This window comes from Hippichthys cyanospilos, chromosome 12 (assembly GCF_059441005.1).
Source record: "Hippichthys cyanospilos isolate Australia breed blue-spotted pipefish chromosome 12, RoL_Hcya_1.0, whole genome shotgun sequence".
Classification (NCBI taxonomy): Eukaryota; Metazoa; Chordata; class Actinopteri; order Syngnathiformes; family Syngnathidae; genus Hippichthys; species Hippichthys cyanospilos.
The window spans coordinates 14,218,582-14,341,792 of record NC_142380.1 but is presented as its reverse complement, the minus strand read 5'-3'; the positions used below and the strand labels follow the sequence as shown (position 1 = coordinate 14,341,792).

Sequence of the window (123,211 nt, the reverse complement as noted above, 5' to 3'; positions counted from 1 at the left end):
ATCGTAAACTTCTGAAATTTGGTAATAATAGACATTTTTCACACATGTGATATAATTAATTCTTGGGAATATTATTTGTACTGTTTGTGTTCAAATGTCTTTAGCTGGGTTAAAGCATTAAACACCTCTACTTGTTAAAAACAAATACTGGACATTTGTTAAGTTGTACAATTAGAGACTGTACAGAACATTTTCATTTGATTTTCAAAGAACTTTGTTTTTAAACATTTGATTTAATGTCTATAGAATTCTATTATTCATTTATATTTACAGCTCTTGTATTATCATTAGCCTAATTATTATATATTATATAATATATATATTATAGCAGAAAAAATGTTATTTTATTTAAAAAAAATCTTTACAATAAATAACTAAATATTTAACAAGATCAAAAATACAACATTTTTTAAAATAGCAATAAGGGAACCGGACAAACAGGACTCTTTAGATTAAATAGAAACACTATAGTGACTCTCCGGAGGCCGACTGTGGGCCACAAAGTTCAACTCACCATGTTAATACGCCCTAAATGGATTCGTTTCCTGTGGGGTACTTGTGTGAGAACGGTAGCTGTGTGACAAATGGCGTTGGAGCAGGTTTGAATTCTTTCTTTCATTTCACCACTTTACTCTATAACCTGTCGCCGATCTGCTAGTTCACATCCACGCTTTCGATGCACATTCCTGCTACTTTTCATGTATGAAAGCTGTTGAAAATGAATTCAGATGTTTAGAGTGATAACACTTTCTAGATGATTTATATATCAAATATCCGTCAAGGTAAGCCAAAGCAAGACACCTTTATTTGTATAGCACATTTCATACATAAGCGACTCAATCCGCTTCACGCATGAAGGCACAACAGCTAAAGGCATTTGCCTACAAACACAAAAGCATAGTAGAGAAAAAAAGAGCACCACGGTACGTTGATATTTTAAACAGGTTTAAAAAGGTTCAAAATTACAAAAAGACAGTAGAGTCAAATCAATTAAAAATGCATAAAATACCTTAATCAAAAGAATGGGGGGAAAAACAGCAAAGAACCCGTGCTGCGGCATTCTGAATGAGCTGCAGCTGTTTGATTCTCTTTTGAGAGCGTTGATACAGTACATTTTTTATGGTCTAATTGGTGCAGGCAACCTTCAATCTGGATATTTTTTTAATTTATTTATTTATTTGTTTTTTGCTGAGCTGTTCTAAGGCTAATCAGTGATTGATATGATACGATTGCAGTCTGAGTTTTGGACTAGCCAAATATTTTGGATTTGGTCTTTGTGTCTGAAGACAGTGAGCCCAAGTGGTTTCTAACTAGCAGTCTAGTTTTTTTTTTTTTTAATTGCCAAAAATAATAAGTAATAATAATGAAACATTTTTAATTCATCCAGCTGTCAATTTGCTCTAGACAAAGTGCAAGGCTAACATATACAGACTGAACGAAAGGTGGGCAAGGACTGACCCTTGAGGGACACAAAATATCATGGTCATTGATCAGTTTCAAGATATCCAAGGGTTTAAACATCGTGACCGAAATGAGACTCAATGGCGCCTTAAGCTTCTTTCTTGAAGAATTGTTTCATATTTCCCAAACGGCTGCTTGTCAAGTGACTTGAGTTTAGTTCCCTTCTGCCATACCATGCACATATGTAAAATTATTGCTCTGGAATCAGAACCTAAAACTAACCACCCATATAGGCCCGACACATACACTTGTCACATAAACTTTTTTTTTGTAAATGGCCATGATTTTCTTGTGTTGGTTTTGATGAGTTGTATGGGTTTGCATATTAATGATGGGGAAAAAAAAAGTTTTGAAAAGATTGATTTTCTACTTTTTTATTCTTTTTCATTCTTTTGAATGTGTTGACTTTATTTTATATTCACTGTACAATGCATATAGGTTCATTAAGGGACTAAAATGGCAACATAAATTAGGTAGTGGTGGCAAAAAAATCATCCTGCCTCAACAAACTACAACTCTATCTTTCCAATCGGTGGAAGTTTTAAAGAGTGCTACACTATGGACTCTTCAAGGTGCTGCTGGCTGAGCTGGAGCCTCTGCTGGCTGAAAGAGGAGGTGATGGGCCAGTAAGATCCAGACTCAGGGCTACGGTCTTGAGTAAAGGAGACTGAGATGCTGGGGTCCTGTGTCTGCTGGCTGAGGAAGCTGAGGACCTGCAGGTTGAGGAACAAAACATTTACTCCGTACAGTGATGTTTTATTGATGATTCATACACACACCTGCATTTTATGACAGTTGGGCGAGAACACCCCCTGGCGGGAGGATGACGTGTAAACAATGAACTTTTAAACATAAACATTAAACGACATCACCAAATAGACAACTCAGACCTTTGAAGGAATTGTACTTTTCATTAATTGTATTTATCCTGCTCATCTTAAAAGCTTTTCAAGGTAATGTGATAAATAGTACGGTAAGTGGTGAGATTGGCGCCCTAGTGCCCTCTATTGCTTGTTGGTGGTTGTCTGTTCAAAATTTCTAAAATTGGTTGAATGATCTCAAACATGTAGGTGCCATTAATTTGCAAAATAAATTATATCATGAAGAGAAAAAAACTATGAAGATGAAAATATTAGTTAGCAAGGGGATAGATCACAACCTGTGCGCATTTGGAAACACTTTCCTATTCAGTTGGTAGAAGAATTGCATATAGGTTAACCCATACTTGTATGTTTGTTATGCAATCAGTATATTGGTAGAGTAGGATGCATGTTTTCTGTTACTATTGTTTGTAAAGAAGAGGAATTGACACGTCTCAAGCATCTACAAGAAAGAGACAGACACCGTGACCCAACCAAAAGGCAAAAGCAGAAACAGAGTCGGGTCTTCGTCACCCGACCGGTCGTGCTTGATGTTCCTGAGGAAGAAGATAACAGCATGGACTCTAAACTGCATTCCTCACCATCATAAACCGATTGTTTACATTGTTACCAAATGTCTCCTACAACCCTTCGGGGCAGCACTGACTTTTATACCAAGTGAAAACCCAATAAATAACAAAAGAGGGATGGGCAGAATTTGTAATCAGACATGAAGGAGCGTTCATAAGGTGAATGTTCCTGCCCGCTCTCCTCGCGAGAAAGTTTGTTGGCTCCCTTCTGCTTTGTTGCTTATTAAATGTTAAAGGTAAGCCTAAACCCAACATCAGTGTTTTTGAATTATTATTTTTTTAAACCCTCAATTGTAAAATACATGAAGCTGCATTGTGTAGAATTAAGAAGTGCCATTTTCTGGTATTTGGAAGCAAATCCAACACTTCCACACTTTTCTAAACGCAAACACAACTCTTACCAGTCAAGTAGAATGCAGGACAACGATTAAGCAACAACATGCCGCATTCAGGGGGCTGTCCGCGATACAAGGAAGCCACAGCTGCTCTTTTTGGATGTTCTTTCAAAGGTAAATTCCTGGAGGTAATACTGTGTAGGGCAGACCCCCTCCTCCCTTCTTTATCAACAATTAGCATATAAAGCTCCTTTTTCATCCTTTTTCCCGTTTATATTCGCGATTGGCATACAAATCGGAAACTCGTTCAGCTGCACACAAGACACAAACTGACATCACACTGCAAAATTTTTCCTTCTTAGCTTTCTGTATCTAAAAGAAACATGACAGCCTCCATCTGAGCAACGCTCCTTATGTAATATAATTCGTGATTGCTCGACCTTATATTAAAAAAAAATGTTGGTTTGATTTTTTGTTAATTACCCATAATTGGGTTATCTTCAACCCAACTGCTTTTAGAGTGTGTGTTTGAGATCGTCTGAAGTTAATGGTGTTTCCAAACTTTCGGCCAGTACTACAGACCAAGCGTGTGTTGGTGTCTGACCTGGAAGAAATGGAGACGCAAGGTGAGTTGGTCTTGGAGCTTCGGTGGCTACCAGGAGTAGACGGAGGAGACGGAAAAGGCAAGTTGCCCTGATGAGAAGGTAAATTACACAAGTCAGATTTTCAATAATTGCATTAATTTATTATGAATGCCTGCATGTTGGTTCAGGTTAAAAGTTTCAAGTAGTCTTCCAGCTGTTACCTGTAGAAAGTATTTTTCCAATATTGATCTGAGGTCAGGTCTGTCCTTTGTGGCATCATAGAGCATCTTGTTGATGCTCTTGCTTAATTCCTTTAACTGTCTCAGCCTTATGTCTTTCTCCTCAAAAGTTTCTGCCTTGGTGTTTCTTGAGCAGCGAATCATTTGGGTTAGTTTAGAGCACTGGGTAATTGGGCAAACATTAAAAATGTATTGTTAAACAGGGTTCCTGAAATGGTGATAGACATTAATGGACGGATGCACATAATTATAAAATGAATAACTAGGCAACAAAAGTGACCTGTTTTGTGGCTCTGTTCATCTTTTGCTGCTGGGAAGCAACCTCCCGATTCAGTTTGCTGATGAGGGACTGTATGTGTTCGATTCTTTGGTTCTCTGCCTGTTTCGCCAGTAAAAGACTCTCCAAAGTGTTTTTCAGTTCCTGAACAATAAATACGATAAAGAATTACATAAATGTCAAGGTTTTCATGGAATAGTCGAGGCATGTCCAGAGTCAGTACTCAAGGGCTGGATCCTGCATGTTTTCCAGGTTTCTTTCCCCAACACACGTGATTCAAATGATCAGCTCATCAACAAGCTCAGCAGAATCCTGATAACGATCATGATTATTCGAGACAGCTGTGGAGGGGAAACAACCGGGAAAACATGCAGGATACCGGCTCTCGAGGACCTTTGCACACTTCTGGTATAGTCCAACCTGCAACACTACGGTTCTGCTCTAGGGCTTCACCACAGTGATTTATTAAATTAATCGCCTCTGGAAATTAGCGTAGCTACTGTACCTCTATAGCAATGCTCATGTCTTGATGGAGGACTTATTTCTTTACTTATTTGGTTAAGCCACACATATTATTCAAATAGTCTCATGGCCTGCCCCAACAAAGCCATCTATGGCCCCGCCCACTCCTTTCCCAAATCTACAGTTTGTTATTCTGTTCCCCTTGCAAGTGTCTATAGTTATCTAACCCTTGAGGGCCGGAGTGGATTACAACTCGTAACATCATTGATCAAGGTCATGCTGGGAGCCAAGCACGTGTCTTGTAGGAGTGCCCTGAGCTGATTGACTTCGTCAGTCTTGTCCAGGCTGTTGACTACAGTACCTCCAGTAGCTATCTCTGAGTGAATCTCACACGCGAGTGACAATACACGGCTGAAGGAGAACAGTGAGGACAAAATAAAGCTTTGGGAAGATGTTACAAATGCTGGTGTAATAAATTGGAATTTTGCATGTAAACTCTGCTTTCCTGTTCATGTTTGGTCAGCTATGGGTGCCAATCTTGGATCATGTTGGAATAGTGCCTGTGGCATGTGTGATTACGGTCAACTTGTCTGTTTGGCATGCAGGCAACCTTAACAGCACGTTTCTACACAATAAAGCTTTTTTTTTAAAAAAGGATAAACGCGCAAAGCTCTGAGGGTGTTAAAGTAGCAAGGGAACACTATATAGAGCAGTGGAAGCTCAATGACAAATCGTATTAACCTGTTGATCTTGCTGAAGTTCTTTGACTTGTCTTCTCTTGAATTTAAGTGTATCTTCAACCAAACGCAACTGCTCTTCCATCTTGATTTTTTCCTGGTATTCTGGACCTGACATTACCATAACAGATAGTAGCAGAACAATAACCAAAAACAGTTACTGACAACACTTACAGACAACTGAATGACTTACTTGATTCTTTTGCTCTGTTGATTGATGTGTGAAAGCCGGAATTGCTCAGATTGAACAGCAGTGTTGTGTTCTCCAGAGCTTTATTTTCTTGCTCAACCTTGCTTATTTTAGCAGTCAGACGTTCAACCTGCTCAGTGAGCTCTGCCCTCTCTAGCGCCGCCTTGTGGGGCAAAACCAAAAAAGGAATGGCTGAACAAATCGCTAATATTGTGTTGTATGAAAGGGAACAGGCTGGTACAGAAGTAAGTTGTACCTTCTGAAATCAAGCAAAATAACATTCAATTGTTTTTTTCTGTCACTGGCATCAATAGATTCACAAAAAATTTCAACAGCAAAAACACATTTAAGTGGAATCTAAACATTTCTCCTGACATTTTTATGTCACTGAATTGAATGATGTTAAATATTTCTGATGGTGCTTGAAGTCCTCTGACCTTGGCGATGTAGTGAGCTTGACACTTGACCACATCTTCCTCGTCTTCTCCAGGGGTTGCCATTGAATAGGTCACAACTTCAAAATGTTTCTTCATGACATCAACCTTGGAAAACTTTCCATTTAGGTCAGCACTGTGAAGGAATCACTTTGCAATTATCTGACTCATTAGAAATTACCTATCAAAGCAGATTACCTATCAAAACAAATGAACAAAAACAATAAAAACAGCAGTTTGCAGAGCAGTATGCATTCACAATCACACAAGATGTACACAGGAAATATTTTTTTCAGTCGAATGTCTTTATTTGATTTTTTAATTAAAAAATGTAGACACATTGTTAAGTGAAAGTCTGAAAATTATTTTTTAAATGATCAAATTAATGTTCAAAAGTTTAAGTAAAAACTGATATTGTCTTTATTTTAATTTTTTTTTAAAAAGGAACTGTTCTTTGGAGTCACTGTTAAAAACACACTTCCAATTAAATCATATTTCATTTTATTTTTAAGAAGGATGGTTGACACCTGGCAAACAGTATTAAAGCAACTTTTAATCTCACTTATTTTTTAAAGCAAGTATTCAGTCATGTACCTACTACTAATTACTTTTTCAAGAAGTAATGAGTAATGTAACTAGGTGATTTTTTTCAAACTGCTGGTTTGAGACTATTGTGACCAGGAGCTAAGCCATAATTGTTTCAGTTTCGTTGCCAAAGTGATACAGTACAACACCACACTAACCAACACATACTGTAGCTCCGCCCCTGATTTTGACCCAGCAAGATTGCATAGCTTGACTTGAATTGAAATGTAGTAAAGACTTGCTGGATATTTTGCCACAATAACTTGGGTCTTTTTTGAAACTTGAAAATGACAACTTGAGACTTGAGAGAGAGGAAGTATGACGTTCACTGTTTCACCTGATTTTCTGTCTCTCCTGTTCGGTGGTCTTCAGCTCCTGACTGAGCATTTGAATGTAGACTCGGATCTCCTCTTGCCTTTCTTGGATAGCTTTCTTCACGTTCAGTTGCCTTTTCTCCAGGGACAACACGCTGCTGGCTTTGTTAAACAGGAGATCCCGTTGACGCTTCACCTCCAGCTTGAAGATGTTCAGCTCCACCATCTGTTCCTGATGAGGAACAACACAACTTGTGGTGACATACTGATTGTCCAAGATCCAGAAGGGATCAAATGTTGGCATTCAGACTCATTCTGTCATGTGCAAGATTACGAATTAAAATATGTGAGAACAGAATAAGGAATTGATTTTGCAGTAGTAATCCTTCATTTTTCACGTATAATGGGGACCGGAACCCCACTGCAGAGTAGCTGTACTGTTATCCTTTCTCTTTCCATTCCTTTAGCAGTAGTCTCACGGAGAGCTGCTGTAATGTTCTGTTTGGGGTTTTTGGTTGTGGGGTTATTTTAGGGGTTTCTGTTCCTCTCTTGTCAGCGCGTGTTAGTTTGATTTTATCCACTTGTCTGTGTTTACCTACCCCTCATGTGTCCACCAATCGGTTTCCCCTGCCTATTGTTTCAGCTAGCATGCGTTTGAGTAATTTGTGTGTTTGTATTTAAGCCCCAGTTTTTGTTCCAGCTAGTTGCCATATCAAGGTCTCATGGCGTTAGTCTCCCATCATATGTCGCAAGTCTTTTGTCTGTTTCGCCCCGGGCCAACCTGTCCGTTAGTGTTTTTCAGTTTTACCCGTGTGACTGTATTTTTGGAGTTTTTGCTGTCCTGTTTTCTCCTGCTTTATGTTTATAAATTATAGATCACTACTCAGACTCCCTGTCTTGGAGCCTCCTTGCACCTGGGGTCACGATCCCTGTAATCGCGTCGCTCCCAGCCACGCCGGCTCGTGACAGTCACGGTTAGATGAGCAGCGCTCGCAAGGCTAATTAAAGTAAAGGCTGTAACTGACTAAACCTGATAACAATCAGAGTTTACTCTTGAAATTCCAATTTAATACAAAGGAAATCTGCCTGTGTGAGTTTCATTAAGGAGATGGGCACTCCTACAGGAAATGTGATCATCGACCAATGAAACCAGGTGCCACTAATATAACCACGGCTCTCCATGAAACTACAGCCAAAGGGATGAGCAAGGAAGGGATAACAGTACAGTTACAGTATAAGGTTTAATGATTTTAGATTTACGTAAATATGTATACTGCAGTAGCTCAACGGTTGAGGAGTGCCCGCGGCAAGTGCATTTATAGTTAACGCGTCTGTCTGGCATGAAGTAAATCTTCACAGCATGTCTCTCTGCAATATAGATGTTTTGTTTTTTGTTTTTATAAATTAAAAAAAAAAAGTGATGCACTGAGGGGAGGCACGAGGTAGTGAATAATCACTGTATATAATCAAAAAGAAATGTTTTCAGGCACAAATATTAAAACATAAAGTATGTCACAGTGCAATACCTGTTTATTGAGATCAAGTCTCTTCAGCTCTTTTTCAGTGTTATTATTGATTAGCTTCAGCTCTTCAAATTTGTCGTATAGCTCATCCTTCTCAGATGCTGATTTGTCCTTCTCTTTCCTCAAATAGCGAATATCATACTGTCAAGACAAAATACGCAATGTCATGCGAAAATATTGATGAACATTTGTCAAGTTGACGGTCCGCAGGCTGACTTCAGACTCTTTGATTTCGTTGATAATCTTGCAGGACGTCTTCATCATCCCATCAAGGACTTTGGTAAGTTCGCTGATCTTCATTTCTAACACTTGCTTTTCATCCGATTCGTGAACACCTTGCAGCCGAGCAAGCTTTTTCTCCAAAAGGTTAATCTGGAAATCCTATAATGCAAGGGGTTAGGGGTTGACCTCAAATCTGATTTAAATGACTGTTTTACTCAACCTACCTTCTCACTCATGATCATCTGCTGTCTCATCAAATGCTTCTCCTGTTTCCTGAGCTCCCGTTCCAGACCGGCGATGGTAGATTTGCTCCAAAACTCTTGGGCCAGCGAGTCCTTCTCCATTCTTTTGAGGTTATCAACATGCTGTTTACAGCGGAAGAGCTCCTCTCTGCAGTCGCGCAATTGGTCCTCCAATTCCTTGTGCAAACACACAGACACATGCACACACACACACACACACACACACACACAAAACACGTGCTTACTGTTATGATTATGTCCAAAGCTAAAGGAGTGACAGCAATAACACGAATAACAAGTAAAAACCAAGCTGAAGGTGAATGACTCCTCACCTTAATGGCCTGCTCCTCATCTGTGAGGAACTGTTCCATCTGAGCAGCTTTCTCCTTTTCGCTCAGGGCATTTTGTTTCACAGCTTTCAACTTCTCCTCAAGGGCCGAATTTTGGGCCAAGCTTTGCTTTAGTCTACAATCAGACATTAAGAAACAACTTGTTGTAGCCATACAACGTCTAGCCATTTCTGCTATGACAAATTATGAACAAATTGTGACTGACTTGACATTGTTTTTCTGGATTTGATCTTTGAGCCTGGAGATGTGGGACTTCATCAACTCAGCAGTGGAAGCTGTTTTATCCAGTGAGTTTTTACTACTTTTGAGCTGCATGTCAAACAAGTCAAAGACACAATCACTTTAGTATATGCTGGCGCTATCCAATGTGGCGCAGTGGGTGGGATTTTGGATGGTGTTCCCCTTCAACATTGATTTACACACACTTACAAAAGAAGTCCACTTTTTAAGATTTATTTGTTAAATAAGAACATCACAAAATACTAAATGGAACATTTTCATATTATCAGTGACTTGCTGTTGCAGTATCTAATTTTTTTTGGACAAACCAAAATACTGTGATTTTAATGCATGTGGCACTTTCTTGTGTATTATCATTTATAATAGTATTCATGACACATTGCTTTGAATGAATGCTTATTATAAATATGTACACCACTCCCATTTTGAAGCGATTCATCCACAGGTTTTACCTATTACCTATTAATTTATGGAATAATTATGAGATTACCAGTAAATGGAAACGATGCATTCAAAAAGAGATGAACAAATATAGTATTGGATAAATACTGGATATAAATCAGGAATAAACTTAAATAAGGTCTGGACATGTACAAAAGTTTAGTATAAAAGTCACGCTCATACATAAATGTATTTATATATCTGCTGTTAAGCAGAACATGTTTTGTTTTTGTTTTTCTGAAGATGACTTTTTGTGCCACTTCCTTGTCCCTTTGAACATTTAAACCATACTGAACTGTTAATATCCATTGATGATTTGATTTGTTTGTGCTTTCTTTCTATTGTGTTTTTAATGTTTGATTAAAAACTTAAAAAGTTTCAAAACAAACATTAATATGTTCAATAAAGTTAAACAATCAAAAATTTGTATTTGGATTGAATTTAAAACTGAGAAAAAATGACAAAAATATAGATGAGAAAAGTGGGAAATTATCAAATTGTAAATGTGTGTAAATAGTAACAGAAACATACATTTTTAATGCTATGGCAGCCTTAGATTGACTCCAGTTTCATCTTTCAATTCAGCTGTCAAATTGTCACTTTTTAGTTCATGTATTTACATGTTCTAACAGCTTTGGCAATATTTTGGGACGGCCATCAAATTGTAAGCAGAGAGGTTCACGATGAGACGAGACGTTTACCTCATCCTGCATCTCCAAATACTTCTGCTCCTGCTCCTTCAGTTCCTGCCGCAGTGTTGCAGCCTGACGATTGACAGCTGTCAACTTCTTCTCTTTTTCCTTGTTGTCGTTCATTTGCAAGTTGTGCAAGTTCTTCATTTCTGTCAAAGAGCCATTCCTTTCCCTGATGAGCTGATTGGTCTCTGCAAGTTTCTGGAATGATAGATGGAGCAGAATGTATTGATGTGTTGTATGTGTTTTAACACGGATGTACACTGGCAGGGGTTTTCCTGGGTCAAATTAAGGCAGTGGCGCTACCTGCTCATTTGGGAAATTGTGGTAAACATTTCCAAATTTTATATGAGGGAAAACTGTTCACATGATGTACTATTGGTGATACATTTTTGGTTGTTTACCAGAGCCCACTGTTGTATATCAGCATCTCTTTGCTTCATCTGTTGGATGGTGTTTTCCCACTGGTGGATGATCTTCTCGGTTTCCTGGTGAGCCTGCTGCAGATGCTCTGTTGTCTTGTCTAAAGCAATCTGAGAGGACAATGCCAAACCTTCAGAATGTAAATTGCAAAATTATGAGGAACGGTATGTCATTTTGACATATGAGGTACACTATGTAAGTGGTATGCGCGGTACGTCATAGGCCAAAAATATAATTTAACTCACACACAGGTAAAAACCTGCAAATTTGTTCTTTAGTTTGTGTGTTTTAGGAATGTGTAATTTTTTGTTCTGATTAATTTTGCTTTCTTTACAATAAGGGTAAGTTTTTGTTTTTTGTGTAGGTGTGTGTGCGTGAGTGTGTAGGTGTGTGCATGTGTGTGTGTTTTGGACCAAGTGGGCGGTGTGTTGAGGGTGATCAGATTCTGTTTGATGTGTTAGCATTTATATGTGTGACCTTTTGATGAGTATGAGGGTTTCCAGATGAAGTGGGGGTTTTTTTAGTGTGTGAGATTTTTCTGACAGTATTTTCTACTAGTGAGTGTGAGAGGGTTTTTTTCTTATTTATTTCATTTTTTTAAAGGGGGGTATTGGAGTGGTTGTTATGCGTGAGTAGATTTTTGCTTCATGAGAGGTTTTTGCTGTGAAGTCTAAAAGGATATCTTGTTGCGTGTGAAGAGTTGTTTTGTGTGTGAGATCTGTTTTGAGGCTACATGAAATTCATCTAGACACATTTCCTTCTATTGCACTCACACGGGCACGAACACTAGAGCCATGCAAAACTCAACCTATATTTTTCTTGCATGATACCTGTGCAGATAAATTTTCTGTCATTTCCATGTCAAGTGCTTTGCGCTTTTTTTTGGCCTCCAGCGTTGTCCTCTCAATGGCCAAATTGAGTGACTGTGGAATATACAAAAAATATATTATAGGGCTGTCATGGGCTTTCAAATGGAAGCGTGTCTGATTACTTTTATCTTCTGCTCATCCTGCTGCGAATACTTGATGATGGCCATTATGTCATCATCTTTTCGTGCCGACTCCTCCAAAAAAGAATCCATGGCCTGCTGGTCCCAGTTCATTTGAGTGCGAAAATGCTCTAATTTCTGTTTGGCTCTGAAAATGTGATTCTGTTAGGGTGGGTAAAGGAGAATACAGTTGTCACATTGGCTGACGTTTGATTTTAAAACGAAAGGTCAGATGTTTTAAAAACCTCAAGCATTGTTTTCCTCTCAGCCAAAGATCGAAGCTCATTTTCCATCTGAGCGTTCTCCTGCGCCAGATTTCCAATTTCTCTCTGCGCAATGGCAGTGAGGTGTGTCTCCATATCTGCTTCTCTGTCTTTGGCCTGGCACAGAGCCTTTGCATAATAGCCACAGAGATTTATTTTACTTTTTTACAACTAAATGACACATTCTCTGAATTGGGCGAGAATACCTCCAGATTTTCCAGCTCGGCTTTAACATGTTTCAGGAATTCAGTTGCAAGTTTTTTTTGGTCTTTTTGATTCCCTCGCTTGGCCTTCAGTTGCGAAAGTTCCTTCCTCTTCTTGATAATCTGCGAAGATGCAATCAGATGACATAGTGATTTAGCAAGAAAAAAAAGGAGGTATCACTCACACAGTGCACAAACTTGAATTTAACCAACATGAGCCATTTTTCCCCTAAAAATATGAAGGCATTACAAATGGCTAATGATACAAGGGAGGCTAATGATCATCATGAGTTTATTTTAAAATATGAAAACTAGGGTGGTACAATAAAAATACAAGTATTCACTCTGAGTTCTCACAATATTGAGTTCTGATACCAATAGTACTTTTGATTCATAAAATTCCATTTACAACAATTTAAAAAGTGTGAATAGAGAGATTTATTTGAGACGCAGACAATTATTAGCTGGTCTGTCAAAATGCCAAAGAGGACTTACTGGATGTTGGTACGTGGTATGGACGGCCTCCACAATAAGTTGGTATTTTAAATTAAGGCCCTGAGAACTGATACCTGGTTACTGGTACACGCCCCTTCGTAATAATTACCCTAATTCTGGAGTAGCTAATATAGATATGTTTCTTTCAAGAATGTATTCATTTGAACAAATCTTGCCAAGTCGAATTTCCCTACAGTATTGACAGATAATTTTGATGATATCAAATAACACATTCCTAATTTCATTACTTTTTTTTCTTTATTTTTTTTCTCATGATTTTTTTGGACCAAGTAGTTTAAAATTTAAAAGAAAACGCCCAAGTAATACTACTTCCAAATACAAAATAAAATAAGTAGTGGCATATTTAAAAAAAAAATCTCTCACCTCTTCAATTAAAGCCTTGTTTTCAGCATTGGCCCCAGGAACAGCATAAAACTCCTCCCAGCCCACTTCTGGTAAAGCTACCGTGGCAAAGCTCAACATCATATATCAGTCCTGAGTTACTCTAAATTTGAAGCCCAAATCAAGCGCTTAAGTTGTTAAGGTTTTTTTTCTCACTATGTTCCCACTCTAGCCTGTCGCTGTAAGCTGGGACGACTCCTGTTTGTTTTTAGTCGCTCTTAGCAACCATTCAGGTTTTTTTTGTTTTTTTTCCCAACCATGCGCACCAGGAGGAGGCAGCATGCTCCTAAGCTTGAAGCTCTCTAGGCACTCCACGAGGGAGAAGATAGTCATTTATGGCAGGGGTTCTCAAACGTTTTGGAGTCAGGGACAACTTTTAGAAAGCAAATTTTTCAAGGACCTAGTTTGCAAATGTTTGGGGGTGGAAAAAACATGTAAAGGGACACTGTGTAAGATTTAGACAGTTTTTCATTAAAAATATTTAATTTAAATGATTAAAAATTTCAAAAACTTGCAAATACTTGTGTTCTTAATGACCAAAAGTATGTTTTAAATATTATCACTGAATGATATTACAAGGGGGGTGGCACTTCTCCGGAGCCTGACGTGTTTGTCATAGCTACGGACAACGGTAAATGCCAATCGGTTTAAATCTTACACAGTGTCCCTTTAAGCCAAACGTAAGTGCCCTTTTTATTCACCAACAGATTCAATTTGACAACAAGTATATTTGTTACTTTTCAGCCATACTGAAGGATACAAAATTATTATCAGAATTATTCCACTTTTAAAAACATATTATGGTCGAATTGATTGCTTTCTTGAAGAGTCATGAAAAATTTCACAATTTAATATAAGATAAAATCATGTTTACACATACTTATTTTTTATTAATAAGGCAAATTAGTTCACGGACCCCTGGGAGTCCATGGACCCCACTTTGAGAACCACTGATTTACAGTATAAAAAGCACGAAAAGAAGGTATTTCTCTGATTGGATCCTTGGTCAAAACGTTCAAGAACTCACAAGACAACAGTTGTGCTAAAATTCTGGCTTTATTTGTCAAATGGTCAGGGGGGTTGACTGTAGCAGAACAAATGAAGAAGAGTCACAAGTTTCCCATTCGCTTGTCAAGTGAAAACATATTTGTAAATAATGACTCACCCACTTAGCATTCCACGTTCTAATGAAACATTAAGCTTTATTTTCCATCCAGACAAATTCACATCACAGGTGAAGTAAAATGAATGGCCATTTTTGGCTTCAATCAGCATCTTTAGGATCCATTGCAAAGGGGTGAGAGGTGCAAAAACCGAATGCAATTTTTTTAATACTCACTTGATACTGATCTGAAATGTTGTAGAACACAATGTGGCAGTATAAAAATATTATTTGCTTGAACTGGTATTTTTGTGGAAAATGTGGATTTCTGCAGAAACATGGGATAAGAAAAAGGTCACTATCATTTGTAAAGTGTATTCCATATGTTGAACAAATCAGAATCACTTTATCATTATGAAAACGCAGAATTGAGCGTCACCTTTATTAGGTGGCAAAATATTTCCATTCATACCAGTGCAATGATGAGTCTCTTAAAACATATTTACTTGAAACGATTTTTTCATCGACATCATTTTGGCACGTATTGCTTTACTAACAGTATGTACAAATGGTGTAAGAAAACTAAGAAAAAGCAAGATACATATAAATTAATTTTTCAGTGGTATTATGACTTATGTTTTCATTGTTAGATGGAGGCTTAAAACAGAGGTTGGTTCTAGATTTATTACACCTATGTTTGTCGATTTATTATATATTTAGTTAGTAATGTCAAGGTTAACATGCCCAATCTGACATCATGAAATGTCTATATGATAACATTTTCACACTAACTTGTTAAGTGAAGTTTACTAACATTAGGTAAAAATGTCTACCCTGACATTGTCCGCTGTCACCTAGCTCACAGGTCCGCAACCCCCGGTCGGCGGCCCGGTACCGCTCCTTGGCTTTAATTGAGAGCAGTCACTGTCGGTTATGCAGAAATTAGTTTGTTGATCCAACAACTTGTGACTGTGAATAACATGAAAGCTAACGTTAGCACGTGATATAGTGCTGCCTTTTTTTTTTTCCTTCGCTAGCTTTCATGTTAACATTAGCATCTAGCTTCATTGTGCTACTGCTCAATGGTAAAATCCTTTGATCATCCCTAAGTGATTCACAATGGGTCATTACCTGACATTGGGCTTTGATCTGTATGTTAAAAACACAGCAGCTAGCGCACAGCGCTTCCATATTTGACGTGACATCCTGGCTTAAATTTAGAGTTTTCAGCTTCTATCATACATGTCAATAATTGGTGCCACCCAGTGACGAAAATGAGACACTACAGCACAGCATTTTCTGTGTACTTCAATGTTGTCCTTGAAAAGTTGTAGTACGGTATAACCTGATATATTGTATTTGGGGATTTGCCTTACACTGGATATTTGCGTTTCATTTCATTTTTTTTTTCAATGTTTTTATTTTTAGTTTTCTATTCAAAATGTGTTATTTTGACAACAAACATGAAAAATATTTTTTTCTTCATTTCATGCAATTCAAGGTTTTTATTTTGGGATGTATAGGGGGCCACAAGTAAGTTACCGGTATTTTAATTATACTCAGGGGTGTAGTGGGCGTGGTACGTGGGGGTACTCCGTCCACCCACTTCTCCCGATGCCACGTTCAATTTTTATTTCGGTTCGAGTTAGGCTTAATAACGTTGGCCTGTGATTATTTTGGAGTAGTAAAACATTACATTTAACATTAGTTTCAACTGGTGTTGTAGCCTATGATTGATGTTCTGTATGTATATATAGAACATCCCAGAATCGCGTACACCCACTTAAAAAATCCCCACTACACCACTGATTATATTCAATTAATTGTTGCTATTTGGTGGGAAATGAGACCAGGCCGACGGGCATAGCAAAAGTCTACATTTAAGTGACATTGTTTTTAAGTTATGTATATATTAAGTGACATCGTTTTTAAGTTATGTATGTATTAAGGGACACTAATTCTTTTTAAATTGTATACAATTATTTTAGCAGTGGTGTTTTTCCTCCACGTGGCCCCTGCACTAGAGTGAGTTCGACACGTAGTACTCGGTGCAATGAAAATAAGTTTGGATGAAGAACTTCAAAATAACTAAGCAAAGTTGCTTTAAAGTGATATTAACTCAAATACACAAACCTGACTGTCCTTATTTTTGCCAAGACAGTACAGTATTTGGCTTGAATCTGCTGAGAAATGTGAACGGAGTAGAAGACAAAGTGACAAACAATACAATTGAATTTGATATCATGTGTTACATTCTTGCTCCATGAAATTTTCCTATACACTTGTGATCTGTAATTTACATATAAGACATATAAAATTTTTTAAAAAAAAATCAGCATTCCAATACAGTATAGTATTATAACACACATAGGTCCCGGCTCGTCCACCACAATTCTACACCACATAGGAAGCCCACAGCACACTATCGCCCTTTTTAAAAGGTATGCATACCCCCCCCCCCCCCCCCCCCCCCCCCCCCGATAGTCTATTTATCAAACAGGAGTGCAATGAAAAGGTCAACAGACAAGTTCCTGACCATCAAGATGAGGGCAAATATATTAAGGCAGCTCCTGGCCTAGAATCACAGTCTTCACGGAAGGTTCCGGTTCATCAGAGGGCTTGTGGCTGCTGGCGGAGAATGCGGCACACCTATCACGACGAAGGAAGAATACATTTACAGAGGCGGACACAGTTTTAACAAGATAAATACAAATATTACAATAGCGGAACCTTGACTTAGAAGTGTAAAGCAACTCGACCAAGTTTGTAAATCAATGCACTCATGTAAAATCCAGTTTCAAATTGAAAACTTTTTTTTTTAAAGACTTGGCCATCTATGCGGTGCCATGACATCTATGTCAAGGTGTGCAAATGAAAAAAGTTTAAAGTTAATCAACGCATGTGTTTGACCTTGCAGAGACTGAGCTGCTGACAATGTTGGACCTTCGACTACTACCAGAGACATCAAGAGATGGAAAAATCAGACTGGCCTGAAAGAAGCACACATATACACAATATTATAATCATCATCAGTGCTTCCCAACACCTTTTTGATGCAAGGCATCTATTTTACATTAGAAACAGACCATGAAAAAAAACAAAAAAAAACAAAGTAACTATCAAAAGCTCGCTTTTCTATTTACTCACAAATTAAACTACAGTAAAATAAAAATAAAATATAATGCCCATACAATAAGGCTTGTTTGGTTGAAGACCAATGGATTATTCTGTTTCTGTTGCACACAGCTGAAAATGTGTGTTTGTGTGCCATCAAGTGGAAGAACACTTCATTGAAAAATCCATGAACATTTACACATTACTTTTAGTAAATAATAGTTTTCCACCCAATTCGATCCACGGTTAGGGTTACATATTCTCATTTTATTTTTTACAAAAAACTTTTTTACACAAAGTTCAATATAAAATGGGCATAAAATTATTTTAGGTGACCACACACTGGCCATAAGATTATTTTAGGTGACCATCCACTTAATTCATAATTTTCTCTTAAAGGGACAATGTGTAAGATTTAGACTGTTATTCATTAAAAAGGAATATACGAAATTGTTATTAATTTCAAAAACTTGCAAATAAATGTGTTCTTGACGACCAACAGTATGTTTTAAATATATTGCAGGTCTAATTATCATGAAGTTATATTACACTGCGTAGTTGGCACTCTTCCGGAAGCCGCCATGTCTGTTACAGCTACGGACAACGGTAAATGCAGCACCCCCTGCTGCCCGTAATGAAAAACGGTCGAAATCTTACACATTGTCCCTTTAAATATGATCAGAAACTTGCAGGTTTCCTCGTCAGGACGCCCCTTGCTATGCTACGTTATTCAATGTGTTCCATTTAATCAAATACAGAGTATAGTAGAGTACTGTAAAATAAGTCCTTATTTAGAGCAAATCCAGTCTGTGATTACTATGTAATCTGACTTGCATGGACCTATGACAACATAAAATGGTCAACGGCTTTAGTAGGTGCTAAACGGCATTGCCAGTCCAGCCACAATAGTATTGCCTGCCTTAGCAAACAGGGCCATTAAAAGCAAGAAAGGAAAAGAACGTGGAGGTTTTTTTTGTTTTTTTTCCCCAGGTAAGTAAGTCTTCATTACCTGCTGGAATCGGAGTAATGTCAGTCTAAAAGATTTCACAAAAGTCATTATGGGTATCAATGTGCAACATTTTCAGCCAGGCACATCATTCACGGAAGACTTGTATTACGTGGAACTTTGAATTGGAAAGTAATTATTATATATTCAGTCATAGTAGGTAAATGTTTCGCAATAGAATTTTTTTGTCTGTTGACCTCTTGGTATTATTGAAAATAATGTTACGTTCCACCACGTGGCTTAATTGGTGACGAACACACAAAATAACGTGAAGAGCCCAACCTGTTGAAAGTGTTGCACCAGCGCTGTTTTGAGCTGAGGTCTGAACTTGGTGGCTGCGATGAGCATCTCATTAATAGAATCATTGAAGTCTATGAGTTGCTTGACGTCATTCTCCAAAGTTTGTTTGGACTGCAGTTGATTTTTCAAAGCATCATTAATTTCCTACGGCAAAATGGAAGAAAAAGGCAAAAGAAATCATGATAAGTACATACACAATTGGGTGCAATGTCAATCTGAAGGCCCAAGCCAAAGCAAAAAAAAAAAAAAAATTCAGTTTAACATGTTTCTTTTGAGAAAAAGCTCATTTTTCTCCGCTTTTTGGTCAGACACCAGCCTTTGATTAAATTAATCCATGTTCTACTGCTGATTGCTAAATAATAGTAAAAGTAAAATAAACTTTATGAAAGGAGGAGAATAGGGATGGAGTTCGCTTTCATTTTATTGTCATAGAACATGTTTTTTTCTATTTTTTTCCTGTGGGTGTGGAAAGATCACTCAAAATGCTCTAAACCTTGAGGCAAATATGCGTCTTTATTCATGTCGCGCTTTCACAACAGCCACTGCTGTAATAAAGTGCTTTAAAGAGCATATAACATGAAAAACAAATAAATAAAAACATTAGCAATAATATAACAAATAATATTGTTTTAAATATTAGAGTTTAAATTATGGAGAATTCTGCTTGGGAACAAAAAAGCTGAATGTGAATGAATTATTAACTGAGATGTTTCACTTTTCTGACCAAATCTTTTGTTGGAATAAAATAAAAATAGTTAAATAGAAAATGTCTCGACTTCAGATTTCAAATGAAGTCATAGTCAATTTGTTGTGCATATTATAATAAGCGGATGCGTATATAACCGTATTTACAGTAAAAAGTCATTCCAAAGCAGTTAGGCTAAATCATATTCCTTCAGACCCCACTTAAACAGTTTGTTTTGTTAAATAATGGATTGCGAGTTAAACCCTACTCATTTCTGCCATGAGATGGCTCAACTGTGGCTTGTAATACCTGTAGGTCCTCACGAAGCTTTATAGCGAGCTGCTTTTTGGAGCCCAGCGTCACCTCAGCTACCTGAAGCTGTTCTTCAAGCTTGAACCTTTCTTGATAATCTGGAGCTGATGCAATAACACAAATCGATAGTTTGAGATTCTCTTTGAGTGGTCAAAATTTTGGGGAATGACACAAAACAACAAATAAGCCAGTTCTATCTCAAGCAGTCTGGTAGAGGAATTCTTCTCAGCCAAAGGACTGGGCTCATTTCATAATTTTGCCTTGGAACACATTTAGAAATGGAAAAAAAAAATCTTAGGAATTATTACAAATGATAAGAGTGACAGTCAAGTTTACATACTGGCTTCCTTTGCTTTCATGACTGTTGTGTGAAATCCAGTATTACTGATGTGGAATAACAGGGTTGTGTTCTCCAGAGCTTTATTTTCCTTCTCGGCCTTGCGGATTTTGTTATTTAGACACTCTCCCCGCTGCTTAAGTTCTGCTTTCTCTAGTGCGGCCTATTGGAACAGAGTAGCTTTTAGTGACTTTCCTGACAGAATACTAAACATCATCATCATCATCATCATCGATGAACATTTCTGACCATCATACCTTGGCAATGTAGTGCGCTTGAGACTTAACCGCATCCTCATCATCCTCATCGGCTGCCATGGCAAAGGTCACAACCTCGTAATGCTTTTTTGAGGCGTCGACCTTGGCCAACTTAATGTTCAGATCCATGCTAGGGGGGAATGATAGGTAGGGAAACACATTTCAATGAAAACATTCCAAATGGGGAACCGTTATTTGCTTGTCACCTGATTTTCAGCCTCTCCTGCTCTGTGGTCTTCAGTTGCTGGGTGAGCATTTGACTGTAGACTCGGATCTCCTCTTGCCTCTCATGGATCGCTTTCTTCACATTAAGTTGTCTTTTCTCCAAGGACACAACACTGTTGGCTTTATTGAACAGGAGATCCCGCTTGCGCTTCACCTCCAGTTTGGAGATGTTCAGCTCCACAATATGCTCCTGAGGCAGGGCCAAAGGACAATGGCTTATTATGGATGCAGTTGATCCATTATTCAGATGCATACAACACTGCTCAAAAGTTTCAGGGTCACCCAGGAACATTTCCTATTATGTAGCGTAAAGTCACGCCGCTTATCAGCGGACCAAAAGATTTATCACCAATGGTGACAGTTTGACGCGACAAGGTTCTGCCAAAAGAGCTTTTTCAAAAGCTCTTTTCATTCAGGAATAAGGTCATTAAAGGTAACCCACAAATTCTCCATAATAGAACCATATATTGTATAATATAGAGTACCAGGCAGAGTTTGGAAACACTGTCAAATTATTTTGGTCCTAAACGCATTAAGAGGCAAAGCTATTCGAACTATTAACTGAAACGTTTGAGATGAGTCATTCAAGTTCATATAAAGCAGTGGTTCTCAATGTGGGGTCCAAGGCCTGACTGCAGAGAGTCCGCGAAAACATTTTGGGTGTTTTAGAACTGATTTAGTATAACTTTTAACCGTTACAGATTTGTGCTTTGTTTGGCTTTGTCTTTGTTTTTTAGCGCCGCCTCTGGCCGCTGTTGATAATGCATTGAAAGTGCTTTGTCTACCTACCTATCAGAATAGAAGCCAGTGTGTTAAATAAGAGGAGGGACAGAACATTGTATTTTTAAAAATGCATTTTTTTTTAAATTCGTAATGTATTATTTTTAAATTTGTCAAAATGCGTTTTGCTTTTACAGTTGCTTGCTAACGAGGCGATGAAAGAAAACAAGAAAGAGTTTCTGGATTGAATGTCTTGACTCTTAAAACACAAAAACATGTCCCTGGGATTGAATGAGTTAATATATAAACCACTGGCAACAAAGGTGAGTACACCCCTATTGTCAAAGTTGGTGTCATGTGACTCCGTTTTTCAAGGTTGATATGAATGGGGAGCTGGTGTGATAAATTTGGTGTTATCGTTCACACTCCTGCATTCTGGTCAACGGAAGGTCAATACGGCACCCATGCATTGGCTACCTGTTTCTTTAATCCGAGTCTCTTCAGCTCTCTCTCAATATTATTATTGATCAGTTTCACTTCTGTTACTTTGTTGTACAGATCTTTCTTTTGATTTGCAGAATGCTCTCGCTCTTTCCTCAAATAGTGAATGTCTTCCTGTCACAGAAAAAAGAATAGCCGTGAAGATGGCATCATTTATGAACATTGGCATATAATCACAGTGTAAAGTCTGACCTCAGACTCCTTGATTTTGATGAGGAGCTTACTGGATGTCTTCTGCCTCTCCTCGAGGAAATCGAGCAGCTCCGTGATCTTTAATTCCATCTCCAACTTTTCTTCGGAATCACCCACAACGCCTTGCAGTCGTGCTAGTTTTTTCTCTAAAATGATCAATTGTGAGTCCTAATGTATAAAATGTGAGAGAGAAAGCAAGCGGTCAGGCTGGGGTCGTCGTGGTTGTATTTTTTTTTTAAAGAGGTGCTTACCTTTTCATTCATAATCATCATCTGTTTGACTAAGTACTCCTCCTGTTTCCTGACCTGACATTCAAATGTGGTGACGGTGCTTTTACTCCGTAATAAATGTGCCATACAATTCTTTTCCTTTTTCTTGGCATCCTCTCCATTTTGTTGGCAGCGGACAAGCTCCTTGCCGCGATCGCGTAGCTGGATGTCCAGTTCCTGGTAAACAAAAACGCTGTATGTTAGTCCACTATAGTATAGTAAGTTGTATTAATAGGGTTAATACAGTATGATACATTGGCGTGAACTCTTTAAAAGCTGATTGTTTTTAAACTTCATTGTATAAGTAGGCTATTATAAATGTGTAAGGACAGACACAGCGAATCAAATTGCTTATATGCAAAGAATTATTGTGACTGTGTTCAATTGTATTGATGTAACTTATAAATGTCCCAACTTGCTTAAAACTTCCAAGAGCAAATGTACATGTCCACCCTCCTCCCGCTTATTATAATTAGCAACACTTATAATATTTACCGTATTTCTCAAAGTACAAGTCGACCCAATCCTTTTTTTTACTTAAATTCGGGTGAATTTTACAAAAACGCGAGTATAAGTCTACCCCTGACTTCAGTGGCTACATAGATCATGGCTTTCCAATTAAAACACAGTGTGTGGTACTAAAATGATGAAATTACGGCACTTTTAGAGGCATTTTTAAATTGTATATTGAGCTAGATACTGCTGCAGTCATCGGGGGGAGAGGGTGTGGCGCAAATGATACAAGTGCGAGGCAATGTCCGTGCGCGTAGATGCAAACTGTTTGAAATGGAGGTCTTTGAAGATGATTTGCTGATCATCTTACTTGGGATATTATCCCGAGCATGGAACATTGCCCTGCCAACCTCACATGCCGGCATTGCCGGTTTGGTCAAGCAACTGTCCAAGGGCTGAAGGAGTCAAGCCATATTTTCTTTTTCATAATGCATCAAAGTCCGCCAAAAAAAGAAATGATTCACACAGCCTTGTTGTTAATAACAAAGAGACAATAAGGCGCCGCTTGACAAAACTGCATTTTGCAATGGTCTGTAAAATAAAATCATATTAGGTCTTGTAAATGACATATTACTTATTTTGCATTCAAATTAATGTTATTAAAAGACATGTGGAAATAGTTGGTCTGTTTTGAGTTATGCGGTTCTAATTCGACGCCCTTAATGCGGGGGTTGAAAATGAGGGGGGAAAAACTCAACTTATACTCGGAGAAATACGGTACCTATTATTATGTATTTATTGCTGAGCGATTTTGACACAGATTGACTTAATTTGACTTTTTTCTGTGAGTGTGTTGGGGGGGGGGGGGGGGGGGGGGGGGGGGAATCCAGATATCTGAAGCAAGGGCGTTATTAAACAATAAAAATATGACAAAAACGAGTTGCTTGAAATTTATTTACCTCGCTAGCTCACTGCATGAAATGAAACCGCTTATTTTGAGCCTTGTATTCATACGTAGATTTTCAAATTTACATTTTATCTTAAAAGTTTTTTTTTTTTTTTTTAATCAATCTTATATCTGCACTTGTAGCATTAAACGAGCGGCGTGCACAACACCCCACCTTGATGGCTTGCTGCTCTTCCTTGAGGAAATTTTCCATCTGGGCAGCTCTCTCCTTCTCACTCAAGGCATTCTGGGTCACATATTTCAGCTTCTCCTGAAGGGCAACATTTTTGGCCGAACCCTGACTTATTCTGCAATAAATAAAATATGTGATCATTATTTAAACAAGCCCCAGCGTGGTTCACAAAATAACATTGAGGCTGAGATGGACTCACTTTTCGTTGCTGCTCTGGATGTTATCCTCTCGCCTGCGTATTTGGGACCTCATCGAATACACATTGGAAGTGGTTCGATCCAACAAGGCTTTGCAGGTTTTCAACTGCAGATAAGGTTATTTTGTGCTGTTACATAGTTTTCATAGTTTTTGTAATTCTATTGTGTTAGAAAATTCACTCATGATGGCCCAGAGGGCCAAATGCCACCAATGACTTCAGCATTACCTCATCCTGCATCTCAACGTAATTTCTCTCTTTTTCCTTTAGTTCTAGCCGCAGATTTGCTGCTTGTCGATTGGTTCTGGTCAATTTCTTGTCCTTGTCTTTGTTGTCATTAATCTGTGCATCCTGCAAGTGCTTCACTTCCATCAAAGAGCCATTCCTTTCCCTAATAGTCTGGTTGGTTTCAGCAAGTTTCTAAATCAATGGAGGGAAAAGTGCAAACACCACAATGATATTCTTTAGGATGCAAACAACGCAATGATATTGTTCAGTACAATGTCTACCAGCTAGATCTTGATCAGGTAAACTGCAGTGTTTAAAAATTAGATTACAGCAGATGAAATATTGTAAGTCATAAACTATAACAAATTCTTTTTTTTTCAATTTTATCCTCTTTTTTTGTATGTTTATATAGCTTCACAATGTGTTTTTAAAAAGTATAAATTAAGTTTTAATTTGTATAACCCTTACTTACTGTTCAGATCAACATTGTAAATAATAATAGAAATGTATGTCATACATTTTCAATCAGAGGAAGGTCTGGAGTGCAGGCTGGCCATCTCAGTAACCATAATCTTACAGTACTATCAATCCACACTGCTGTAACATATGCAGGATGTGGTTTGTGCATTGTGTTGCTGAAATAAGCAGAGGTGTCCGTGAAAAAGATGTTGATGAGCTGGCGGCAAAGGTTTCCCCAAAGCCTGTATCTATTTTCAGCATGAATGTTACCTTCACTGGCAGGTATGTTGCCCATCCCACTAACACTAGTGCCCATACCATCACAGATGCTAGCTTTTTGTGTCCATTACAGTCTGGAAGGTTCTTTTCCTTTATGGCCCGGAGGACATAATGTCCACATTTTCCAAAACAACTTGGACTCATCAGACCATAGAACACTTTTCATCAATTCATCAAAAATGAGATTGAGCCCAGAGAAACCGGCAGCATTTCTGACTGTTGTTGATAAGGCTTTTTTGCTCTGCATAGTAGAGTTTGGAGTTGCACTTACAGATGTAGCGCCCCGCAGAGTTTACTGACAGTGTTTTTTCGATGTACCTGAGCCCATGTGATGATATCCTTTACACAGTGACATTGGTTTTTTATGCCATGTCGCCTGAAGGATCGAAGATCCCAAGTATCCAATGTTGGTTTCAGCCCTGCTGCTTACATTCACTTGCTCACAAAGAGCTGAACCTCGCCCTATCTTTCATTGTGAATCACTGAGCAATTCAGGGAATCTAGTCCTGTACCCGAATAGCCTGTTCATCCATGGGATTCTCCAAACAGGTGTTTGATGAGCAATCTTCAACTTTTGTATTCTTTTTTGTGCCCCAGCTTTTTGGAACATAAGACCACAAAGACATGCACCTGCTGGTTTGCACGACTAGGATTTTCAAACCAGTAAAAAAGTAAAATGAAGGCATGCAACATGAAACAAATGTTTCTCTAAAACCTTAAGGATCATCGTCCATTTATTGAACAGGCTACAAAAATACCTGTATTCCATCATTTTATTTAACAATTATTATGAGGACATTGCTTAGGCTGGTCAAAAGTGACTCAGAACATAATGTGTATGCGTGGAAAATAAACGGATTGTCTAAATAGTGTAGGAGGGTTATTTGAAGGCTCACACTATTTCATGTTTATGTTTTTTTTTCTAATCGTTGGTGGGTCGAGACTCGAGATCATTACTCCCACAGCGAGCAGAGGGTCACTATGCATATAGTTGGTTACCAGAGCACTCTGATGCAATTCAGCATCTCTTTGCCTCATCTGTTGGATGGTGTTTTCCCATTGGTGGATGATCTGCTCAGTTTCCATGTGAGCCTGCTGCACATTCGCTGTCGTCTTGTCTAAAGCCACCTGAGAGGAAAACAGAATACGGAAGGTTACTGATGGCATCTCGTCCTTTCCATTTCGTTTTCCGTGTTTCTTTTGTTCAATACCTGTGCAGATAAAGTCTCTGTCATTTCCTTGTCAAGTGCTTTGTGCTTTTTACTGGCCTCCGCCATCGTTCTCTCAATGGCCAAAGTGAGTGACTGTGGACAAAAGCATTTTAAGATGAGAAAGATGCCGAAATAAAGAAATGGAAAAGAAACATCTCACGCCAATTTTTAACTACCTTAATCTTCTTCTCATCTTGGTGTGAGTACTTCATGATGGCCATCATGTCATCATCTTTTATGGTCGACTCCTCCAAAAAACCTTTCATGGCCTGCTGGTCCCAATTCATTTGCACCCGAAACTGCTCCAGCTTTTGTTTAGCCTTTGAGATGTTGCTCTGAGCATATTGGGCAAAAGGTTAGTCATCAGATTTTTGCAATTTTATTGAGGTACCTCAAATAAAAGTAAACAATCTATGGCGGCTGTTCACCTCATAAGCTTTTGTCTTTTCATCCAAAACCTGAAGGTCATTTTCCATCTTTGAATTTTCATGCTCCAGGCGGCCCATTTCTCTCTCGGCAAGGGCGGTAAGGTGTCTCTCCAGGGCTTCTTCCCTGTCTTTGGCCTTGCATAGAGCCTTAGCACAAAAATCTTACTAAGTTATTCCATATGCTAAGTAATCGATTCATTAAAAAAAACAACACACATCTTACAGACTCAACACAACGTGGACCCTACCTCTGTGATTTCAAGCTCCTTCTTAGCATTTTTCAGGCAGTCCTTTCCTAATTCCTTTTTTTCTTTGTGAGTCTCGCGTTTGTTTTTCAGCTGCACGAGCTCCTTCTTTATCGCACGTATCTGTGGAATGCGAGAACAACCATTTTTGTCATATTATACCCACAGAAATGTATCAATTGTTGTTTTGAGACATCATCAAAATCCTGTCCACAGACCAGTAACATTGCAGGCATACTGCATAGTTTGCTAAATTATTTACAAAAAATAAATCAACTGGCCCTGTTAATTAAAAGGTCTGTTAGGAAAATTAATGATGATTTTAAGAAGAAAAGCATCTTTTTCAGTATTTACAGGTTAAATCTCAATTTCTTGCCTCGAAACGTTAATATTACTATTTTTGGGGAAAAAAGTATAACTATTCTCATATTAAAATTTTATTCTCAAAAAAGCTGACATGGTTATCGGTCATCACGCCCCTTTACTAACACCAGGGTTTTTAATATAAAAACAATAACCATCAATGTGATCTGCAACATGTATTGTACACCTCAATTGATAAAAAATAAATCGTTTGACACGAGAATCAACATTAAATACTGGAGGTAATGTGGTTGCACATGTGTACGCACCCACTTCAAACCGATGGTGCAGTGTTGACTTTCCTAATGATTTTTAAAATGTTAAATGGGAGTCACTGCACACTGAATCCCTCCGATTAAATACAAATATATGTCAGACACTCTAATAGGGTTATCTTTTTTTTTTTTTTTTTTTGCTTCCAAGTAGAAGCTTGAAGGTTAACGCTCTACTGCTGAATTTGCAGCCTTTTGTAAGTCCAACTTGACTAGGGCTCATTTTCTTTTCCAATGGATTTGTGCTGATAAACTCAGTCACATTAATGGTGGAAAAAGTAATCAAATGATTCTTACCCCCCAAAAAATTACAAACGTCTCCTTTGTTTAGTGAAGACAATGCATGTATTATCTTACCGTGATGGGTGGGAAATAAATGAGAACCATACTCACCTTTTCTATTAAAACTTTGTTTTCAGCGTTGAGCACTGGGAGGGCATAGTGCTGCTCCCAGCCTGACTCTGATATCATTGCTGCGAAGGCAGCCATATTTAGTTACTGCAGATTAGGTTTCTATACTTATATTTACTTTTCTTTTGGTTGTTGGCCAATGTAAGCACAGTGTGAAAATAAAAGGAGGATACAAGAGATTTATTACATCAAAACCTGAAAGCATTTCCCCACTATCCTTGGTATACGACATCGCGGTGTCGTAGTCACAGTCACTCTGATAATGTCACTACAGGGGATGCATCATTTGAAAGGCAACAGTCGTGAGGGGAGCTTTATGACACGATACGGCAGAAGCTTTGTCTCGCTAGGGAACTTCGTCTTGTCACCTAGCATAATGACAGCTGGTTGGGGAGACGGGGCAATTGGAAGCAGAGGTGGCCGAGGAACTGTAACGCATTGTGTAAACTTTGGTAAAGAAATAGAAGAAGTGGTGCAAGACCTGTACTTGAACAAAAGTACAGATTCTAAAATTAACTTACAAAAGTAAAAGTGTCATCAGATAAAGCTACCATTCAAGCATGAATGAGATTTTTTTTCCAGAAAACAGTGACCTGAAAGTCAACCTGCCTCTGGTTAATTACTATTTTTTTTTTTCATTAGACCTGGATAAATAATTCCAAAACTGTTTTCTGTTTGACATCAATGAGGAACTCAGTTGGAAAAAAAAATGTTTTCAAGATAAGAACTATAAACACCCACACTAAAATGTATGCATGAGTGCACACCCTCTTATAACTAGAGATGTGACTGTTCAGAAATGGCTAATCACATTGAAACCCCTGTTGAACGGCCTGCAGCAGAGTTGTGACCATTAAAAGTTTATTATTTTCTAAATTCAGTTACACTCTATATGTCATAACCGTATTAAAGGTGGACAAAACCTTGAAATGGTTTCTTCTGGTCTTTGTTTTTGTTTTTACTCAACAAAAACCTGACTTTTGGGCAGGGGTTTGTTGACTTTTTAGACTCATCTGTGTTTTATTATTTTGCAAGAGGTTTACTATAAAATAATCATAACACTTTTTTTAATAAAGGTAATTCTCAAATTACCATGTAAAATTCTCATAAAACTTGTTAAGATAGAGATGGATGGATGGATGGATGGATGGATGGATGGATGGATAGAGAGAGAGATAGAGAGATAGAGAGATAGAGAGATAGAGAGATAGAGAGATAGAGAGATAGATAGATAGATAGATAGATAGATAGATAGATAGATAGATAGATAGATAGATAGATAGATAGATAGGAGTGTATTATGTGTGGGTCCTTGAAAAACAATTCAAGTTCCAAGACCCAAATGTTTGAGAACCCTTGTCTACAAACATGGGCCTTTCTTGCCCATATTTGGGAGTTCTCAAGCATCCTTAAATTGAATACAAGTACCTTTAAAACTTCTTTCTTTGTACTGTCTATTTCAACAATACAGAGCCTGTCTTAAACAGGAAATAAGGAAAAAAATTCTTACCTTCTAGTACTCATTACCTTACCAACATTCTGTTATAATTTCCAGGCCTTATTGTTGATTAATTTTGTAGGACAAAGATTATGCTGTTAGGTAAGGGTTATCTCTCACCTATCTAGCTAGCAGGCATTTCAAGTAGTCACCAACTGCACCACTATCCTCTGTTTGAATTGGATGGCAGATGTTAGCTGCATGTCCTGTGCATGATCATGTTAAAGCCAAGGTGCGATTGACAAGTCAACAGGTTGGACGTTCATGACTAAAATGACTTCTCCCTCTTAAAGGTAGGAATTAAAGGGCATTAAATTGTACAAAATAGTTATATTTATTTTGCCTGGCAAAATTATTGCTAAGCTAAATTGCTATTTTAAACACCAATACTTATTTTAGCTATGAATTGCAACACTGAAAAAACTGTTTTGCAGCAATGTTTGTAATGTTTTTGACCAGCAAAAGGAAAAAACTAAGAGTGATTCTAAATAATTTCCTGTGCCTTCCCCAGTAAAGAGAGGAACTATAAAACGTCCAAAGACTGACCTTGTGCAACACTTCCTTCTGAGCCTGAAAGCATTACGAAATATTCATCACGCAGAGCCGGCTGACAACATCTTCCAATCACAGCAATCACAGCTGGCAGCTTCAAAGATATCAAATTGAAACATTTATTTTATGTTCTAAGCATTGATCTTGGGAGAAAAAAAAAGTTCATATGGAATATTCACAGAATTGTCATAAAACAAAAATGTGGAGGCCACTCAGAAGTCAAATTAAAAATCATTATTAAAGAAAGTGTACATTACAGTTCAAGAGTGTGAATTGACATTTGAGCCCAAACACATCCAAAAACTGAGATCCCTCCTCTTGCTTGGTTTCGGCATCTCCAAGAATCCCAATACTGTAGTTAAAAGCCCCCGATCCACCACAAGTTAATCAACATAGTGATGCATTATTTTTCTATATGCATTGTACATACACGAACACATACACACGTGTATATATAAAGTCTCTGCTGTGTAAAATATTTCAGTCCTGAGGATTGAAAAGGCAACGTAGTTGTCAGCTCAGTGTGGGCCACGTGTTCTTTTCTCTTGTTTGTGTGGGCTGTTAAGAGGAGCTTAAACTGCAGTACTTTTGGTCCCGATGTGCGGTCGTGCAAACTCCACAAAGTCATCAATGAGTACAGGCCATGCTCCTGATGGAGGGAAAAAAAATCATGCAGTAAGGCTAGGATGGTTCAACCTGACAAACTAGGAGGTGCGTCCTTCCTTTACAACACACTGCGGGGAAATGAGACTCATGTGCATGCTTCTTTTTGTAACTTTATTCTGCCCTGCCTGACTGTTTCTTTATCACTGCATATTTTAGTCTGGACTTGGTATAGTCTTTTTTTTTTGTTTTTGTTTTTTTGCTGGGGGTGGTACCTCACCTTAAATGAGACATGACGTGACTTTTCCAAAAATATTTTATAATGAATTGTGAATGCCTGCAGTGGTTAAAAAGAGAGGCCACTGCCAGTTTAAAAACAAACAAATATAAAGACAATTACATGTGAACTAGTTCAAAACCATCAAGTCTGCTCGCTTAATGCAAACACACGATGTAAAAGGCTTTTGACAGGCTATAGGCAAAACTCAGGAACGCTAGCTATGGTTTAAAGAATAGAGGCAATTGTCAGTTCAAGTTGGTATCAAACACACAATGCAGAACACAGTAGATGGGTTTGCCAAAGCTAGCATCAAAGTCGCAGTTATATGTTTAACGTGTTTATGGAAATACTTGGCCATGTTGAAATGGCTGTCTTAGCGGAAGCAGAATATATTCAGTCTGTTAAACTCAAAGAGTAAATGAAAGAAGGGAAGGGTGAGTTTTTTGTCATTTTGTGCAGTGCCAGCAACGTCACTTCTCGCTTGCGCCGAGCGAGCTCTCACAGAGCAGAAGCAAGAACGGGACAGAGACAAAAAAACACCTTCATTGGGTTGTCTTCGCCTCATCCGCTATTATTGTTTTGGGTTTTGGTATAATTTTACCTACATTACTTAGAGTAGTGTTCCAAATTCGTCACATTCCTAGAGTAGATACATTTTCATTCAAAACTAAAACGCTGTACCAACCTTCCTCATCATAATTGGACATGTCATCTGTAATCATAGTGCTGAAGTCTAGCAGCAGGTTCCATGTGTCTTTGGGAATTGATCTTTTGTGGTGTTCCTGCAATACAAAAATATATTGTCAAGTCATAGCAATTGCTGACAAGAATCTGTACAAGAATTTTGTAGGACTGCTTTGGAATTGAACTGAAATCGATTCAGAGTAAATTTTGGCCCGATATACCTTGCATATCAGAGTGCCCAGTTTGAAGTTAATATCTTCATCTGATTTTCTTGACTATATATTTCCATGAACAATTGAAGTGACATACAGTTGAAGCCAGAAGTTTACACATACTGTGCAAAGGATTAGGGTTGTAATATTTTCTTCAAAGGTCAATGGTTTGCACACATTTCCTTAATATCGAGTAGAATTTCCTTTGAACTGCATGACTTGAGTTAAACTTTTTGTATCCACAAGCTTCAGACAGTACTGTGTAGGAATTCTGGCCAGTTTCTCCTGACAGAACCGATGTCACGTTTCTGGGATGCCTTCCTCCCACATGCCTTTTCACATGTCCACAAATTTTCGATGGGATTCAGATCAGGGCTTAGTGATCTGAATCGACATTGTTGTCCTCAAGCCATTTGTGAACCATTCGGCAGTATGCTTAGAGTCATTTTACATTTGGAAGCCCCATTCGCATCCAAGTTTTAGCTTCCTTCCTGATGTCTAGAAATGTTGCATCAATATCTCCATGAAATGTCCTTTTATAATGCCTTCTATTTTATGAAGAGCTCCAGTTTCTGCTGTAGCAAAACAGCCCCAGGACATGATGCTGCCACCTCCATGCTTCCTAGCTGGTAAATTGTTCTCAGGTCAACAAGCTATTGGCTTTTTCATCCAGATGTAATGTTGGTCATTATGGTCAAATAGCTCCACTTTCGTTTCATTAGACCACAGGACATGTCTCCAGAAGTTAAGATCTTTGTCTTGGTGTCTTTTTGCAAACTGTAAACTGGCATTTTATATGTTTCTTTAGGAGCAATGGCTTAATTCTTAGTGAGTGGCCTTTCAGCTCATGCCTGTGCAGTACTCGTTTGACTGTGGACACTGACACTTTCTTACCAGCTTCATCCAGCCTTTTCACACGGTTTTTCCTTTTTGTTTTGGGGTTGATTCACACATTTCGGACCAAAATGCGTTCATCTCTTGAACACAGAGCCCGTATCCTTCCTGAACAGTATGACGGCTGGACAGTTCAATGATATTAATACTTGCATTCATAATTGTTGGAACAGATGAATGTGGCACCTTCAAGCATCTGGAAATGGTACCCAAGAATGAGCCAGACATGTGGGGCTCCACAAGACAGTCTCCAATTTCTTGGCTGATTTGTTTTGATTTTTCCATGATTTCAAACTTAGAAGAAGAACGTTTGGGATGTAACCGTAAAATGCCATCAATTAACCAACAGGTTGTCAGTTAATCTATCAGGAGACATGACCTCATCATCTCTGGGCTATCTCATGCGCTTCAAAAATCTTAGTAGTTTTTGTGTATGTAAACTTTTGACCTTGGAGAAAATTCTCTGTGAATTCTGTAAGAAATCCCTCTCTCTCACTTGTGTGTTATTTAACAAAATTAACTTATTTTTGTGTTGTTGACAGAACTGGAGGAGGTGTTTTGTCTGATTTGACGAAAGAGAAGGAGACAAAAAAATGAAACCTGTGTTTTTACAGTTTATGAAAACTTCTGGCTGCAACTGTACACTACTCACTTTTTTTTCTTCTTTTAATTCATTAAAGGCATGGCTTATACCATATGAAAAATAAAAAAAACTTCCAAAAATAGAATTTAACTAAGCTAAATTTAAGAATACTGTAGTTTCACATTAACTTTTTTTTTTTTACTTTGTCATTTCTGAGTGGATTTCTTCCCTGACTTGCAATAGATTCTCATGCTTCCAAAAAATATTGGTAATCATCAGACAAAATAATTTGTAGAACTTTAGAACAAATGTCAGAAAGACAACATACCATTTACTATTCAGTAGCCATAACATCACAATTTTCCCTACAGAATTCTTATAAAGGACCAATTGAAAATTGCATATTGTGGCGCAGACAGTGTACTTACAACTAAAAATGTTTTCCAAAGGTCGAGGAACTTGAATCTTCCGTCCAATACTAAATTCCAGTAAGCAATAGCCATTTCTAAATCTAGGACGATAAAACAGAAGAGAAAAAAGTTGAAAATAGACATGATTAAAAGATTAGGATTTTACTGTGGTCCTTCATTTATGCATCACAGTTCTTTGTTACCTAAACCTTTCTGGCCAGGATTCTTTGCAAAATTAAATGTAAACTGGTAAAAGTCCTTAAATCTTCCGTGGTCTTTCAATTCCTGCTCCATCTTGGGTAGTTGAGCTTTAAGCTTGTCTATACTGTCACATCTGAGGAGACACAATACAGTCAATTCATGATTGTTCACACTTGACAAGAATGCACCGCAATGCCGTGAGCTCGACAGCATTACGCTATAAAAATCGGAGATAGGCTTACGATGTGTATAAAACAAAACTTGGTGGGAATTATGTTGAAGTTACTACATAAATGGTGTAGACTGATTATTTTTTTTCCATTTTTGACCAGAACCTAACAAGTTTTTCGCAATAGGTGACACTGTTCTGCTGTATTTTTCAACATAATTAAAGGTTTTAGTTCCAATTCTAGTTTGAATTTACACTTTAATGTAAACAAATGATGCCAAGCTCATTTGAAGGGATAATTTTACTAGCATCGTTGTTGCTTTGTGATAACCCTCCACGGACTGGATATTTGAAAACAAACAGTCAAGCAAAACACGATGACATATAACAAGTACAGTTCAATCATTAAAAAAAAAAAAAAAAGCAATACAACTATGACTCATTGAAAAGCTGTCTTTTTTTAATCCAAATGGGGTTAATATACTTTCCTCTCATGATTCACAAACTAATGTATTACTTACTTACTTATTACTTACTTTATTTACTACTTATGCTATTATTGTGTATTTACAGTATAGTGTTTTAGTATAATTTCATAGAATGCTATTTCCTTACTAGAAAAGAGACGAAAATATTTTTTTTTTCTTATTTGTATTTTAATAGGGTGCTGGAACAGATTGAAGGCATGTCAATTCATTTCAATGGGAAAATATATCTTTATCAACATTCTCACCCTTGTTCTGCCATGCCATCCATGAACTCCTGTTTCGAGAACTCGCACTGTGTTGCAGCTCTGAACTTCCAGGCGATGAGGAGAACACTTATGCTGGCGGGGTCCAAACCGAGGTCGTCGCAAAACTGCTGAATCCCTTCGATGCCAATCTTGTTGTCATCGTGAGGATCTGAGTGAAAAGGTGGGAAAACTATCAATTACATCATCACAATGGTTTTGTGATATGAGTCCCAAAACTGTACCATGGCTTCATAACAGATGCTACAGAAAAATATCTTTTTTTACTTAATTCATCAGAAAAAGACTACAAATAGTGAATCATTGCTCGTCTAATATTAGCCAGCGATACATAGGAACAAGCAGTACACGTAAATGTTTTTACACTTGATGGGAAAATGTATAATTGACCTATCGTCATTTGTCCAACAAAATTATTCTGAAGATTAGTTTTATTCAACTAAACCGGTCCTAAATTTCACACTGTGTAGGTAACTTAAGCATAATTGGAGATGAGGCTAACATTCATTTAGGGAATATGCAATGTTTCTGAGCCATTTTGTTTCTGCTAATGTAAAGTATGTTTTGTGTTTCAATAAATATTGGAAAAGAATGTTTTGTTGTAGCACTACTGTGATAAATCTTTGTCAACCCAAAACAGGATAATATGTTAAGTATGTATTTATTTTAAAGCCATACCTCTATATCTGTTGTAGAGTTGCTCAAGCTTCTTTTTGTCTAAAGCCCCTTTTAAACTGGAAACATAGAGGTCTGGATTTTGGAAAAACTTATCAGTGGCCACTTCTAATTTCCAGTCATGTTGTGACAGACAGACCAGCGCAGTCTTCTCGTTGGATTGCGTAAAAATCATGAACTGGCGAATTTTATCCTTCTGTGAGGACTTCAGCTTGTTCTGCATAAAAGAAAACAACAAAATGTCAAGATACATGTGGAATGAGAGCTACGCACAATTATAGTCTTATGAAGTGATGGAAAGTACCAAATGGTCAATGAGATGGTACCTAAACTTTATAACCTCCTCAGGAAAAGCAATATGAAAATTAAACATCTTTAGTACTTCTATATTTACCAGTCCCTTTTTATATATATATATATATATATATATATATATATATATATATATATATATATATATATATATATATATATATATATATATAAGTTGTTTTAGTTTTTTTTTTACACGTATTACTTAAATAAAATGTGAGTACTTTAAGCAACTCTGCTCTTACGTCCAATGGAAATACAATAAGGCAAATTGTCCTGGGTCAACTTTAATCTCAAGCACACTTCTAGACTGCCTTCATAGTTCTATCAACTCCCAACCAGACGCACACATTTCACTTATTAGACGCCATAACACTGTTTGACAGCTGTGGCCATCTGATTATGGGCAGACTAGCATTTGTTTGAGAAAGGAAACCCCTCGCCAAAAGCCGGCCAACAATACCACAAGGTCGTCATTTGCCTGTTGCGAACTGATCATTTGGCATCAAAACCCTCGAGCAGCTTGTCTAGCTAAATGGACGAGTTGGCCTCAATACCTTCAGCTAGTTAGCCCAAGCTAACGCACCTAGTTGCGTCTTGGGGGGACCCAGAAGGGTTGCTAAATGTAAATAAGTCCGTTAGTCGGCCATACGCATCACGTTATCGTGATCAATTATATTTACAGCAGCGCACAAAGGCTGAGAAGAAATATTTCTTACCATGTTTGTCTTTGCTTGGCTCTCTTTCCTCCCATCCAGCTGACTAAAGTGTGTAAAGTTCCAACGGAAACAAAAAAAGAGATTCCGGTTAAATTTTCAAATTAAAATATATTATTCCACTAATATCCTTTTGAAGTCATCTACATAATACTTACACTTGTAGACTTTGTTCTGTAGGTGAATATAAAATGTTGTTTTATAATTGCCGATATATTTTAAATACAAATATTCGGCTACGAATGGATAGGAGCAAATTAATATGTTGTGAAGCACTCGTGTCGGAAGTGATTAAGTCGTTAGTGACGTCTATCCATTTAGCCAAGCAGTGTTTGCACCTCGTCCATCTGAATGTTTAGAAACGTATTGGAGAGATTTCGGCTTAAGTGGAAGTCATACCGACACCGATTTTTGCCTTGGATTGTCCTAAACATCTCTAAAAATGAGAAAACCCTTCGTCAAGTCAAAGGACGCTGTGAGGACAAGTTGGTCCCGGACGAAGAGATATCACGGAACCTCTTGAAACTCTTCCGAGTTCTCCATGGGGCGAATCGTCATGTGGAGCTCAGTAACTTTCATAGCCAGGTAATGAGTTGCAACGAGCGCTGTGTGCACGATGCCATGTTCCAATCACTTGGATTCTGCATCGACCGGAAGCCCAGCACACTTCCTCATGCGGGAACTGGAGTGTTTGTCACCAGAGGATTGGTACCTGAAGGAGCAATGGTTGCCATGTATCCTGGCACCATCTACCAAGCTTATGAGCCCATTCTTCTCCAATCCATCAGTAACCCATTTGTCTTCAGGTGCATAGACGGTGTCTTGGTTGATGGAAATGACAAAGGGATCTCCAAGATGGTATACAAGTCATGCAGTGGTAGAGACCAAATGGGCCCGTTCATGACAAGCGATACCACCTGGCTGACAGTCACTCCGCAGAATCCGCTGGCAGTGGGTCAGTATGTGAACAACTGCTCCAATGACAGGCCCGCCAATGTGTGCTATCAGGAGTTCGATGTTCCGGACACGCTTCCCATAGAGCTTCGGCGCTATCTTCCCAATGTCAACTACAGCCCACACTCGCAGAGACCTCTACGCTGTGTGGTCCTCGTATCGCTCAGAGACATAACAGCAGGAGAGGAGCTATTTTCCAACTACTACACCATTGTGCACTAGAACAATCAATACTTGGACCTATAAGTATCAGCCAGAGGGTGAGGAGTACCGAAAAATAAAATGTGCCTTCATAGCTTTGTTTGATTATTACACTGAAAACATTATTTGCTATTAGGAAGAACTTGCTGCCATTCTTATTTTCCGGAACTCAGAAATGAAAGCAATTAAGGTTTTTAATCTGTGATCTTTAGGGAGTAAAGGAGACTCTTGCTTTAACTTCCTTCATTGTCCACTGGGATATCCTCCAACTCACCGGTGACATGCCCCAGAAAAAGAATTGGTGATTTAGAAAATGGATCATGTCTGTCAACTGTGGGTGGAGGCAAATGCAGGACACAAAATAATAGTGCAGGAAGTATTACACTCACATTACTAGAATTCTGTAAAGCAAAACATGTGTAGCATATCAAATTACATTACGTGATTGTTATGCCTGCCAATTGTCATTTGAACAATTTCAGAAGTTAGTGAGCGCGCTAGAAACCCTAAAAAAGCATGAATTAAAATGACCTACAATCACTCTCAATAGAAAACAGATTGAGATGCCATGGCTAAAAAGTATGAAAAAGCTCTTACTACATGTTGTACAAGTTTATACTGTGCCACACCCAGTCTTTAGTTGAAGCCTAATATAATACTTTAGTATTCATCAATAGAAGAAAAATGCCACTATGCTTAGAAGAGTGGAGGATTCTACTTTTTATTTTTCCACAGGACTCGTCATTGCTTGCTTTTTGTGTAGTACAACAAACTCGCAAAATTAAATATAAAATAAAAAATCAAACCAATACCTCTAGGACATACATCATTTAGAAAGTGTGTAAAACATTGTAATTTTCTTTGATTAAATAAACCACAGAACTTGTTGATAGCCTGTAGATGTGTTGTGAAGTGAACCAGGCTAATTAGCTCATAACCAAGCCTTGTTTTATGGAGTATGACATTTTGGTTGGCCTGGATGAATGAGATCCACAAACACAACCACTAGTGAAGCTGCATCAGCGTGTACAGTACATGTATGGGTGTCAAGTTCTGACAGTCGCTTTCCCCAGTGATAAATGTGACCCATGTCTACCACCACCAGTCAAAGCATAATTATAAATAGTACTCTGCATTGATTGTCTCTATAAAACAGTATCATGCCAGTTTGTGCACGTTGTACATCCAATGGCTGTATCAACTATAGTACTAAAGCGAGCTTAAAACCAGACTTTTAAAAATCTATAAATTAAAATGTTACCAAGTTGGTAGTTCACAGTTATAAAAAAGATAAAGAAAGCAAAACTACATGAAAATAACTATTTTTGACAAAGTCATAAAGTTTTTAAACCCCTCCTAGTATAATGTCAGGCAGTGTAATGTTTGTCCACAGACCACTAGAGATGATAACAATAATATTTAAAAAAAAAATGAGTGCCAATTATTAAGAATAATCCACGGCTTTTTACGAGCATGAAAATGTTTAAAAACAAAAAATATGTTTTCTACTTCTAATACAATGCACATTTATTTGAGTTTCATTCTTTGGCTCAATGACAACCCTGTTATGCAACCGCGACTGCATTATGTTTGTCTTCTCCCGGGCACCGTAGCTGCCGCAGCACTGTATATTACAGCAAAATCCTTCCGCTAATAAATATAGTTAGCTATGATTATCGTTTTTATTTCGTACGTGGAGACAGCATTTGAACTCATTTATAACTTTTATACTTGAATAGGGTATGGGGGAATTATAGACGCACTATAAATAATATTTGCGGCGGTAGCGAATATAGAGTTCAAACTGCGAAAGTAGATCGGCCGCATAAAGGCAGTTGACGTCGCCATCAGCGATCTTTCCAGTCGCATGCCGAGCTTGGATACGTATCATGTCTAACGATTCTGCTGATTACAACAGGTAAGTAAAATCACGTCGAGATCAAAATATTGTAACGATGCTTGCGTTAAAATTGTAGATTTTTCTCCTCGTCCCATATTTCGTCGATTGGCTGAATAGCAGCCTAGGCCCTGAGGCGGACCTTGCTAACGGGATGGGGTTGCTAACGGTTGGGCGGTATACGTTCACGATGGGTCCTTCAAACTAGGAAATGTGGGGGAAAGAACTCGATATTTTAAGTATGTTTTACGATACGTGATCTGCATTTCAAATTTAAATGTGAACAGGGTGGATCGTGTTCCCATAGCGTTGTCTGCTCACTATTCTCCGTTGACTGAGCAGGAGGGCAGTGTAGGCCCAACTGACCGACATGTTGGCACTATGAGCGAACAGCGGGTTTTATATTGAGATTTTCCTCAAATTATGTAAATGCATACGATTACAACATATCATTTATGGCGCGATGTGACCCCAAAGTCTAAACCCGAGTCCGAAACCTCGATTACATAACCGGCACATTTTTTTGGAATGTAGTCAACCGGGCTCGGCCCGGCTCGTGCAATTGGACGAGTGACGTGGTTATTACGGGAGTCATTTAGGGACAAGGACAACTGATAATTGCAAATGAAGTAGCGGAACTTTATTTATGGTATTGTTGTAATGTAACGTTCATCTGATAGGACTGCGCCATAGCTGAGCAGTTTTCACCGGACCACGTGGTCTGACCACGTGGTTGCAGGGGCTCAGTTAGTCATTCGGGGGGCCCAAGGCAAGCTCAGTCATGGGGCCCTCCCCATTTTTACTCAGGAATGATTTTCAATGGTATTTGGCATCAACTATTTGGATGATCAACTCTCTCCTTTGCAAATGTTTCTGAATGCGATGTGCTACAGATCATTGGGGGTTAACTAACAACTGTATCCCCTTGACGTTTTTAGTGTAATTGGTAATAGTAATCAGCATTTAATATAGTTAACCACTTCAACTACATCAATATGATTTTTTATGATTGAAAGTGTTTTGTCCACGTCTACTCATCCCCCTTGGCTGCCACAGACCACAGTGTTGCCGCTACCAAGAGTATCTGGTTCTAAGATGTTGTCATGGGGGGACAAAATGTAAAGTAGTTTTTATTCAAGCTGTTTTCTTTTTGCAATATCTAATCCACTACACTTCCTCACAGTGCATGAAGTCTTAACCTCCTTCTGATCAAATCTACTTGTTTGCAAAGGAGGGCATCAGAAGGAAGAGATTGATCATTTAAATCCTGCATGAAATATTAAAGTAGATAAAGACTAAAAACTTGGTGTGATCAATGGATTGCCCAGCTTTAGATACTCAACTCACTGATCATATTTTAAATGGAGGATGGACAATTGCTGGTTTGTCCAGTGGTAAATCCTCCACTGCATGGTTGCACATTGGCGCGACATGATTTAACACGTGTTTATCTTTACCGAATAACCGTGCCAACATTCCTCTAATTGTAAGTGCCAATGTAGCCAAAAAGCATTTACACTTCTCGATGGACCCAACTGTTTAGGGCAGATGGCTGCCCAACTGACAGGAAGAGGCTTGTCCAAGGTTCCTTCTATAGAGGGAGATTTTGCTTGCCTCGCTTGCTTAGTGCTCTTTCATACAGGGTCCATTTGGCATTTTATGTAGCGAAGTGTTGATTTATACCCCGCTCTGTTATGTCAGGTGCCTTAAGACAACTTCTATTAAGAATTGCTGCTATATAAATGCAATTGAATTTAATTGATGATTGACTTTGTCTTGGCAGCGACCATGTGGGGCCAGATGGAATGGAGCCAGATGGTGTCATCGAGGTACAAATACTTTTCAACAAATTAATACTGCAAGGTGCCAATACATATGTACTCATTTGTTTTTTGTTTTTTTGCCCTTCCCCAGAGCAACTGGAATGACATTACAGACAACTTTGATGACATGAACCTGAAGGAGACTCTTCTTCGGGGAATTTATGCATACGGTTTTGAGAAGCCTTCAGCCATTCAACAGAGGGCAATAATACCTTGCATCAAAGGTACAGTTATCTAATTTATTAGCAAAAAATAATAACTCTGGTATACATGAGTGAAATGATGCTTACCATCTTTCGGGACTTACCCAATAATGGGGATATTATTTTCTCGCTGATCACTCAACATTTAGTCAACATTTCCCTTTCTTCTGTTAAACCAAGATTATATTACAGCACACCACCAAAATAACACCATAAAGATTATATTGCTGCTGCCTGGTGGAATCATTCCTCCAAAATGTTTTTATCAGGACAGAAAGACACAAACATTGTATTGTTAGTTTGGACTATACCTGAAATCAGAGAATACTAGCAGTGTCCAAATTAGCCCCTACTCCAAGCCCATTTTAAAGATTGCTCACCAATGATTGAACATTGAATAGCTATGGGCAAAAATGCTGTCAAAGCACTCTTTTTAAAATTAAGAAAAATATATAAACTTTATTCTTTTTTAAAACCACTTATTTTTTTCTGATTTAACATCCGATTTAACTGGACATATGTGCTATCAACAATATTTAAAATTAATTTGAAGTAAGCAGACTACTATCACTTCAATGGCTGTATCAATAGCACAATGTGGATTCTGTCGTGAAATGTCATACACTACAACTTGTGTTCTTGCCGACAGCAACAATATACCAATATGTTCCTGGAGCCATTTAATCACATAAGTACTTGCGGTGAAAATATTGTACCTGTCCCACTTTATAGCCTGTGAAAATGTAAAGGTCATTGTAGTTATATTAGGTAGTGGTAGGAAAATGAAGCCTCGTTACCCAGTTGTGATTTTTTTTTTTTTTTTTTTTTTTTTCTCCCTCCGCTGGGTGGTACTCTTGGTTCAAAGCAGGGGTCTCAAACTCCAGTCCTTGGGTGCTGCAAACCTGCATGTTACACTCTTAAACACACCTGATTCCAATTTTCAAGCTCCTGCAGAGCTTGCTGATGAGCTACTAATTTGATTCAGGTGAGTTAATGACAGCATCAAAAACATGCAGGATTGCGGCCCTCGAGGACTGGAGTTTGAGACCCCTGGTTTAAAGGCAGAGGCGTGTGCAATGGAAATGTATTAAACTTCCACTGCATCTTTCTAAAACACAAGTGCCATCTAGAGGACCAAGAAACTAATTGGTTCATCAGGCTTCATGTTCCCATCGCTGATATTAGGTACTGTCTGATGAAAGACTTATTTTTTTTTAAGTGTGCTGTGACACAGTAGTTGGGGAACTCACTGACTTTAAAGTATTGACAAATGATACATGAATTGGTTGGTTATTTGCCCTACGTGATTCTGTATGCCCTTTTGCCATCAGGCTATGATGTCATTGCCCAAGCCCAGTCAGGCACTGGCAAGACGGCCACATTTGCCATCTCTATCTTGCAGCAGCTGGACATAGAGCAGAAGGAGACGCAAGCTCTGGTGTTGGCTCCCACCAGAGAGCTGGCTCAGCAGGTATGCTGTTCCTGAGGTCATGACTCTTGAATACCTCAGCAGTGTCTCAGACCTAGGCAGCACATTGAGGACACTGTTCAGATCGAAAAGGTACCGTTATCAACAGACTTGTGTCAATTCTGCTAATTTGACATTTAGCCCCCCCGCTGAGATTTGGTGTAGTCTCGGTCCATGACTGCACTGGTCTAAAAGGCGATCTGGCTTAACTTCCTCTGTCCTCTTGGGAATATGTCGGTGTGAATAACTGGGTGACGTCATGGCGCACCACCTTTCGGGACTGACTTCGTGTTGACCTTTTTGACGCACTGATCACCCTCCAGTCTGTCTAAATGTGCTGCCTTTTGTTTTTTGTTTTTTTTTTGTTTTTTTTTTTGGGTTGGTTGTTGTTGCTGATCTGTTTTGCTTGTCCTCTCCTCCCCCGCTCTCTAGATTCAGAAGGTCATTCTGGCTCTTGGTGACTACATGGGGGCGACTTGCCACGCCTGTATTGGAGGGACCAATCTCCGCAGTGAGATCCAAAAGCTTCAGGCCGAGGCCCCGCACATAGTTGTGGGAACACCTGGTCGAGTGTATGACATGCTCAACAGGAGACATCTGTGTGAGTGAGATGCGGGCTACTTTTATATTTAGCTAACAGATTGAATTCAAATGGGGCTGCGCAGTGGTTCGCACGTCCGGTTCAGGGACCAGAGTTCAATTACACCTTGGCCTGGCCTACCTGTGTGAAGTTTGCATGTTCTCCCCGAACCTGCGTGGGTTCTCCGGGCGCTTCGGCTTCTCACACTCAAAAACTTGCATGGCAGGTGAATTGGACATGCTAAATTTTCCATACATGTGATTGGGTACATGAATGGTTGTTTGGCCCGGGGTGCCCTGCCATTGGCTGGCAACCAGCAGGGTGTCCAGTGCTGGGATAGGCACCAGCAAGTTTGCGACCGTTGTGAAGATAAGCGGCTCTGGGAAATGGATGAATTAACTGCAAGCCAACATGATAACGTTGCCTTCTCACACAGCTCCAAAATGGATCAAGATGTTTGTTTTGGATGAAGCTGATGAGATGTTGAGTCGAGGTTTCAAAGATCAGATCTACGAGATCTTCCAGAAACTCAGCACAAACATTCAGGTTAGGCAATTAAGTTATTCCTTAACTACCTACTTTTAATTGGCAGTTTCCGTTAACGCGACGGGCATTCTATTATTGTTTTAGGTTGTCCTGCTCTCTGCCACCATGCCTACAGATGTGCTGGAGGTGACAAAGAAGTTCATGCGGGACCCCATCCGCATCTTGGTGAAGAAAGAAGAGCTTACCCTGGAGGGTATTAAGCAGTTCTACATAAATGTTGAGCGGGAGGTAAGTCTGGTAGAGGCCGTATTCATCTTGATGTGCCTTCTCTCTAAAGCACCCTGCTCAAACTGCAGATGCTGAGCCTCTCGGGGCTCGGCCAATGTGGGTGTGTAAGCATGGGTACACCAGGGAAGGAGATAAAAGCTCACGGCTTCGGAAATGAGACGTGGAGGGACCTCTTTCTTAATGTCCGCTGTCCATTGTCTCGAGATGCTGTGCAACAAGACTTTCAACTTGGGCCTAATTATGATTGACTTAGAAGTGCCTGGATTTTCTCTATTTGTGTGTGCGGCTCAGGAGTGGAAGCTGGACACGCTATGTGACCTCTACGAGACTCTGACCATCACCCAGGCTGTGATCTTCCTCAACACTAGAAGAAAAGTAGACTGGTTGACTGAGAAGATGCATGCTAGAGACTTCACCGTTTCTGCTCTGGTATGATTAGCGGCGCTTTATTTACAAGGGTGGGCAAACTACCCATTTATTAGTTTGATTTGAGGAATTAGTTTACTGATTTACTCTAAAAACAAATATTTGTTTAAAGAAAGGACAGTAGTTTTTTTTCACTTAGTACGAATAAGGTCTAACGCATATTGCATGTAAAAAATAGACAGTTTTATAAAAGCTTTTCATATTGGATGATTCAGATGATAAATCCAATTTTAATATTGGTTAAAAACTTAACTCTTTTTCATCAAATTTGATTCGTAGCTGTATTGTTAAAGGAATAAACAATAGCATGTACACAGTTTTATTGAGCAAATTGTTTTTTCATTATGGTTATTGAGAACAATAAGGCATTTAGTTGGTTTTCTTTGTTGGGGGGGGGGGGTCACTTTTTTAAAAGAAGCTCTTGATTTTTTTAGTTTTGTGTTTTTCTCCTCCACAGCATGGTGATATGGACCAGAAGGAGCGTGATGTCATTATGAGGGAATTTAGGTCAGGCTCAAGTAGAGTGTTGATCACTACTGATCTACTGGTTAGTATCAAGTTGTGCCCATTTTTACTCAGCCAAAGTAGCTTTCACCTCATGCTACGTTCACACAGCACAGAATATAGTTTGTTCACATAGCTGCGCGAGGAGAGGGGGGGGTGAGGTTGCTGTGTATACAGTTGATCGGGGAAGGAGAGCACCGCTTTGAGCTTTTCTGTGATGTAGTAGAGCCAATTCTTTCCTCCTACAGCGCTTTTATTGACTTTTTTTCCTTTCGTGTTCCTCTCCTTGCGTTAATACTAGTCTGACAGAAGAAGAAAGTTTCAAGGTCACATTTAAGTGGCCCATGCTGTTAGCGCCGCACTATCAGTCCTGGCACAGTAACTACAGTTGAACAGCTGTTAAAAATGGAAGTAAATACTGCACATAGCAGCTTTAGTATTGCATAGCGTCGCGTCTCCGCCAACCGCCCACTGCGATTCATCCCTGCCCCGTGTCAGATGTTGAACGTTGCTGAAGCCGATGGTGCAGTCACAAAGTCGGCAGTTTGTTTTTTGTTTTGTTTTTTTTTAATTATTATTATTAAATGAAATTTTGGTGACGGGGCAAAATGATTGAAATACCGCTTTGCATTAGGTGTCGCGGCGCTCCAAACGCGTCCAACGTGGTGCTTGTCATCCAATCTAAATTGACTGCAATGCAAAACAGTCCGCTTTTTCGGTGTGAGCTCAGCATGTGAGAAATCTCATGATACCGCACCAAACAAATGTCACAAGAAGGGTTTATATTGAGATGACAATCTATTCTCAAATTAATTGTGCATGAAATTGGCCATTTGGGCGATAATTTTTGTATAGGCGGTAAAATGGAAACAAGCTAATTGTGTACCCTATGCCTTCTTATGGATGAGGATTTAATTATTCTGCTTGTCAATGTTGATCAAGGTATATAAATGTACAATTTCAAGTGAAGCCGATCATTTCTAAAATGCAAATGTGGTGATAAGTAGCCCAAAGGTTTCCCAAAAATCCTGTGAAAGTCCCTCAATGACTTTGCGGCGTGAACCTTTGGGAGATTGGGGCTCGTCCTCCACAATGGCTTCCTCTAACATAGGAGTCTGTTACTTACACACGAGCCACATTAAAGTATTTCTATCAACTCTTAAACGCCATGATTCTTAGAACGTTTTGGACAACTTTGCTCATTCCGTTCCCAGGCTCGTGGAATTGATGTTCAGCAAGTGTCCCTGGTCATCAACTATGACCTTCCTACAAACCGAGAGAACTACATTCACAGGTAAGCGGAATTGTGAATTTAAATCAAGACGTTCTCCTGACTGCTGCGCCCTTCTCCAGAATCGGCCGCGGTGGCCGCTTTGGCCGAAAGGGCGTCGCCATCAACTTCGTCACCGAAGAAGACAAGAGGATTCTGCGTGACATTGAGACGTTTTACAATACTACGGTGGAGGAGATGCCCATGAATGTGGCAGATCTCATCTGAGCCTTTTGGTTTTCCTTTATAAAACGCAGTGATAGTTGACTGTACACTTGCATTGTGCTTATTATTCCAGAGGGTGGGGGAGGAAAAACAAAGAAAAGAAAAGAAAACAAAAAGAACGTATCGATGCTAAAGGTTGGATTTGGATATTTTCGCGAGGTGATTTCTATGGTAGTCCCTCTTGGACAGTTGTAGACTTCAAACCTCCACGATTTTGTCTGGTTGGAGCTACAAAGCCATGGGGTCTGTTATCGTGGTCCTTTTCAGGCATTTCTTTCCATGTTCTATTATAATGCGTATATTCGATGTGCTCCACCATTTAGTAACCTACTTGTGGACTAAAAGGTATAAGTGCTGTATAAAGTCTGCAAATTCTGTTATGCTAACATGTGCGATGTGTTGTGGGCCTGCTTACTAGAGGCGCTTGTCACGGTATTATATCTAATAGTAGATTTGTATTTGCTTTTTTGTGAATGTTTATTTAAATGTGTCATGTTTTCAACCGACTTGCTGTCAAGGATTTCTCAGTTCGGCCATAGTTTGCTGGTGTTTTACTCACAATAGAGTATTAGCATTTACAGACATGCACACCTCCCCCTGCACTACTTTTCACATCTCTCAAATTGTAAGAATGTCTTAATAAATTAATTGCTGTAAAAGCTACTGTTGTCGCTGTGGTCATAAGTCGCTGAGGGTGTAGAACTGGTCCGCCGTTCCACGGCCGAGGCAAAAACCGTACTGGTCCACCCATAAGAGCCTCGGATTTTCCGGACTCCGCTTCCCCGGAGGAATGTGGGTGGAATAGAAGAGGTCTGCGATGGACTCGCTTGATCGCTAAGTTTGAATGCTCTACTAAATTAGACATACAATTAATGTAGAGCTCTTAATGGCTTATTGTCTTCCGCTTCCGGCGTGCATGTGTGGAGATTGTAAGTTCGTTCGGGAAGACTAGGAGTGAGCCCCGACCGATGAACTGTGAGATAGTTGTGCAACGGTCCCTGCAGCCCCTGGCTCATGCTATTCATTTTCCATAGCCTCTTATCCACACAAAGGTCGCAGGCTTTTAGAAGAAAGCCTTCAAAGGTCGAGGTGCATAACCATTTTTCCCCCCTCCTAAATCTGCAGGCCATATTGAATTAGATATGGATTGTTTATAGAGCTGTTGGATTGTTTATAGAGTTGTTGAGGATTTTAACCCCTGGTTGTCTGGGGATTTTTCACCAACCTTATCACCCAACTTGGGCTGACTTTGAAAGGGTCATAACATTATCAAATGTCATTTTACTTTCAACCCCTCAAAATGTTCAGAATCGTCAGCCTAGATTTCACAGACGAGAATATGCAGATATAATGGATAAAGAATAGGTTTCCCTGCAGCAAAATTAAATCTTTCATGCAACATTTCCTTCATTCGAAGCCGTTTGTCAACTACAAGTCCCACAATGCATCACAAGAACTTTGCATTATGGGAGTTAGGCTAAGCCAGTCAAAAAAGTTGATGATAGGCTTGCAAATGTCAGAAATTGTCTGTGCCATTTTGCGCCACCCGGTGGTGTTGGGGTCTCGACACAAACATTTTTATTGAACCCTGTTAGCGAGTTGCCGTTGAAAAGGTTCATGCAAAATTTGAAGGGTATGCACAATAAAACATTGGGCTTCCAGAAAGTCCATTATTGACAATACAGTTTTTTAATGGCAGTAAATGAGCCTGACATGGGCCAAATATGACATCTGCAAGGGTGTACCTTTCGACCCCCGTTTGCAAGTGTTACATTTTGTTTTAGCCCCCTAGAATTTTTTTTGTATGCTTTGCCCTTTGATATCACACATCAAAAACCTCTTACTGAGTCGGGTCGAAATCTCCCCCAGGGGTTAAGGGACATGCTTTGTTTCGCAAACAAAATGGCTCACTGTGGAAAAGTTGCCCGTTTCAGTCCACAAACTGCTTACATTATCAGTCACATTCAACATTTTCCTTCTGCTTGTGGAATTTTACACGTGAGCCATGCAGATATTTTTGGACTCATTAAATATGTCGATCTTTTGGATTCCTATGAATCATCGTGAGGCACTCAAACCACTTTTGATTCATATGCCAGTGTAAACCAGTCAGTGCTTAAATTCATCCCTGTCTTTCCGAAAATGAAAGCAGGCAGAGTATGGGTGATTAAGAAATATTTGAAGGGGGGCACGTCATTTCTTGCTCAATATTTCTCTTTTCTGTTTTGATTTCCAGTCACGGTAGTTCACTGGAATATTATGGATTTTTTTTTTCCTGAATTTTACTTTCACCCAATACAGTTCACGTCTACACATGAGTGTTTGACCGTACATGGCGGGAAATACTCATCAGGAACATGACGCACGTAAAAACACAAGCAGTTTCACAGCTGACTTTTTGTCACAGGTTTTGTGACATCATGTCAGAAGCAGAAAAAAGATCGTCAAGAACTTGTGGCACAGCGTAATTCCGAGCCACTTCCTCAAGAATCAGCATCTTCTTCCTGTTAGGAAATTCCGAGTCTGGAAAGTCAGAAGTGGGCTCTGCTATCTCTGGAGCCAAAGTCAAAAAACAGTCGCATAAGCATTTTTAAAACAACTAGATTTAGCTTGTTTATAGATGTGTTGATGATTTGAATGGACAAAAACAAGCTTTGTTTCTCAAACAAAATAATCACTGAGGAAACGTTGGCCATTTTATGACATTGCTTTATTTTAGTCAACAAATCGCTTACATTATCGGTCACATTCAACATTTTCCTTCTCTTTGTGGAATTTTACACGAAGCCACACAGATATATTTGGACTCATTAGATCACAGGTGTCAAGATCTGGTCCTCAATGGCCAGAGTCCTTCATGTTTTCCGGGTTCTCGTCCTCGGAACACCTGAGTTACGGTAGCCCATCAGCGAGCTCCGTCGGAACTTGAAAATGATTTTCATCATTTGAACCACTTCCCCTTCGTATTGTGATGTAACACAGTCAATAGTCCTTTAGTTATTTTATTTGACTTAAGGCAGCATCTGATCTGTAGCCAACAAAATAAATATTTAATCAAGTACTCACTCAAGCATAAATTCACCCTTAGCCTTTCTTCACAAAAATGTCTGGCTCATGAATGATTGGGAAATATTTGAAAGGACACAGATGTGTTTACCTGCTCAGTTTTCCTCACTTCTGTTTTGAGTCATGCGAGTAATGACTCAGATAGTCATGACTTTTTTTTTTACTTCAACCCATTATATTTCATGACAGTATATTTGCGACTTCTACCTGTTTTTTGTCAAGATTGATTCTCCACTAATGGTCTACTTTGAACAAACGCACAGGTACAGTAAGGTGGATTTCATCAGCTGGCATTCTTATTGTATTTAACATCTTTCTTTTTTAGCTATGAAAACAGGTTGATGGCGTTAAAGACGACTTGTTTTAACAGAACATTTAACTGTCCAAAGTTAATAAAAAAAAAAAAGGTTTGTGTATTAGAAGAGTAAAACTAAATAGAGATTGTTTTGTACTTCAGACCAGAGACTGAGGAGACTTTTAAGTTAAGTCTGAATATGTACGCTACCTTGAACAGAAAGGAAAAACTCAAATTACCATTTTTGTTGTGATTTCATAAACGGCATTGCACTGTAAAAAAAATATAAAGAGAATATAAAGAAATAAAAGCTATTTATTAGGTGTAATTACTGTATGCCTGAGCTGCGCACTTTCACGAGGGTGTGGCCGAGGGAATGACGTCAGGAACATGACACACGTACAAAACACAAGCAAAGAAGAGTTTCACAAACTAAGTGAGAAGCTTGCGGTCACATCATTTCCTCACAGGTTTTTAGAGAATTTGTGGTCATTTGAAAAACACAATGACATTCTCTTTATTTTATGTTTAATTTGACAGCTGGGAGTAGCAACAGACAGCTTCAAACTTGTTTTTCTCGAGAATGTTTCACTATCTTGCCTTGAGTCGGCTGCCGCCTTCTACCGCCGGTATCCTAGGTTTTTACACGCAATTCCAAGCTGAAAATTGGCCAAGCGGTGGCCCGAATCACAAAAACCCGTAAGGTCGGTCACTTGTAATGGCGCCACCGTATTCTCACTCGAGCCATGCGCAACTTCAATAAAAAGCAGCGACGCAAGGGTAGCCATTGAGATGGTATCGACAAAGCAGAGAGATCTTCACAGCCGTGCAGTATAGCTTGCCAAGGAGTCCAGACGTCTTCTCCTTCACCTGCGGGTGTGTGGCCACCTTCCACAGGCTTTGGAGGTCCTCCACGTGGCCGTGAGAGGTAATCATCTGGTTATAGATGCACAGGTGATCAGGCGCCTTACCTTCCCCCGAGAAATACAAATGCTCCCGCGGCGACACGCCAACCGCCTTGGCGCAGATGCCCATGAACACATCGTCGATGTAAAGCGAGGCGTTGAGCGTCAGCGTGGCATGGTAGATCTTGTTGGCCACGTCGCCGGACACCACGTAGCCCGCTCCGGGCGTGTAGTCAGGGTATGACATCCACTGGTACATCTCGAGAGGTACGTAGTACTTACTGTCCTTACTGCGGTTCGGCGGCGCACCCCTGTGAACCCGGCCCACCCAGAAGTCAGAGACGCCCCGGTCTCTGACGTCCTGCAAGTACGCCACCAAGTTGGGAATGTGAACGAATACGTCGTCGTCGGCCGTCATGAGGAAGCGAGCGTGAGCGCAGCACCGATGCATCCAATGGAACTGCATGATCAGTTTCAGGGTCAAGTTGTGGAAGGAATCCAAAAAGTCCCGCTGGATCAAATCTCCGTGGCGACGGTCCTCGAGGTAGAGCTGCCTTTGAAGATCGGCGTGCGTGCCGTTGGGTCCCGTGGGCGCTCCTAAGGCGAACACCACCTTAACCGTCACCCCTAACGAGTCCAGGATGAAGGTCTCGTTACCCCAAGTAGATCTAATGGCCTCGCGCCTGGCCGTGTTCACCGGGGACGTTTTGACAAAAAGCAGAAGGAGGACGTCCTGGCCGGCGCATTTGTCCGGGTGATCCAGCAGGCTACGGAAGTTGGTGAAGCCCCTGGCCTGCTCGCGAGTGATGGTGAGGCTCTTGTTGATGTAGCTGAAGCGGTTCACCAGGAGGCGGTACGAGTAAGACTTGACGTGGTTCACCATGCCGTTGTCCCACCAAACCATGACCACCGACAGCACCAGAAAGGTGGTTATCAGCTGGAAAAATTGCATCTTCCATACCCGGCGGAATCTCCAAATCATCTCGTCACTTGCTCGGGGTAGTGAAGTTACAAAATCTCGGAGCTGTGTTACTGTGGCATCTCAGTGCAGCACTTAGCGTGTTTTCCATTTTAGGTGGTGATGATGGGAGTCACTGGGTCTGCTGGGAAACATCGTCCATCACAGAATAATAATGTCTTCCGAGCCACTTAGCAGTCAGACATTCATCTTCATCTGAGGGAAGAGAGCATATTGACTTTGTTGACAACTTTGACTGTGGTCACACAACAGAGTGTTATTGGGTAGTTATTGGAATTTGTGAAAACATAACAGTGGTTGTTTCTAGCTGCGCTTCACCTCTGTGGACGACGGAAATGTACTGTATAAAAGCACGCTGAGATCTTGGGGTTCCTTGTGATTGAGATGGCGGGGCCTTCTGGCCAGTTATTGCTATTAGGGCAGTGCTTCTCAATTATTGTTTGGCAAAGCCCCTTATAGTAAACAGACCCAACACACATACACAATACCATGACTGTGAGACCATTAGCTCTAAAACTGTACAAGTATACTACATAAACTTGCATTCTTTTCAATGCTAACAAAAGAAAAACAACAATAAACATCAACTTTCATTCATCAAATATTGAGTTTTAAACGTGTTTCTACAGGTTAGTCTGAAATTGAACACCCTGATATGCAGTGGTGGACTGTCAGGGCCAGCAAGGCCTTCTCTGCAGGCCTAACATAACTTGATATCATTATCATAAAAATAATAAAATAATAATCTCTCTCTCTCTCTCTCTCTCTCTATATATATATATATATATATATATATATATATATATATATATATATATATATATATATATATATATATATATATAATTATTCTCCATATTCTGTTCTCCTCGTGTCATATTCACTCCTTCCAGCATTGTAGTTTTAGGTTAGAGTTTTTATCCAATCAGAATTCAACTAACTTGTGTCACCAGACTGTCTGAAATCTGCCCGAGGCCTTCAGATCAACAGTGCGGGCGTCTGTTCACTGTAAGTGAAGGGAAACATATAGTTGATAGACAGTTGCGCGAGCCGATCATATCACAAGTTGTTGTTGGATGGATTGGAAGGGAGGCAGCGCTATGCAGAGCAACACAGTGCCTTGGTATTAACGGTGTAGAAAACAGCAGAGCCAGAGCCGGGGACCTTTAGCAGAAAAACTAATTATATCTACTGGCTTTAATTAGCCACAAATGGCTGAAGGAGAAGAAAACGTCAACCAAGTCATTGAAGTCTTCATGAGGAAATAAAAAAGAATAGATTTTGTGTTTGAATAAGTGTTTTGGGGATAGCGGTTTTGATGAGTGCAAGCATTTTATTTCTTTTTTCATTTTAAATATGTTTTTGTTATTTTATTTTGCCCATATTCAATTAATGGATATCACGTATGACGTGTAGTGAAATGATTTAACTGCTGATGCGAGTATATTTATGTTTAAATGCTCCGGAAAATAGCCTCTGTAGTACACAATAATGGTGATACAATGCCCAGTAATGCATATGTGTGATTTCTCCAGCCGTGGTGTCAGACTTGGTAGGACATCAATGAAGGCCTAAGCGTGAAATGCACGGAACGCCACCGCTGAAATGATTGCCGGCCGATCACGGCAGAGAACTGTTCACATTCTTATCTATGGGCCATTTGACAAAAGCATGGATCTGCCAAGGTAGATTAAACAACTTTAAACTGGTTCAAATTCGCTTATTCAATAGTATTTATTCATCTACGTACGTCAACCACATTTGAATATACTTGCAAATATGTTTAAACCTGCTTAAAAGCTAATTGCTAAAAACAAAATTTTCCTCCCCTAATGCCTATATCCTCGTCAACACCCCGTGGAACAAACGTTTTCAGCATTTAGCCGAAAAATACATTCTGATATATTTGCAAGTATGTTTGAACCTATTTGAAAAGCAGGGAGAGCAGCGGCATTGTGGAGTGTGAACCAAGCTGCAACAGATTTAAAGAAGCATGATATCATCAGAGGTGGGCATTTTACAATTTCATTTTCTGATCCCGATGGCACATTGACCCCCTTCCGGGGTCAACGGTCTGTCATTTTTGAAACTATACCCACACTGTACTTGTTGGTATGTCAGCCAAGTATAACAGTCTTCAGTCTTTGTCCCCAACTTAAAAAGAAAAAAAAAAACTTGCCCAAGGAAAATATCAATCAAATCTCCATCATCCTAAAACAAAAACCAAAACTCAACCATACAGTCGCCATGTCAATACTCATAAGGTAGACAAGCTTATGACAAAACACACTGAACCCCACACCACGATGTACAGTACGTTCCCTGACTGAATGAATACCTGACACGAGAGTGCAATAAGAAATCATGTCCTCTAGAGGGCGTTCATACCTGTGTGTTTTGCATAGGTTTCAACCTTTGGAGTAATTCTTGGAAAGGTCATTTACTAAAAGGGTTATATTTTTTTATTGTGAGCATATTTTATCTGTCAGATACTCTACAAGTAAAAAGCAAGGTTTTGCTAACCACTCCTCTATTGTGTCACAACATATTTACATATTAGCTACCTAGATCTTGTCCTGGCGTTAGCTGAACAAACACATTTACTATCACATAGTTTTGGAAATGGTAGCTATAACAGCTTTCCAAATGAGACTCTTTATTCTCGGTTTCTTTATTAACTGCTCAGTTATACCCATAATCAATGTAAAACTTACCGTAGTTAATGTTTAATCAGCTATGTGAGCCAAATGTCAACATATTTTACATGTCTGTGGGTTTTTATAGTGACAGGTGACATAAGACGTTGAAGGTGTTAATCTCGCTTGCCTTCATATTGCAAATCTTTATGTTTTATCATTCTCCTTTTTACGTTTTTATCCAAAAAACGTAATCCTTGGATCTAAGTTTAACAATCTTGGGCACTCCCTCTGCACTCTGCATCATCGCATAGAGTAGGTTGATATGTTACACAGCAAAAAATAAATTAATTAATAAAAAACAAAAATAAATAGTACACAAGGTAAATCTTGAAAATATAATTATAAATAGGCACGAATCGTTAAGTCATGTGGTTCAACTGCAGGTTAAGTTGTGCCTTATGAAAGTTTTGCATTCTCTATCCAAGCAAGTTATCCTTTCAATTTTAAGACAAATCAAATGGGCAATTTAGGAACACTGCACAACAAGCGATATTACAGGTAATTAGTGTTGAAACATTGCAGATGAAATGTTAATCAAAAATTCCCCGCCATGTCACAAGAACCATCAGAACAAAAATGATCTTCGGCATGTCCAAAAAAATGCTGAACTGTAAGCCAAGATAAAATTTACCCAGAGTTTGGCAACTTACATTTTTTTGCTGGTCTGACATTTGTTATTAGTCAGAGCCCCGCCCCCTTACCGTCATCGGTCTGTCATTTTTTCAAGCCAGACGAAATTGTAATCGTAGGCCTGTCAGTCCGTCTGTGTATTTTGCACAACTTTCCTCCACTACTAGAGGGGGACATTTGACCTTTTTTTTTTTTTAATTGAATTGAATTGAATCATTTACTGGTCTCCAACATCAGTCCTCCAGGGCCTGCTTTCTGGATCTTTTCCAGGTTTATGTTCCCAATACACCTAATTCAAATGATTAGGTCATCATCAAACTCTACAGGAGCTTGAAAATTAACCCAATCATTTGAATCAGGTGTGTTCGAGAAGGAAGCATTGAAAACACGGAAGAATTTGACGATATAGGACTGGAGTTTGAGACTTATGTGATTTAAACATGTAACACATAAACTTTTTTTTTTCTTCTTCCACACAAGCTATGAATTCTAACCTTACAGTTCATGCGATTTATTTTCGAATGAACCAAACCTTTGAATAAACGTTAATTGATTTCATTCCCACGATTAAAATCATAAACCTGACTGGACATATTGTAGATGCTTTACTCAAATCAGTTTGCAGTTGTCCGCTTTTTATTGTACTGTGGGTCCGCCGAGAAGTGAAAGCACGCTTGCGTGGAACAGTAACCACAAAAAAAGAGATTGGGAGGCTTTAGTGACAGGAAGGTTTTGAACGAAAGGGTTTTTTGGCAGACATTGGTATCTGAATGCAAAACGCCAACACAGCAAATGTTGCCTAACAAGGGAGGCCGGCGGGGTAAGTGGACGACCCTGTGAAAGCGCTGAGAGCCACGGAAAAGCCTGGGGGCCACAATGGGCGGCATCAGAACAATGCGACGGGTGAGAATGGCCTTCTTCCTGCACTCAAACCTGCCAGAGGACAGATGGTGATGTTTCCTGAGCTGCCTGGGACTCCCACCGCACCCTGAGAGCTTTTTAAACATCGCCAGTGGACGCGCGGTGCCTAATGGGGTCACTAGCTCAGAGTGGCTCTCTTTCACTGAGGGTAACGAGACACCCTACGAGCACCGCAGCAGTCACCCTTGTTTGCGCATCCCAATAAGAGCAACGAGACATCCTTCAACAAACTTCTGGCCGTTGGAGAGGACAAAAGAAAGCGCTCTTACCTCATCCTGGCAGCCCAATCCAGTAAACTGACTCGTGGTTTCGGGCAGGCTAGACTATTGACCGAGGGTGTTGCCGGGACCACTGTGACTCCACTATTACATCGGCGCGTGGAAAATACGGCGGCTCGGCTGAAGAAGGACCTTCCAAGCGTTTACGCGGCATCTAAAACAAGCACAGGAAATGTGCACCGCATACTTCCAAAGTCACCATTGGTATAAATAGAAGACTCACCCGAGGAGTGGCTCCAAGCGTCCTCCGTTTGCCACCATGTCTACAGTTTGGCATCAAGTTCGAGTGTTGTTTGCTTATTAGTTGCCCTTCATGTTTTTGCTCTGACTTGCTCTCTGTGTATGTGGAGTGTGTTGACTGAGCAGTCTAAATCTTGCCCGCCTCTCTCACTTCCCCCTAGGGGTGTGGGTGAGGGTGGAGCTGTAATCTAGTCGGCGCAATTAACTCCAATTCGGGGATTCTCGAACTGTTTGGCGAGGGCGGAGCTACACGCCGTCTAGAAGAGGCCATGACCACCCAGGGTCACGCTCTGCCCCCTCCTCATAGAGGAGAACATTTGATGTCAGTGACTTTCCTGGTATTTTTCACGCGCACGCAGTCTTCTACGGTCGTGCGATACGCGCTCGCAATCAGTGTTGGGCAAGTTACTTCAAAACTGTAATAAAATATTTAGTACTTGTTACCGTCATTTGAAAGTAATTAGTTATATTACGATACTACCTTTTACGTTTATGAAATGTCATGCATTACACTACTATATATTTCTCTCACCGCCACACTGGAAATCTGGATTTGCCATTCTAAATGTAGTTCATTATGCTCATTACACATCCAGTGGAAAGTTGGCTTAAGCCTAAAGACAGCACAAATCATTTCATCTGTATTGTATTATTGTATTGTAAACCTTTAAAGACCATATATATATTTTTTTTCAATTTAACCCCTTTATAACTTTGCTTCACCGCATAGTGATGCATTGAGAAGGAAGCATTGAAAACACGGAAGGCATAAACAGCGCGTTTCAAAATTTCAGTGTTTACATTCAAATTCAAGTTGAGTTGACTAGGTTAGGGACAGACGTTTCAAAATTAGATGGTTTGGGTGGCGCTAATGTTAGCAGCTAGCCTACATCATCATTATTGTGTTTAACGTACTATAGCTACAACAAACACGGCAGCCTCTGGAGAAGTGCCACCCCCATATAATATAATTGAATGATAACTAGACTTACGATTATATTTAAAACATACTGTTGGTCGCACATTTATTTGCACATTTTTGAAATTTATATTCATTTAATTTATTCCTTTTTCATGAAAAACGGTCTAAACCATACACAGTGCCTCTTAAGAGTCAAAACGTTAAATAAAAATGACGGAACTGTTGCTCAGGAGTCAGGTCATTATTAATCACGGCACACTTGTTTTCTGATTTTGGTCATGTGACATTCATCAGCAAAGCTGCGATTGGTCGTTCCATTTGCCCCGCGCAAATGTGATGTCATGTTCAGTTTGCTCAAGACTGCAGCTTTGATCTGTGTATAAGCAAGTGGCAAAATGGCCGCCCCATGAAATGGATAAAAATGAGTGCATTTTGCTTTCTAATTTATCTTCCACAGTATTATTCAGAATTCTGATTTTTGCCTGATGGGACCACATAGAACATATTGTAAATAAATAAATGTAAATATTGTACTTTTATCTGTCTTGCTCTTCTGATCTTTAGTTGAATTCCGAGCTTGCGGTTTCTGTCTGCAATTCTTCTCCGAGACAACCTTGCAACAGATATGTAAATCTCAATGGGTCTTTTCATGGTTAATTAAAAGTTTTTAAAATATGGCAAGGGATTGCCCATGTTATCTCGAGAATGTCTCTTTCAAGGAATTTGCCGAATAAACAAAGAGAAATTGTAGTCCTCAAGTCACATATGGGCCTCTGGAGGATTTTAAACTTGGGATGAGGGAGGAAAAATGAAATCAAGTTTTATTATCAAAATAGATTTTATTCTAGACCTTGAGATCCGACTGCTATTTCGACAGTCAGACTGCAACCATGTGAGTGAGAGAGTAAAACGCAAGTGAGGGCAAAGACATCACAAGAAAAAAAAATGCAAACAGTTATTTACATTTTCTGTGATACATCAACAGTTATCCAGATTTTACTCTTTTTTTTTTGTTCATTTTTGAGTACATAGCTACAAATCAATCTGAATTACAAAAGTTTGGAGATACAAAACCTTCAAGGGCTCTCAAACATAGCAAAGATAGAAGAATCAACGTTAGTATATAGTTTTTTTTTCTTGGTAGGAACAAAAAAGAAAAAAAGCTACCACTTGAATGCAGTGTAAAAAGCTTATCTAAAACAAACATTAAAAAATACCATTCCACTGTCATGGACCTCATTTTCAAATTGTGTATTTGTAGTACAGCTCAGTCATTATTGACACCACTGAATCAAAATAGTACAAAATGTTTTAAACAGGTAACGTTCCAACAAACTTGCCATGTAATTGTATTGAGCTGTTACGGCTGAGATGACACCTGGAATGCAGACATTGGCTTCGACTTTAACGATAAGTTAGATGAAATGTGATTAAAACCCCTCGAATCTCTCGAAAACACTGCACTGTTTTTGCTGTTCTTCTTTTTAAAATTTACTTTTTTATTTTAGATGTGTTCAATGAGTAAAACACACCTCCCCTGTTTCTCCATTTTACTCTAAAGTGCAGGAAAAGAAAACCCTTTCGAAGGGCAGCTAGTTCATCTTTCCAATGACTGTTAAATGGTATTTTTATAAAACAAACAAACAAACAAACAAACAAAACATTCTTCATGGTCACGGCCCCTGGTCACACACGAGAACATCACACGTTGCATTTCAAACATGAAAATGTAATTGAATCCATTCTGTGTGCCAGAGTGGCACACAAACGTATGCATTTTAACAACAAGCACAGACTGGCATCAGAACATTAAAAAAAAAAAAAAAAAAAAAAAAAAGCCTTGTCAATCCGTGCATAGGCTCGAATAAAGCCCGTCTCCAGAGCGTTCGCTCGAACAGAGGGAGCCGAACGCGAACGATTCGGGCAACAGTTTGAATCGAGCTTGAAACCCGCGGTGCACATATAAGAGGGGATTAGTCTTGATTATCACTCAGCATTACTTTGCCTTGAATTTACTTTGCCTTGCCTTGAATCGCACAATGACTCTTCAAATGGACGCAAGCTGTTAAAGCTCCATGCCCTTTTGCTCTCTCGTTACCCACAGATCCCAGCTGCTGCTGTAAACACCTATGCCAAGTTCCTTCACCACGACAGAAACAGAGGTCAGATGCCGGCCTCAGGACGATGATGTTGAGACCAACGCAAGGTACAGAGGATCTTTAACCTGATTGATCGTGAAGACCTGAAAAAAAATCTGAGCAAAAGATGCAACCGAAAGAGATTTAGAAGTACGGGATTCCTTGTTTTATCATTAGTTTACCATGCGCCCCCCCCCAAAAAAAAACAACAACAAAAAAACCAAGTAGATAAAAAATAATGGATGAATCAATGTACCTCACCATACTATACATCTGCATGTTTGAAGAGTGCCAAGAAGTGATGTCTTGCCGAACAGTGGGCATCCATTTTAAAAATTAAACACGCACCCTCCTCTTGCCCCATCCTCTCCCAGCACAATAGTAAACTTACAGTAAAATCCAATTCAAAAACAATGTCCACAGGACACCAAACGCTGACATATGCAATATGCACACACCAACGGAGAACAACGACGACAAAAAAAAAAAAAAATCTTTAGAATTCTGGTACAAAGGATTAAAAAGAGGAAAGACAAGGAATTCTGGTGTTTTGGTTTGCACATATTAGGGTCTGGACTGAGTCGAACGGGAAGCAGCGGCTTCCTCTTGACAGTCTCTCACGTGTGCCCAAAAAGCAGATGTGGCGAAAATGTGGTCCTTGAATGAGTGTTTGAAGGTGGGGGCTGGGGGCAGCGCTCTGTTTGGCGGTAATGGCAGGCCATGGCGTCTGGTGGGGACTACAGCAGTGTGGCAAACAGGCAGGGACAGTCAGTCATTTTGGCTATGTACACATTCGTAGTCGGTCCATGGCTCCCCCGCACGAGTGTCATTTCCTCAGGTCTAATACGCAAACCTGCGGATAAAAGAGGCGGTGGAAAGCTGTGAGAAAAACTGACAGTTTACGGGCAGGAAGCCACAAGCCGCAGTTCCTCATCTGGAACATGACCAGAGGTAGGTAAGGTAGCTAGGGCTGCTATGGAGACAAGATAATATTGCGATATTGAACATATACCTGAGGAAGTGACAGTACTTTACATATCTGAGACAAAGATTACTGCACTAAACATATTTACTTAAATCTTAAATGGAACGTGAGGGCAGGAGTTGCCTCATTGGTCGATGGTCACGCCGGAAGCCAGTCACACATCTTGTAGGAGTGCCCGTGAGCTGGCTGACGCAAAAGCGCCCGGCCAGTCAGTTGAGGACGCTACTTGGAGCGTTCTCCAGGTAAAATCCCATGCCGAACAGGCAGAAGGAGAGCGTTGAGGGTGAAAAAGAGCTTTGGAAATCTGTTACCTAGCGTGCTTTTGCAATAAATTGTCATTTCAAGCGTAAACGCCGCTTGTTATTATTTTTGGTCAGCTCCACTCTCAATTCGACATCTGAGGGGCATTGCTACGAGGGAAACTCCAGCCCTCTGTGTTCCCCGACTACAGCCGAGGGACGGAATAACAGTACAATGCCTGAGAATCCAAACTGAATACAATTATGGAGATGAAATTGATTTTCAAAACTCAGGATATTATTGTAAGAAATAAAAGAAAGAAATTACATTACTGATATGAAATATTTCACACTAATATATTAATACACTTAATATATAGCTTACGGGTGGTGATTCCTTGCTGGCACACAACGTACCGGCCGTAATTAATTTCTGGTTTCGGTTCAGATTAGCGAGCATAAATTCTCTTTTCCAGATACCAAACACTTATTCATTTTCCTGCTATTTTGCTGATTAGTGTCGAGAGATCTGTGCTTTAACACCATTCCAACCAGATGGCTATAAAAGCGGAATCAATCACAGAAGCAGGTAAATACGCTGTTACCAAGCTAGCCATGTAAATCTTAAATTGGCATAGCAATTAGCTTATCTCCCATCTTGTCTCACCAAGCAATGGTGACGATTTTTATCCAAAGTGTCAAACACATTGACTGTTTTTGTAGCGATCCAAAAACTAATGAGTTCTGCATTTCTGCAATTTTCTCCATAAGTCACATGATGAACAATTTGCTGCTGGAATGCTCTTTTTCAAAAGAGCACACAACCCTCTGATGTCTAGTAATGACTATCGGAGACTAACAAATAGTAGTTTATGGATTTCCAATGCCAGACACAGTTACTACCACAGTCTCTTGTTCCTCTCGTCAATATTTTGATGATGCATGATCCGTATGCCTTTCCCTCCCTACATGAGGAGGCCCGTTGAACATGCGTTGTATTTAGATGAGGTGCAAAGTCCAACATTTATGCCGCTAACAGCGGTGCGAACCGTCTTATTTCGAGCCTTGCGACGGCATCGCTACCGTTGCACTTTTGGTCAATAAATTCCTGACTCCAGGTGTGACGATGGCACTCTGCACCACTCAGCAGAGATGATGAGTTGAATGGCAGAGATCAGACGGAGGGGTACTTACAGATCCATCAGATGCGCTTGCTCCCACTTTGTCCCCGGTGGCATTCCAGCAGACCTCAAAGATCCCTCCAGTCCCTCTGTAGCTGTGGACTAAAGCACCGGTCTGAAGACAGACAAACTGACGTTAGCCAAACCTGCTTCGGATGGGGGTGCGCATGTGTGAGGGAGAGAGCAGAAACTTAGTGCTCAGACCTGAGTGTTCCAGATGTGGACACATTTGTCAAAGGAGCCGCTGGCTAGGTGCCTGCCATCAGGACTGAAGGCCACGCTGTACACAGGCTCCTGGTGGCGGGTCAGCGTGTGAATGCACACCCCGCGCTCCACGTCCCACAGACGCACCGTCGAGTCAAACGATGCACTGAGACAGAGCGAGGCACGGGACAGAGTTACACTTTGTGCACATGAAACCGCTAGAGTCACGCAAATGAAACAGTACAGCTAGTCTGAAGTCGGGACTCGGCATGGGCCGATAACCGTGTTGACGGTTTACTAGGGGTGTTTCTTTTTCTTTCTGCGTGATCTAACAAGAGGGGCGTTCAAGTCATTCAATTCCAAAGATGAAATTTTGCATTTGTAAGATTTCAGACATTTCATCCCAGGTACTTATTTGTATTTAATTTTCAAATATTTTGAAAAAATGTAATGTCTAAAAATGGCTGGCATGAAAAGAGTTAAAAGGAGTAAATTATGCGGAGGTAACCCAACAAGCCAATTCTTTTAATATAACTGAATGGCACCCCCCCTTTTTTTTCTTCTTGGTATGCTTGAGGGAGAAAGAGCAAGGCAGCATGCTGGACATAACATTTTTGCAATGTCTAAACCAAAAAATTGCTGAATTTTAATAACGTCGCCGTCTCTGGGAGATGACTGGGCGAAGCGTTACCAATCGAAATCAAGTTATGATGTTTAGAATGCTCTCTGCACCCTTTTTGGCTCTTACTACATGGCTTTCAAAAAGAAAACCTAAGTGCTCTTTTTTTTTTCATCCAAAACACAAGTTTATGATCAAACTAGTCTTATTGACTTGCTTTGTTCTATTTCAAGGGTTACAGGTAATAACTTCCAAAGTTATTTTGAAAATTTAGCCATGAGTATTTAAGAGGATTATTTCTAAGTCTAGTATGGACATTCATGAAAGCACGGTGCAGCCGCTTAAAAGTAGTTTACCATTGACCGGGTGAGAAGAACATTTAAAAAACAAGAAGAATGTTTAAAACCAAAATTGATTGTGTTCAATGGAAACCAAATTTGAGCTATAATTTTAATACCTTGATAGCGTTTTATTTTTACTTATGGTTATCATACCGCCAGATTCTGATATCGGCCCAAGCCTAATCAGGACAGGACTCACCTGGCCAACATAAGGTTGGCATTGGGGTTGTTGGTCCCAGGTCCTGTGGGGCTCCACTTTATGGTGTAAATTTCTTTACTGTGGGCTTGAAGGTCATGGACACACATGTCCTGTTTCATACTCCATATCTGCAAACAATCCCACAAGAGACCAGACAGTTAGTTCCGAGGAAACGCTTTTGCATAGTCATGTGGTCACCAGCCTGCACATGTGTGAAAGGACCTTTAGAGTCATGTCATCAGAGCAGGAGGCCAGCAAACTGCCAGTGGGGTCCCACTTGATAGCGTTGACCTCATTCTAGAGCAGGTGAATTAAGGAATGGGTTAGGGCGATGTGGATGGAAAACCTATCAAGAGTTGCACAGACAAATCAACGTTTCTCTTCGCAAAAACAAACTTGACTCACCGTGTGTCCCTGGAAGGTCTTGACGGGCCGGTCCTGACCCAGTTTACAGACGTGAATGCACATGTCTGTACTGCAGGAGGCAAACGTGTTGTTACTCTGCCAGTCAACATCCAGAGCAGGCGCTGTGACGAAATAGAATAAATATATGTATAGGTTTATTCTTCAGTCAATTAAATGGAGTTTGCACTGCTTAATAGTCAATATAAGAAGTAAAGATGTACAGTTAATTTTCATGTGGTAAATAATTTGTGCATTTATATACAAACAATATAAAAAGCTCAGTTCAGTTAAACGTTTTTGAACGTGTGTTTGTGTAATGGCGTGTGGGAGGCAAAAAAAAAATAATAATAATCTGAACTAGAAGGAGCTCTCTGCTGACAATGGATGGCCTCTGCTGTACAATGTCCCATGTAGATCAAAGATACCACAGTCCATAAATGACAAGCAAATGATCTTAACAGCCTTAACTGAAACGGCATCACCGTTTTGTTGGTTCCCCTAGTTACCACAAGAGTCATTTGATATGTTTTTTCAAGGATCCAAAGTTCTTTTGAGACTTGAGACTATATCTCTTAACCCTTTTAAGACATTGTGAGAATCACATTACAAGTTACAAGTCGGACATATGATGAAATTATTTTTGAAATATTTGTCATGGTCTATTTTTCCCCCCAAATCACACAAAATTGACATTTGAACAGGAGTATATAAATCAATGCCTCTGTGTACATCAATGAAAAAGTTTCAACTCACCTGAATGAAAAGGAAACTGCTGCTTTGCCTCTCCTGTGTGGGCATCCCATATAATTGTGGTCTGGGTGGAAAAACACATTACTTATTACTAATAACAATGCAAAACCCACACCTTCCTTTCAGTAAATATTCAGGCAGCAGTCAAATGATCAAACCGATGTTGTCGCTCCTACAAAAACATTTTGAGTACCATAACAGCTAAGCAAACAGGTAAACGACCAGCCCAAAGGCAAGGAAAAAATGGTCACAGAGCTGACGTTAATTCTGCAGTTTGTCTCGCCACCTAGCAAGAGGGCGATTGGCTATTGCTTCTCCGTTCGCTTGTTTGTTAGCCATAAGTTGTGCTACATTCACATGCTCTTTTCATACTTGGAGGTTGACTGAACTTTTCCGACCGAGTATCAAATGCATCGGTTTTGTCTGCCAGCTGAGGACGTGAGTGGTAAATCTTGCACCACATTTAAGTGCGCGTCAAGCCACGGCATATCTCGGAACCACGTTTCAGGGAGAAAAAAAATGTTCAGCTCAGGCTTGGTTGTTGACATGGGTGAAAATTAGGTAGAATACGCGATGCAAAAAGTGAAGCATGCGACATTACGCAACAGTGATTTCTGTTTCGCATGTGTACCTGTGTACCAGTTATGTTCATCCCTGACTTTGTTTTTAATTACACAATATTTGTGGTCTTGAAACAAAAGTTCATAATACTTAAAAATGACTGTCTGGCGGTCTGAAAGTGAGTGAATAAAAGCCAATGTTGGGAGGAGAAAGTGCAGCAAATAGTGTCTTTTGATGGATGATGGTCAGAGTTAGATATTCACAAGTAAGATATTAAGATAGTTCCTTTTTATTCGCTTGAACATGCAATGCCAGTTGTGAGGTCAAGTGACATAAAAGCAGGCTGAATTATTTGTATCCATTAGATATATTCTTCGTTTATTACTTTAGAAAATATATATATATATATATATATATATATATATATATATATATATATATATATATATATATACAATTTAAATGTGAAAAAATGCTTCGATTTTAATTATACGGCAGTGGCTGTTACTGGTACCATACATTATATCGATAACCACTAGATGGCAATGTTGATCACCTTTAACCAGCTAGTGCTCATAGTTTGTAATGGTTCCCAGTGTACCTGAAACCATTAAGTATATTCTAAAGAATATCAGCACGTTTGTCCTAAAACAATGTTAGAGCCAGCATCTCCCAGAATGACTTACCTTGTCTACCCCAGCACTAAGTATGAAGTTTCCTTTCTTATTCCACTTGAGTGCAAATATAGGACCTTTGTGCTGACCCAAAGTACTGGCCAGGTTACCTGTAACCACCACATAATTCAGATAGGTGGCAAAATTAATCACAATACGGAGGCAGTGTGGATTTACCGTCTTTTGTCCATATTCTAGCGAAGCCATCATAGGAACCTGTTGCTAGGAGCGTGCCTTCACTCTGAAAGACAAAAGCTTTTTCATCATGAAACAGAAGATAAACTCCCCCAAAGAAAGTGATCCCAAGCATCTGTGCTGGGTTCATCGAGAGCACTCATACTCACATTCCAGTCTAGTGAGGTTACGTCTTTGTTGCTTGGTACGTCCTGGCCCCCTTCTCGTATGCAGTGCCTTAGAACCAGCTGGGTGGATCCACCTGAGCTGTTCTCGCTCAGGTTCCAGATTCGAGCCGTCGAATCACCAGACCTGACAACGTTTGAAAAATAAAAGACTTGTTTTTTAAGTCATCAATTTATCCACATAGCTATTATCTGAACGGTTTATTTTTGCAATGGTTTTAACAAACTATAAATGTTGTTTGTTTTTACCAACTGCACTTTGAAGACTTGAATTTACAAATTGCCCAGAAATCTCCTCTATAAAAAGTACGCATCAATCATTCAGCAACAATCAGATAAACAATCAGGAAAAAAAAAAAATGATTTCACAATCTAAGACATCTGTATGTGGTTAGCAGAGGAAATTTGCGGCAGTACTGATGGAACATCTTCGTCTGTCTGCATGTTACATAATACCGTACATTAAGAGGAGTTCCAAAATAGTAATGCTTTGATTTATAAGTTTCATTTGTTCCATGTCAATGCTCGTAATTCATAATATTTGTATTTTAAAATAATCTTTCTGCATTGGAAAAAAAAGGCCACCTAAAATCTTACTGGTCAATAAATTATTACTAAATAGTTTGAGTAAACTTTTCTATATGAATTATTTTCGGATCAATTCCAAGCCTGCCCTTGTATTTTCCTTTAGTTTTCTTAATCATATTCTGATGTTGTTTGTTGTAATAAAGATGATTTGCTAGTTTGTTGAATCATACAATGAAAAAAAAAACCAGGAAAACAATAATCACAAATTATGTCAGAACTCCAATTTTGAAAAAGGCAATTAGAAAAATTATGATTGTTCAATTTTTCAGCCCTACTTGATACTGACCCAGATGCCAGCAGGTCATTAACTGGATTCCAGGCACAGATAAAAACTTCTGATTCATGACCTCTGAGGACCATGGCTTTACTCTGGGGTATTTCTACATCCCGATCCACTTCCATCATCTCTGAGTGGTGATCTATGAAAGGAAGAAGATCAGATCGGGGGGGATCAGAAGGTGAAATTAAATTATGTACAGGAGCATCAATGTGGGTACATAGTGTATGTGACCTATTTTTGGGAATGAGGGAGGAAGCCGGAGTACCCGTGTGGAACCCCATGTGGGCCTGGGAGAACATGCAAACTCTACACAGGAGAGAACCTACAACCTCTAAAGTGGGCGTGCTAACCAGTTTGCCACTGTGCCGCCCACACAGAAGCCCAAATAACACATTTCCACTTGTTTATGAATGACCAAATTTTAATTGTAATTTTTGATCACATAATTTTGGATGTTTTGTTAAAATTTAAATAAGACAAGTTTCTCCGCATAATATTTTTCAATGGGACGTGAGACCCACAGAAGACACACGACTCAGCCAGGTAGGTTACAACATGCGTTTCCAGGAAGAACCTCAAAAACAAAATAACAACATTCCAATGCATTTGTGTCCATACTTTAATTAGTATGGTATGTTTTTTTTTTCCTCCCAAAGTTCGGCCACATGTATTACTGATATGCAAGGTAATCATGCAAAATCTTGAGTTATAATTTGTCAAATTTTGTCATATGAGCTCTTGTCCCGTCCCTCGTAATCGGACCAGATTCCAGATTTACAGTACGTTATGTTTGGATCGTGAAATCCCTGCATCATTGCAGCGTTGTAAAAAAACAAAGTTGTTGTTAACAAATGGTATGATTGAATGTTAAAACACTTGGAAAGTAAGAAAACAAATGAGAAGATTGTGAAAGATCATTTAAAAATCTCTTAGTAAATAGGGCTCCACCCCAGCAGCAAGAGAAAACAAAGCTGATTAATAGCTTGTTTACAACCATGAGCTTGCTTACTTGCTAAGGCATGGGATCCATTTTCCTCCCCATTGGCTGGACCCTCTCCATTCTTGGCGCTTCCCTGGGGACCAGTGCTGCTGCCGCTGCCTGCTGCGGCCTGCTGTTGCTGCTGGGCCAACTTGTCCCTGTAGGCCTGCTGCCTGGTTTGGACTACATCGGGCATCACTGCGTCGATCAGAGACAGCGACTCTATGGGGCGCCCGTCAAATAATGTCCCATCCTGTACACAACAACACACATAGGTGCGCACACACGTATAGAAACATTCAAGAAATGTTTCGTGAAATTCTATCATTAAAGATCAACACTGGAGCCTCAAAGTAAAGATGCGTAACTACTGTATATAAATAAGACAACTGACTTCGTTGATGCTGACTTCAGCCTCCACGTACTGCAGTCCCTTCTGGATGATGGAGATGAGGGCAGCAGGGGGCACCAAGGCTCCATTGATGTTGGACTGGCTGATGTGGCTCTCTATGCCAAAAGTGAACGCTGAGTGTGAGAAGCCTGGAGAAGAACAACGTGGAGTTCTTTTAAGCATGGGTTGAATAGGAACTAGACAAGAAACATATAATTTGCACTGAAATCAACATGTTGAACTTTAGCTCTGCCCTCAGGTATTTTTTTCAAATATTTTTCCCACTTATCTCACTGACTGATCAGATAAAATTATTTTGGCCTTTTTAAAATAATGTACATATGATGTGCAGGTATTATTGTCTACAATAACTTTTGAGTGTGTGTAGCTTTAAAATGAAGCAATCTAACCGTGTTATTAACGTGTATGTCAGTAAATGAGAGTGCAAAGTACCATGGCGTTAGCGCAGGTTAAACCCAGTTCACAAGGTAGGATAATTAGCTTGATTTTAGCCCCAATCCTGTCCTCCTGACAATCTTAAGGTTGCTCCAATTCTTATAAGAGCTCCAAAGATAAGCTTAACTGATACGCAGGCCGTATGCGGGTTTTCATCAAGTTGATGAATCCAAAATCAAAAGTTATGGCACAGCTGAAAGTGCATGATTGTGCTGTCTCCACAGTTTGGGACAAACGCCTTTCTTTTTTATATTGCTTTATTCATACAAAATATATATATATATATATATATATATATATATATATATATATATATATATATATATATATATATATATATATATTTGTGATGCCATTTGTTTACTCTGAAGTCATGTTTAATTTCACGAGAGGTTGCGAGATTTGCCATTTGCTGTGGAATTATTGATTAGTTGTCACTAACTCATGAACTCACTACCTTCAAAACTTATCCCGTGTGATTTTTTTTCTCGTCATGTTTCGGTTGGCTTTTGGATACGTTCTAAAATCTTGCCATGTGAACCAGGGTTTAGCGATTGACTGCTAACTGGCCAAACTGTTAGCCAGTGTGAGCCACTGTGAGCCTGGGTGTCAGTTGTGGCAGAAGTAGTGAAAGTAATAATGTGTCTGTGAAGAAAAATAACCCCAGCAAAGCTTTGAGGCAGTCTTTAGTTTGGCTAAAAATAAGAGGAATCATAAATGTAAAAAGACAGTGAAGCACAATTATTCCTGAACAACAACAAAAAAAGATAGTGAAGCCCAATTATTCCCGACTAATGAAGTTAGAAACATACATTAATAGAATGAACTGGACCAAAAGCAAAAACAACAGTTTTTTTTTTTTTTTTTTAATATTAGCTTTGAAATATTGGGTTCTTGTGGACAAAGTCTCTGAATTAAATGAATCTATATCATATTTGGATTTACCTGACTCCTGCAGGTATCTGTAAACCAGGAAATTAACCTCATCGCTGCTTATGCTCATTTTTAGTCCTGGTCATTAAACCATTTGGTCAGCACACTATAGGAGCCTGGGAAAGATAAAAATAAACAAAAAACAAAACAGACATGCTTATTCACAGCTCATGACAAAACACAAAAGAAAGTCAAGAAAAATAGAGGGAAAGCACTACAAAAATACACAGATGATGCCCATTACACACAACAAACAAGTACTGTACAATGATATTATGTTCAAATCTGAGATGGTGGGGGGAAAAAGGTTGCGTTTTTCATTTGATGAAGAAGCTATGTTTTGTTTCTTGTAGTTAATGGCAAGGAAACCATTTCAATTCATTAACCTACAACAGGAAATTATTATTAGTAGTCTTCATGAGGCAGCCATTACAGGGTATTTTGAACTAAGACTCAAATAGATGAGTCACGATAATAACAGATCCTAGTGCTTGTGTTCTGGAAACCAGATTCTTATTTTCTCATTCTTATTCTCAGTGCAGAAAGAGCACTGTTTAAATGCGACTGTGGAAACAAACATGGGATCTGGGCAAGCATATCTTGTTTCCATCATGCTAGTCTGCTAAAATCCTTCCAGAAACATCCAAAAAATAAACAATGCCACAAATAAAATTACTGTAATTCCCCAAATATAGGACGCATCTGTGTATAGCATGCATCCTTAATTTTAGGGTCAAATTCTGGTATTTTCAAGGTCACCATGTACAGGACACACCAACAGTTTGGTAACAAAATAAAAACTATAGCAAAACAGAATAAATCTCATCTTTGTAAATTCCACCTATTTTCTTGTGTTCATATTCATGTTTTAAATTTGTTGCAGGTTTAGTGTGTTTCCGATTTCCCACATTGTGAATTGTCAATGAACGCCTTGTTTTTCTTTTCCCATGCGACGCACCCTGAGTTCTTTTTGCCAAAAATACCCAAAGTTGCGGACCATCCGTGTTCCACCAGGTTTATGATTGTGTGTGTAAATGCCAAAAGACCACAATTAATAAACGAGTCAAATGGAATACTTTTCTGTGTTCTCTCACTGGTGCATTCTTTATTGAATCAGATGGAGACATAAACCTTTTACATAATCCTTTCCGTTTTAGTAATATTGCTGTGTGAAAATCAAATTTTTAAGTTACTGCCTAGAGATCAGACCAAAACGTTTTTCCTTTACTTTTGGGGAAAAAAAAGTCTTATATTTGGGGGATTACGGTATGTTGTTGCTGTGGGGCTGATTTGGTCAATTTTATATTTTTTAATAAATTAATCCTGTTGTATGTTATGTCACACGTTTTTGAGCAATTTCAGGGTAAGTCAAATCATTTCTTCATCACAAGTCAAAACATTCCTTAGTAGAATACAATTGTTGAGAGTCTTTTAGATTCTTAAAATTAGGGGTGTTACAAAAAAAATAAAAAATAAAATAAAATAAAAAAATCTGAAATAGAAGTCCGGTTTTGATTTGAACACATGGAGTGAATCAGTACACTGACTAATGAATCGATCGCAGTCAGTTTTAAGTTGCTGGTGCACCAAATGAAAAATGTGTTCTAAGACAATAAAAAAAAATGTTCAGTAGCAATAGATTCAATGCTATGAGTATGAAATGACTTGGATGAACATGAACTACGGAAAACTGCATTTGCTTCTTTGAGTCACGTGAGATTCCTTGCAATTACGCCAGATAGCACTTTCAGTTTGTGAGGGAAATGTATGGCGTTAAAAGCAGATTCGGACAATATATACAATGCCCCAGCAAGTTTAAAGTCCAGAGTAATGTATAGAAATGAACAATGCATTATTGGATAAAAGTGTCGCCATTTACAAAGACTGTACAACGGCACTGAAGTAAACCAGTAGCAGAGCAAACCTACATGGATTTAGCGAGGAAGAGGCTTTCACAGCAGGCACGGACAGACACAGACCAGCAGGACTTTGCCCACCAGCTGTTCATGTCAGGGATTCATCAAGGTTGGTTCAAGATCGCAAATGTTCGCAAAATGTTCTTAAGACATTCTCAAACAGTTTTATTTCTTTTTCTTGTCACAAGAAATTTATTTACATGTGCAAAATTTTGAACATTGACATTTTTCCAGTGACAAACAGTTTGAGAATTTTGCGACAATATAGAAACCCGGACAAGAATGCAACATTTGCTACATCCGCAAACACTGACAAATGTGTGATATGCATTGGGATAGGGACTTTAATACCTCAGTGTGTGCTAGAGCTGGTTTAGTCAATAACATGTCAGAAAATAAACAAAAATGCTGATCATTGTTCATCCAGCCTTCTTCTAAACGCTTTTTCTGATTATAAACGTCACGGGCATGCTTATGACTGCTTCAGCAGTCACATTACGCGCTGTAAGGTACATCCTAAACTCGTCGTCAGACAATTTTTGTTGATCATGGTTTCCAAAGTAAAAGAAAATATTTGCAATGCACAAATTCCAATGTTGACAAATGGGACAGTATTAGCTAAGTATTAGCTAAGTACCTCATTTGAATAAATTGCAACCATTATACAAATACTGACAATGCGTTTTCGTTTGCCTTTTGTAAACTTTTTGAAAAGGCATCGGACCAAGAAAATGTGCGCATGTGCACCTGTCATAATTCATGAAGGTCTGTTGTTGCTTGTCACACACATAACAAGATTGAAAAAGCCGCTGATAAGAGCTGAACAGTCAACTCATCAAAATGCAAACAAAAAAAATCTGTGTTTACTCTCGTTTCTTGGTGTATACCTGTTGACTGTCATTCATTTTAGCTAATCACTGTTGCAATGATCTATTATGGATCTACAAACTGTCAAACACATCAGTGAAGCAACTAAATCCCGATACAACCAGACAGGAAAACAGCATGTTTTTTTTTTAACTTGCATTTTTGAAAAGTCTTACGTGCAGACAACAATATTGTCAGAACACAATCCTTATTCACACTTCACACTGATGTATCATGATGTAATATGCATGCAAGACTAGCAAGAAACAAACACAACAACTGCTAGTCTTCCCAAAGGGAAACTTTTTTGTTTTCTATTAATAAATAGTCAAATTTGTTGGAGAAAAGTCTTAACCACAAAAACAGTATAACTCTTGGGGTTGGTTAACATGCAAGCCTGACATTACAAGACTGACCACTAGAATCACAAGTATGTCCTTGAGTTTCACAGCGCCATTTTCAAGCATTTAGATGGATATGCAACACTACAGTTTGAAAAACCCTCCGTTGTAATTTTTTTTAATCAGGAATGCACTGGCACTGATACCAGTGTTGGTATCTAGGCTGTAGCTCCATTCAGTACTTGTGCTCGTGTAAATGTACTGATACTACAAACCGATCTTAATTCACTTGCTTGTCATATACCTGTGCGGCAGGAGCCATGTCAACCATGTGCAGATACTTGCAAGTAGACCTGCATGACAACAATTTTGGCTAACTCAAAATGATGCACTGTCTGTGAGCCGTGTGATTTGGAGCCCCTTGTTCGCTCTGCTCAGGCCCGGCCAGTTGCATGCCCGTCAAAGCCCCGATTAAGGAGGAGTGAGCAAGTGTTGACCAAAGTTGTCCAGTCAGTGTAATCTAAACTGCATTCAAAAGTAATCTGATGGGTCTTGTCTATCAATAGGAAGCAGTCCCTTCGCGGTTGTGCTGCTAGCCGCTAAGATGGCAACAGGTGCTGTAATATACAATGTTAGTATAATTCCTGAGAAAGTTGAACTTTTGTGGGCCAGAGTAGTGACGACAAACAACTGCAAGAACATGACAGCTGCTGTCTCCCTGTCTTTAAAATTGTCATGTTTCCAATAGAAACAATTGAGATAGCAACAAATTACATGTCCATGAAAAGAAGAGAGCTTCCTCTACTAATGGTTTTAATTGTAGTTAATATACATAATAAGCACCATCACCGCACAGGTTGCAGAAAAAAAAAAAAACGGTCTCAGATACATGGCAAAATAGGACGCAAGTAATCTAGAATATCTTACCCATGTGATCAGGATATCTTTAAGCGTGCATCATTGCTTTGTTGTCCTCAATAAGAATGCTCAACCCCTGTGAGACACAAACACACAAAACAATTTGTCATAGAAGAAACATTTATATTACATCACTGAAAAATACTACACCTCATTGTGAAATCATCTGCCTAAAAAATCTGCTATGAAGATTACTTGCTGCCATGAAGCCAACGTTAACCTACATTCAAACCCTAGTTCAAGTGTGAAGTTTGCCATCACAGTCAAATCCTATCCAAAGAAACCATACTGGCAACATCACTATAACAATGACCTTGTATCAAATGAGCACTTCAAAGGTTGTATCAGCATGAGTGAAAATAAGTGAACAAGGTGATGTGACACCAAAAAGATGAAAATGGGTGGACAAATGAAAGATGAATAATAGGTAATGCCAACGTATAACGTAAACATGTATTGTCGGTCAGCTTTGTTTACAGACTTAAAGTATAAGCCCAAACAAATAGGATATGCAATAAAATCAACAAGATACAAATACAAGCACATTTACGAAAATGCTTCATCCAAGGTGCAACATTGGAACTTGTCTTGTGTAGCATTTCACTTACTGTACTAGCTAACTATGTTAAACAAGCAACCAATCATTTCATTGTTACATATAAGACATTTGTTTATACATTACATTTTTAAAAGCAGCCTGCCAAATATTCTCTCTACATTAAGTCAACTCTTGCACAGTACATCTAGAGTGATACTAAAAATACCTCAGAGCATATTGGTACAGTTTAGGTTTTGTGTAGACTAGTTCTAGATACAGATCTGGAAAATTAGACCTCAGCAGAATTATCCGGTTCTTATTTTGACATTTATTTGTGACGTATACTTCTATGAGTATTATTATATGTGACAGCAACTTTTAACAAGTGACACACAATTTCCAAATACTCCAATCAAAAAAGTTATCTGCAGAAAACGGGGAAATACTTAAAATTTCAAATCACTCGTGTGTTAAATTTAATTCCGTCTTTAGAGGCATAGACAACTTTACAGTATTCTATACTCTGCAAGACCAGACAACTTTTGTCGAAACGGTGTTATTTTATACAAAGCTAAATCTGGTATCACATGAACAATTTTTCTATATTGTCATGCACCATTGTGGCCTTTTACTCCCAGATTGAAATATAACGACAAGCAACTGCGTCACCCTGAATTTGCTTATTTTCTAGTGCGGTAATCTCATATCATAAGAATATATCCTCTCGTTATATGTATTCGTTTCCCTCTACAACGAAGTCACGTGCATGCAAAAGCGTGTCAACATGCTTATCTGTCGGGGGGGCTATATTAGCAGGATAGCGTGGCGTGCAAGCCATTTGCGGAAATACGTCGCCCATCCCCCAACACAGTGGCGGTGAATGGGCTCGACGTAATAATATAGTGTTGACCTACGCCGATGCACTTAAAGCAACTGATGTACCCGAACTAGAACGTATGAGTGCCTAATAATGAATTTACATAAACAGTAAGCCATGTCATCATTTAACCACCAAGCTAACGTTAACGCAGTGCCTTCTTCATACGCAAATGTTAAGACAAACGACAACGGCACACCATCTCATTTTTAATACAATCTAAATTGAAATGGTCACATACTTAATACAATATAAATCAAGCTGCCCGGGCTATTTTCCGGTTGTCGTTTACAAACAGTACAGCGACGCCCCAGCCGGCATTGCTCTTCTTCGGGCGATCGCCACACTTGACCCTTTCAATTTATATTAATCTTACTGTAGTACAACTGAAAGTGTTGCTGATGCTTCGTGAATGTCTTCATCACTCCCCCGCGTATAAATACACTACGCTTAGCTTCTTTTCGGGGGGACTGAAATGAGTAGCGTCCTAGGACATGGCTAGGTAGCTTCAAGCTAACCTAGCCCCTCTGCGCTAAAGCTGCTAACAAGCTGGCTAACGGCTAACGTGCTAAGTGTCGCTATAATCTGGTACCTACTTGGGTTAAAAACCTTTTCAAATACGAAGATATCTCCCGACAGTTCTCGTGTACAACTTGGAGCGTGTCATGTGTGTTATCGATTATCGTTTTTTGTTGTTATCGTTGCAAATTTTAATATCATTCGTTAGGTTAAAATATTACAGCTAAAGCCAGGCGGTAAGAAGCCTGCAACGCTTTCAGACGTTCGACATAGTGACTTGACCAAGCAAGCGAAAATGAGGTGCCTGTAGCTACTGTTATTTTCAAAGCGCCGTTCTCCTTTTATTTTCGTGTGTTCTTCCAGCGTGTTTGATGTTCCATTATAAGCGATTCTTAACGCCAAATCGGTCAATAAAACATATACGCGCTTGTAAGCATCAGAAAGCAGTAGTAGCGGCAACGAAAATCGCCACATCGGAGACTAACCTATTTTCCGAAAAGAAGCAAACACCCGGCGTATATCCCCTCTTGTTTAGCGGATAAGATCCAGTTACGTTGCACGGCTTCGCGGTAAAAGGGGAGTCACATATCCTTGGCGAGGCGATCCTTGAAAGGAAAATGTAAAATACCAAGGCCCTGGAAGTTTGTCCTGCAGCCAAGTACCAGTCATAACAACAGAGTGAGCGCCCATCCCCCACTACACAGCTCATTTCTGCATGTGTGGTCACCACTAGCCAGGATTAATGACACCCCACCCCCTACCCTCACCCCATATCCTCACCCTCTATCCTTTCCTCAACCATTCAGACTGGGAAAGTCAACAACAAGCTTACATCATCATTTCAATCTCCGTTCTACACAGATTTTGTTTGTTTGTAGGTCGATGCATAATCCATAATCACGTTCATTCATCCAATTTACCTAAATGAGGAAGATAGCAGGAGATTATTAATGTTGCTCAGTGCTCATTGATAATCTTGGAATACCATTACTATTCATTTATATAACAGTTTACCACATTATTCAGCCGATTTATTTGGTTTATCCGGAGTCGGGTCACTGAGGCACACCTCAGAAAAGAGGCGTCCACAAGGCAATCCAAACTGTCCCACGCGGATGACCAAGCATCTCGACCTATGTCTAAATCCTTTATGCAGGAAGCTCATTTTGACCGTTGCACACGTGATCTTGGTATTTATTTATTTATTTATTTATTTATTTATTTATTTATTTATTTATTTATTTGTTTATTTATTTTTAGTAATGACCAAAGCTCATCACCATATATGAGGCTGGGGACATGGATCATAAATAAATCAAGAGCTTTGCCTGTTTCCAGTGGGAGGTTTCTGGAACATCTCACCAGTCGTCCACAAGAGAGCCAAATCAGATGCCCCAAACCACTTCATCTGACTCCTCTCTATGGCATAGAAGCAATGGCTCTTGAGCCCCTTCCATGATGAACAAGTTTTCACGTGGGCTGATCCCGGATACCCACCAAAGTAAATTAATTTTCTTTGCTTGTATCCATGATCTTGTTCTTTCGGTCATGACTCATGTGAGGCTGGGGACATAGATCAACTAAATTATGAGTTTCACCTTCCACCTTTTCTGACTGTGCCCCATGGCCTCTGATTTAAATGTGATGACTTTCATCTCAACCGCTTCACACTCATCTGCAAACTGTTCCAACGAGAGTTGAAGGTTGCTGCTTATCGGGGCTAACAAAACTACATCTGCAAAAAACCTAAACCCAGTACTATGGCCAGCAAACCCAGACCCCTTCAACACCTCAGCTTTGCCTAGAAATGAAACCAAGTCATCAAGTTTATGAATGCAATTGGTGAAAAAAAGGGCAGTATTGCTGCAGTTCAACTCAAACTGAGAGTGAAGATGACTGACTACCAGCAACAAGAATCAAATTCTGACACAGTACAGGAACAGAATTACTCGACATAGGACTACTCAAGGGACAACGTACAAGCTTCTGTAGCTGGGGATTGGACTGTCAACTCTTACTACAAATGTGGGTAGTGAGCTTCAGAAATCACTGTCATAATTTTAACCTGTATCACACTGCAAGCATTTGAGGAGTGACTCATCTCTGCTCTGCTGATGGACATTGCCACCCTGCTGCTGCCCGCTTCCATGCTGGATGATGACATTGTATGAAATATTCCATTTGTAGGGCTTTCAACGGCATTGTTGCACCTGCAGCATTTTTTTTCCAGAGCATACATTGCTTGCTATTTGCCTGTAACACGACTCATATTGTCTTCTGTACGAATAAATGATAGTGTTTAAGGTTCTTTCCTATACAACACAAAAAAAGGCTTAATCTGGTTCATGTGTTTCAGCATACTACTATAATTTATGATACCGTATAGGTTTATGCAGTATTTCTCGCTAGTACAGTATGGTATAAAACAAGTGATGGATTTTTTTTGAAGCAGAAATACTGCAGTTACAGCCTCTGAGCCGTCTGATCTTTCCTCCCACTCAATTATTGCAGCACTCATCTATTTTTTTTTTATCTGCAACTCTCTGTCTCCCACATCCTTTGCCACATCCTCAGAAGTAATTACGGATGACTGGGCAACACAGTGCATCATAATTTCCTTGCACAGATGTAAAAACTGTGACTGCGCTTTATATAGTTGTTTTTGGCAATCATGGATTTGGATACATACAGAAATACTGAAATACTGCATCCTTAATTTATTGCTGGTTAGTTCAAGCATAAGTGGTTTCCCATATGATGTCTCTTTGCTTCTCTCTCATCGAGCTAGGAGCGATCAAAATACATGTGCCGCAGTCCCACTGAGTGCGGGTGTTTCCCACTAATGATGAGGCAAATTCCTACCAAACCAGGTTTAATGCAAACTGTGAATTAATTAATGTGCAATACAATTTCAAAAATAATGTTAATGATTTCTCATATTTGAATACTGCATTCTCTACATTCATACAAAATATTTAAAACTTGCTTCATATTAATCTGTTTGAATTGCCTTAAAATTAGATCTGAGTACTCATTCTAGCTATAAATGTGACAAGCAGGAGTGCAGCCATGACAGTGGGGGCAGGGAGAAATCTGCACAACAATAACACAAGGTTGCTGGGGATATACTGTAAGCATAGCAGTACTGTTGATAAATATGAGGTAGACCTGTTGACATTGTACAGCTTGGATAAAGTATTCGTGGCAGTGTGCTTCATCTAACATCTTAGAACTACAGAATTGCTTTGATTTCATCTTTATGGCTGAATGAGAGTGGAATTGTTTGTCAAGATTAGTAAATCTACCAAAAGTGACACGAGTATGATTGCAATAGGCATTCACTATTTTAGTTTTCACAGCTCAATGAATAAAATGGCAGTGAGATTGCATGGACAGATATTAATCTTCATGTGCATGTAATGAAATGTGTGTGAATAGTTTCTGGATGCTTTTCATTCCAAGATGCTTTAAGATACAAAAAAGGAGAAAGAGGAAAATGGAGCAGTAGAAGGAACCTTATGTCAGTTTTAGTGCCTGCTCAGCAAGAGCTATTTTTAGCTCTTAGAAAACAAAGACATAGAATTGCCTTTCTTTACTTTAAATCTAAATTCACTTCCAAATGTAGTATTCAAGGGTAGCCTGCAATCATTGCTGCTATGTTTAGATTAAAACATAAAAAAAAAAGACTGCTTTATCTGCCATTGAATCTTTTTTTTTCTCATCATGCTGAGATTCATTCATGTTTGGCAAGTGTCTTTCTTGCTGTGGATTTGGTATTTTTCCAAGGCTAAATCCAGGCCTAGGTATAACTGAATTGGAATGAGAGGAGGTTTCTAGCAGTACACAGTACAGTGCTGTTCTCTTTGCACACCTACTGGAATGGGCAGTGTAAGCAGAACAACGATTATTATGCACTTCTCATAGAATTTGATCTGCTCTATAGCCTGTTGCTATGAGGAACAGACTCATAAAAACAAAGGGGATTAGCAATGATTGTAGCCAAGTTTATTTGTTCCATCCATCCATCCATCCATCCATCCATCCATCCATCCATCCATCCATCCATCCATCCATCCATCCATCCATCCATCCATCCATCCATAATAAAGTTTGTCCTCATTAGAGTTGTGTGTGTGAGTGTGAATGGTTGTTTGTCTCTGTGTGAGCTGTGATTGACTGGCAACCAGTCCAGGTTCTCCTTGCCGACTGCCGGAAGACGACTGGAATAGGCCCCAGCAAGCCAGTGACCCTAGTGAGGATTCGCGGCTTTAGAAAATTGATGGCTGAATGAAGTCTCTCTTACCTGACTTTTGATGAGATGTGGTGTTCACACTTGAGTAATTGCCTGTCAATCACAGATCACATTGACAAGCAACCATTGAATGAGAATGACTGGCCATACATTTGAGAGGAAGAGGAAGCAACCTGCAACACCATATACACAGGATTGGGGTTGTTTGCATGGAAATATTTGATCCTTTCAAATTAAATTAGGTAATCAATAATAATTTAATTTATTACTCAAATAAATACTTTTGCATCTATCATTATTATTATTATTATTATTATTATTGTATTAACCGTATATATTAATCACCTGGTCCATTTGTCTTAAAAAAATGTCCATTGTGACGCAGGACCACAAATGTTTTCACACCCATGGAATTGAATATGCATTCCTTTTTCTTGTATTATTGAAAAGACAGATTGAATTCAATATTTGCATTGTATAGGAAGCGTGTGTTCTGTTAATTATTAACTATTTGTCCTTGCCATGAGGAGAGGCCGTTCACAGGTGACAAACTCCAGTTCTCAAAGGCCAGTATCCTGCAGGTTATTGATGTTTCCCTCTTCAGTACGCTTGATTTAAATAATTAGCTTATCAGCAAGCTCTGCGGTACCTTGTGAATGATCCTAATCTTTTGAATCAGGTGTGTTGGAGTGAGAAACATCCAAAACATGCAGGAAACCCGCTATCGTGGACTGGACTTTGACGCCTAAGCACACAGTTGTGAGCTTCATAATGTTGGAGAGACACCTTGTGGCACAAAATGGTAACATCTGGAAGACGTTGCTTTCATGTTACTGGACTCCACAACATAGTGCACTTCGCAAAGCAGAGAGAGATGGTTGAAATAACAGTCTCTGCATTCTTCCTTTGAGGTGCACAAGTGCCTGGAACAACATTGAAATGAACAACAATCAACAACAAGCACAGACTGTTGCCAGTCACAACCAGCCATTCATTCACTGTGCTGGAACCAATACCGTTTGAAGTATGACAAAATTTAACAGGAAACTCATGTTACTTCCACAGGTATGGCAGTCATCCTGTTTGCTCTTAAATTTAAATATGTGGTGGCCAGCTGCCGGCCCCGAGAGACTAGAACAATTTGGAAAGCCACTGCTGACAGTTGTAACCAAAGTCTGGATTATCATAACAGCCCATCGGGAAGAGGTAGGTAATATTCCAAATACTGCACAGATTCAATAACCATCACTATTCCAAAATGTAAAATGAAATTTAATGCAGCTACTCGTAAAGCAAAAGAAAAAATAGCAAGTTGACAGATGAGCACTATGTGGCCTATTGGTGGTCTCCCAATAGCACATAGTTTCACTTTAGATGAGGTTACTGCTTAATCTTAACGGCATGCTCTTGCATTTTGCTGGAATGACAAAGTTATTCTATATTCACGCAATCACTTGATTGGATACATTCTGACTAATAATGAATATTAAGATTTGTTGCTCTTCCGTGTTTAATAAAATGTTCTTTAATTTTTTTGTTTTTGTTTTAGAAATGGCAAATAAATTAAACAATTTCGGGAATCATAAATGAATGACTACAAATTGCTTTTAATTCGGGCTTTGCACTGTTTACATAGTTCAGGTAGGTGTTCCCAGGGTGCGTTGTTCACTTGTGGCTATTTTAAGTCATCAAACACAACACCTGACAGAGAAGCAATAATCACTGGAAGGACAAGGCAAAAATACATGCTGACACATTCTTCATCAAAGAGCATGTTGATTGCAAGTTTGTGCTTGGAATACCAACAAAGTGGAAGGAAACACCCCTAGAATCAAATGGTTTTTACAAATTAAAATAAATACAAGTTATCCATGGAACATTGCCAATCTGGAGAATAATTTGGATTAATGGTCACCAGTTTTCCACCATCATCTGTATGAGCTCTGTAATTGATCCTAAAAAGTAATACAAATAGAAATAAACACCTGCTTTACAGTTGGGGTCTGTCACATGCCATCAAGATTTACCACTCATTCACTCACGCTTTCAAGACAGGAGAGCGGCAACTGGAAGAAATGTGAACCAAGCCACATCAGTCACAACCATACATGATATACAGTATGTATACTGTACAGTAAGGTCAGATGATCTTGTGTGCGTCAGACTTAACATATGCGATTCCATGACTTGGAGCAGTTGGCCCAAGGTCTGAACAAAAAGTTCCTGCTGGGTGAAGTCACACTTTGCAAGAACATGGAGCACCTATGAGATAGAGTCTGCAGATTTGGCCAGCTATTATATGCTCATGCTGTAGGGTTAGGGTTAGCCTTGAAATACAGTTAGGTAATAACAAAGGAAATTACTGCAAAGCAGTGATTCTCAAGCTTTTTTCAATGATATACCACCTTACGATGTATTTTTCTCTCTCTGTCTCATCTGCTGGGAAATTGTGTCAGTAATGGCAATGGGCATTCATCTAAAACTAAACTAAAAATAAAAGTAAGTGACATTTTACCATGGTATCGCTTTAGCACAATTTAGCAATACATTATTTCATGTTCCATTTAATTTGCCCATAGTTTGAAAATGTATTGTTGTCCCAGTATTAAAAAGGCGTTTCATTGCTGATTTGCTGATACCTGCAAAGACCCTTTTAAAACCCCGAGTTCTTTTACCCTCAGAGGTACTCGGACCCTCATTTTTGAAGCACTGTTGTAAAGTACAGTTTAAAAAAAAACAACAACAAACATTTAATCAATGATTCCATTCATTCATTCCTCAGATGAAACATTTTTAGATGCTGGATCATGTCTTGAAATAGTTTCTGGAAAATCCAAATTTTGCTTGAATATCTCAATCTTTTTTTCCCCTCCTCTCTGTTGCAGCTGCCTCTGAGGTTTGTGCAAGGTTAGACTCCAAGTGACCGCCAGCCCTTTCCTGTAAATCACTCAGAAGTGACACTAGCCATTCCGTATGAGCTATTTGACAGGAAGTCACCTGTCACAGTAAGTCCAACCTCTGTAGAACATGGAGCATGAAGAACAACAAGTGAACCTCTCTATAGGGAGTTTATACGCTTTAGTTTATCTGTAAAGTTAGTTGAAGTAGTGAGATGGTGATTCTTATTATGTATGTGTCCATGTTTAGCTGAAATCAATACAGGTATGTGTGGAACTTGAGGCACTTGGGACGCAATGGCCAGCGTGCTCACACGACGGAGAAAAGTTGTAAGACACGACATCAAAATCATGTAAGTGCGATTCTTTTGGGGTGGAAATGCATGCAAATTTGTACAAGACAGTTTCAGGAAAGCATGATTACTTCAATCATTTCCTTCTTATCTCATCTCGGTAATCAAACGGTAATCTAATACTGTACAATAACAAAAACAAAATAGTGTTTGGCCAAAAACTTGATGGCTTGTTTTTCTACTACTTTGCGAATAATTCATCTCGGCTCCACCCCTTTCAGTTTTTGTACACTTCATGGTCAATTTATTATGACTGCATCTGAATTAATTCAAACTTTAATTGTTTATCTTTTATAAACTAAATGACTTGTATATTTAGGAGTTTCATCAGTATGGTTTCCTCATAGGGATGAGGATCAGAGGTATGACAATAATATAAATTGTGCTGTCAAGAGATTAGAACACTTGAGAGATTAATTCATTTGGATCTGTACATAATTTATGTAATTGATCTCATTTTAATACCACCTAAAATATCTGAGAAAAACCCTTAAAGATATCCGAAAATTGATATACACAGCAATTTAAAAAAGTAATTTCAGTCCTGTATTTTCTTTAACAGTTGTAAATGTAACCATCTAACATTTGTTGTATTTGAGACCAGTGCTCTTTTGGAATGGTGCACTTTTGTCAATCGCCAAATAAATGGAAAATAATCATTCAAATAAAACATTGCTCATCTGGTTCGTCGCAGACTTGCTCAAACTAAACTTTTCTCAAGTTTAGTTTGGCAAAGAGTGTTTCTTAAGGTCACACCTTTAGCTTCTTTGTTGCTATCTTGGCTGCAGTCATTACTGGATGCTTTGCATTCATATAGTAGGCTAAACTTGAGCTGCTTCTGTGGTAAGCAAATTCCTTCCCACAAAGGAGGCATATAATCAAAGGTGCTGTCATTGTTTAAATTAAGTTTACCATTCAGTGATTAGACAACTCTTGCATGCTCCTCCATTCTCACTTCTTTCTTCTGTTCCTCCTACCGACAACAGGAACCTATCAGATCATGCTAAACATTATGACAGCCTACCACTGTCCACTTCAGGGAGTGATTCAAGCCCGCTGGGCATTAAAAAAGATCTAATCAGCAATAACTATGAATGTAATTAATTGATTGCAATTATTCTGTAATCTCACGCCCCTACTAATAATCCCATCATAATATTTGTAGTTCCTCTGCATTTCATTGTTATTACAAAGTGATTGTAAAATCTGTTAGCCATACAAATTACTGTAATGACAATGAGGGTTGTATGAAAAATTGATTTGATCAGACATTTGTAAAAAAAGGTTTTGAATTAAAAGATGTAATCTCGTCGTTCCACGTAAAATATATCAAGATATGCACTGACTTGTCTTTTATAGGAGAGATATATCTTATGATGAAAATTCCACATTTATACTATTGCGGTTCAATCATATGAATGTGAAAAAGATGACAAAAAAGAGAAACAACTTTGAATTGAATTATACACTCAAATGTAATTAAATTGTTCCATACACTACTGGAGGTACAGACAAAACGGAGGCTAATGTTTTTAAAACTCATCCTAAAATACATTCTTATTCTTTTTCTTTTAACTTAGCATGAAAGTCAGTGTTGTTTTGTGTTTTATTGGATTTACTACAATGATATTATTAATTATTTGAACTCCTTTTTTTATATGTCACCTTTTTACTTGAAGCGCTTCATATGAAGCTATGGTTGTTTTTTAACAACTGCGCTATGAAATTCATTTGAGTTGAATCGTATCACACTCAACGTACAGTATCAAGTTACAGTATTGAGTGTTTTTTTGTTTTTGTTTTGAGAGAAGTGTACACTGCGAGCAAAAACCCAATATGCAATTACGCTAATGAATTTACATACTGTAATGAAATTAGTGACATACCGGCATTTTTCGGGGGGACAGAACAATCAAATATTTTTTTACTTCATTGCTAGTTTCTTTCATGAGTATGCCATTTTGAAATGGCTTACAGTTTCATTTGAATCCCAATGATGGATGGTACACCAAAGAATTTTGTAATTGTATATTGGCAGTAAGTATGAGCACAACTGCAAAAGCCTTTGGTAAAAATTTCGTGGGGTTTATCTGTTCAAGCCAATACTTTTGATCTTTCTTCACATTGTCAATTATTGTTACACATTAGTAACCAATTTAAAGTATCACAAATATCCAGGAAGCTAATCTATTATCATTCTTAGATGCTTGTCTGAGATATGTTATAAAACTCCTTCTCAGCCCTCACTCTGCGTGAGTCATGCAACCTCATGTCATCTCATGATTAAAAGTGTTATGTTTTGAATAATAATGAGTGAACACAGTGAGTTTTGACAAATTGATCCTTACTTTAAAAATGGGTGGCTGTAATGCTTCAGTGCAGAAGGAACTGGGCAGCAGCCATTAAGGTTTGATTGCAGATTAATTTTTGCCTCTTACACTGCTTAGTCCGCTCATCGCTTTATTGATTGTGTCACTTACAGCTGTGAGACCTGAGAAAGCGTTTGAGAAGATGATGTAACTATTCAATTGTTTCTGAAAAATATTAAAGGGACAGAGAAGTTCTTTTTCCTCATTTAAAGTAAAACATTTAGAGATAAGGATTCTACCTTACAATTAATTTATATAATTACAAAGGTCCTTTACCTTATTCCAAATACTTTAAGGACACATGGCACCCCTTACTGATAGTTCCTAATATTCATCTGCTGTGTCAAGGACAATGTCATGTATGTGCATGTTTTACATCCATGGTAGGTGCTGCAGAGAGAAAAAAGATCCACATGCACGGTGTTGTTGTTTTGCCAAGCGAGGACCCAATGACTTTGTGTTGACAGCGTTCCTGATCCAGCGGGTAGGTTTTTCACTTCCTCCCATCCCTTATCAGCATTACACCATTCATCTGTCATCTAGATTACATTTTTAGTGTTTCTTTGTGTTCAAAATGGGATGTTTACCTTGTAACCATCACCAGGAAGTTAACCATAAGTGGAACGACCCTGTTTCGAGAACATCATAAAAATGAGGGAGCGTAGGATTTTTCGCAGATTCATAGATCGATATAATTTCTTTGAGTATCATACTGCATAGGAGGAGACATGCACCAAAGGTAGGTATAGTTTGAGTTGTTGCTCCTGTAAGTTCTTTGCCAAAGTATTTCATCTTTCATTTCAGGTCTTTTCAGCAATCTCCCTGTTCCACTTCAGTGAGTAAAGGTGGAAGAGGATCATCAAGAAAAATGTTCTTTGTGGCCGGGGCCAAAAATACATCTACGGGTATAGGAAATGAAAAAAGGTGAGGAAGGGGCAAGTGGATAGGCGTATCAAGAAAAGCTCTGTAAACAAGCACTTTGATTTCCAGGCTCTTGTGTTTGCCATGTGGCTTCAATATAACAATACTACTCCCTCACTTCCATTCTGTTATTGTCAGGTCAATTTATCAGAAAATCCGAGAGGTTGATTTACTGGACAAGAAAAAGACCGTGACAGCTCTCAAGCCTGGTGAAGATCGAGCTATTCTCCTGGGTCTTGGAATGATCCTCTCCTCGGTCATGATGTACTTTGTACTTGGGATCACTATATTACGATCATATGCTGAAAGGTAAACATACAAATTCTCATGTTCAGAATTTGTTCTTACAGTATAAGAAACTGTAACTTTTGCATTCTCTTTACCTGTAAATTGAAATGATAACGTGCAGACATGTCTGCTGCTAGTCACTTTTTATGTGCTCAGACCAAAGCAATGATTACTGCTTAGGCCAACGGTTCTTAAATGGAGGTACATGAAGACACTTCAGGGGGTACATGAAACAGGGTTTCTGTAGTGATCAGCAGATCTTATACTGTATAATGCTTATTAATGTCATGACAAGTACATTACATTTTCCTTTAAAAAAAAAAGGACAAATCAATTGGACATGAAGCAACTCATTGCTAATTAGTGTTACAGTACAACTCTTTGCAACATTTTGGCTTTAGCCTCAAGGGGCTCAATCAGCAGATAAACAAGTTCATTTAACTGTAGATTGACCTGGATTCCCACTCCGGGATATTGTACCACTAAAAATGCAGTTTCAAAATTGAAAGAATCATTCACGAATGGTACAGCTCTGTGTTTTGAACATTTACTATCCAACATTTCTCTGCACTGATTAGGGGGTACTTGACTGAAAAACAAAATTCACATTGAAAAAAAAGAAGGTTTACCCCGCCATCCAGTGGCAGTTTGGTGTCAAGGTACTGTGACTAATAAAAATTCAAGTAATGTAACTAATGAATTATTTGAGATATGGGGCCATAATAACAGCCGATATTTATTTATGTATTTTTGCTCTGAATACCAAGCAAAAATTTGAGGTGTGGCCATGGTATGGTAGCAGCGAGCTCAATTCGCTGCACGACATGCTGCATTTTGGCAGACACTTTTTTTTTTTTTCAAAAACATAGTTTCAAATCTATAGCCACATCCAGTTGAATTTTACTTTCAAAAGAAACATAAAACAAACTAAAAATATACACAATAGATTAGTCTGATGTGCGTAATGTTAACCAACAAAGCAAAATCCCATAGGCTGCAGTGTTATTTTGCTTTAAGCAATGAAAAATTGTGCACAACTGATAGATAACACGGGTTAGAAATTAGTTATTTCATTTAGAGATAAGTAGTGCTTTGCTGCCACCTTATGGCATGTATAGGTAATTAAAAACCATTTGGCTATCAAGTAAATTGGTGTTGCAATGGACTGCCTAATGTAAGCAAATTAAACCCCAAACACAAATTATTTAACAAGAATCTGGTGCATGTTTGTTGTGGATAATTATACTTGCATTTAATTTGCTCCTCCGTTTAAATGTTGAAACAGTGCATGGACAGAGGAAGGTGTGTGTGTTGTTGTCAACTCCACGGTCACGGCAGACATGAACTGTTCCTACAACTGTGGCTCAGACTGCTGGCGAGTCTCCAGATACCCCTGCCTGCAGGTCTACGTCAACGTCAACAACACAGGCCGCATCAGTCGATTGTCTCACAATGAAGAGACACAGGATGCCAGCTCGGAAGTGAGTAGTATCCGAGGATTTACTTGATAGGATTTGGAGTTAGTCCTTACTAAATAGGTGAACAACTGCTCACAGCCAGTCCTTTCGTTGCAGTGTTTCTATGTGCCCAGGTGCCAGAAGGACAGCGCCCAAATGCACATCATGATTATGAACATCTCCGAACGTCTGAAGGCCAATCAGCAGGTACCCTGCTACTACGATCCCAGCGAGCAGCAGGAGATGGTTCTCCTGACTCGACTCTATGACCACAGTGTGGTATTCCACTCGCTGATGTGGCCTTCATGCATGTTTGTGGGGGGGGCCCTCATAATTGTCATGGTCAAGCTCACACAGTACCTCTCCAGATTGTGTGAGGAAATTGGAAAGATTAAGATGTGAAATGGTTGTGAAGGACACTTGATGGAGCGTTAACCAAATGAGCATTTTGGGAAATAATGCCTTCGGCTCAGGCATTAAGGACAGCTGGTTCTCTCAAGCTCGAAGATGCAACTCAATGAATGTTCCCGATGAAGAAACACCTATGGCTGAAGAAAACGTACTCAAATTGACTTTACATGGGGTCGTTACACTGGAGAATCAAATTGGAGACTGGTTACACTTTGGTTATGCAATATGAAATGTTTTCAATTAGAAATGTATGACATACAAGATAATCCAATCCATGTCCATGACTGAAAAGAAAAATGGTATTTTTGACATTCTTCACATACAGTACAGGCCAAGTGCTTGGACACACCTTCTGGTTCAATTGGTTTTCTTTATTTTAAGGCATCAAAACTGTAAATGGACACACATTGGGTTATGTATTTAAAAAAAAACTAACAAAACAAAACAGTGAAATAATTGAAAGCATATTCTATATACTAGTTTCTTCAAAATAGACATCCTCTGCTTTGATTACCGTGTTGCACATGCTTGGCATTCTCTTGATGAGCTTCAAGAGTTGTTGAAGAGGGTTAAATAGCGACATTTCTTGCTTTATCATTGGGGTTGGTTCCATCAGTTCTGTTGTGCACATCTGGTTAATGCGCAGCCTATAGCCCTTTGACAAAATTTAATTTAAAAATTCATATTATTACAAGACCCAAAATGATAACTACAGAACAAGGAGAGGCCATCATTACATTAAAAATGAATGAAAAGGTATGTCCAAACTTTTGGCCTGCACAGTACTATCGTATAATTTACAAAACAGAAAATGTGCTCGCAATTATTCTTGTGACCAAAACAAACAGTAGGTCAAGCCAGTACTTCATAACTTGAGGATCATCTTATTACTTTCCACCTCTTTTTAATTTAAAATTCTATGCATTTTCTATTAGAAATGAAATTCCTTTTTGTATGCAGCATTATAATGTCACCTGGGATGATATATACATGATTGTTTCATGGTAAAAATGGGGGGAACCAGATTTATTGTATAATATATCAAGGTTACTCACAAAAAGTGCATCACATCTTTAACCTACTAAAAGCCTCTGCAAAGTGTCTTCTAAATTTAACACACTACAGACAAGAGAGTTAACAACCCTGTCAAATTTGAAAGATTAAAACAAATATATATGAGAGTAGATGTCACTATCATGAACAGTCAAATACCACTTCTTGAATAGAAAAACTACAAGTAGGTGCTACATTGTCTTTCTTACGCTAACACATAATGGTTGAGCATAAAAAAATCTGCTTAAAAGGAGGTTTGGGCTTCCTCACAGGGTCTTGATTTTTCACTGGATATAACATTTTGATAAAAACTATAGATTTAACCTACTAATCCAGGGATCACCAACCTTTCTGAAACTGAGAACTACATCTATGGTAATGAGTAAAAAGAAGGGCTACTATTTTGATACATGCTACTGAAATGACAAATTTGCCCAAAGTATCTGTCATAATGTTATTGTTATAGGTTAATTAATGTTGTATCCTTTTATGTGAGGACATCAATCTTGTTAATGAGTTCTCACAGTAATTTAGAATCAACTGTGGTAAATATGTAAATCAAATGTGATATGTATTGTAAATGCATATGTGAAATGTGTAATTGTTAAACTAAAAAATTACAACGTTTTATCACTTGTAAGTAAGCCTGCGAGGTACTCATGTGATCCTTGTGAGCTAATTTGTGCCCACAGGCACAAATCCACGGAGGCTGATCCCATGCTTTGTACAGTCAGTGTTTAGTTACCCATTTTTGTAAATGCAATTGTCATGGTCATCCACAGTTTCTGAAGGAGGTGCTATGTACAAAAATTGGTTTAATATACAAGCATGTGCATTGTGTACTATCTATGCTTAAAAGGGAAACTAGTCTAAACACAGCATTCTGATTAACATTACGTTGTTGTTTTTTTCACAAGCTGTCAATAGAAAATGGCATCACAATGTCTCAGAGCTCAAATAACCAATCATGGCTCAGATTGCGAATGTCATATGACCAAATTCACATAACATGAAAATGTGATCGGCAATATTAAAAAACCCGTTGACTGATCTTCTCTTTCAAAAAAAAAAAAAAAGAAAAATACACAGACTGTTTTTGAACAATGCAGTATTATGTTATTAAACATCTACTATAGTGGGTCACGGTTCATAATGGATGAAATACTGAAAAATACAGAAAGATAAAGGAGCTGATGTGCGTATTTATCATTGTGTCATCTCTAGTAGTGGCTTGTGTGAAAATTACTTTAAAAATAATTACAAAAAGTTATACACCAGCCATTTTGTTCGGACAAATATGACTCGCATGTACTTTAAAAATATCTGTTTGGTAATTTTGGTCTCATCAGTCTGAAACTTCACACACACATAGCATATGGAACATACATTTTCCTCTTTTTTATTAACTTCTATAAAAGTTGGTCACATTGGCCTCATTACTTAAAAAAATATGTTATTAGGAAAATACCGATGCGATGGCGACACCAGTTGTGCGACGTGTGTCTAATCGATCAAATGCCTTCAAGAGTACATCATTCACTTAAACAGGAAGATAAACAAGAGGACGTTTCCAGTAAACTCCACGCCGTCAACAAGCCGCTTCCCTCATCTCCTAGAAGGCGGTCCCGTCACGAGGAGTCCGCTAGCAGTTTGCTCCGAACAGCTAGCATGCTACAATACCGCGCCGTTCACATTGCGGCAACTCAACGGAAAACACCATGAAGTAGTCTGATTTTTCCCCGCACCACTGGGCAATTAAAGAGGCGCCTTTCGGCCCCACGGTCATAGTTTGGAAGGACTCGTGTTTGAACTTCCGAAGCAGGCTCGAATGGGATGTGCCCTGTTAGCCGCTGCTGCTAATATTGTGCTGGATGGCTAGCTTCGGGGCCAACCGGTTCGGACTAGCTCTGTGACACAGGTAGTTAGCATGTTTTCTTCTCACTTTATCCTTTCTAATAAACAAGCACTCAATAACATATACATATGTTATAGTCGTATATTGGCTTCTGTGTGTGTTTCCAGGTTTTCTGTATTGCTCGTGTCATCGATCTGCTTGGACAATTAGCGACTAATCAGTAAACGAATAACAGCTAACATTCGATCAGCGGGTAGCATAATATAAAGTTTGGAGGGATGACTGGCAAGTTTATGCTTCAAAACAACACCTTAGAACCGTAAGTCTTACTTGGGGTAAATAAAGTTAGTCAGCTTAAACGTTTGCTGTTGAAAACGATTTTATTTCCAGCGTGACTTCGTTTGGTAGTTGCGAAATGTAACATTATTTTGCAAATGCCGATGTATGAAGGTATGTGTGTAAAAGGGGTCAAGATAATGGATGAGTGGATGTTTTTACAGACGGTTATATTGACAAGATGATGATTTTTTTTGGACACCAAAGTTAGTTTATGACTCTTTTAAACTGGTGAAAATAGACCGATGTTTTGCCAATGTTTGAATGCGAGCATCACAATATATACCGGCAAGAGAATCAATTGTTTTGAAGTTTGAAACTTTTGGAACTTTGTGAATCTTTATCCTGTTTTGACGAAGGCCAATCTCATTTGAAAGCTTAATTAACACATAAACGACAACATATTAAATATAAATATAGTCAGCCATGACTGTAATATCAAAACATATCAACATAATAATATAAATGCTTAAAAGAATAATGCATAACTATCTATCTATCTATCTATCTATCTATCTATCTATCTATCTATCTATCTATCTATCTATCTATCTATCTATCTATCTATCTCATCCAGTAGCAGTCAAAAGTTTGGAAACACTTTTGAAATATTTATAAAAGTGTCCTGTATTTTCAATGAATACTTAAATCATTAACATCATGAAAAAGTATTGATGTAATTGGTAGGGAAATAAAAATGAATAAAAAATATAATTATGTTTTATGTTAGATCTTGAAAGTAGTTATCTTTTGCCCGAATAACAGCTTTTCACATCTTGGTGTTTGCTCAGCTTTATGACGTCAATATGAATGGTTATGCTGCGCGTAGACAGCTGGGATAGTCACCAGCTAACCAGTGACCCTACTAATGATAAGCAGCTAAGATAATGGATGGATGCTTGATGATGCTTTATGCTCAGTTCACAATTGTGCATGAAATTAGAATTTTTTGTCCTCTTAATATTTTGGTTGACATTTGAATAAGGTGTTTCCATACTTTTGTCAGGTGTACACAAACACACACACACACACACACTGGCTGATTTCATATGAAGAAATGTTAATGAGCTGATATAGAATTCACAGATCTTACCCACCATTACCTCCACTAAACAATTAGGTTGTATGCTTTATTCAAACAGTTAAAGCAACAGTAATCATGACACTGCGGCAGGTATCTTGGTGTTGGTGCATGATGTAAAACTTCCACGATGACGTTCTCATAAAATTCTATAACATAACAAACATAACATTTGCAAAGCCCTTGAGCGTTGAAACCAAATATTGAATTTTTACTCTTGCATTGTTGTTCACAGGCTACTTTTTTTTTTGTAATTGTTGTTTTGCTTTTACTTGTTTAGCTGGTTCACATCGATCTCATAACAAGCAGGTGGATTAACCGGAACAACCATGCCTCCCCGGCCATCCTCAGGAGAACTATGGGGGATGCACTTGATGCCACCCAGCATCAAAGTGGACTGCCTCCTGCCGAATGGCATGATCCTCACGTTGGAGTGCCTTCGCGAGGCAACGCTGATCACAGTGAAGCACGAGCTTTTCAAAGAAGCCCGGAAATATCCTCTTTACCATCTACTGCAAGAGGAGAGCTCCTACATCTTTGTCAGTGTCACCCAAGAGGCAGAAAGGGAGGAGTTTTACGATGAAACCAGGAGGTTATGTGACCTCAGACTCTTCCAGGCCTTTCTCAAAGTCATCGAGCCTGTAGGCAACAGAGAAGAAAAGATTCTCAATAGAGAAATAGGTATGGATTTTTAATTACTATAGAATTTACAATATGACAATAATAGTACTGTTGGCCTCAACTGTCAACCGTAACAAGGCTTGCTTTTAATTGACTATATACTACATCTGTACAACTATGTTCACATTTTGAGCGTTCTCATTTCACATTCATAATATTTAACACTTTCATTTTACCTCATGGATCTTTCCAGTAATTCATACATTTTAATATTTCCCATAATTCCATATTTTCACTTCAATATTCCAATATTCATAGCCAATGTGAGATTTAACATTTCACATTTTGAGCTTTCCCATTACATATTCACAACATTTAACTTATTCATTTCGCCTTAGGGACCATTTCCATCGCTCCAATAATTCATAAATATTAATATTTTCCCATAATTCAATTTTTTTCTTCTATAATAATGAATATTTAATTCCCAATGGCAGATTTAACATTTCACATGTAAAGCTTCACCATTGCACATATACATCATTCAATTCATTCCTTTCACATTGTCAACATTACTAATATTCACACATTCAAATAATTCATAACTAATTTAATATTATTACCCATAACTCCTCATTTATTCCCACGGTTCTCACCAAAACTTTGTAACCTTCCTTCTTCGCCATTACTCCTCCGATTTACACCATTCCAACTTTAATCGATTTCCCCGATTCCCTCCATTTCACTGGTGTATCCATTCAAAATTTCCCCACAATTCCACTTTTTTCAGTTTTTCCCCTGTATCTTCTACTTTATTTGGCCTATTCAAAACATTCCAACCTTATAATATTCAAAACGTTCCAACCTCATAATATTCAGAATACTTCATAGATTTAAGCCATTCAAACATTCCACATCATTGCACCATTCAACGCCTCTTCCTTCAGCGTTTTTGCCTTCATACGCAGTTTCTTCAGGAATTGCACATTTAATAGTCAAGGAGTTTTATGTCCAAAAGCTGGTATATGATGTAAAAGCCAAGCTCATCTCCATGATAGACCTGAAATGAGCAGGAATATCACTGCAAATTTGGGAAAAAAGGAAAAAAAAAGCTTGCAAACTGAAGAGACACCGACCCTCACGTTGTTCATGCACTATGTTGTCAGATCAACGATTTTATTTCCCCCCTGCCAAGTGGGTCTAATTTTTCTTCCGGGGAAAATACTTTCTGTGGGACTTCCCGATAGAAGAAAACATGCACTGGGACTGAAATGAGCAAATAAAACAGAAAATAAATTAAAAATATAGTAAAGCAACTAGGGAGAAAACACCGTCGGCTACTTTTCCTAATAGACTTTGTAAACAACATCGACTATTAGTGACAGCTCTTGTTGTGTGGTACTTTTGTCTCCAAAGCTTGTGTTCAAATGGCCACACGCTTTCCTGTACTTATCCACAACTTATTAAAGAAAATAGGTATGGAATGAGCAGCTGTTATGTTTTGCTTATGGGGCCAACAGGCCGGGCAAGCCAAAAGATAACTGCAATGTAAGTCTGTAAGCCTGATGTGTTAACATTCTTTGTGGCCAAATAGCCCACAAAACACCATCAACCAAATCATCAAAAGGCCGAAGTTCAGTGAATGTGACAAATTTAAACTACCTAACTTCAGAAGAACTCTTAATAAGGGTGAATTATTTTGTGACAAGCTCACTTGTGTGCTACTGGCCACATTTAACATGGGAATAAATAAAAAGAGTTGTTTGTAGATGATCAAAGTGGAGCACGAATCAACAAACCACATAGCTGCATTGAATCTTACATTTGATTGAAAGGCACTGATTATTCTAAGTAATAAGAAAATTTCTATCAGCCAATACTCAAAATCTTGAATCAGACACTGTTACAAACAAATGGAATCAATGTTCCTCGCGTTTTCTAAAGTCGTTATTTATTGTAGGGAAAAGAACATTGACATTGTCAGTGTTGACCCTTCTTGTTAGTGCCCACATATCCATAAGAAGCCAACAAGTGCCAACATAAGTTTTTTTTTTTTTTTAAATTACTCTTTTTATTTTTTTTTAACAAAGATTAAGCAGTCACAGGGTCAGTAGTCACAAAAGTAAGAGGAAGAACTCTTGGAGAGTACTTGGGGATGAAACATAAGTAAAATGGAACCAAAACTAATAGGACCTACCCTAAAAAACCACCAGTATAAAAACCTGTACAATCTAATGCAAGGATGGGCAACTGGCGGCTCATGATATGATAATAATACTAAACATTTTTGCCACTTAAAAGCAATGGAAAATCTTACTGAAAGTCATGGGAGCAGAACTTGTAAAATGCCTATCCCAGCTGACTTTGGGGAGTAAGCGGGGGACCCCCTGAAGTGGTTGCAGGGCACACAGAGACGAACAACTATTCACACATCCAATCACTTCTAAGGACAATTTTGTATGTCCAATACACCTGCTATGTATGTTTTTGGTGTGTGGGAGGAAGCCGGAGTACTCTGAGAGAACCGATGCAGGCTCGGGGAGAACATGCATACTCCACTCAGGAAAACCAGAGTGGGGTGGAATTGAACTCTGTTCCCTGAACTGTGAGGTAGATGTGCTAACCACTGCTTCATTGAACTGCAGCTCTAAAACCTTATTTTGTAATATATATTTTTTGCTAAATAGCCATTTTTTACATTATAAATACAGCATTATTTTTAAACAAAATAATACTATAGCATTTTTTTAGCATGCTTGTTTTAGAAAGACAACAACTTGCACAGCCAACTTAATTTGTCTGGACAGGAGGTAAAGTTATGATTGGTTCGCCTTCTCTAGCTTATGATAACATGTTGGACACGTTACCTGTGGTAGTTATCCGCTGGAGCAAAATTATATTGATACTAAAGCCCATAAAACAGGAATTGGACAATGTGATTGTCTGCTGCAGCAGAAAAGCTCGCATTTGTGTTACACAATGAGAGCTACACACATTTGCTTGCGGCAGACTCGGCTGGAAAAAAAAGTGCAGATTTTGACAGATTTTTATGGTTTAAATAACCATGATTACAAAGAAAGCATACTGTAATTTAAGTGTTTTATTTGCACAAGATATACTGTTGACATTGTTTGATCTTCCTTTGTAGGTTTTGCAATTGGGATGCCCATATGTGAGTTTGATTTGGTTAAAGATCCGGAAGTGCAGGACTTCAGAAGGAACATTTTGAATGTTTGCAAAGAGGCAGTGGACCTTAGAGATTGTAATGGACCCCACAGTAGAGCCTTGTATGTCTATCCCCCCAATGTGGAATCTTCAGCTGAACTGCCCAGGCACATCTATAACAAACTAGATAAAGGTGAGCTATCATTGCCCTAAAAATCATTCTCCTACTTCTAACCAAAACTTTGCATTTTCTTTTTCTCAGGTCAAATAATTGTGGTGATATGGGTCATTGTGTCACCCAGTAATGACAAACAGAAGTATACTTTGAAGATCAACCATGACTGCGTACCAGAACAGGTTATCGCTGAGGCCATTCGCAAGAAGACCCGCAGTATGCTGCTCTCCCAGGAGCAGTTAAAAATGTGTGTGCAGGAGTATCAGGGGAAGTATATCCTCAAAGTCTGCGGCTGTGATGAGTACTTATTGGAGAAATACCCTCTGAGTCAGTACAAGGTAATCTAATTTCATGTGAGGCTAACTCCATCTGATGCTTATCCTTTTAGCGCAAAGTTCATTGTCACAAAATAGCATAACATTGAATTGAAATAGACATAAACATGTAAACGTAATGGGTACATATTTATATTGGTAATCTTTTGAAAATGTTTGTGTCGTCCCTCAGTATGTGCGCAGCTGCATCATGTTGGGACGAATGCCCAATTTGATGCTGACGGCAAAAGACAGTCTATATTCTCAACTGCCAATGGACAATTTCACCATGCCATCATACGCGAGACGAATATCCACAGCAACACCTTACATGAATGGGGAAACCTCCACAAAATCTCTATGGACTATCAACGGAGCACTGCGGATTAGAGTGCTCTGTGCCACTTATGTCAATGTCAATATCAGAGACATAGACAAGGTACAAGTCAGCAAATATATGTGTAGTTACATCTAATTTCTTTCTTTCTTTTTTTTTTTTTAGTTGTGAGCTCTTATTTTGACTGGTGTTGCACTGTTCCTTCACATCATAATGTAGTCAGGATGAAGATAAATAATTAGTACGTGATGTTTGCTTGTTTGTGCCGGCTTTAGATCTACGTCAGGACTGGGATATACCATGGTGGAGAACAGTTGTGTGACAATGTCAACACCCAGCGTGTGCCTTGTTCAAATCCCAGGTAATAGACAACAAAATACTATACAGTAACACACTTGTGTGTGGGTGTGTGTGTGTTTGTTTGAGTGTGTGTTTTAATCTCATCCTTCTTTCTTTCAGGTGGAATGAGTGGCTCAACTACGACATGTACATTCCAGACATCCCGCGTGCCGCCCGCCTCTGCCTCTCCATTTGTTCAGTTAAAGGGAGGAAGGGAGCAAAGGAGGTTAGCTGCTGTTACACTTCAAAACAAAGTTTTGGTACATCGAGATACTGAGGTGACCTTTTTAGAGCTTGGGGTGCTTAATGACATTGCCTGGAAATAAAATGTGCACAACAGTGGTACCTTTTCTACCAACCAACTTAGGAGTTTTCCAAGAACCGAGCTGTCTCTCAGCTCTGTAGTTTTTACACTGACTCCGAATTAGCTACATAGTAGACTTTTAAGATATGAAACTGCTCAATAAATAACTGAATGGTATTGGCCCTGAATAAGTGTAAGAAATGCTGACTATAAATCCAGTTAGGCTTTGAGGCTTGCAGACTAGGCTCACATAGTGTTGCCCAGTGTTCAAACCAAACATGGTAAAGCAGCATTTAGATGTTGCGCTGCACACAAATGGAATAACCTGCCATCAGGTGTAAAGTCAGCTCCATCTGTGGATGCTTTTAAGTCCAGGTTAAAAACAAGCGTCTCTTCATGCTTACAATTGATTTTAAAAATATATTAAAAACATCTTTTCTCATGCACTTTATTTTAGATGTTTTAGTAAACTGCATTTGATTTCTTTACTCTGGTTTTCTCTAGTTCTTTGTTTTTTTGGTGTTTATGATGTGCCATATACTGTACATGTTTTTTTTTTCCCCCTTTAAAACAACTCTATACACATGGACAAACAGCATCATGGAAACAATTTTGTGACTATGTTGCTCCGTTTCAATTTTAATTGTTTTCATACCCATCGTCTTACTCGTATTTTCCTGTAGGAGCACTGTCCTCTGGCCTGGGGCAACATCAACCTGTTTGACTACACCCACACACTAGTAGCTGGGAAGATGGCACTCAACCTCTGGCCCGTCCCACACGGCCTGGAAGATCTGCTCAACCCCATCGGTGCATCTGGCTCAAACCCCAACAAGGTCAGCCAAAATTTTTTTGGGACTCTAGTTCTACATAATATGAACCTTTACTGTATGTCTGACGATCATCTTTTAATAGATCTGGTGATGACATTATCACCAACAGGTTGATGTTTCGTTGAATTTTGACTGTCTCATGTTAAGCACCAAGTTTTTTTCAACTTACTTGCAGGGATTTTTTTTTTAATATAACATGAATATGTATATTCATTTAAATCTGGTAGGAAACCCCTTGTTTGGAGTTGGAGTTTGACCATTTCAGCTCTCCAGTAAAGTTCCCTGATATGACCATCATTGAAGATCATGCAAACTGGAATATATCTCGGGAGCTTGGTTTTAATTACTGCCCCACAGGTTTGGTAAGAAAGCACACTTTCTAAGCTTGCACCATATTTGTCATGAACAGTGGATTTTCCATCTGTGCTGACCACAAAACATAAAATTCAGTGGACTCTCGGTTTTTATGATTAGTCCTTTCAAAATATTCAGACAAAAATGTAATCATACGAAAATTGAAGCAATATTTACCATTAAATAATCTAAATCTTATTTAAACTTTTCCAGAACCCCAGAAATAACACCAAAAATAGATTACATTAAAAAATAAAATAACCAATGAATACAGAAAATAATTTAAAATACATACACTACCTGTCACAAGTTTGTAAACTCCAATTGTGCTTTATATCATGTAAAAAAACACTAATTTGTACATTAATACTTAAGTCATTGACATTATGAAGATATTTATAGACTTTTTGCTATACTAAAAATGTTAATAAAAATAATGGAATGTATAATTTTAGTTTCCTCAAAGTAAGCATCTTTTGCCGTTGTAACAGCTTTGCCCATATTGCCATTTTCTCAAGTCAGTTTTAAAATGTGGATCATACTTTATGACCTGAAATGACTTTCATTTCACAGCTGTGCATTTTCAGGATAACATCTTAATATACAGTATTTCAAACCATTTGCATCCTAAGTTGTTTCCAAACATTTCACTGTTTCTGAATAAAAATAACTACCGTAGTTCCCGAAATAGAGGATGCACCTGTATAAAGGACACACCCTTAATGTTAGGGTCAAATTATTGTATTTTCTTTTCTACCGTGTATAGGGCGCAACAACAGTTTGGCGACAATGTAAAAAATGTTTGCAAAACAGAATAAATCTCAGCTTTATGGTTTCTTCATATTATCTATATCAGTAAGTTATTTGTTACGGGCATTGTGCTGTGACAGAGCTGTCTGTTGCTTGCTGAATGAGAGAGAGATGGGGGGGTGAAGTGGCTGCAGCATGGAGCAGCTGAGGGCGCAAAGGAAGCCTTACAAAGCGTTTTATGATGCGTTCTGATGAAATAAGAATGAACACTTATTGTATCTCCTCGTTATTCTGTTTGGGTGGATGCAGGCTCCACTCTTGGTCGATGTGCGAGGGCTGTTAGCCCATTAGCCTAAACCATATAGCAGCCTCACATTTTGCAATCTGCTCTCCAGGAAGAATCACTTTTTTTCTTGAAAGTTACTGTAATATTCCAGTGTTTGAACAAGCATTCAGTGAAAGAATGTTTCATTCTGCTCGCTTTTTTTTTTTTAATTGAAAATAAAGCAGCAAACATAACAACCTCAGCTAACATGAGCTGCTGTTAGCTGCAACTCAGGCGCTGGCTGCTGACAGCCATCTAACTTCCGCCCTCTAGCTCATCTCATTACTGTAATTATTGTAAGTAAGAATACAGCCGATATTAAAATGCACATCTGTTTGTCAAACCCGGCTCATTTGGCTGATTGGTGCAGTATACCTCGAATGTCTTTGAATTAAAAACAATTAAAATATTTAACTTGCTGTTTATAGGACACACTCATACTTTTGTCCTTAATTTGGGGGAAAATAATTGAGTCTTATATTTGGGGAATTACGGTAACATTGATATAGGATATGTATGAGTATTTGATTTAATTCTAATTAAACACTCAGTGGTGCATAGAGGACCAAATAAACTATTTCCAGCCTTGTGAAATTCAGTTAGACGTACAAAAATTAGAATTTTTTTGTCCCCCAAACCAAATGGAATGTAAAGCAACTATACAAAAACTAAGGATTTCACTGTTGTATGTTTTGATGTTATGTTGTATATGGTCATGAAATTTATTTCAATGTGTCATGTGGTACAATAGAGTAACAGAGTGGCACGAGACAACCCCTTCACTGACATTGACAACGAGCAACTTCGTCAAGTGTGTAACCGAGATCCGTTGTCTGAGATTACTGAGCAGGAGAAAGACTTTTTATGGAGACACAGGTAAATTGTGCAAGTCCATTATGTCGCATGGTTTGATGTGACATAGTCACAAATCAATTGTACAATGTTTGGCAAATGGTTTTCTTGACTTTCTCGGAAGCATTCTAAAATAGCTAATGCACTGTCATAAAACTCTCACAGACATTATTGTGTCAACATGCCTGACATCCTTCCCAAGATCCTCCTTGCTGTGAAATGGAACTCCAGAGATGAGGTTGCACAAGTAAGCACTAAGCTGTTTTTTTTTTTTTTTTCCATTGCTGACATGTATTAGTTTCAGGACAATGTTTGGGCAAACAGATGCCTACTAGGGTTACTTGTGTAACAAATATAAGTCAGCTGATTTCTTCATTGATAAAGAATGCTAATTCCCTGTTTCATCGATGGGTCTCAAATTACTCAAGCATAATTGTGCCTCTTTTGCCCTCAGATGTATTGCCTTCTGAAGGATTGGCCTGCTATCAAGCCGGAACAAGCAATGGAGTTGCTTGATTGCAACTTTCCCGATCCCATGATCAGAGATTTTGCTGTAAAGTGCCTTGAGAAATATTTAACAGATGACAAACTTTCACAGTACCTCATTCAACTGGTTCAGGTGAGTTATATTTATTTATTTTTTTGTGTTCTACATTCAAGTGGGCACTGCCTAAAAATAAAATCTTTTTTTCTTCACAAAAATTCAGTTAGACAACGAGTAAAAATGACAGAATCAAAAAGGTTTGCTTTTGTTTTAGCTAGCATTTAATATACATAACAAGCTCTTAGAATTCAAGCGCAAAACATCTCAATTGTATGAGAATGCTAGAGAACTTTTTTTTCAACTTTCAACTATAAACATGGCAACTTGTATGACTTAGGATACAAACAAAACAGTTTGGATGCTGCAAGACTCGAGGTGTGTTTGCTTGTCCCCACCCCCTCCTTTTTTAAATGCGTTTTTGGCCAGAGAGACCAGCCAGCCTGTCCACTGCCTCTTGCTTGAGGCATTCCTTGGTGCATATAACAATTCTGCCCCAATCTTTTCCACTGTTTGTATGGGTGCTTGATCTTTAATGATGTACAACTCGATCACTTCACTGATCACTCTCCATATAGCTCCTTTCTTATCATCCTCCACAGTAAGCTGCTTTTTAGTGCGACTTTGTTGGTGGAAGCAGTCTTGTTCCCCATGCAAAGCATGATATTTTATTCACTTGGGTGGGTGCCTCTGCTTTGGATGAAATAAGTTTGTCGTGCGTCGTTACGTCTTTCAGTTGGTTCACATTTGTCTTTTAGGTGGTTCACAAGCTGCAGCAGTAATGTTTTTCTTATAGCTTTCTAATTTTCCTCTAACTGTCAACAGGTTCTAAAGTACGAGCAGTACCTTGATAATCCACTCGGCCGTTTCCTGCTGAAGAAAGCATTAACCAATCAGAGGATAGGACATTTTTTCTTCTGGCATTTAAAGTGAGTTCATTTTCATACTTTAATAAAGAAGCACTTTTGTCTATACAGTAGGTGTATTAGGAAGTCATTGCAAAATTGCAAAAATGAACTACAATACAGATTTTGGGTTTGAACTGCAACTTCTGAGACTTTATGGGAACATATTCTGGAAAATGACTATTGCTGGTCTACTAAAATGTGGGTTTCTGGAATGCTTGCCCACAGTAAATTAAAGATACATTTATTTCCAATCTCATTAATTTCATTAAAAATAATGGAGACAATGGTGATTATAAGGCGCATGGAATCAAAGCTACAGTGGTGGCTGGGGCAGCATTTACATTCTGTTATATATCCTTTAGATCACAGGTGTCGAACTCCAGTCCTCGAGGGCCAGTATCCTACATGTTTTCAAACCCTTTCCCTCAAAAACACCTGCTTCAAATGATTGGGATCATTTTGAAGCTCCTGCAGAGCTTGCTAATGAGCTAATCATTTGAATCAGGTGTGTTGGGGAAAGAAAACCGGAAAACATGCAGGATGCCGGCCCCTCGAGGACTGGAATTTGACACCTATGCTTTAGATGGAGCTGCGCTCAAGGCAATGCCACCTCATTGATCAGAAAAGTCACTCAAACTTTATTATTAATAGAATATAAACATTATCACAGCTCTGTTCACTCCAAAAATGAATGAACAAGTTTTATTTTTTTCCAGAATTAATGTCAGTGGGGTGATGTTTTCACAACACAAATTTAAGGCTTTTAGGTGCGCATGGAATCATAACTACAGTGGTGGCTGGAGCTGCATTTGCATGCTGTTATGTATTCACTAGATGGAGCTGCGCTCAAGGGAATGTCAACTCAATAATCAGAGAAGTGAGCAGTTTGCAGTCAGCACATGTTAATGATCGATATATAAGACACACTGGATTATATAGCGCACCGCCAGTTTATAAAAACAAAAAACAAAAACGTAACACTTTTAGTTGCGCCTTATGGTGCTGAAAATACGGCACTAGTTCATCATTGAACCCATTACTGCAATGTATTATATGACCCAGAGTATTTACATCTGCACCACAATGCATTCTAACACCCCTGGTGTGCACCAATTCAGTCATACTGCATTTTTAATTTTTTTATTTTTTGGTTGTGGGGGGGAATGGAACACCACCTGAGCAATGCAGTGCCAATAAGACTGCAGTGTAGGGCTAGAGAAGGTGGTGGGGGGTAAAGCGTGCAGCTGTCAGTGCTCAGACTGCAGAGCTAAGCTAAGGTGGTGATCTTAGTAGGGAGTATGAGTTAGCTGTTTCACAGCTCCTATGTACTGCGTGTGTGTGTGGTGTGTGTGTGCTTGCGTGCGTTTGTGTGCGCCTTTGAAACACCACCTGGATTTTTTTTTTAATTAAAAAAAATGAACAACCAATTGTAAACAAACACAAAGCATTTAGGAAGTGGTGCATTACAAAGTTTTAAAAATGTGTCACCTGACATTTCACTGATTTAGCTCCTTCGGTCTAGAAATTCATTTTAAAAGCTAAAAGTGGGAGTATAAGGAAACAAACATGACATGAGTTCTGTATTTTTACTTACCCACTTAGAAATAAAACATTTGAGAACTTTTGAGATTATTTTTCTTGCCCCCCCTCTTGTTTGTATAACACAAACCTGTCATTTCAACAAGGATATGTATACTTTTAATATCCAGTGTAAACTCAAATGCGCCTCTTGCTTGTCTTCATGTTCTTAATGCCAAAATGTATTTGTAATAGAAAGTATTTTACTACTACACACACATACGCATTAACCATGTTTCTTCACATCCATGTCTTCAGATCAGAAATGCACAACAAGACCGTTAGCCAGAGGTTTGGACTCCTGCTTGAGTCGTACTGCCGGGCCTGCGGCATGTACCTGAAGCACCTGAGCAGGCAGGTGGAGGCCATGGAGAAACTCATCAATCTCACTGACCTCCTCAAACAGGAGAAAAAGGATGAGGCACAGAAGGTAATCTGACTGCTGACAGCTGCTTGGCCAAATCATGGCATTTAATCTCGTCAACATCTGGCCTTGGGGCCGCTAAGGTCATTATAGTGCTGTAGTGTTTTCTTGGACTGTGGTTTGTGCTTTATGTGTTCCATTGTTTAAAAAAATGAATGAAGAAATGTTTTAGGCAGCAGTAAGAATTTAAGACAAACACCACTTACCATTATTAAAGTGGAATCAAATGTTTATTTTCTTGGTAATGATAATGACCTGTCTATTTTTTTAATTGACTGTTGTTAAGATATTTTTCATCTTAATGATGATGTATAAATAGGTCATAGGTCATTTATTTTGACACCAATATCTTGTACGTAAAGAGTACATCTTTATTTCATACTCCAAACATGCCAGTCCCACATAACTTAGAAGACACAGTGTACAAGTAGTATTATAATCCAGTCATGAAGACAAAAATGAAGACTTTCAGAACTACTTTAGGTGACTCATTGAGTTGCAATATTTAGTATTTTTTTCTCAGGCGATTTATTAAAAAAAACACACAAAAAAACCAAAGAACAAAACATGCCTGACTATTTGTCAACATGTGTTGCTTTACCACTGGTGTTCCATGCATTTCATCAGCCTTTTTGTCACTTCACACCATGTTTTGGCATTAAGCTAGTACAAGACAAAGGTGTGTTGTTGTTTTAAATACAAAAAAGCCTCTTTGTTTTTTGCTTAACTTGATTTTAAACTTGGAGTGGAACTAAAGAGCCAGAGGAAAAAATGTTCACTGTCTGCCAATCTGATTCTTGTTTTGAAAGTTGATTTAGCTGCCAATCCAAATTTTCAAAGCAACATATAATCAAAACAATGACATGTAAATCATTATTTCCTGTGCATTACGACTTGTAAAAGATGGACATAACCAGTGAATGTTGTAAAAGTGGGACATATTGGCAAGTCAATTGAAGTACAATCATTTGTGCAGAAATGTGCTCACTGCCTTCCTAACAGCACACACTGTATCATTCATATTTTTTTATTTTATTATTTATTTATTTATTTTTTTGGGGTAGATGATGTAGATTTCAGACTCTTTTCATCATTTTTGCCTTGTATTGCCAAGAGTTGTGCTGGACAGCATACAGTACATGCCCAGTGGGTGTTTTTCCTCCCCTCAGTCCAAAGTCCAGCAATGTTACATCATTGTTGAAGGCTTGGTGATTTTGCTGAAGTAAACCAGCAGATGGGCAATGCTTCTATTTACCGTTCTGGCCTGACTACTCCAGCTGTTCACATCTGGCGACCGGTGTGTTATTGATTCACCTGTTTTTCTGCTCTCAGGTTCAAATGAAGTTTCTGGTCGAGCAGATGCGGAGGCCAGACTATATGGATGCACTGCAGAGCTTCACCTCTCCGCTGAATCCAGCACACCAACTTGGAAATCTCCGGTACTTTAGAATTATTATGTAACTTGTCTGACCGCTGGTATCCCATGTGTTTTGTTATTTTAAGAAAGGAAAACAGTGTTCCCGGCTATATTGTGGCCCAGCTGTGGTCTTACTTGCCTAGTTGTATCTAGTTGTATGCACAGCACAGAACACTAATCAATAGTTATCATATTTTAAAATAATTTTATGCTTATTTTTTTACCTATAGTTTTTAATAATGTGTTTCCTAACAACACTGTTGTCTTGAATTGGACATATGGGGAAAAATAATATGTGTCAGCCATCTCTGCCCCTTCATTCCTTTTCTATGCTGGTTTTTGTTCTAGTCTGGAAGAATGTCGCATGATGTCATCTGCCAAGCGACCTCTTTGGCTTAATTGGGAAAACCCAGATATGATGTCAGAGCTCCTCTTTCAAAATAACGAAATCATCTTCAAAAACGGAGACGGTGAGTTTGATGTCATGTGCATGTGCCTGATCTTTGGTTTGCCCTGGCACCCATCTCCCCTTAGACGTTTTGTTTAATTTTGTAATCAAGTTACACAAATCATACAAATGTATGGCCAAAGTTATTGTTACAGCTCTCATACATAATGCCATAATGTATCATACGGTTACACACCTCCCTGTCATCTACTTCCCTTTCTTACTTTGCTTCTATAGATTTGAGGCAGGACATGCTGACGCTGCAGATCATTAGGATAATGGAGAACATCTGGCAGAACCAAGGCCTTGATCTCAGGTAGGCGCTTGGCTTCACTGTGACATCAAGGATGCAGGTGCTCATTAATAGACGCTGGATAACTTTTATGTTCTCTGATCTTTTCCTTAATACGGAATACTTGCAAACCGTTCCAGCCACCTAAGATCAGCAGACACTTAAGCTGCTTTGACATCAGATTCCCACTAAATTGGCACATCAAAGGTGTAACAGTAGAGCCTGTACTTAACCCGTCCACCTCTTCCAGACTAAACGAGTTGAACAGGGACAACCAATGCATTTGGACGGCAGGTGCTAATTAGTTGCTTTTCAGCGCAGCAGCTACAATTGCTTTCAAAAAGAAATGGACTTAGAGAGCGAGTCCCAGCTATAAAACCTGTCACTGTGTTTTGTGTTAGGGTTAATATTTTTAATTGGTGGAAAATTTCATCATTTTCATAATCCTATACCTACTTCTGGAAAATGTGCCTTTGTCTAACAAAAGAAAATGTAGCTATTTCTCTACATTGGTCCTAATAAAAATATATATACAAATATGTCAAAAAATGTGATGATGGTTCCCATACGTGGATACATGTTATTATTGCAAATCGATTTTCAAGCTACAGCTCACGGATTCCCAATTTGAGAACCACTTTCTAATAGGTCGAGAAAAACATGGGGAACAAAGACAACCTGTCCGGCCAAGTGAAAGGGGGGACTCGTGGGAAATAAGACAATCCTTTCAATTAGTGAATGATTTCGCAAACCTAATTGTTTCATCTCTGTGTTCCACTTTGTTTTGGGCTTGTCTTTCAAGGATGCTTCCTTATGGATGTTTGTCCATCGGAGACTGTGTCGGGTTGATTGAGGTGGTGAGGAATTCTCACACTATCATGCAGATCCAGTGCAAAGGAGGCCTAAAGGGGGCGCTGCAGTTCAACAGCCACACGCTGCACCAGTGGCTCAAGGATAAGAACAAGGGCGAGATGTGAGTGGCATAAACCATGTGCGTTGGTAGTGCTTTAGTCAGAATAATGAGAAGACACACCATGGAGCGTAATTGTGACGGCTGTTGTCATTACTGACACTTTTTATTATTTTAGGTATGACCAAGCCGTAGATTTGTTCACACGGTCATGTGCAGGGTATTGTGTCGCCACATTTATCCTGGGCATAGGGGATAGACACAATAGCAACATCATGGTTAAAGATAATGGACAGGTAAAATGTACAATATGACATATTTTTTATGTCCTGTTAGACTTATTTTGTCTCTTTTTGGTTTGATGCACTGCAGCTGTTCCACATAGATTTTGGCCATTTCCTTGACCACAAAAAGAAGAAGTTTGGCTATAAGAGAGAGCGTGTGCCCTTTGTTCTGACACAAGACTTCTTGATCGTCATAAGCAAAGGAACTCAAGAGTGCACCAAGACAAGAGAGTTTGAAAGGTACCGTCAGTTGAATATTTTAGTTTTTTCTGCCATACAAAGAGAACCGATTTTTTTTTTTTTTTTAAATCCCTCCCACGGGTTTTATAAACATTGTTATAAAATTCTTAAAATAGGAGGCAAAGTATGCTTCTATAGTTAAACACCAAATAGTTCAACCAAAATGGTTTGGTTTAGCCTTCCAAAAAGGGTTGTATTTCTCTTTTAGGGGAATACCATACTGGTCACAAAGGCTAATGAGGTTTTAACTTTGCTCCCTTCAGGTTCCAGGAGATGTGCTACAAGGCCTATCTGGCAATCCGGCAGCACGCCAACCTCTTCATCAACCTCTTCTCCATGATGCTGGGCTCAGGGATGCCCGAGTTGCAGTCGTTCGACGACATCGCTTATATCCGGAAGACCTTAGCCTTGGACAAGACTGAGCAGGAAGCTCTCGATTATTTCATGAAGCAGATGAACGACGCTCACCATGGCGGCTGGACTACAAAAATGGACTGGATCTTCCACACCATCCGCCAGCATGCCATGAACTGAAACGGCAAGCAAAGCAGTTGAGTGAATAGAAACACTGAAATGGACGGGCTGCGCACTGAGAACAAAAAATGCAGTAGCAGCATTGATTTGCCACACTAAGACCTGGTTTATCTTTTGCCAGCATGTGACTCTGAACCATTTCCTGCCAGCACAGTATGACCAGGGGTGCTAAGAAGAGCCTTTATCAGGGACACTAAATGTTTTCACACCCTTATGATTTTTTTCGTGGCTGCACTATATGAACTTCAGAAGCCATGGTGGAGTTGTATTTAATCAGTTCCCTCCATAGGAACTAAAACAGGCTAATGGACCTTTGGCAAATTTGGCCATCTTCATAAGAACTTACTAGAGACACTTTATTTTCTTCTTCTTCTTCTTCTTTTTTTTTTTTTTTTTTAAATCCATCGACAGACATCAGCATTACGAGGAACATCACTATGAAGTTGTACATTGTGAAAGCAGTTTGCTTTTTGTTCGTTTTAGATCCCAGACAACTGACAGCATTCATACTATAGTCTTTCCACTACCTAATTTAAAACTATGAATGATAAAGTGGGGATGATGTTGGTGTACGCGAGAGAAAGACAAAGACTCTTGGGAAGCCTACCCAGTTACTCATTACAATCCTGAAAAAGGAACTAGCAATATTTAGCCTACAGATGGAAAGCCGTTTGAGCAATTTCTTTTCAATTGAGCACTGTGTTTGTCTTCATAAGTATGACAATTCAGCACACTAGTCGAATGACTGGCTCACTATTCACTGAGAACATTTTTCAACAACTTCCATCCACTCTCCGATATGACAAGGCACACTTACTTGAGCATACAAGTATGACAACAACTTGTTACTAGAAAGATGAAATATGCAGTTGACGAGTGTTGGCTGCATATATATCTAAAAAAACAAATATTGATACTTTTCGTTTACTAGTAAGCAATTTAAATTACCTATAATACAGGCCCTATATGGAGGCATGTGACCATAGTTGTTTCCTGAACCCTTCTCATTGCACAAAAATTCTCAGAAATAGCTTTGGCTTTTTTAGTAATGTAGTTGTCATGGTTGTCACCAGAGGTGGGCAACTTACGTTTTTTTTTTTGCTGGTCCTTCAGTAATCAGAGCCCCGCCCCCTTCCGGTCATCGTCAGTCTGTCATTTTTTCGAGCCGTATGAAATTGGATTCATCAGTCTGTCTATGTTTTTTTTGCCCACCCTTCTCCCGCCACTAGAGGGCGGCGTTTTTTTTACTGGTTCCTTATTCGTCAGTCGCTGGTCTTCTTCTGTCTGCACACATACTAAATATTTTATCTGTTTTATTATTTACACTCAACACCATGTCTGTGGTTCTAAAGTTACACTGCAATTGAAGCACAACACAGTAATATAAGTAACACACAAATAAAGCCAGCTTAGGGGTTTAACCGTAGGCTATAATTTGCCATCATGTTTAATACAGGGGATGAGAGTGCAATTAACAATTATGTCCACTGGAGCGCACTATTATGCTTTACATAACTCTGAATTGGTGCATGTCAGTTCTCATAACTGCCTGCTCTACAACTATAGAAGACTGTTTCATTAACATTTGTCTAAATTGATCTAAATTTCATCCTTCACATACACTACAAGTAAAACAAAGTATTGCTGAGGTTGAATTTACTTAAAAAAAAACTTCTATCTTGCATTTCCTGCCTAAGAGGCAATCAGAGGAAAGATACAAATATGCTCTTTTCAGAAAGATATGAAACCATGACTAAAACAGGGAGCAACTACAAATAAATCTCTGATGAAGTCAGCTGTGTTATAGCTAGGAATTACAACTAGTGAATTGAACCATCCCAGTTTATTCACTCAACTGAACATATTTCTCTACTGCTTGGTGGTACAGTAAAGTGACTATTGTCACATTGACTCCAGGCTAATTGCTGTTTGAACTATAAAGATGCAGCAATATAGCAGATACACATCCAGGTCAGTTGAATTATATTTCAGTAAGCAAAAAGGGTGAAGTATTACCTACCCAGACAACGGAAAGTTGCAATTCCGACATATTCAATTTGCGTTTTTTTGTTTTTGTTTTGTGTTTTCCTGTCATTTGTCGGTCTGTCAGCAAAACGGGTGTCAGTTGGTCACTGACAGTCCGTCAGTGCTGACGAAATGCCCATTTCTGGTTGTCACGAGTATGCCAAAGTTATCCCAATAGGATGCTGCAACGTCATCCCCCACGTCCCCTTACTGCATTCCACCACAGTATGGCAATTCTGCACACTAGTAGGACAGCTTTGGCATATTGCACAATAGGACGTTACTAGTAGACATTTTGGCACCACTATTAGGGTCCGGAAGGCTACTATTGTGCTTGAGCTTTGTAGCGTTTCTAATTCAGCACAGTAGTTTACTGGCAAGGTTTTTTTTTCATACAAAGTACGAGTATTAATACATGGTTTATTGCTCTACAAGTGAGGACAAATAGTGTTGTAATACATGGACATCAAACTAGATGGCAAGATAATCAAACGGCTTTCCATTAGTATGAAACTGACAGAGGTATTACTATTGCAAACACGTAAATAATAGCATTTATTACTTGGACCTACCTGTTTTTGCTTATTTTCGAAACTTGTAGCATACAGATATGTCCACAGTTTTGAAGTCATTGCGCTTGCATTCTGACTTTTTGATGTTTATTTTTGTTCAGCTATGCCCATCGCCGTGTATGCATGCAGTGCACAGATTCCTTTTTGAGTCTATTTCTACTGAGCCAAAGTACTACATGTCTAAACCCTTGTCCTCATCAGTCTTATTGTTAAACAAAAAAAAGAGAGAGAGAGAGAGAGAGAGAAAATGTCCCCTCATCTAGTTCATCAAGTTCTTGTGTACTCATCGCACTGATTTCTGCAGTATGTATTTTGTGTGTGTTGTTATATCAGTATTATTGGTTCTGAGGCAAAATGTGCAGATTTGAACCAACGTCTTTGACCACTTGATGTAAATGGGCTTGGACTCAGCAAGGGTGGAAAAAGTGCAGGTCTTTTGTTATTTTCTTTTATGCTGTTACACTATGCAAGTTGTGAGCTTAACGAGTACTGTCTTATGCAAAAACAACACAGAAAACATGGAAAGCAACGCCGCAATTCAGAAGTGTGTGAACTTTAAACTAATGATACACATGGACGAAAATAATGCACAATGATGCAATAATTGTATCATCGACTCTGTTAACCCTAAAATTCTAATAAGGATGACCTTTCCCCCTGCCTTTTTAAATCAGACAGTTATTCCCTTGCGTTCTTGTTGGTGCTTAGTCCACTCATCGTCCTTTTGAACTTTCCAAGTGACCTCCTGCCTATGATTGTGACCTTTTATATTTACGTCGACTCATTCTGTATATAAGAGGTACCTAGCTTTACCAAATTATGCATTTACATACATCTACACACACAGGGTGGTTTCCTGGATGTTTTTTTTTTTTTGTTGGGGGTGGGGGGGGGGGTGGGGGGTCCTGGTAAAATGCTTGGGCCGGACCCATTCAAGTTGAGACCCTATCCTTGTATCCTTATTGGAGAAATAGTTCAGACGCTCCTATGCTTTGTATGTTGTTATTGTTTTGCCACACTGCATTATGTATGAGTTCCGAGAGTATCGTTTTTTGTTTTTTTTTTCTCTTCACCTGATGCTGTTTACTTGAATTTCATGTATAGAAATGACCTTGTTATTTGTGTGGTACAACTAAGTCACAATGAAGGTAACAGAACTGCTACTGCTACTACATGTGCAAATGCTTTTTTTTCCCCTTCAATAACTACAGAGGTAATATATTTTTGTATTTTTGAAATATAATCAAACTCGTATATAAAATTGCTAACCAAAAAGACACAAAATGTATATCATCTAACCCTTTAGACAGCTTGTAGTTTGAGATTGTGTGGAAGAATGAAGGACACGGGTTGATGACTGCTTTCAAAAAGAGCACAATGAGGAGCAAAAAACTGATACCCTGCATGTTTTTAAAAAAAAATAGTAAGTTCCAAATGTTATCTATTCATCCGTGTACATATTTACATATATATTATAAATATAAAGCCTCCTGAAATAGTTTTGTCATTCCCATATGACATTGTCTTTTACGAAATGTATTCATTGATAAATAAAGTGTTACTCCCTAATAAATATAATGAGCTTTATTATTTTATTGTGAACAAACATTTAATGTTTGTGTAATGGCACTTCTGCTTCATTGTGCATATTTTGATGAAAGATTAAACATTTTCAGTCAAAAAGCATTTGAGTGATATTTGTGACGTAGACACATACAGTAGATGCTACTGTTAATCCTCTAAGTGTTTGTATTAAGCTAACCTATGTAATATTTTTACATGCACAACGTGTAACCATTTTTATTGGTTTGACAGGAAACATTGACCAACAACTTGAAAGTTCTTTAATGATTGAGATGGCTGAAGCTGTCATGCTGATCTGTCTGTAAGAATAATAAATAAGCACTAACTATGAAAGTATAAATATTAAAAGTGGATGTTTACTGTCAATTATGTACAATTCACATTTTTAATAACTTGGCACAGCGGGGGAAAAATTCTCAGCATACAAAATAGTTTCCTCCTTTTATTAATCTAGATGGTAAAGGAATCACAGCAGACAGCTGCGCTCTAAGCTAAATTCTGACAGCATAATGAGGACCGAGCTGACAACTGGTCCTGGAAGAACAAAGCAAAACAACAAAACTGCAAAATTAGCTAATAATAACTGGAAAAAAACAACTTAGATTTGATGGAGATATTTGGAGTCTCTGAAGTTTGGAATTTTAAGGCAGACACCAGAAACATTACATAATCTTAGAGCTCATTTTTTTGTAGATGACAGAAAAAAGCCTTAACTAAAAGCTATCGGTAAAGTCTTACAAATTTTATACCACAGTAGCAATTGGTCATTGGTTCAGATGTCTCCTGTTTGCTGCTGCCCATTTTTCTGTCTTATAAGATCTCCAAAACCCGAGCCCTTTTCATGTGATTTTGACATCATGATGTCAATTGTTGAGGTTGAAAAACATAAGCCCATTTTAACAATATAAAGAGAAGAAAGTAGGATATGCTTTCAAATATAAAGTAAAAGTGAAAACTCATCAGAAAATACAAACAAAATCCAAACACAGTACAACCACTAATAAAATCAACTTAAAGTCCCTATAAAGTCAAAGTAAGCTGTGGTTGACTCAATCTGGATGTCCAATTATGCTACTGGGTGCCATTTTGACCAAGCTCTTAAAATCAGGATAATTAAATTGGTGAAACCAATTCAACCCCTGTGTGTCCAGGGATTGCATTATGGGAGTAAGTCATTGAAAGGCTCGCAAATGTCATAGGTTGTCTCGTGCCCCCCGGTCGTTTTGGGGTCTCAACACCAATATTACTATTGCACCCTGTTCACGGGTTGCAGTTGAAAGGATTCATGCAAAAATTGGGGGAAATGCATGGTAAAACATCAGATTTTAAATATGTCCAAGATTAACAATATTTCCCATTTTTAATGGTAGTATATGAACCTGACATGGGCTAAATTTGACACCTATAAGGTGTACCTCTGGACATCCCGTTTGCAAGCATATAGAAGCACAGCATATTGAAAGTCCACATGTTTTGGCAAGCTAGGCAATATTTTAGCCTCCTACTGTTTTTTGTTTGTTTGTTTTTCCTTTAATATATCACACACTAAAAACATCTAAAAGCCCGAGTTGGGTCAGAATTTCCCCCAAGGGTTAACATTATTTCTCCACAATTCAATTCTCAGTCTTTGTGCGCCTTCAGCAATTATCTTCAAGAATGCATTATTTATTTTGAAACAAATCCTTCAACTATTTTTCTACTATAAAGTATGAGTGGTTTGTTCCTTCCCACCACTGTGGCAGAGTGAAGCTAAATGCATCTCAGTCGAAGACCGCAGTTCTCCACCACTGCTTGGATGTCATTAAAGAGGTCACGGGATGCCAACTTCGGCACGCTGCTTATTTTCTTGACAACATCAACATCGCAGTCACATAGGCGAGGACACAGCTGACCTCTGGATGAGTTTGTAGCATTTCCCCTGAGCGTACCCAGAAGTCACCCGCCCCCCCGCCGTCGCGCTGCATATCTGGGCTGACAGATGAGCAAGATACTGTGTCACTTTCACCAGGCCCACCAGCAGGGCCCCGCCTGCCAGCATCAGGCTCGGCCACAGTAGTGCGTAGAGGGTCCTCCTCAGAGTGTACTTTCTGCTCAAGATGACATCCCCGGGGTGCCTGGCGAGGTCCGTGAGGCACGAGAAGGCGCCTCCAGGCTGAGAGTCCAAGTTGATCTTCACCTTCAGTGTTTCACTTTCAAGTTCTGTTTGGCCCATCTTACATTTGGGGACATAGAAACACTGCCCGAAAAAAAAAAAAAAAGCTTACTACAATGAAAACATGCTTTTTGCAATCATCGGATAACATTCTGTTTTCTTTCATTTATTTCTTTATTTCTGACAGGACTGGAAGTGTTAAGAGCATTTTGAGGGTGCCTTTGATAAACATGAGATTTTTCATTTAATTTCATATTTGCTTTAATAAATTGATGTTATCCTGTTATTCTATTAGGTTTATTATTATTAAGTAAAAGGAAGAAATAAAACACTTGTCTCCCTTAAAAGGCTACTCAACCCCTAATTAACTTTTATTTGTATTTTTCGTTTGATTAACTGTGTAAATGGGTAATGCCGATTACATGTCCTGATCATTTTTTTGAAATTTGAGTGTAGGTTTTTGAGAGCAAAAACTGTCTTTGTGGCACCGTCCTCAGGTTAAACACTGGGATAACCCAATTTGGCCTCTCATTGGATGAGGAGAGATCTGAGAGGTCTGACGTCGGTCGGTCACTTTGTCATTTTGACATAGTTTCGCTGACAACGTGATGTATACAAGGGGATCACACTTGCACACACCCAACCCCCTCTCGAAAGCCCAATGTTCCTCCAGGCAACTCCGCCTTTGAGCTTTCCTATAGCTTTCCAGGTGGACTGTCTGGATGAATATTGAATGTATTTCAATTGAGGCTCAACTTCTTTTTTTTAATGTTTTTCTTTTGGTACTAAATTGTTCAAACGCAGCACACATAGACAGATATGACAGGGTCCACCATGACTGAACTTTCATTCATCCTTACCTTGGGTGTAAGCAGCACTGACTCCTCGTCAAAATGCAGAAAGGCTATTTGATTGGAGTGTGTGAGATTGACGGTGACCGCCAGGCATGGCATGCTGCTGACGCCTCTGCAGTCCACCCACTCGTCCAGTATTTCAGTGTGCAGCAGCACACAGCTGTCCTCTTCCTCCCACTTACTGCAACACAAGAAGGCGGAGTGAGTTCAGGAAAAGCCACAAGAGGGCTTTTGTGCTCTTACACATACACACACGCACACATACGCACTGATACCAGTTGTTTCTTATGGATTACTACTAGACAGGGCTGGAATGGCCATTTGCCAAACAGGACAGATACCTGGTGGGCTGCTGTCTTCTGTGGCAAATACTTTAAAAAAAAAAAAAAAACATTTTCTTGCCTTATACCCAAGAGACAGGTCCACGATTTAGAGTCTTAGTCTTAATGTGAGTACTTTAGCCTGCTCTAATGCAGTTTGAGTGTACCTGTTAACATGAGGTTTGACCGTTGTGATTCCAACCACGAAGAACATGAGCACGGAAAAAGCCATCATGCTGAAACCCAACAACATGGCTCGCTCTTCCCCGATGCTCGCCACTGACTTCTGGGTTCGAATTCGTTGCTCCTCTTGATCTTCTACAATTCCGCTTGTCTCTTTATCTTGGGGTGGCACCCTTTGGAAGAGCTCCCTGTGTCTCTCGCACACGCACATGAATACATTCAAATGAGTATCCGGTGAACTCTCAGGGCTGCAGGACACAATTCAGAATCGTCCAGATTATTTCACACGAGCAGGTCGCATTGTTTTAGGAGTGTATGTGGCAGTGATTTTATTTTGGGTGAGCGTTTAACATGTGTGAGTGTTTAATTAGGATGCGACAGCATTTCACTTGTGTGTAAGATCATTTCAGGAGAGTGTGTAGGAAATCATCAGCTTGTGTGTGAGAGAATTTTGGTAGTTTATGTGATGCTCATTCTGTGAGAGGATGAGTGAGAGTAATGTTTCAGAGAGCATTTTTCTTGTTTGTGAGAGCATTTCAGTAGTGTTTATTAGTGTTTTACTTGCATGTGAGTGTTTTCAAAGTGTGTGTGTGTTGAGAATGTTACGTGTAAGAGAGTTTCTGTTGTGTGTGAGAATGTTTCAGTTGTGCAAACTATATGAGCAGTGAGAATCTTTCACTCATGTGTGGTAAAGCAGAATGTAAGGGCAATTATACGTGTGATTATACATTTAAGTAGCAGCTGTGGAGAATTAATTGTGTGCGATGGCATCCGTGTGTGTATGTGAGAACGTTTTACTTGTGTTGAACCTTTCAGTAATGGATGAGGGAAAGAAGCTTGAAAGAAATTGAAAACACTTTTTCCCATTATTATTGGTTTTATGTTACTAATATCATAAATTACTGAACCAAAACTTGCTAATATGGTTTTTGAGAAATGGCTCATTTGTACTTGTATGTATTTGATATCATTTCTTATGTGGTAAATATACTACACATTGAGCAACAAACAAGGTCATGGTTTAGGCCAGTGGTTCTCAAATGGGGGTACTTAAAAGAACTTCAGGGGGTACTCAAGATTTTAAAGAAACTAAACAAACAAGCATGCAAGAATCATTTCAAAATAATTATTGAAGTGATTAAATGTTTCGGTAAAATATAAGCTCATAGAATTTTTTTTATATTCAGTAGGTTATTCAATTACATTATTGGTTCGACCCAACTTGTCATGTGTCATCTCTCGTTACCTGTTAAGTTAATGATTTATCTTTGCGAACACATCTCTACTACGATCCCAAAACAGGATGCTTTAAAGGGCCAGTGTGTAAGATTTAGACCATTTTTCATTAAAAAGGAATAAATTAAATGATTTTGAATTTCAAAGACTTGCAAATGAATGTGTTCTTAATGACCAACAGTATGTTTTAAATATAATCAAAGGTCTAGTTACCATGAAATTATTGTACATGGGGGGTGGTACTTCTCCGGCGACAGCCATGTCTATTATAGCTACAGACAATAGTAAATGCAGCCTCTGCAGCACCTCCTGCTCTCCGTAATGAAAAACGGTCTAAATCTTACACACTGTCCCTTTAAAATGAATATTTTTCTGTGGACAAATATTTATTCATAACTATTTCTTTTTGAGAACAGGTCTTACACTTTATGTTGATTCTGTTTTGGGAACAAATATTTCTTCATAATTAATTTATGGTTTGAATGAGATCCCTACTGTAATCCTAAAACAGGATGCTTTATGTTTAATATTTTTTCTGTAAGCAAATATTTATTTATAGTTATTTCTTTATGAGAACATGTCTGACATGTTATGTTGAATGTTTTTCGTAGACAAGTGTTTATTCATAATTAAGCTAATGATTTATTTTTGTGAACAGATCTCTACTGCAACCCCAAAACAGGACGCATTATGTTTAATATTTTTCTGTGGACAAATATATTTTAGACACTTTATATTGATTATTTGTGGAAAAAATATGTGTTAATAATTAAGTCATTTCTTTTTGATCACAGATTTCTTCCATGATCCAAAATAGGACCTTTTAGTTTGATTATCATTTTTTTTTGTGGACCAATACAAATGAAGTTTGAAAGGGTCTACAATCAATCAGACACTGATGGCATGTTTTAAGTCTTTCATTTATTCATTTTTTGAAAACACATTGCACTGGTTAAGGAGCACTTGGCTGGAAAGGTAGTTCACAGGGGGTTCATTACCAAAAAAAGGTTGAGAACCACTGGAAAAAAAGGTTGAGAACCACTGGTCTAGGTCCCTTGATGGCCTCCGACCCAGTTTCAGTAGCATTACAAAATGCATGCTCACCATTCATTACATAGCTTTGGACAATTTTGGGTTAAGAAAGCGAATTATGTCAAGTGAGAAGTTATGAAAACATATTTTACCATGCTACCGGTGTAAATGCTCTCTGTGGGACCACGAGACCACTGTGTTTTATCCATAATTCATGAAAATATCTCTCTCCATATATGTCTATTTATGAGGGCACTTTGTTGTTGTGCACAGGCATAACATAAATTGTGCCCAGTTACCTTTCTTCAAAGGACTTATGTGCTTTCTCAAGCTCTGGAATCACAGCAACATGAAATGTTTCATTGACAAGACTGACTTTGAAGGGGCACTGTAAATATTTAATGTCACACTTAAAATGATATGAGCGACAAAATCAAAGCAGCAAAAGCTCTTAGGAGTCAAGCCATGAAAAGGCATTTTTGGTAATGCGCTAACGTGTCATCATAGCCTATAAAATATGATGAACAGCCACATTTGTGGAAGGCCACAACCTGCTGGCGATAATATGCGCCTGGTAGAGGTTTGAGGTTTTAATCGGTGACATCGTTTACTGTTTTACCTGACTCATTTGAGAATTGTGCAGTCACCAAAAAATAACTAAATGAGGGCTGCAATACGCTAATATGTTAAAATAGACGTTTGTGGCTACAAGGAGGGTAGCATGCGCATTCAAAATAGCAAATGATGTCCATGAAATTGGTATAAATTGCTCAGAAAATACGAATTTGTACTGATGAAACAAACGTGTGGCCATAAAACAGATATGCATGCTATGGACACAAAATGACAATTTGTGGGGACAAAATAGGTGTCATATGCACAACAGTCATTTATGGTAACAAAAATGTATATTGTGTGCACAAATTACAATTTGCGGCTATGAAATAGGTCCATTACACTCATTCCAAATTAACTATGATAAGTGTATGAAGTAGCGTTTCTGGCCCCAAAAATGTATAATTTGTACACAAAAAAATAATTTGTGGCAACAAAATATGTACAATGTGTGCACAAATTCCAATTTGTGACAATGAAACAAGTCCACTAAATTCATATTTAGCCACACAAAATAATTATAATAAGTGCATGAAATATTATTTTCGGTCACAAAATATGTACAATATGCACACAAAATACATCTTTTTCACCCAGAAATATTCATTTTATCTATTACTGTATTTTTTGGACGATAAGCTGCACCGTTTTTTCATCATTTGAGCCCTGCGGCTTACAGATCATTGCAGCCGAGCTGCAGTTTTTTTTTTTTTTGTTTTTTTTTGTTTTGTTTTTGTGCCACCAGGAGATATTCCACCATCTATCAAACTGAACTGAAAAGATTTATAGTATAGTATTAAAACTATTATAGCAATAATAATCTTGTATAAACGTTTGTCATGTATACATTAATAAATAATAATAATAAATGCTATTTAATGTTGCACTACTCTGTTGCTGTTATGTCTAAAATATCCATCCATTTTCTATCATATGTTGGTGCTAAATATGCAGGTATGTTCACTCTGTTGAAAATAGGATGTTGATGTAAGCAGGCGATTTAAAAATAAATAAAAACAAAAACAAACAAACAAAAGAACTTCCATTTACCATCATTCAGCATCCATTATTCATGACACAAATTACTTTTTTTTGGCTCAATTTCTGCTGCTGCAGTTTATATGCTGGTGCGGCTTATAGTAAGCGATGAATCACAAACAGTCGCTTGTGGCAATGTGAATGAAATTCTGATTTGTGAACACTGAGTAGCTGTGGCTTCGAACAGGAGAGTTAGGTAAGTACTGGATTAGAAGGTGTTTCTAAACTTTGGGTGGCACTCTTTTTAACGTACGTGTGTAAATGTATGTTCGATGTGGATCATGATGGTGAATTAAGAATGCCTCAAAATGTACTTAAACGCTCACCTCATCTGCCTTTGAGTAAATAAACATTCTTACATCACTGAGCATATGAAAATGGAAGAATACACTCAGAAGTTACATGAATCAACGGCATTGAAGCAGATTGTTGCGGTGGCAGATCATTTTGTTCAAATCAAGCAATTAAAAAAAAAGGAACATTTCATCACTTTTCCTTTTTGAAAGGGCAGTTTTTGCAGAGCCCCTTTGCCCCAAAACTCCCCTCCCAGAATCTTAATGAGAAGCCAAGTCAGACTCGAGCAACGTTTCTAATGATCTCCAAAGAGTCTGCCCGACCAGGTCGATGGTCCTCCTACCGTGCGTGCCGCCTGCGAGCACCCTGCAGGTTGATGTTAATTGGGATGCTGAATGATCTCCGGGGAGAGGCCGTGTTCAAGAACATACTAACTCTGTCCTCAGTCACCACCGGGCCCAGAAATCCTTCTAACAAGCTTCTCCCTATCTATCTGAAAGTCAAATATCTCTGTGTCAACAACGGAACATGGCTTATCCTCGGCTGAGCCCGCGGTGACAAAACCGAATGGACGAGAGCCGGCCGCTGAGGGAGCAGCCCGCTTGTTTACCCCGGCTCAAAGGTGAGAGCGAAAACACCCTCCGCCCTCCTGTCTGTTCCTATAGAAACCAGTGCAGGTAAGCCAGGTAGGATGCTTAATGGCCTCTCAGTGGGCCTGGGAGCGTGAGACAAATGTCACGGCTTGTTTCCATCCTGATTACGCCAGCTTTGCGGTATACTTTAATACGACGGAGCTATCTGTGTGTCAGTTACTTCAATTCAACTTCAGCTCAACATAAATACAATGGTGACCTTAGATATGAATGTAGTCCATTTCTTGACCATGTCTGTAACCCTAAATCATATTTCCGTATGGAAAAGAATGCAAATAGCATTAATCTGTTCCTCTAATGACAATACACCCCGTAGAAAATAGATGGATGGATACTGTAATACTTCTCTGAGAGTGTTATTCAAAACGGATCAATATTTGTTGATTTTTGGATGCAGCACTTGTATTTGAGCTCATTAGATCAGGGATCGGCTACTCAAATGCTAGAAGGGGGCCACAATTTTTCACTCGGTGCTACTGGAGGGGCTCTCATGGGATAAAGCACTTCCTAATCAGATTCATGACAAAAAAGGCTATTTTAACCCTTGTGGAGTATTTTGACCATTCACTCAAAATTTTTATATCATTTAATTACTCTGTCCTGTATATTATTCGAACTCAACAGAAATTGATTAGGCCACCTCACATTGTAATCTAGAGCAGTCTAAGACAGTGTCTACCATTTGGTGATGATTCATGATATTACAACATAAATCTACAATCATTTGTGGATTCTTTTCTTTTTGTCCCCAGTATTTTTTCATATTTTGGATTTTTCAAGTGGGCGGCACGGTGTCGGAATAGTTAACACAGCTGCCTCACAGTTCAGAGGCGTGTGGAACTTGCATGTTCTCCCCATGCCGGCGTCTCCAAAAACATGGGAGGTGTATTGCACACTCAAAATTGTCCTTGGGTGTGATTGGGAGCATGGATGAATGTTCATCCCTGTGTGCGCTGCAATTGCCTGGCAATCAGTTCAAGGTGTCTTCTGCCTACTGCCCAAAGACAGCTAGGAGAGGTACCAACAAGCTTGCAGCCTTACTGAGGATAAGTGGCTATAGAAAATGGATGGATGGGTGAAATTCTGCTCCCAGGACTTTCAGTAAGATTTTCCATGACTTT

General features: G+C 38.8%; 10 protein-coding genes and 3 non-coding genes across 17 annotated transcripts; 7 read left to right on the top strand and 6 right to left on the bottom strand.

The window, feature by feature from the left end:
* Positions 1-2,012: 2,012 nt before the first annotated feature.
* On the bottom strand, positions 2,013-13,633 carry LOC148415017 (coiled-coil domain-containing protein 39-like). The gene is made up of 20 exons (XM_088429560.1): positions 13,535-13,633; positions 12,659-12,778; positions 12,435-12,581; positions 12,193-12,351; positions 12,032-12,124; positions 11,183-11,311; positions 10,788-10,979; positions 9,611-9,714; positions 9,388-9,520; positions 9,038-9,232; positions 8,808-8,972; positions 8,595-8,732; positions 7,092-7,300; positions 6,173-6,305; positions 5,739-5,898; positions 5,550-5,656; positions 4,350-4,490; positions 4,052-4,231; positions 3,822-3,939; positions 2,013-2,200 (listed from the first exon to the last, which is right to left on the bottom strand). Exons 1-20 carry the CDS (start codon positions 13,631-13,633, stop codon positions 2,013-2,015), a joined length of 2,910 nt encoding a protein of 969 aa, XP_088285686.1.
* Positions 13,634-17,164: 3,531 nt separating this feature from the next.
* On the bottom strand, positions 17,165-28,334 carry LOC148415016 (coiled-coil domain-containing protein 39-like). The gene is made up of 19 exons (XM_088430011.1): positions 28,239-28,334; positions 27,214-27,333; positions 26,966-27,112; positions 26,714-26,872; positions 26,538-26,630; positions 26,326-26,454; positions 24,589-24,780; positions 24,364-24,467; positions 24,147-24,279; positions 22,555-22,749; positions 22,304-22,471; positions 22,088-22,225; positions 20,872-21,080; positions 20,666-20,795; positions 20,412-20,571; positions 20,069-20,175; positions 19,057-19,218; positions 17,565-17,644; positions 17,165-17,303 (listed from the first exon to the last, which is right to left on the bottom strand). The coding sequence occupies exons 1-19, from the start codon at positions 28,332-28,334 to the stop codon at positions 17,213-17,215; spliced, it is 2,613 nt and encodes an 870-aa protein (XP_088286137.1). The 3' UTR covers positions 17,165-17,212.
* A 2,077-nt stretch (positions 28,335-30,411) lies between these two features.
* On the bottom strand, positions 30,412-36,871 carry LOC148415015 (DCN1-like protein 1). The gene is made up of 7 exons (XM_088429437.1): positions 36,800-36,871; positions 35,772-35,985; positions 35,076-35,244; positions 34,176-34,306; positions 33,991-34,073; positions 31,875-31,971; positions 30,412-30,955 (listed from the first exon to the last, which is right to left on the bottom strand). Exons 1-7 carry the CDS (start codon positions 36,800-36,802, stop codon positions 30,879-30,881), a joined length of 774 nt encoding a protein of 257 aa, XP_088285563.1. The 5' UTR covers positions 36,803-36,871; the 3' UTR covers positions 30,412-30,878.
* Positions 36,872-37,116: 245 nt separating this feature from the next.
* Positions 37,117-38,763, top strand: setd9 (SET domain containing 9). Its single transcript, XM_088429904.1, has one exon. The coding sequence runs from the start codon at positions 37,148-37,150 to the stop codon at positions 37,970-37,972; it is 825 nt and encodes a 274-aa protein (XP_088286030.1). The 5' UTR covers positions 37,117-37,147; the 3' UTR covers positions 37,973-38,763.
* A 955-nt stretch (positions 38,764-39,718) lies between these two features.
* On the top strand, positions 39,719-47,784 carry eif4a2 (eukaryotic translation initiation factor 4A2). The gene is made up of 11 exons (XM_088429776.1): positions 39,719-39,869; positions 41,632-41,677; positions 41,763-41,895; positions 43,206-43,345; positions 43,775-43,943; positions 44,359-44,468; positions 44,553-44,696; positions 44,988-45,125; positions 45,580-45,669; positions 46,841-46,920; positions 46,980-47,784. The coding sequence occupies exons 1-11, from the start codon at positions 39,841-39,843 to the stop codon at positions 47,122-47,124; spliced, it is 1,224 nt and encodes a 407-aa protein (XP_088285902.1). The 5' UTR covers positions 39,719-39,840; the 3' UTR covers positions 47,125-47,784.
* LOC148415013 (small nucleolar RNA SNORD2) lies at positions 41,944-42,014 on the top strand. Its single transcript, XR_015867532.1, has one exon. It is a non-coding gene; the product is annotated as a small nucleolar RNA SNORD2 (small nucleolar RNA).
* LOC148415012 (small nucleolar RNA SNORD2) lies at positions 43,592-43,660 on the top strand. The gene has a single exon (XR_015867533.1). It is a non-coding gene; the product is annotated as a small nucleolar RNA SNORD2 (small nucleolar RNA).
* On the top strand, positions 44,731-44,916 carry LOC148415011 (small nucleolar RNA SNORA81). The gene has a single exon (XR_015867535.1). It is a non-coding gene; the product is annotated as a small nucleolar RNA SNORA81 (small nucleolar RNA).
* A 2,030-nt stretch (positions 47,785-49,814) lies between the features above and the next one.
* Positions 49,815-57,266, bottom strand: LOC148415009 (lactosylceramide 1,3-N-acetyl-beta-D-glucosaminyltransferase A-like). 3 transcript variants are annotated; one of them, XM_088429427.1, is made up of 3 exons: positions 57,118-57,266; positions 56,886-57,048; positions 49,815-52,561 (listed from the first exon to the last, which is right to left on the bottom strand). In XM_088429427.1, the coding sequence occupies exon 3, from the start codon at positions 52,367-52,369 to the stop codon at positions 51,239-51,241; it is 1,131 nt and encodes a 376-aa protein (XP_088285553.1). In that variant the 5' UTR covers positions 52,370-52,561; positions 56,886-57,048; positions 57,118-57,266; the 3' UTR covers positions 49,815-51,238. The 3 variants fall into 3 exon arrangements, with proteins under 3 accessions (XP_088285553.1, XP_088285554.1, XP_088285555.1); XM_088429428.1 differs by lacking the exon at positions 57,118-57,266 and having other exon boundaries at positions 56,886-57,080; XM_088429429.1 differs by lacking the exons at positions 56,886-57,048; positions 57,118-57,266 and adding an exon at positions 53,308-53,328.
* A 1,615-nt stretch (positions 57,267-58,881) lies between these two features.
* LOC148415008 (F-box-like/WD repeat-containing protein TBL1XR1) lies at positions 58,882-76,997 on the bottom strand. Of its 3 annotated transcripts, none has more exons than XM_088429425.1 (16): positions 76,800-76,997; positions 74,390-74,456; positions 70,351-70,454; positions 68,953-69,098; positions 68,589-68,811; positions 67,586-67,718; positions 66,697-66,838; positions 66,530-66,593; positions 66,365-66,462; positions 65,121-65,181; positions 64,368-64,489; positions 64,185-64,259; positions 63,963-64,090; positions 62,804-62,969; positions 62,613-62,714; positions 58,882-61,047 (listed from the first exon to the last, which is right to left on the bottom strand). In XM_088429425.1, the coding sequence occupies exons 3-16, from the start codon at positions 70,406-70,408 to the stop codon at positions 61,021-61,023; spliced, it is 1,545 nt and encodes a 514-aa protein (XP_088285551.1). In that variant the 5' UTR covers positions 70,409-70,454; positions 74,390-74,456; positions 76,800-76,997; the 3' UTR covers positions 58,882-61,020. The 3 variants fall into 3 exon arrangements, with proteins under 3 accessions (XP_088285551.1, XP_088285550.1, XP_088285552.1); XM_088429424.1 differs by lacking the exon at positions 76,800-76,997 and adding an exon at positions 76,392-76,570; XM_088429426.1 differs by lacking the exon at positions 76,800-76,997 and adding an exon at positions 76,037-76,365.
* A 6,603-nt stretch (positions 76,998-83,600) lies between these two features.
* LOC148415007 (calcium-activated potassium channel subunit beta-2-like) lies at positions 83,601-89,253 on the top strand. Its single transcript, XM_088430082.1, has 6 exons — positions 83,601-83,816; positions 86,573-86,669; positions 86,990-87,109; positions 87,245-87,415; positions 88,680-88,875; positions 88,969-89,253. The coding sequence occupies exons 3-6, from the start codon at positions 87,054-87,056 to the stop codon at positions 89,251-89,253; spliced, it is 708 nt and encodes a 235-aa protein (XP_088286208.1). The 5' UTR covers positions 83,601-83,816; positions 86,573-86,669; positions 86,990-87,053.
* A 2,892-nt stretch (positions 89,254-92,145) lies between these two features.
* Positions 92,146-113,815, top strand: LOC148415006 (phosphatidylinositol 4,5-bisphosphate 3-kinase catalytic subunit alpha isoform). The gene is made up of 21 exons (XM_088429491.1): positions 92,146-92,233; positions 93,868-94,268; positions 97,357-97,566; positions 97,636-97,886; positions 98,056-98,301; positions 98,475-98,560; positions 98,659-98,764; positions 99,526-99,678; positions 99,903-100,037; positions 101,856-101,980; positions 102,122-102,203; positions 102,411-102,575; positions 103,323-103,426; positions 105,242-105,413; positions 106,740-106,846; positions 107,173-107,294; positions 107,510-107,588; positions 108,367-108,537; positions 108,653-108,770; positions 108,847-108,998; positions 109,262-113,815. The coding sequence occupies exons 2-21, from the start codon at positions 93,917-93,919 to the stop codon at positions 109,530-109,532; spliced, it is 3,207 nt and encodes a 1,068-aa protein (XP_088285617.1). The 5' UTR covers positions 92,146-92,233; positions 93,868-93,916; the 3' UTR covers positions 109,533-113,815.
* Positions 113,816-114,223: 408 nt separating this feature from the next.
* LOC148415005 (calcium-activated potassium channel subunit beta-3-like) lies at positions 114,224-117,433 on the bottom strand. The gene is made up of 3 exons (XM_088429559.1): positions 117,207-117,433; positions 116,726-116,900; positions 114,224-115,949 (listed from the first exon to the last, which is right to left on the bottom strand). Exons 1-3 carry the CDS (start codon positions 117,431-117,433, stop codon positions 115,581-115,583), a joined length of 771 nt encoding a protein of 256 aa, XP_088285685.1. The 3' UTR covers positions 114,224-115,580.
* Between the last annotated feature and the right edge of the window lie 5,778 nt (positions 117,434-123,211).

Coding starts and splice junctions, on each gene's coding strand:
- LOC148415016 (XM_088430011.1), bottom strand. CDS start 28,334: ATGGCTGCCTTCGCAGCAATGATATCAGAGTCAGGCTGGGAGCAGCAC. Junction 26,631..26,713: donor AAGATGAGAAGAAGATTAAG/GTAGTTAAAAAT, acceptor TTTTGTCCACAG/TCACTCACTTTGGCCATTGA. Junction 24,280..24,363: donor ATCCAGAGCAGCAACGAAAA/GTGAGTCCATCT, acceptor TATTTATTGCAG/AATAAGTCAGGGTTCGGCCA.
- LOC148415005 (XM_088429559.1), bottom strand. CDS start 117,433: ATGTGCGTGTGCGAGAGACACAGGGAGCTCTTCCAAAGGGTGCCACCC. Junction 116,901..117,206: donor GTCAAACCTCATGTTAACAG/GTACACTCAAAC, acceptor CTTGTGTTGCAG/TAAGTGGGAGGAAGAGGACA. Junction 115,950..116,725: donor CAGTGCTGCTTACACCCAAG/GTAAGGATGAAT, acceptor TTTTTCGGGCAG/TGTTTCTATGTCCCCAAATG.
- LOC148415017 (XM_088429560.1), bottom strand. CDS start 13,633: ATGTTGAGCTTTGCCACGGTAGCTTTACCAGAAGTGGGCTGGGAGGAG. Junction 12,779..13,534: donor ACAAGGCTTTAATTGAAGAG/GTGAGAGATTTT, acceptor GCATCTTCGCAG/ATTATCAAGAAGAGGAAGGA. Junction 9,233..9,387: donor ATGAGGAGCAGGCCATTAAG/GTGAGGAGTCAT, acceptor TGTTTGCACAAG/GAATTGGAGGACCAATTGCG.
- LOC148415015 (XM_088429437.1), bottom strand. Junction 35,245..35,771: donor ACTCTACAACAGATATAGAG/GTATGGCTTTAA, acceptor CTTTTCACTCAG/ATCCTCACGATGACAACAAG. Junction 31,972..33,990: donor TTTGGAAAACATTTTTAGTT/GTAAGTACACTG, acceptor TTTGTATTGCAG/GAACACCACAAAAGATCAAT.
- LOC148415006 (XM_088429491.1), top strand. CDS start 93,917: ATGCCTCCCCGGCCATCCTCAGGAGAACTATGGGGGATGCACTTGATG. Junction 99,679..99,902: donor CTGGCTCAAACCCCAACAAG/GTCAGCCAAAAT, acceptor TAAATCTGGTAG/GAAACCCCTTGTTTGGAGTT. Junction 100,038..101,855: donor ATTACTGCCCCACAGGTTTG/GTAAGAAAGCAC, acceptor GTGGTACAATAG/AGTAACAGAGTGGCACGAGA.
- eif4a2 (XM_088429776.1), top strand. CDS start 39,841: ATGTCTAACGATTCTGCTGATTACAACAG. Junction 43,944..44,358: donor GCTCAACAGGAGACATCTGT/GTGAGTGAGATG, acceptor CTTCTCACACAG/CTCCAAAATGGATCAAGATG. Junction 45,670..46,840: donor TGATCACTACTGATCTACTG/GTTAGTATCAAG, acceptor TTCCGTTCCCAG/GCTCGTGGAATTGATGTTCA.
- LOC148415007 (XM_088430082.1), top strand. CDS start 87,054: ATGTTCTTTGTGGCCGGGGCCAAAAATACATCTACGGGTATAGGAAAT. Junction 87,416..88,679: donor TTACGATCATATGCTGAAAG/GTAAACATACAA, acceptor ATGTTGAAACAG/TGCATGGACAGAGGAAGGTG. Junction 88,876..88,968: donor CACAGGATGCCAGCTCGGAA/GTGAGTAGTATC, acceptor CTTTCGTTGCAG/TGTTTCTATGTGCCCAGGTG.
- setd9 (XM_088429904.1), top strand. CDS start 37,148: ATGTTTAGAAACGTATTGGAGAGATTTCGGCTTAAGTGGAAGTCATAC.
- LOC148415009 (XM_088429427.1), bottom strand. CDS start 52,369: ATGATTTGGAGATTCCGCCGGGTATGGAAGATGCAATTTTTCCAGCTG.
- LOC148415008 (XM_088429425.1), bottom strand. CDS start 70,408: ATGAGCATAAGCAGCGATGAGGTTAATTTCCTGGTTTACAGATACCTG. Junction 68,812..68,952: donor CTGAAGTCAGCATCAACGAA/GTCAGTTGTCTT, acceptor TGTTGTGTACAG/GATGGGACATTATTTGACGG. Junction 66,594..66,696: donor TAACCTCACTAGACTGGAAT/GTGAGTATGAGT, acceptor TTTGTCTTTCAG/AGTGAAGGCACGCTCCTAGC.